General features: G+C 44.0%; 1 protein-coding gene across 1 annotated transcript; it reads right to left on the minus strand.

Moving 5' to 3' along the window:
- Positions 1–7,450: 7,450 nt before the first annotated feature.
- LOC142992752 (voltage-dependent T-type calcium channel subunit alpha-1I-like) lies at positions 7,451–102,221 on the minus strand. The gene is made up of 36 exons (XM_076143289.1): positions 101,974–102,221; positions 72,206–72,317; positions 69,474–69,607; positions 64,229–64,326; positions 60,508–60,667; positions 53,623–53,971; positions 53,100–53,192; positions 48,935–49,259; positions 48,028–48,416; positions 42,986–43,137; positions 42,130–42,315; positions 41,028–41,145; positions 40,548–40,703; positions 40,234–40,324; positions 39,172–39,326; positions 38,318–39,031; positions 37,687–37,787; positions 36,439–36,562; positions 36,028–36,096; positions 34,039–34,217; positions 33,433–33,559; positions 33,098–33,223; positions 32,899–32,988; positions 32,064–32,256; positions 31,256–31,407; positions 29,872–29,981; positions 27,724–27,857; positions 27,276–27,346; positions 23,951–24,029; positions 23,088–23,209; positions 20,920–21,393; positions 17,009–17,158; positions 13,190–13,327; positions 11,960–12,164; positions 11,098–11,330; positions 7,451–10,893 (listed from the first exon to the last, which is right to left on the minus strand). The coding sequence occupies exons 1-36, from the start codon at positions 102,219–102,221 to the stop codon at positions 10,168–10,170; spliced, it is 7,083 nt and encodes a 2,360-aa protein (XP_075999404.1). The 3' UTR covers positions 7,451–10,167.
- Positions 102,222–123,442: the final 21,221 nt, after the last annotated feature.

The following is a 123,442-nucleotide window of genomic DNA, read 5'->3' on the forward strand; positions in this document are numbered from 1 at the left end:
CAATTTACATTTACTCTCCTCTTTTGAGCGGACTGCACACCATATGTGCAGGGAGCGAACATCTGCCACCAAACAGGAAGGAAACATACATAAGAACAACAGATCTGCCACAAGATGCACCCCCTCCCCCCGACCCCACCTCTACCTCTCACACACACACCCCAGAGAGCGCCAAACAGGGTCACAACACACATTTTCAGCTCGTGTAAAGCTAATAAACCAAGCAAATTAGCTCACAGTGTCACCAGAGACCCTGGGACTAATAAAGCAAGTGTCCAAAAACATCTTTCACCCACTGTGCAGAGCCTTAAAGAGAAGAGGTCCATTCTGCAGGCTCAGATTGGGATTTATTCCTAGTGTAATAAATTTAATTGGGAGTAAAAAGGCTTCAGGCTCTGTTTACGGCGATAACTAATCTGTGACTGTTTCCTGTCATCAGTTTTACTACTTTTACCACATCAAAATGTATTTTATATCTTCAATCCGACCGTAATTGAAACATTGTAACATTTTCACAGCTTGAATCATAACATTACATGTTACTGAGCCTTTTTAATGGAGTTAAGATCCACTTGATTACATTTGACGACTGATACGGAATAAATCAGGCTTAGTTTTACGTCGACCATAATGATCTTTGTCCTGTTTGTGTAGCAGGTTTAGATTTAATGGGCACGCATTTAAGAGAAAGAGGATCTAGGAATGATAAAACACAAATCAAAACACAACACAGGACAAACTTTGGTTTTGAAAAGAACTTTGAGGATAATCATATGGCCTTTTGTTTTTATCCTGCAGCAGCAAACCTTCCATTTCTCCTGAAGGTCCTGAGAATTAGAGGAATGGCCCTTTCTTCTGTGTATGTGTGTGTGGAAGCAGTAAGATTCTAGATCAATATGCTATTACAAAAATAATCTCTCACCAGCAGCTCTGAATCTGGGCCTAAATACTCTGTAGGCTCGGGTCAATAAGCAGAGAGACAAATGTTTCTTATCTTAGCAGGTTTGTTTACATTTTCAGGAATCTATCTATCTGTCCGTCCTGATGAAGATTACCATGGTGGCATTCAGCACATCGGTCATTTTACTTTTCCCGCTCATTTTTTGCAAATTTCGCTGTATTGAGGGTAGAAATACTGATTGATTGTATACTGAATGATTCATTCAAAATAATAATAGTTGGAATTGAGAATTTAGTTTAAATCTTCTTCTTCATATACATATAACCTCTACTCGATTAATAATCAAAATGGTTTGCAGATTAATCGATTCTTTGAATAATCGGTCGTGACAACCCTGACTAATTTTCCCTGTAAAATGACACAGGGCGTCGACATCATAAGAGGAAGCATTGTGAGGGCTCATCCAGCCCAGTAGGTGGCAGCATGTAGAATTTCTGACAGTCTGCAGTCCATATATGATGTTAGAGAAGAAGACGAGATTGTAGTTAGATGGTAAACAAACATCAAGGTTGGAACACAGCGAAAACTGTGGCTTGAAGTCTTCTCTCCACAGCTGAAAGAGGAATCTCATCATTTGTTAATGAACAATAACAAGAACAAACCTGCGCTCCGCTGTCAGACGATGGAAACAGAAGAAAGACACGGTGAGGATACGGAGAGCTACTTTACTGAATACAGATTTTAAAAGGAAAAGTGAATACACGTTGAAATCTCCGACGCGGATCTTCTCGCCTCTCTGCCGATCGTTTCATCCTGCCGCGGCCTTGAAGCGCTGGTTCCCGCCTGCGTTGCCTCTTCCTCCATCTCTCCTCTCTTATCTCCACGTGAGCATCAAAGCCACCAACATCAAAAGTGTCACAGTGCCACTCATCTCAATCCACTTATCTGATCCTTCATGCTCCTGACACCAGATAACACGAGTGATACCGGCTACATCTGACTTGCCAGTATCATTCTTATCAAACCGCATCATCGTCATCGTCATCTAAGTCTCTGATCTGCACATATGGAGCCAACAATCCAGGCATTGCTGCTACATGCCTGTGGCACATACACACACACACACACACACACTGCTTTCCTTTCTCCCGCAGGTAAACATCCTGGTATGCCACATTGATCAGCGCAGACAGGATTGTGTATAATTGTAAATAGGCCTTCTGTTTGTGAAGTTTGGCTTCAGTTGCACCTCTGGAGCGCCTGCGGATATCCAGCATATGTTCACAAGCTAAATATGGACATTCTTTATCCGTGAAGAGAGTTTGCATTGCAGCAATGCGACACAGTCCGTCTCTCTCTCTCTCTCTCTCTTTTTGTTAACACATTAAACACATCCTCACTGCTCCTCTCTCTCTCTCTCTCTCTCTCTCAGGCTGCTTTACTTCATTGTCTTCCTCATGCTTCCTTAAATGCTCCTGGCACTTTTCTCCTCTGCTTTTCCCATTTGATTTCAGCCTCATTCATCTCTCCACATTTTATTTCACTCTCTTTGCATCCCTTTGGCTTTCTGTCTTCTTCTCACTCTTCCTTCCCTCTCTCTCCCTCTCTAACCCCACTCTGTCTGTCAGTGATATTGTCATTGTAAATGCGTACAGACACACACATGCACACACAGCAAGAACGAAGGGACTTCAGGAAACTAGTTGCTTCTTCATCCAAGCGGGAACGCACGACAATCCAATCTCTGCTGCTCTGGGACACAGAGTTTACAGACCCCCCCCCCCCCCCCCGTCTCTCTCTTTCACACAGGTGTACACACAGCAGGCTCTTAGGTAAATAGTGTAAATAGAGCAGACAGCGGAGGAGAAATGTTTCCCCATACGCTCTGCAGAGCTCCTAATTACACCGCTAAATGTGAGATGGCAGAGACAAGAGACAACGGCTCTGAGTTATTCACCCAACATGAACCTGAGGAGGGAGGGAGATGACTTACTTGGCACAGATTGTGTCTGGAACTCTACTGGAGGGACAAAACAAAAAGAGAATCCCTCATTTGCCGCTCATACACTGTGTTCATACCCGGCAAACAATGAACCTGAAGTCGTGTCCTCCGTATGAGGGTTGAGAGTTGTAATCCCAGAGTCCATTTTCCTGCCATCATGCACCGTTCCCTTTGTTCTCCCACTTACCCACATGAACACGGTGAAGGGATGAATCATCAGAAAATATCAGTTTTCCCTCACATGTCAGTAGATCAGATGGGTTTGTCACCTCAGAACTCTAATGTGTGTTTTCATTTTGTATTGGGGGTTTATGCATTCTCTCTGAACAATGTTTGACAGAATGAGACTGCTGCTACTACTAATACCATAATGTTGTGGATGTTGGGGAGGTTGTTCTGATTGGTTGTATTACTTTACAACCTATAACAACACTGTCTTGTGCACTCTCTACTTTATTCTCATAGACCATCAGATGAGGGTGCCGACTCGGCCGGCTGTGCAACGGCGTACTTGCCGGTGTCGGCTCACTTTTAACGATATGCGTAAAAAAAAAAAAAAAAAAGTTTTTTTTTTTTGTTTTTTTTTTGGAATGCGATGCGATTGACCCACATTGCCTTCGCGATGGACCGGTCGATCGCGATCGACGTATTGGGCACCCCTGCCCTAGGGGTTGCGGACCCCCTGTTGAAGATCTCCGCTCTGCAATAATAATGAGCGTCAATTTACACGAATCATGGATGTTTTGTAAGTTTATATTCGTAATTTTAGACTGATTTACACCGACACCTTTAATTCCAGTGTTTGCCAGCGAAAAGCCTCAAATCCATGTGAATTCCCAATTGATATCAAAGCCGATATGAGAGTTCACCCCATGAAACTTGCTCAGTTATGTAAAATGCAAACAAAGCTATAAGCAAAGACCTTTTTTACATTTTAAACAGTTCAAATGTGAACCGACTTTCATGCACAACTGCTTTGAAGTTCACTACAGGGAGTTATGTAAGGTTGCCGTAACAAAGGTCTAAATAAATACCAAACTAATTCATTGCTTAATAGAATGCAGAGAAAGAAAATCTGTATTTGCTCTGTGATCTGGAGGGCAGAAGACGAGCTCCGATTTCACAGATGAGCAAACTTTATTAGGGATTCAGCAGAGTTGCAGAGGCTCTAGGTATTCGCTAACCTTATGTTACGTTCATTTGGCAGCCGTGATTTATTTCTTCGCTGGTAATTCTCACATTTTCTGCTTTATAGGACGAGCGCGGTGAATCTTGTTTCCGAGGCTTTGGCTGTGCAGTTCCTCGCGTGCGGCTGCAGCTCTGTGCTCGGGCTCGGTCATTAGCCGGCTACAGGTCTGTTAGTGGGCTGGAAACCCAAGCTGAACAGAAGCGGTGCAGCACTTGATGAAAAATTCTACCTGCTGTTAACATGCAAATGGCCGCCCCCGGGGTGAAACTTCATCCTGCGTTTGAGATAATCTACTGCAAGTTTCCTCTCTTAAGCTTTTGTTTTTTCTCCCAAGGTCAACACATTTGTTCACCCGCCATTATTCAACGTCTGCTACAGCGGGAAACGTAATTCCTTCAGGTTTTCACAGATCTAACAAAATATAATAGCCGGCACACGTAGCGCATTACTTTCACCGCTATCTGAACAAACAGTGGGCAAGGTGTTTAGAAAACCAGTCAGTCATGATTATGATGATGATGAAACCAGCTGTGTCAGCGCTGCTCCCAATCTCCCATTTTCAGCTGTTACAGCCCCCCTCTCTCTTTCTCTGCTAATGGCTGCACTTTGCAGAGGTAAAAGTGAGTGAGAGAGTGTGAGGGAGAGAGTGTGAGAGAGTGTGAGAGAGAGGGGAGCCAAGCAGGAGTTTGTGAAGGGATAAGCTTCAGCCATTAGCACTGATCCTTTAAGCACACTCCCTTGCTCACTCGCAGGGGATGTTACTGGGAACGGCTGTCGCTAATTAGTGTGAGTGTGTGTATGTGTGTGTGTGTGTGTGTGTGTGTGTGTGTGTGTGTGTGTGTGTGTGTGTGTGTGTGTGTGTCGTACAGGTGTATATGTGTATTTATGTTCGTTAGTGCAGGGAGGAGAGTTCAAAGACAGTTTGGCAGAGGTGTGGATAGCGCCTCATTTCATCATCACAATTCACATAAAATGGAAGGTAAAGCACAGGTGTGTGTGTGTGTGTGTGTGTGAGAGAGAGAGAGAGAGAGAACAAACCAGGCTGCCATTGTGTGCGTTGGAAGGGTTAGAGGTGAATATGGCTGATAATGGGATAGAGAAGAGAGAGAGAGAGGCTGGCAGAATCACAATGAGAAGAAAAACCTTTATAGAGCCACTTTAGACATCAGACGGCTGAGAAATCCTCTGAAGATTGACGGCCACTGAGACATTTCTGATCTCTTGCGGTCGGCTCGTTTTCCCACCACTCCGTTCGCTCTTCTGTTGTGCCACCGTCACAACCTGCTTTCATCCAGCAGAGCTTTTGATACGCACGTACGATCGATGGGCCCGCGAGCTCACGCGGTGCTGTGAGGACCGATGCTAACCATTTTCTATACGTGTGTCTGCGTGTTGAGGGAGAGGGTTGAATTCATACACGCCTGTAAATCAGCTTCATCAGCTACAACAAAGCTACAAGAACCACCAGCCGGGGTCCACTGGGCTTTTCTATTTGACGTGTGGTCGTCCCCAATCACACTTGACAGGATCATATTTATAGTATGAATCAGTCAATACAAATGTCACAATGCATTAATTCTTATTTCTTTTCAAATAAAAAAGCTCCATTCTTTACTCGGGGGGAGGGAAAGTGAGAGCGGCTTTGTCTACGTCTCCATTTGTAATTGCTAAGTACTGTGAGGACGGTGTTCATAGCTGAGAGACTGAAAACAATGTTCCTATATCAAATGAGCCACTTCACTTCAAGGTGAAACAGTAGACTGTGTAAGGAAGCAAACCGCCGCGTCCCAGAGCTACTTTGTGTGTTGCCACGTGATGAAATCAATCACATCAGCTCAAAGGCCGCAGAGTTCAACTCCGTCCCTAGGGGATCTCTGCGACCTTTGGAGTTTATGTTGCATGCGGTCAAAGGCCTCGACCAACGCTTGCCTGCAAACATCAGATGACAAAGCATTTCCTTTAAAGACCTGGCAGAAAACCAGAGCGGCGTCGCGTCACACACGCATACACACTCTGAGACGCTGCGTGCACACACATCCCTGCCTCCCTCCCTCCATCCCTCCCTCCCTCCCGCAGTGACATTTGAAGGACAGAGGCCCGGAGGGAGAGCAGCTTTTGAGAGGCGTAGGGCTGTTGCGAGGTAAACAACACCTCAGAGTTCAGCGTGCATGCCTAATGCGCCCTCGTACGCACAGAGCGCCTCCGCTGGGCAAAGCTGCCGATGACAAGCTGTCTGAAGAGCTCTCGCTCCCGCTCGCCTCTCTCACTGCGCGTTAGCTTTACTCTGTCCAGCTGTCTCCGCCAACACCGAGCCGAGCCCACTTGTGTCCCCCGGTCATGTCACTGCATCCTCCCCTCCTGCTTTACCGCTGTCTTCAATCAATCTCTTTCTCTACTTGAGTAAAAGCACCAGGAGTGAAAAGTTTGCCTGGGTCTCTGTTGTACTTTATATAGTTTAAGAGGAACACGGAAGGCTGCCAGAGAGGAGAAAGGTAGAGAATAGCTAAGTAACGAGGATCAAGAAGGAGAAAAGGGAGCAAAGAGCAGCTGACAGACAGTCGCTGTGTGTGGCTGTGTTACTGTTGCCAGTGGCAGCGGTTCTATTGAGCGATGTCATTGGAGAAAGGCTTGTTTTTCTCATCCAGTGATATTAAAATCATAAGACGGAGCAGACTCTCCATGATCTACTAGCTCATGGAATTAGAAATCATTATATTTTCTAATCTGTCCAGGGGCAGACTGCAGGCACAAACCAGATCTCGGGCTGTAATGAGAGAAATGGCCGTGGGCGAGGTGACCTCATGTTCCACTCTCAGCATTCAGGTGCTTTTCCATTTGGAATGTTAAGACGTTACTGCTTTGTCCCGCAGATCTTCTCACAGCTCTTGCTTTCCCGCTGTTGCTTTGCAATCCTTCAATGGCTGCAGACGTCCTCTTCTGTGAGGAGATGCCAGGACGTCTGTGTCTCTTCTTCCGTCACGTTAACTCAACCTGGAAATCAAACACAACCGTCGCAAAGTCTGCTTCTATTACAGTTTTTTTTACGAGAGACTGCATCAACTCACCATAAACGTCACCTCAGGTACTTTCTGCAATAGTAGCTTTGTTTTCATGACACATTTCTCAGTGTAAACCAGACTACAGACAGACGGAATGTAGGGAAGGAAGAACAATAATATTAAAGTCCTATTGAGTAAGTACAGCGTTTGAGTACTTTTGACTTCTGCTTTGTTTCCTTCGCTCAGTCAAAAAACACGTGGGCACTCCTGTTCACAGTACAGTTTTATGAAATGCATACTAAAGATATATTATCACGGACAGTCGAAGCAATGCACACATGCAGATCAAAATACACAGATATGTGCAAATGTGACTTGTACACTCTTACAGTTATCTTTAGAAATCCATGGTTAGGTCACATTTTGCTAGTGGTTTGTACCCCCCAACCTGAGTTCGGTAACTTCATGGCGTCCAGCTGAAGCCAGTCTTTTTTAACTGATTGGTCTCCGAGAGGCCAGAGGTTCTATCTGATCGGTTGTAAGTTCAGACACGTAGAGGCAAAAAACGTATGACGAATCGTGTTGTGTTCTGAGGAGATAAAAATCACATTGACATCATTTACGCAGGGCATACACGTAGAACATTTATTGCTATGTAGTCAGGATTGAACCTTTGATGCCATATTCTTTGACACAAGGATTTGTCTCAGAAAGATCTTTGAAGCTAAAACAGCCCTTGGTTGCTCTGTATTTTCTCTCCTCCGCCATTAATCTCAGGTATCCTTACCGACATATAGGACACTTCAGGAAAAGGCAATTACTTCACCTGAATTCATAAACAGACACACACACGCACACACACACACACACACACGCCCGCCATCTTCACCATCACTCATCCATATCACCGTTGCCATCACGTGTTCGAACATAGTCATCATCCTCAAGTGATTTTGCATGATAAAAAAGATCAAACCTCTCGTTTTTTTTTGTCACTTTACCCAATTTTCTTGTTGCGAAACGAAAGAAAAGAAGGAAGGCGATGATCAGAACACTGAGGATACAACAGTCTACCTCTAGGAATCGCTAAGGGGGAGCATCTCAAAGTCAAAATAAGTTAAAAGATGCAAACATTAAGTTCATGTTAACGCCATGTGTCAAACTGTGGTGTGTGTGTGGAAAGGTTGCTACAACATACATGTGTGTGTGTGTGAAGAGAGGGGAGGGCGAAGATGAGTGCATCAGGGTGTCGTTTCAAGAACAAGCAATCTGTGGTTCGGTCCCAGATCCATGCTAAGGAACACAAGCGTGTTCCGTAATCGATATGTTGTGGCATGACTCTCAAATTAAAGCTTTCAAAGAGATGCGTTGCTCTATTTATGGTTTTTTAGCATAGGAGGATCAAACGCAAACAAAGTTCCCCTGTGTGCAGCCAGGAATGTCTGTGAGCTAGAAGTTCCTCGTGTGCTGAGTGTGTATGGCCGTCCCCCCCGTCTCTGGTCGTCCTCGGGAGAGTCCAACGTCTGAAAATTCCAAGAAGAGGAAATCGGTATTCCCAACGTAAAATGTGCCAAAGGGAACAATCACTTCAGTGCACGAGTTTGTGGAAATTTTTTTGCTTTGTTGTTTTGTACATTGTCCACACCATAAAAAATGTTAGAAAACTGGAAGCCACTGGCAGACAAAAAAAAGTTCTAGACAGGAAGTAAATTAGAGATCTTTTGGGTTAAATGATATCGGGCCAAAGTGACGGCGACATTTCCACGTGCCCATTCTCTTTACTACAAAAATAGTGGAGTAGAAATCACATAGTAATCACCCGACACTGACATCTTGATACACCTCTGTATATTTAGATAAAATCTCAAGTTAAATGCAATTCCATCATGCAGTCAAAAGTCCGTCCTCCGTCTCTACTGTGGATTTGTCTTTTCACCCTTAAGCTCGGTGAGAGGAAGTGATGTCGCAGCGAATGTGCTTTTTAAAATCTCCCTTTAGCCGCTTGTGTAGCACGTGATGAACGACGCCCCGTCCAACCCCCCGACCCTCCTTCACACTTGTTTTCTTCGCATTTGAGTGAGGGGATGCTGCGGACGGATAGAAAAATGAACAATTTCACGAATCACTCCATGCAAGTCCGGACCCTCTGCAATCTGTCAGTTTCCGCCCAACGCCCACGTCGACGAGATGAAGGCGTGAAACCGACGATGGGGTCAGCGTACACCTATTTTAAAGTCACACAGGTATGGCGTGTTGTAATTGGTGTGCTCTTACGCACAGGAAACACAAATACCAGCGCACGTTCTTGAACTCTCCTCCACCTCACATTTACTCTTATCTCAGCAGAGGGTCGTGTGCCAAAAGTGAGTCGGACCTGTTGTTCCCGTCTGGCAGAACAGATGGACATTAGATCCGCTCTCTGCTTACCCAGCCAAACAAATGACCTGTCTTCTTCCCTTCCCATCCGTTGTTCTCCTCCGCCTCCTCCTCCTCTTACCGCGCTGCACTGCCTCTGAGACGTAAACAAATCAAAACAGTCTCTATTGGCTCGGGTAGCTATTTCAGTTTGGGTATTTCTATTTTTGCATTTTTCAAACTCAGCGAACTTGAGCTGACATGGAGGAAAAAGAAGGGAAAACTGTAGAGTAACAAAAAGACTTTGTGTGTTGTTTTGTGTTTAATCTCTTTGTCTCGACTCCAGTGGACTCCCTGATGTGATTAGGGCCCGCTGGTCTTCCAGTGTGAGCAGAACTCTCCTGGCCTCCTCTACAGGTACAGCCCTCAAGTGGATGCCAAGCGCCCATTTTCAGCCCTTGGGTCCAAATATATCCTCACCAGCAGACTACCACCCCCCGCCCACAAACCATTCGTCTAGGTAGCATAAAACAGGACACGGGAATTGTTGCAAATGTTTAGAAATGGGTTTGAGGGACGACGTGAAGGTTTCGTTTTGGACAACAGGCCATCATGTGTCATTGAGCCTCTCTCTCACTGAGCTGGGCAGAGAGAGTGAGAGGGACAGCAATGGGATTAGATCCAAGGAATGGAAAGACAGTGAAAGAGAACACAGTAGGTTTCATCTGTTTTTCCGACAAGGTCCCACTGCGGTTTGGCTCGAGCTCTTCCCTTTCAATCCTTGCTCACCCTCGGCCACTTCCCCTCTTTGTTCTCCTCTTCTTCTCTCCACTAATGCTCCTGTCCAGGGGTTGGCCAAGAGGCTCTGGGGGTCCATCAGGTCCAAGTCTAGAATCTCCCTGCGGCCCTCCCTGCCCCGGGACGACAGCAGCACCCCCCCTTGCTCAAGGCTGCCCGTGCTGTTGCACTTCTTCACGGCTCCTCCAGGGTACGCCAGGGAGCTGGGTAACAACAGCGATGTCAGTGACAGGCTGCTCAGTGTCTCCGACAAGTGTTCACTGTTGCCCGCTTGGCTGGACCCACAACCACCGATAGACGATCCAATACCTATTCCAAGATCCTCATCTGAAGGGTCGATGGAGTCGTCACGGGTATAACCTGGGCTGGTGCTGCCTCTGCCGCTGCTCTGGCTCCGCTGGTGCCCTCTGGTGGCCTGGAGGGTCAGAGCTGATGAGGTGCTGGGTCTCGGGGGCCGGGCTAGGGAGCAAATGGTAGCGCCGTCCTCAGGCAGTGGGTGGGGGCACAGCATCGGTAAGGGGGCCATGGGCATCGGCAGCTCTAGGTTCTGTGGAGGTGAAATGCTGAAGCTCAGTCCTTCTTCTAGCGTGGTCTGCAGGCTGCCCTCAGAGCTGCCTGTCGCAAGGGACGAGTCACTATGGGAGGGATACTTAAGACAAAGAGAAGGGAGAAACAAGGCGTTTAATCAAGCATGCTGTTTTTCAACGGTATACCAAATTAATTAATTCAACATCCTTTGTCGTGGCCTGAAGAGTCAGAACCTTTCTATCTTCACAGTCTAGAGCCACATATTAATTGCATCCACTTTATTGAGAATCCTTTTAGACAATGTCTTTACCCTCCCACCCCTTACTTGTGTACATAGCATGGCGCTATGGGCTCCCGGGGAGCGGAGGGAGGCCCAGGAGGCGGGAGAGGTCAGCCTAATGCTCCTCGACAACCGTAGGCTTCTGCTGCGGGGAGGTGCGGGGATCTTTGTGCCTGCAGGGTGGAAGAACTCTGCAGGCAGATGGAAGAGAGGAGCATCGCCAGTGGCTCCACCTTCTGCCTCTTTGTTTCTCTCATTGTTGCTGCTCGACACGCCACCTTGTGAAGAGAACATACCTGCTCAGTTTGTGTATTGAAAGGTAATGTAGTCTCACCGGATTGTGTTTAAAGTGAATGCGATGTTTCAACACACCAGTGTGTGTAAACTACGGTGCAAGGATGGATTTTCAAGAAGAATGGAAATTAATGGAATGTTATTTTTAGTCCTTCCATCTTGGACGTGATTGTTGTTTGGCAAGCCAAGCAAGAATTCATTTTCCAATAAGCAGGTGTTATTGGTCTTACCAGCTTAAAATAAATGACAAAAGCTGCCTCTAGAAATTGTGAATACCGCGTCCAAAGTCACACTGAGCCACATTTACATTTTTAAAGTTGTGAATGACACATTTCCTGTTCTCCTCCGAGGTGTTTCCTTCTGTCAGGAGTCGTTGCTGATGTGCAGGATGCTGGGTAGACGCGCCATCTGTTTATGCTTTACCTCACACACTTGTATGTTACTATTGCGTGGGCCCTGGTAGACACTAAGTGTAATACTGTCTCTTACTGTCAAAATCCAGGTAAAATTCATTCAACAGGGGGGGAAAAAAAGCTTGGTGACAGACTTTTTTTCCCTGTTTTGAGGATCTACGAAAAGCTATAAACATAATTTCACAATCCTGCATTCCTACCCGGGCTGCACAGAGGTGAGTGTCTGTGTGGCTGTTTGGTTTGCATCTCCATCTCCAGCAGTGCTGTCTCCATGTCAACACTAGCACTGACAGGCCTGCAGGGCTGGTTCAACCCCTGCACCAGGATCTGAGCCCGGTGGCCTCTTGCGTGACTTCCTCCACCACCGGCCTCGTCAGAGCTGCGGGAGTCACTGCTGCTCCGTCCCTGGAAGAGTGTGAGAGGAAAGATTTCCCAATTGATTTACAGAATAGCTTTAGATTCTTATTTCCTTTATCAGCATTACACAGTGTAGAATGACATCTGCTATATATTTTAACTAACTCATTCTTATGTCTCAGAGGATGTTGGTAGATGAAGGCGGAGTTCCATTTTGTAATCTATAGCCTCTCTCATTCCACAATGTGTAATTAGCATCATAAAGGGATTGCAGAGTCACTTGTGTGTGCGTTTATGTCTTAATTAGTGTATTGTACCGCCGAGCCCCTAAACATACACTCACAATCACCATCCCCTTCAGTAGCAATACCAAATGCAGTTTGAGGACCCTCCACTGAAAAAGCTAACCACAGTTCCTCTCTGACCTTCTGTCTTTCCACCTCCCCCTCTCTCCGTTTTCCTCCCCTCCTCTAATGAGTCGTGGTTCACAGCCATGCCTGGTGATTGGAAGCTTATCTGGCTCTCCAGAACCAAGGAGCACTACAGAAGAAGGTTATCACGAAGGGACGGCTGATAGGAAAGTGAGATAAAGGAGCTGGAGCCAGATGGGGAAGGTGTGTAATTGCCGGAGGAGTAATATTGAGAGAGAAGAACCGTAGCAGATAAAGTCAAAATGCGGGCAACAGTGCACGTGTGGATGTGTGTGTGTGTGTGTGTGCGTGTGTGAGAGAGAGCCACCCAGGATGGGGATGGGGATGTGGAGAGCCTGAAGGAAAGATATATTCATGAAGGACTCTGTGGTGGATAGAGATTGGTGGATTCTAAAAGACAAGACATCAGCACTTATTAACACAGAGAAGGAGATAAAGGGGCCTTTGCTATCTGTTACAAGAGAGCAGACATCATACCCTTGAAACATACTTCACAATGGTCATTTGTTTTACTGCCTGGTGGAGTAAAAACTTAAAAAAATAGTTTGCGTTCACATCATGGTCTTTTATAGCTGAAATCAAACTAAAAACAGTTGAATAAGTCTTTTTTAGAGATGAGGCATGAATGTAGCACATAGTCACCTTGCCCTCTCGTGCCTGCAGCTGGTAGGCAGCGTGTTCGTCCAGACTCAGGTCATCTGGGAGGGCGGGCGATGACGACTTGTCTGACAGCTGCTCTGACTTCAGCGATGCCTGCTCAATCTCTGCCATCCTGATCTGCTGCAAGACATGTAGCTGAGTTAATCATGTTTCTGACAACAGCGAAGGCTTCAGAACACCTCGGAACGCACATGAATACCAATTATACTGTGAAACCTGTGATGAGTTTTAAGGCTCAACCACTTGATTATCTATACACAAAATTACAAAAACCTCTCAACTATAAGTACATATTGGATTTAGAAAGCAGAGAATACTTTAGGTGTTGCTTTAGATGTGCTTCTTCCGTCTGAGAAGAGAGCTACAAGAAATGTCATCATGTTATATAACCCAGAGTGTGTCAGTGTCATCTAAGCACACGCCTGAATTGTGTAATAACACCACAAGAACCCCAAGATTTCACTCCATCATCCCTCAGGCTGCTTACACTCAAAAAGAGGCAGAGTGTCATATTGTGTCACATTTCAAAAAAGGGCTTAGACCACGTAGCCCTGACTGTTCGCCATGCAAGGTTGCGGTATAACTTTACATTTGTGTTGTGGCACTTATAAGCTTCTCCTCCGTTAATCTGTGGCGTCTGCTTTTGTCACATCGTGTTGCAAAGGTCATCGGCAAATTGATCAGAGTTGAAATTTGGTTGACATATGATCGCAACGGCAACGCGAAGAACGTGAGCTTCATTGCTCAACTTTTAAGAGCAGGTCAGTCAGTGCAGCTCACATATATTGTTGATGGTTTGTAAGCAGCCTTGATATCCTCTCACACCCATACAGTTTCAAATCACAACAGGGAACTGACCGCAATTAATCCAAAACAATCACTATTCAACATGGATCCCAGGTTAGACAGGTTTATTCCATCGAAAAATAAGGGACCGGGAAACCATTTCGATGGCACAAACGCAAGAATGCCATATTTTTCTGACATAAAACATCAAATTTGAACATAATGAAGCTCCAGCTATTTTATGCTGATTCATTATGCAGCAGAATGGTCGCCTGCTCAGCTTGATCAACTTTTATACTTATATATATATATATACTTTTCCTAAACTTTTCACTTCAGTATCTTCTGCAGTAGCATCTATGTCATAATATTCTCTGTTCCTCTGGTTTACTCGCTCCTTCTCCAGGGACCGTGGGTGTAAAATGATCTGTTGTCTCAACATAGTGCGGTACATCTTTTTTACTTTGACAGGCAAGAATTCTGTTCAACTCCGCTGTCCCTACTCAAATAAACCAATAAATAAATAAAGAATATCCCGATCCTTTGATAACCCATCTGGGAGTTTTGCGTCGGTTGTAGATTATCACTACGACGCTCCTGTAAACTCAAACCGGGGTCGTCGCCTCTCCCTGTACGCCACTTGCGGGTGAAATTTCAGGATTCTCAAGGTGATATGATGCGCTGAAGAGGTGTACCTTTGAAGAGACGGGTAATAAATATCCAGAGAAAAAGGGGGGAATTAAAAACAGTGCTTAAGTAGAGGACCAATTGATATCCAACGGATACATCAACCTGTTAGTAATATATTAACACATGCCTGTGGGTGAGAGAGACAAAGTAATTCATACAGGGAGATTCATGGCCGGTATGCAGCCGTAAATTATCACAGCTCAGGTTCGCAAGAGAGCGGAGAGAGAGGGGGGGAGGGGGTGGGGGGAGGGATATAGAGAGACACAGGTGCAATGAAGCTGAGAGAATAAGCGAAGGAGAAGCACACCAGCGTAACTCATGAGTTTAAGAGGACATTTCTTTACGCTTCATGCTTTTCTGGTGCACAGGTGGGAATTAAATAGCTGCAGTCTTGTTTTCCAAAAGGTCCCCTGCTGAAGATAGCGCTGGTTGCAGTGACATGAAAGAGAAGTGAAGAGCTAAATGAAGCCAGTCGTCCACCTCAGCGTGAGAACAGCTGCTCAGGACAGATCACTTAGTTTTAAGACACACACCAAAACCATAAACATGATGCATAACTCACATTGTATGAACTCATGCTGACCAGGACGGTGTGTGCAATATCATTTAGGCTGCTAAGTATGGAGGAGGAGAGGAAACAGCCTGTGGTAATAAGAATAACATGTGGCTATGAGCTAAATAGGTCACTTCACTTATTTAATGGGGCAGATGTTCAGATTCTCTTCCTGATGTGGACCTGGTACGACGACTCCCCACCGTCAGCCCTGCCATATAGTGAGCCTGTGGTGTTGCGGTACCTCAGAGGCCACAGCCAATAATATAAACATGTTATCCACATTAATATATATTTTTGTGTCTTTCCTATTTCAAAATACCTCAAGATTGATTTATTAATGTCCAGGATGTTCTGTCATACGAGGCTCTGTGTTACAAATCAGGTTATTATCACCTGATCGCCAGATAATTATCCCACGGTCATTATAGGTCGTCGCCAGGCATTATTTGTATTGGAGCAGGATATCTCCTCTCCTCTCCTTTCCTTTCCTCTCCTCTCATCTCACAACATGCATAACAAGACACAAACTCGAGACAATGCAAAAAATGATTCAAATGAAGAGGAGACAAAGCCCGAAGACAACGAGCTGTGCATGTAAAAAAAAAGGAGTCCTGTGGGGACGTGAACTTAGCAAGCACTCCAGTAGGTGCAGACAGAAGTGGCTGCAAGGACTCCAGCTTCCTCATCACATCTTATGCCTGTCTTGTGCCTGTGAGATACAGTATAGTAGTTCTTCCTTAGAGCTTTTTTTTTTACTATGAACTAGAAGCCTGTGGAGTCAGTATTCACGTTTGTCTCACACGTATACACAATAATCAAGTAATTCCTTTCAAAAACCCGGGAAGTGAAGAGAAACACCACTAGATTGGTTATAGTGAATCAGTGTTGATTGACAGATGGCTGGAGGAGCACAGGGACAGATGGAAAGAGTAATCATGTAAAAGAAGCCGGAAGATTGATGGTTTGACACTGTCTGCAGACAGGCAGAAAGCCGGACTGACAGGTGAGGAGGTGTAGAGCCCCCTTATTGTTCTGTCTTTGCTGACCTGCTGCACTTTATTATTGTGACGGGTAACAGACACAGGACACAGGAGGAGGACACAGCAGAAGGTGGTGAGCGTTTTATGCAGGGTCTCCTGTATACAAAATATATGAAGATACATGCCCTGGTAAAGGAGAGCACTGGAGCGTACAGGCACGCATATCAGGAGCCATCGCATCCGTGTCTGCATGCATCCGCAATTCTGCACTTTTGAGCGACACACTAATAAAACATTGTCAGTGTACAATGGGTTCAAAGTCCGTCTTCTAGTGCAGGGTATTGTATTTGACACGAGAGAGACAGCAGACCAATTACTACTTGTATTAAACATCCTCCTCCCCTCTCCCTCCTCTCCCTCTTCCTTCTCTTTCTCGTTTCTAAGTTTCTTGCGGTTTCATTGCAAATCAGGGCAGGAGCAGCTTGGACTGGCAGCTCTGCTATTTGTATTTGTGTTTTAATGACAAAATGTAGTTTGGAGACCAGACAGATGCTTTTGTGCTTTCAGTGTACTGAAAGATTGTCTCCAGTCATTTAGTATGCAAACAACAACAGCTTCCAGATATCCGTGTATTAAATGAGATGATGTGAAATCTGATGAATGAAAGTCGTACGCATTCAAGGATGCATTCAAAATCTGGTGGTGTTGAGGTATTTATCACGTCTAAGCTCCTTCTTAGGATCATTGTGCGTCTGTGTGGGTTTCATGCACAGTCATGGTGGGGGCTACCTCTTGTGGGTGACCCTTGCAGTCTTTGCATATGGGTGTCGGGGTGGAATAGTGGTGGAAGACAGAACCGGAGAGGTTGTCGATCATCAGCATCTCTCCCTCCAACGAATCCTTGATCAGCAGAGACACACTGTCTAGCCACTGGTTCTCCTGGAACACACACACATACATACACACACGAACACATACACACGAGACGCAGGCCAGCGGACCAGTATGGCACGCAGGTGCAAACGTGCACATGCGGACATGCGAGGACACAGAACACGCAGGGAAATGCACACGCCATCATAAGGGTGAGAGAAGTACATGTGTGCGTACAGTGATATTGTTTCATAAACTCACATACAGGCACACTCTCATACTCATTCTCACACATGTACATATTGTTACTTCCAGGGATACACAGATGTATAACCTTACTTTAAATACATACAGCCATGACATAAGTGTTGTTACAGGAGCCCGTGTGTCTCTGTGGGCTTGGGGTTATGTCTTTACATCTACGTACTGGCAACAAGCCCAGAAAAGAGGTCAGACCAGATGCTGGCTGGGGATTATGAGACACTTTAAAAATGGACAGGAAACATGGTTTTCCTTTTTCTCCTGCATGGACGGACATCCTAGTATTGATCAGTCTGGGAGAACGTCAAGTGAGGCATCTGGTTTGTGGGGCTTGTAAGGTAAAGCTCTGTCTACGATCATTGTCAAGAAGGAGACAATAGGCTGGGAGTCATTAACGTCAGCCATTATGGCTTTAGGAAAAAGTTATATTCTGCAGACACAACAGCAGGAAATTTGAAAGCGATCCCACCACAGGAAGCACAGGGACTTCATATCTGTTTAAAGACAACAAACTAAATCTAAGAGGTATAGGTGTCCCCTCTCACGTGCCAGACCTGCTGTGTGTCTTAGCTCTACATCCAAAACTCACTCCATGTTACAGCCAATTACCGATTGTTATTCAATAGACATAGTGGGTAGTTTGGCTAAAAAAGCCTTTCCACAGAGAGACCCAGGCTCTGACACTTCCACTGTCACAAACAAAGCAGAACAAATCTCCTCTAACACTTTGGCCTGGAGGGCTAAACACTGCTCACTACACAAAGAAACTCTCATTATCCAGCATAACAGAGAATTTTACTATCAAAGCCTTGAGCACTGAGGGCTGTGCAATTACATTTGATATATCACCTCAATTAAGCTGTTCAATACCTTGTTGAAACAATTTAAGATTGGGGCAGAGCATTTGATATGTGTTCCGAACATTATTACATTTAAACCAATTTGGACTAAATCAGTGGTGGAGTTGTTTCTGTGATTTACACAGTATGATCCAGTCTTTGCTCCAAACCAATCTGACACAATGGGCAATTTTCCCTGACGTGCCACACTGACAGCCGCAAGCAAACTCTGTATTTTAGAATGGATGTAGTGCAGTGTGCCTGTAGCAAATAGCTCACAGCAAAAAATAACTGCATTATATCAAAAGCGGCATCCCGAAAGCTCTCCTAAAACAAGGTCACTCCTCTTCAGTATCCACACTATTCCACATTTTCACACACACTTTTAGGACAGGGCTCTGAGCTGTTATGCAAACACACATCAGTGACTCATATTTAGCTCATGTTTTTAAAATGAGTGTACTACACCACATGATTGTGCCGGCTTATGAAACCACAGAAGTTAGTTGCAGTACTGCAAGTTGGTCACTAGGACAAAGCTGAGTCACGACATAAACAGGGCTTTTTCATACATCCACATGTGAAACTCACTCGCACACACACACGCACGCGCACGCACACACACAGGCGCACACATGCACACGCACACACACACACACCATCCATGCTGTGTAGGCAGATAGTCAATATAAAAATAATGCCTGATTGACGGTGCTGGCCTCCATTAGTAGCTGTATTAGTGGACAACAATAGGGCCCATCTACAGGGAAAGGAAATTTTAGCGGAAGAGAGAGAGCTAAAATTAATTACTGCCTCTATCTGAATGTCACTTGCTCAGCTATTATCTCTTCTCTCACGCTGCCTTATTCTCTCTATTCTCGGTGTGTCTACTCTCTGCACATTCTGCTCTAATCCCTCTGTAATATGTTGCTAGTGTTTCAGTGTTTTGTGATTGGGACTTTTCAGGAAGTAAAGTATATCAGAACATTCTCTTCTTTGTAGTTAAGAGATTTGAAGTTGCCACCGTAACTATTTACATACAGAGTGACACATCAAAACATGTTGACTACTGTTCATTCAAATGTACGGATCCATGGATCCTTTGGCATCAACTGAATATTTCTATTTTTCCAATGTGAACATACCGAGTTTAACAAAATAAAGCCTTTATCTGACGGAGCGGTGGTTCCCAAACTGTTTGCACGAAGTCACACCACTGACCCAATCACAAAATAGACCTTACAGTAGCAGAGTGCCTCAGAGTTCAATTGTTTTGATTCTCCAGAGTTATCCGGTGAACCACAAGGGGGCGCTTCAAGTACCACCAGTGATTTTAAGGGCCAATATGTTAGAGAAGCCACTAACCATGTGGAGGGAATTTAAAGCATCATAACACATGATGTCTTCATGTTTGGGTTTACAATAGCAATATGCTTACATGAGCCTGATTCAGTTGCCCCACGCACACACTCACACACACAAAGTGACTGCTCTGCTCTAAACTAAACTGTGCCGGCTCACTGGGTGTCTTATTGCATTGCTCAAGGGACAGAGTATGAGAGAGAGAGAGGGGGAGAGAGCGAGAGAGCGAGAGAGCGAGAGCGAGAGAGAGAGAGAGAGAGAGAGAGGGAGAGGGAGAGAGAGAGAGAGAGAGAGATGGATAGATGAAGAGATATGAGGGCTGTGGGTTAGATGGTGCCTTCATGTGCTCCCTGGTTCTGCATTAAGCTCCATTGTCAGCCAACACAGAGCTAAAAATGGCTCCATGCAGCCAAGTTTAGCTCAACAAAGGTGAAACTCCTCACAGCAGCCGATGAGTCATCTATCTCTGTGCGTGTGTGTGCTAGTGTGTGTGTGTGTGTGTGTGTGTGTGTGGATCTCTCAGGCTATCATTAGCGATTTCATAATGAAAGTGTGTCTCTGTGAGTCTATGATTATGTGCAACAAAAAAGGCTCTGTGTGTGTGTGTGTGTGAGTGCATTAACCCGAAGCTCTCACACACACATATATTCATCTCAAACTGTAACCTGTGTATCTTATTTTCCTTAGAAATGTATCTTAAAAATTAACAAAATATGAGAAAGTGTTGAAAATGGCTCTTTTGCCTGACAATGCGGGTTGCTATGGCTACAGCGAGCAGAGATAAGAATTTAAAAGGTAGAATGAAAACACATGTCCTGTTGTCTACATAACACAACTTTGTAAGTTTAGTACAATTCTAGCATGTCTGTAATTTCTATACTAAATATTAATCAGTTCCACTTTTGCAATGATAACTGTTTGTAATTCGGGCTCAATGCCTTTTCATGTTCTTTAATCTTATTTTTCCTTTCATATGCATTTCTTTGAAAGTTTAATCCTATGCGGGCTTATCCTTGTTTTAAACTCTGTAAAAGTGCAAGAACAGGGAAAAGAATACAAAGGCAGCTAAGTAAAATGTCTGAGTGTAGTCATGCAGAGGCTGTCAGTCAGTCTCTCTCTCTCTCTCACCCGTGTCAGCGCCACTCAAACATGATTTCACTTCCTTTGTACTCTCCTGGCTTTATGCATCAAATATGTAATTTTCCCAGCATGAACTAATCTGGTGATACTGTGTGAGAGATGCAAACCGACAGGCAGCCAGAGACACAAGAATAGGAAAAAAAACAGACACACGCACACACGCGCACAAATTGGGCCCTTCCACTCCATCTGCTCCTACAAACACACACACGCACGCACGCTCACCTGTGCTGGGGAGTACAGTGTGTGGCTGGAGTCACTGGAGTTGTACGGCGCTTGGTGTGTGATGGCTGCGGCGTGTCGAACCTTCTTCACTCCTCCCTTCTCTCCTCTTCCTCTCTCCTTCTCCTTGACTCCTCCTCCTGTGCCCCCGTGCCCCGGCGTGGTGGCGGTGACGGCGGCGGCGACGACGAGTCCTTTCTCCAACCCCCCACCCCCGCAACTGGGGGCGCCCATACAACAGAGGGTGCCCTGGGCTAGCTCCAGCTCAATTTCAGCATCCATCTCCGCCTCCTCTTGGGCCTCCTTGTTGGAGTCGTCCAGGTGCTTCATCAGCACGGCCACCACCACATTGATGAGCACGAACTGGGCGGTGAGCACGAAGGAGACAAAGTACATGGGTGAGATAAACTGAAGGCTGGGGTTGCAGGCGTAGTCCACGTGTGTAGCGTGGTCCGGTGGGCACTCCCGCAATGTGTCCTGGCGGGAAAGAGACACAAAAGAGACGTGGTGAGGACACAGAGAGGAACAGGACAGTGCAGTAGGACAACACACTGCATGGAATAAGCACCAGTTATAGGAAGATACATTATTTTGAGTATTTTCTAGCCCCTGACTCGTGCCTTTTCATCTTTCTTGCTGTTTTATCTCTTTTAATTTTGCCATAATTCTGCCCCTAGAGGAAAGTGTGCATAATGGGTCAACCCCTCCCCCCCCTCCTCTTCTTCCTCACTAGATCATCAGTACAAAGGCAACCTCATTACACCCGCACGCTCGTCTGGCACAGCCGCAAACTGATTCGGAGCGACTCCTGCAGATTGATAGAGGTTGGGGTCGGGTTCAGCCTGATGGTGGCCCTGTAATTACCTCTGTGATGTTTAATGCTTATAACATTAGAACCTTTGAAATTGCAATAAAGCTAAATCAATATTTTACTTTATTCATGTAGTTAATCCGCAAGAATGTGTGTGTGTGTGTGTGTGTGTGTGTGTGTGTGTGTGTGTGTGTATGTGGTTTTCAGTATAAGTAGCAGTTGTGTGTTATTATATCACAATAAACTTTGAAGTCGTGTAGCGCAGGTGTAACATCTCTCTCTCTCTCTCAGCACCTTTCTAGTTTCTTATGTATGTTCCTCATTATTTCCTTGCTTCCTTATTGTCTCTGCTTGATTAATCACCACTGCGCCTCGTGTTCTCGCTACTAAACCGTTGCGTCTCTATCCGATCGCTAAATGACGGAGCTTTGCGCTGAGCTGTAGCATCTGTGGCCCGCTGGCTTGCTTCATGGCCCGCCGCCATCCATACACTCCCTGCATCCAGTGTGCGTTTAATGATCCTCAACTGATACACTACAGCATTATCTCTATTCCCCACGCGGCCTAGATGGAGGTGGAGGAGCAGTCATAGCTGTGGGTGGCGGTAGGTGTGTGTTCAGCGGAAATTGGTCTTTTGTGTGTGCCTGTGTGCGTCAGTGTGTGTGTGTGTGTGTGTGTGTGTGTGTGCCTGTGTGTGCCTGTGTGTGTGTGTGCGCGCAATGGAGCCCAACCACTTTGTACTCCCTGTGCTGAGCAAGCACTTTCCTTTTATCCTTAAGCATCACTATAGTGGAAGATTGGATGGAGGAGAGGAGAAAGTTGAAGGGGAGGAGCTCAGAGGACTTCTACTTCTCTCTAAGCCGTCCGTCTCTCCCCATGTTCGTTATTTCCAATTTCACACACAAGACGATTAAATTACTTGAACTTTGCGCATTCCCCCGTGTGTGTGTGTGTGTGTGTGTGTGTGTGTGTGTGTGTGTGTGCGTTTGTGTGTGAGCGAACCAAAAGGGCATGGGTGTGTATATTTCTGCGTTTAGACGTTAGATGTTTGATGAAATCTGCCAAATGAATCTAATCTATACTAAACAAATCTATCTGTTATGCACTAATGTGAATGAATTGATCCTTAATTGATTTAGTTTCACTTGGGTGATCTAACGTTAACCACGGGCACCCAGCTATGGATCAATCAGTAGGTCAATAGATCATCTTGTGGATGATCCAGAAGGAGTTCAGATCATATTTACCCCACATCCCAAACCCTCTAGATATTCGGCCCAAGCTGCTGCCCCAAGAAGAAACAGGGCCTGGTCTAAACCGTGTAGGTGTGACGACTCAGTAGGTGAATAACATCTGGTACCTTCATTATGCCATTCCAGTTGTCACCAGTGGAGACCTGAAACAAGGTCAGGAAGGCCATTCCAAAGTTCTCAAAGGTGGCGTGACGACTCATACCCTCACACGGGTAGTCTTCATTGCAAACTGAGAGTGAGAGGAACAGAGCGGGATGGGTTCACGGGTGAGACAGAGGTGAAGAGAGAGAGAGAGAGAGAGAGAGGGATGAAGGGATCAGAGAGGAAGAAGACATAGGAATTCAGACCAAAACCACAAGATGTACTTCTGATGTGACAGAGAGACTTCATTCTTCCCTGAAATACTGCAAGCATGCAAAATTTCTGCTGCTAAGTTGCCAGGACGACAGGCCAGCTCAGAGTAGACAGCAGTTTAATATATCTTCCAACGTGGTCCATGGATATTTTAGGATTGTATTAAGACTTATATTGGAACACGTTTGAATGGGTTTGAATCCCTAATGGTCGTCTGACTGCAGGGGGAGGGAGCTGATGAAGGAATAAAGGGAGGAAGGAACGTGAGATGATAAAGTAAGGAGGTCTTTTCATCATAATCTAATCCGTCTCCTACACTTTTATGCAACTAAGCGGACTTTAGTTTGCAGCCTTCACACCAGCTTTTATGTGCCATCTTATTAGGGCAGTGTCATGCTGAGTCTGAATTGCTTTACACATTGTGATGCATGAATAATTACACTTCTACACCGATTGAGTTCAGTCTAGTCTTGAATTATATGCAGGAGAGGGTGCAAAGCTTTCATTGCATTGCAGAAAGAGCAACATGAAGTTTAGATCAAGAGTTAAGTAATAACACGTCATATGAAAGTGTTTTGACATCATATTCTACCTTATCCTGATTGGCTGCACTCACCTAGTTCTCCAAACAGCTCCACACCTAAGGCGGCGTAGATGAAAAACAGCAGCATGAAGAGCAGGCCCAGGTTACCCACCTGTACCACACACACACACACATAGAGAGAGACACACATGCCACATATCAGCATGCTTAGCTCTGCAAAAAAAGGCTAAAAGTCCTATGAAACTTTGCAAACTATGCAACCAAACCCTTTTTGGTGTGGATTTCTGGAGTTTTGGCTTTGGGAATTTGGCTCAGTTCCTCCACAAAACCTCTGTGAGCCCCTCGGTACCACGACGTAATGGTGATTGATGAGAGTAAAATGTAATCCCATTACCAGAATTCATAACCCAGGATGCTATTCAGTGTCTGTAACCCTCTGCTAATAAAACAGATCCACTGGGAAAGAGAAGACAAGCAGACAATTCCTGCTCCACTGGAAAATACTGACTATAATTATTCAGAGTTCTCCAAAGAAAAGGTTTAATAACTCTACCTTTTTTGCAAAGAAAACATACTTAATATTCATGCATTGTTCTCGGAATCTTGGAATAATGCATATATATTATGACAAGCTAAGAGAAGCAAATGAGCGTCCACATCAATGAAAGCAATGATAATTAACGATATTAACATACTTGTGTGTGATCGGGCCTGTTGGCTCTATTTGAAGCCGGGCTTGGCAGGGCTATTAGGATGATTAGTTGGAAGAATTCAGAGCAATATCTGGGTTTAACTTCTCTTTTCCCTTTCCCTCCCAGGTCACCCTGATGATGAATGAATATTAATCGGTTGGAATTAGTAATGATTCCTTTTAAAAAAGACCCAGTGCAGCGAGACGTGATGTTTCTGTGTTGTTACCTCGTGTTTATGTTCTAATGCTTCTCTATCGGTCTGAATCAAACACAGTGGGGTGGATTTAGTCTTGAATCACTAAGTTGCTGATTTGCCTTCACCAAACCAAAGATTCCAAATTATACCAATCATTTGTAAAGTAACACATGCACATTTGCAAGCGCAACCACAATTCCAAGATCCCATTATGCCTTGTTTAGCTTGTGACTCGACTTGTGATTTGTAAAACAATGACTTGTTGCCGATTTCCTGCAGGAAATTATGAACATGAAGTGAAAAACAAAACACCAGACAGGTCCCCGCCAGCATGTAACACCGTGTAACCGCCAACATAAAATGTCAGAGTGCTTGCTGTGAAAATCAAGCCCTTTTTAACGCGGTGCTGCCTGATGAGTCCCGTCGGACTAAACGTAATGGAGGTAAAAGCCTCACAAGCTTTTATCTGAGGAGCTGTAATACATGTAGATCTGGCTGTTTGGGGGCATTGCCTCATATATATCCCCTGGATCAGGCACATCCCATCCGGAGTGCTTAACAATCTGTGTTTCTCAACGTCCACATGTGGGTCAAGCATCCACCAAGCACTGAGCAGCAACATGTTTTAGTTAGACATACTCACATCCAAACAAACAGTAGCCAGAGTTAAAAGTATATCACACGGATTCCAAATCACCGTATTAGATGCATACAAATTGCTCTGTGACTTCCCTAAAGCAGAAATGTCATTCCATGTGGTGTCCACATCTGCAGCAGGCTATTCTAGAGGTTTCTAATCTATTCGCCAACAACTTAAGTGTCCGTGTTACGCTCCAGATATAAGCTATTAGTGTTAGTGAATGGCATGTTGCAGCCATTTTGCATCAGTGCGGGGGGGAGAGGGTAATGGAGGATGCTGGTGGGTAAATGGCTTCGTCTTAGTGTGTCTTTATGGAGAGAAGCCATGAAAATGCTGTAAAAGAGCCACTGAGGTTACTTTCCAAGATCCTTGTCTTTTCTGATTAAATTTCAGAAAATGTGCTCGTTGTACATAGTCAATGTTTTATCTCTGAATACGGTGAAAATCAGAATCACCCTGCCCGACTCAAATTCATCGGTATTGCTTACACTTGCATCAACAGTGTGTGTTCAAGGTTCCAGCTGAATCCTGAAGTCATCTCAGGTTTAATAACTAAGCTGCTCACTTTACCTTTTTACCTTATTATGCGCGCACACACACACACATAAACAGGTAGAGAGGGAACAAAAGAGAGAGGGAGAGAGAGCGAGAGAGAGAGAGAGACCTGCTGGAACTGTTTAATTAGCCTTAGTTTTAATTACCTCCTAGTGCCCTTGGGTTAGAGCAAAGGGCTCAGTGTTAATGAGAGAGGGATCAATACGATAGAAAGACAAGGAATGTGTTCCTCCTCACCTCGGCCTGCCCTCACTTCACAGCACCACCTGTTTCCCTCTGCCTCGCCTCACTTTGTGATGGTCAACGGGTCAGACTGTGCCAGGTTGTGTTTGCCCATAAATGAGTTTGTGCCCGGGTCTATGTACAGAACCTGGCTCTCTGCACTCCTGCTTTTATGAAAGTTTTCAAGGCTCTTGATCGTATAAATATGACATACAAACTGATGGTTGATATCGTAAACATCCTGAGACCAAACAGGGAATTTCGGGGCACATATATTAAGTTCTCCAAAATAAAACACTGCAGCTCTGAAGCACAACACCATTCCAAGGTTGTGTGAAGACGTCAGCTGCTAATAATGGTTGTTCTAACAAAAGCCTGACATGAGTTATGGGGTAAAAATAAAGAATTAACTGTACTAATTATTTATGCAATGTTAGCAATCCCACTGAACGACTTGCAACATGTTTGTGTGTTTGAGAAGAAGCTATTTACAGTAAATGAGACGGTAATGGTGAGAAAAAGCTTCATAATATGAATCCTGCAATAAAAAGTGAAGAGGAATAAACACCTGATTGTGCTCCACCTTATTTTACATTATTGTCTAACAGTATTTGTTCATTATTGATTCATTTCTTCAATTTCCACCCATAGCTATCTCTTAAAATAAACACAGCATGGAACACTAACAATTCTTTGCCCTACATACCGTAGGAGGCGGGCTATTTCTGACTGAGAACAGCGAGCGAAGAAGCATTCTGGGAATGTTCTAGAGCTTTCATCCAGTGGACGAGACCTACTGGGAGGATTTACACATGTCTGAACCACAGGCTGGTTTAAGAGACCCCCCACTGTCTGTAGAACTCTGGACCCAGCGGGAATCAGGGTGCTCTCCATGGTGCTGACAATGAAAGCAAAATCAAGTGTGTGTGTGCGCCAGTTGAGATGTCTACAGGCCAACACAGGAAGACATGGGGGGCTTTCACTACCCTGGCTACTGACTGTGCCAGACCAACTGTCTGAGAGAGTCCGTGTGTGTGTGAGAAAGAGAGACATGTACAGAGAGAGGGAGGGAGGGAGGGAGAGAGAGAGTACCTGCGGCAGGGCTTGTACCACAGTATCCAACAGAGCTCGCATTCCCGTTGCCATCTTCAGCAGCTTCAGAACTAGAGAGAGAGAGAGTAAGAGAGAGTGTGTGTGAGAGAGAGAGAGAGAGAGAGAGAGAGCAAGAGAGACAGAGAGATTTAAGTGGGGGCATTTAGGAAATCCCTTAGGTTCAATTACAGACTTAAATGGGCAACATTTCGAAAGGTCAGAGCTTAATTTAAACACAGCGTAACACACACACACGGAGACACACACAGGCAGACGCATGAAAACACACAAATTCCCACTCTGACCCACTGGTACATGAACTGAAAAATGTACTGAACAGACAATATTCTAACACGGCGGTTCACACCAAATCACCAAATCTGCTTAAAGGGAAGAATGTGTAGTGTGTGAGGTGGTGGGTAAGTGTGTGTGTTCCTGTGTTATGAACCTCGTGCTATCCTCAGTACTCTCATGATCCGGATGATCGTGGGGTTGATGGGCAGAGCAGCACTGATTTCAATCTCCTCCAGGGTGATTCCCATCACAGACAGGAGAACTATGGCCAGGTCCAGCTGGTTCCACCTAACAGAAACACACACACACACATATAAGCACACACACACACACTGCAGAGAATGTGACTGTTCACCATCACTGGCTCTTAGGCTAAACACTAGCAGGTAAGAGGGGTGTTTGAAGAAGATCCCAGTCTTCATTATTTATCAGCTGATCAAACAGAATTCCCTTCAAACCTCAGTAAACACAAGTCGCCGTGTTTCCAGCTGCCTGAACAGCTTCTGCCTTCTTCAGCAGTGATGTGAGCTGCATTGTTGAAACTGAAATACTTGACGAAAACTGCACAGCTTCTATTGGCAGGTTCGTCCCATCCGTTCGTTTCCATTCAGCATATTTCATCACTTTTTACAAATCCTGACTTTTACATGAATTCCACAGAACAGCTCTTACATTAAAGATAGTTACCAACCAGCACATTGCCTTTGTAACACTACAGAGACTCTACTGCACAGCCTCTATGATGTCATATTGGGACACTGGGACCAAAGAATGTTTGATTCAGTTCAGTCTAGAGTTGGGCTCACATGCCGGGAGGTAAAAGTTTTGTGCTCAGCACGGAGGGCATGTGAGGGGTCAGACGGTCTCCTCTGAGCACACACTGTTCATTAATATCCTGGTGTTCACTCCTTTCTTTGACCCTCAGAGCGCTTTGAAACGAGACTGGCCAACTTGGAGACACGCGTGCATTCACCGATGACACACTAAAGACAGAATCCCTCCTCTGTGTTTGTGTGTTATCTGCTACTCTATTGACCCAGATCCAAAAGCTGGCCCGACTCACCCCAGCCTATAAATCACACACGGCACAATGACTGCTCACGGATGCTGCTGACACTATAAAAAGAGACAAAGCGCCGGCCAGTGACTGTGATAAATTCTCTCTACATCCGCCCATCTCTTTCTCATTTCATTGCTCATTTCTCCCATTCATTTTTTTCCCCAGATTTCCTTCTTAAATATTGTCCGTCTGTGACCGCATCTCTCTCACTCTCTCGTCTTTCTCTCGCCCCTCTCCAAACTAAAATAGGTCAATGACATTAAACTATCATCAGTGCAGTGTACGCGCCCAAATCTCCATCTTCACTTTGTCACTTAATATCCCTGAAAAGAATAAGACATCACTCTTATCACATTTAGAGGAATAAATGGAACAATGAGTGCTTAAGCGCGTCTCGCACGGAGTTGGATGGATGGAAAGGGCAGCGATATCAAATTCAGCTAATCAGACCTTGATCATTTCACACTGATCACACGGACAAACTCTCACACGGATGGATTATTGTGGTCGATAAAGACGAGAGCTCTGCCAATTTCTAATTAATAGCATAGCAGAGTGAGTTGATGGATGATGACTGAAATGATGAATAAGTTGATGCTGTATAAAGCCAGTGGCACAATACAGGAAATGACTGAGAAAAGTGTGAGCTGAGAATGTATCAATTCTTTTCTGGTTTCTCTGGCATAAGGCTTTCTTTGACAGAGCCCATGATTTGCGATAATTCTCACGAGCTAAACTCAAATCCAGTACAATACGGTTTAGTGAACACAGCACCCAGACGCACGCCTGTGAGCCCGCTCACATATGTCAACATGCCATATTTCATAATCCTCTATGGTGTCGCAGCTGTTATTCCTAATCCATCTGCAACGATCAAAGGCAGCGCTGGTCTCCACTTTGAACTCAATCACTGTTTACCATAGCACTATTTTTATTATATGTAAATCAAGAGATTATAGGAAACGCTTACAACCGCAGCGCTGCTTGAATGTTTAATATTCTTACCTCAAATATGTGATAAGGGATTGAGCTCAACAGACAAAAGCGTAACCTCATAAATGAGCAATGTGAAATGTTAAGTCTCCAAACATTGTACTTGAAAGTTGAACAGCAGATGAAGAAATCCCTCGGTGTATAGAAGACTTACACAATGATATCAAAACCCTTGTCAAGCTGTGTATATAGTTTACTGCGCCCTCAAAGACTGTGGATGTGTGCCAAGAGCGCATACGCAGACTTTACCTGTCTTTGAAGAATCGGCGGACACCGAAGGCGATGAGTTTGAGTACAGATTCCAGCACAAAAGTGGAGGTGAAGACATAGTTGCAGTACTTCAGGGCGAGATCCAGAGACTAGAGAGAGAGTGGAAAAAAGTGTGTGTGTGGGTGCGTGTGTGTGTGTTTGTGTGTGTGTGTGTGTGTGGAGGGGACGGGGGTCGGACAGAGCATCAGCAGCGAGTATTTAATTTGTTCCCAAGTCAAGCAAAAACAACACAGCATCCATTAAAAATGTCACACACTCATACACAGACACACACTTGCATTAAGTCCACTAATGGATTGAGGCTTGATTATATCTAAGACGTTAAGTGAAGGTAAGTGGAAGAAGTTTCACCAATATTCTCACTCGTGTGTGGAAAGGTTAGAGCGTTTATTCCTATATTCCAAAAGGAATGGTTTGTACTCAACCTCATAAAGAGCAATCAAGTAGAGCCCTGACCCTCCTCCGCTGTGCACAGAAAAGTTCTCCGGTTCCACACAAATATCCTCTTTTACACTGCAATCAAATCACCTGGCCTCTCCGTCTCAATATGAATCGGAATACTTTAATCTAATGATTTCACTTAACCTGCAACACATCTCTGCACAAAGATGAACCTTCACAGATAGAAGCTGCTTAACGTCTTGCAGTGTAAATGGATCGCCTTGGATATCCGGATTCCCATTCGTAAACAGAGCCGTCACCTGAAAGCTTCTTAAAGCCGGCAAATGTCAGCACTGTCGGCTGACAAACACAGCCCAGACCTTTGGCATTTATCTACTACTTGGTCATTCTGAGAAAGCGTGCTCCTTTCTAAAAGGTCAATTGGCCAGCTTATCACCAGGCATCATCGCCGCTATCTCACTGCCAAAAACGCCATCCGGCTTTTGAATCTGCAGGAAAAGTGGAGGTACAGAGAATACACACACTCTGCCAAATCACACACAGTTCATTTGAAGATGTCTTAACAGCTTCATGACCACTTCAGCTGCTTTACCAAACATCGGATATCTGTGTAATTTTGAGCTGTTTCAGACAAAAGTGAAGATCTTGAGGGATTCGAGATAAAATCTGTCAATCCCAAAACGAATCTCCTAGATGACTGCTGGTGAACAAATAACTCCTCGTACTGTGTAACATGCAATGGAATAAGATTGCACACACGCGCGCACACACACACACACACACACACACACACACACACACACACACACACACACACACACACACACACACACACACACACACACACACACACACACACACACACACACACACACACACACACACACACACACACACACACACACACACACACACACACACACGCACCCTTGCATACACACAGATAATGACTCTTCCTTACGTGCGGCTGATCGTAGTGCTCCAGGGACATTGTGATGACATTGATGCAGATGATGAAGGTGATGATCAGGTCCAGGTAGTGGTTTGTGCACAGTGTGTGGATCATCAGGCGCATGTGGCCGTAGCTGGCGTAATACGGCAGCTTCTGGGCCTCTGATCGAAAAATACATTTATGGGTTCACCGATAGTTCAATGAAATGCTTTAGGTGATGAAATCATTGCTTACACCATCAAATCTGCTAATCAAAATATCTGTTTGATTGTTATAACTTCTCCGCCCTTCAGCTACTTGTTTTGTCTTTTCTGTTCTTCGTCTCTCTCTCTTTTCTCTCCTCCTTCCTGACCTCTTTAACCTCCATTCTTACTGAGTACACTGGCAGGTCTTGGGGGAAAGACGTCCCCTTTTTAACATGCCAAGCAGAGACCCGCAAGTAAAGGAGGGCATGCTAAGGCACTAAGCACACGCCCACATGAATGAGCCACTGAATGCTGATCTTTGTGATTGTGGAAACTTTCTTTGTATCTCCTTTTCGGGGCTTTCACACCACATTAACTCTGTCTGTCTCCGTTTCCATCAGTTTTGCTTCCTACGGCACAGATTTGCAACAGCCTAATAAAAACTACTTCTTGGAATGTATCACTATATAGTGAACGATTAAACTCCATCATTTGGGACATGAAAATGTGTGTGTTCTATCAGGCACTTCCTATATATTCTTTCTTATCAAACCACGAACAAGGAGAAATCTCTCGCAAAAAAGATTTGGCCACAGCAACACGCAACAGATTCCATTCACAATCGGGCTTACTCCTCCTCTTCTTCTCCATGCGTCGCTGGCGCTTCTCCTCGCGCCTCTTGGCCTCCTCCACCTCCTGATGCTGGCGACACTTGTGGAAGTTTTCCACCACCACGCCAACAAACATGTTGAGGACAAAGAAGCTGACGATGAGGAGAAAGGAGATGAAGTACAGCAGCATCCAGGGGTTGTTGTTGGTCACCGGCTTGAGGCGGTGTGGAGGATGGAGGGGTGGGAGGGCGGAGACAGAGGGGAAAGCAGCAGAGGGGTTAAAGTTAAGATTATTCAGGTAGACAATAGTGATTTTTATGTAGAAAATCCAAAGTGGATTTTTCAGTCTCTCAGACAGCACTTGACTTGGATACGGCTCTGCTGAGAATATAAATAGTAAGTAGTCAGTCGAAAAAGAAGAGAATGTCAGACAAATTGTAATGTGTGTTGTAGCTGCACTGCATTATGAACTATTGATGCTCCTGTCAAACGTGGAAAATATCACCCTCTTCTACAGAATGACTGCCAGGGAAAAAGTTAAATAAAAATCTCGGGCTCTAATATTCCTCTCAAAGTTGATGCTTTAGATTTCTCTGGCCCGCATTCTACGATGTGATGTCATCCAAGTTAAGCCTATTCTCCACGGAAATACGAACAGTTTGGATACCACAATAAAAGGGGCATCACTTGATGTTGTCTTAAAGTCTTAAAGGGTTTAAATGTGACTTAATGTAATAACAACGACACAATGAGAGAAGGTTGTAGGAACATTGGCATAAATAAAACAGTATGCATGTATGTCTTACATTTATGTCTCATAATATTGAATCAGTTGTTGTGTATTGAATGTGAGTACCTGCTGATCCACCCCCACTGCATCCAGCCCGTGGTACATGATGTTGACCCAGCCGTCCTTGGAGGCCAGTACAAACAGCGACATCAGAGCCTGAGCAACAGTTGGCACAGTCAGGGTGATGAAAGTGAATTTGCGCTATTCTAGAGCCCATTCATGCACACTCGGATAGAAAACACAACAAAAGCATTGTGACACCAACCTGTCCCAGATTGTCAAAGTTGTATTTATGGTGGACCCACTTGTAGTTGGCTTGCAGACAGTCAGACTTGTTTGTGATGTTTTTCACATCAGGGCCGAAGCAGTAGAAGAACTTTCCTTTGAATAGCTGTCAGTGCAGAAACAATAGGACAGCACTGAGCAAAATAATGAGCTAGTCAAGGATCCCAACTAGAAGTGTTGTCTTTGTAACGCGGCAGGAAGACAATGAGCGGAAAGGCAATAATGGAATTTAATTAGAATGAGTCAATGTGACGACAGGGAAAGAATAGTCTGAACGTATCACATGCTATACGGGTACATAAGCTCACGCCATACCTGTACCCCAAGAATGCCAAAGATGATGAAGAAGGCACAGCAGATGAGGACAATATTACCAATAGGTTTGAGAGAAGTGATGAGGGTTTCCACCACCAGCTTCAGACCCGGAGCTCTACTGATCACCCTGAGTGAGTCAGAACAGAGAGAGAGAGAATGACCGCAAGAAGTTTAGAAGAAGAAGTTTAGCTCAAAGACAAACTGCATGGCCTCATTCGGATCTATATCTAAAATTGTTGTTCAGATAAAGAAACGCTTTGCAATCAGAAATGCAATCTTTAAAGCTCGGACAAATTTGGGAGTTAAGATGTACACAAGTTAAAAATGTTGCCCAATCTCCTCTCACGGCGCTTCTCACTGTTGTTAATTAATAAAGTTATTTTGAATTGGTAGTTGCGGATTACAGCAAATGAGTAGAAAAGTGAGAGCCCAAGCAAAAACATTATTATCATCATGTTTAAATTGATTAACTTTGTCCTTGGAGCAGAGAGGAAACACAGCACCTGAACATTTTAATGATCTGATCTGAAGAATCCTGCTTCCCTTTGATCCTGATCGTGAGCTGATGCAAGGCTAATAAAGAACCCTCTGCAATGCCCCTGATACCTGAGAGGGCGTAACGTCCTGAGCAGCCTGAGCACCCTGAGCACACCCAGGATCTTAGCCCCGCCCGCCATGGACACCACAATGTCAATCAAAGACACAAACACCAGGAAGCCGTCCAGGATGTTCCAGCTGCTCCTCAGGTAAGCTTGTTCACCCACATACAGACCCATGGAGACCACCTGACAGAGAGAAGATAGAAGATATTGATGTGTGCATGCTGCTAGACAGTGCAGGGTTTGTTACGCTGTGTGCTGCAATAATGTTGTGGTTACTCAAAGACAACAGTTGTGATCCAGACAAATCCAAGACAAATGTGCCACAGACATGAAAACAAAGTCAGACTCAAAGACAAAGCCGATGACTCAGGACAAGACAAACAGGGACTCGCAAAGGAGTCATCAGCTGCTGTGTGTTTGAAGGCCGTTGACGCTAACAAGACACACAGCCTCATAGGCACGCACACACTCCCGCTCTCGCACACATTTCCTCACCTGCCTGCCTGTTACAATGTACAACAGTGTGTCTGACGCATAGACACGTGCTTCAAGTGACACCTGCTGCGCCTGTCGACAACACAGCAGGCGACCACTTCTGTCTCTCGCACACACACACACACACACACACACACACACACACACACACAGTGGGTGAATAACACAAAAATCCAGAAACAGTGATGCGGTACATATGACTGGTAAAGACACACACACACATCACTGCAAGTGTGTGATTGATGTTTCCTTCTCTGTAGTCATTGTGGCGTAATGTAAAATCATTTCACATATGATGGTACTGCAAATTTCCATCCTGTGAGACATTCGAGACGATTTTGGACACACACACACACACACACACACACACACACACACACAGCTGGATTCAAAGCCTTGCTAAGCTGCGGTGGGAGCTCAAGGCCTGCAGGTGACATTTGAAGCTGTTTACCAGGTGTGTTTCAGAGGGACTATGTGGGTTAGTGTGCAAACACATCACCTGGCAAATGTCTCTGGCCTGAATACCAAAATGTAGCATAAATTAACCTGAATACCAAAGAGAAAGATGAATCTACAAATCTTTCAATTTACATAACCAATTTCTCACAACCCTGGTAGATTAATGTGTTTCCTCTCCTTCACATTAATCACTTCTTTGTTACCATTGGGGACTGGAATGTTACAAAACCAGGAGTGTGCAAAGATGAGGTTTGAAGTAGCAACAAAATCTTTAAAAAATGAATTCACCATGCTTCCACTAGTTCAACCAAACCTTCCACAATGACTCAAATCACAGTGTGGATCTCCATTTCAATATATTTTAATAATAAACGCAGAACAATGTAAACAACAAAAGAAATGTGTTTAAGAGCCGGAGACATTACATCGTTTGGCTGTACGTTATACACTTGTGATGGAGTCCAACAGGGAGATTAATGCCACACAAACACACACACACATGCACTGACACACACTCGACTAGACAGACAGAGACACAGAGGGGGGGGGTGTAGCGCTCGGCCAGGGGGCTGACAAGTCTGCGGTTCCATGACTGCCTGTGATTGGTTAATAATTGATTATGGGAGTGCATAATTGATGGACCACTTGTGCCCAGGCCTTCCGCAGAGGAAACGGAGAGAGTGACAGAAGGAAAGATGGTGAGAAAATAAGGAGGAAGAGGAGGAGGGGTTGAGGGTCAGAGGAGGGTGCTGGTGGAGGATGACTAAGGAAGTGGAAAAAACAGGTCTCCAAAATAAGAGAGAGTCGTGACGGGACGCAAATTAAAGAGGCTGCGTAATTGCTCAACAGGAATTGCCCAAAAAAGCGAGGGGGAAAGGTGAGGTCCAGGCTCTGAATCAGCACTGAATCAAGGAAAGAATGCCACAGAGAGGGCAAATTATAGGAAGACAGAAGGAATGATGGGTGAATTCTTGCAATTTACACAGAATTTACAGAGAGCTTGTTGACAGTAATATACAGACGGGTTATAAATTGCTACCTTGAGTGTCATCTCTCCCACAAAGATGGCAGTAAAGATGTAGTTGGAGATGGTGAGAAAGACTCTTTCCTGCACATAAAGGAGAGGGGGGGAGAGAGAGAGAGGGAGGGAGGGAGAGGGGAGGGGAACAAGAGAGGGTTTACAGTCAAAAGATAAGACGGGGCAATTATGGACAGTAAAACCTTACAAACAGCACCTCTGAGGGTATAAAAATTTTATTCACTATCAGAGAATACAAAAAGCCAACACAAAAGGCCACAGACACGCACACACACACACACACACACACACACACACACACACACACACACACACACACACACACACACACACACACACACACACACACACACACACACACACACACACACACGCACACACACACACACACACACACACAGATGGATTTACCAAGCTGCCCTGGAGTATCTTGGGTCTCTCCAGAGCCACGGTGATGCAGTTGGAGAAAATGAAAGCCAGCACCACGTAGTCAAACAGCTTATGAGCAATGATGGACTGGCACATCTGTCTGAACCTGGAGTGAGAGAAGAAGAGGAGAGGAGAGGAGAGGAGAGGAGAGGAGAGGAGAGGAGAGGGGCCTCAATCAGTCTCTGATAACATCAATACTAAATACAAAACACATTTACGGCGCCAGACCCCTGAGTACAATGCAAACACAACAGAGCGAAAACAGAGACAAACCGAAACAAAACAAGTGAGAGAATGACAGAAACAACAACAACAATTTAACATTTTCTGTGTATATCTTCAAATCATCGTTTATTGGAGAAGATGAAAAGGAGCAGGAGTGAAATGCATAGAAGAAGCAGAACGCCTTTGAAAGCAGTTTTCAGAAAGGAATATGGCAGACCTTTAAATGCCTTTTCAAAAGCTTCCTGTGTTATATAACAACGCAATATCAACAATAATTACATTTACTCCACTGCTATGGGATTAAATGAACCCCCTGAGGAGCGTTTCTTGTTGTCAAACCAGCAGGGGAGGAGGCAGAAAATTGTTATCTGCGAGGTAGCGATCAATACACTAATGTAGCCCTTCTTTGTGGATACATGGCAACATGTTCCCTCCTACTGATTAGGCGGGGAACAGAATCAGGCAACTCATCCTTTATATTGTTTTGTTAGTGGCCGAGATGCTTCCTGTGGAGACATAATTATGTTTGGTGGAACCTGTAGTTTTCAGGAAACTGCTGAAAAATACTGGGCACTGCCGATTGGTCAATGGGCATTTTATGTACTTATCTTCATACTTTATCTTGTTTTTGAACACAGCAGAAGAAATACATTGTTGATCAGAGCCGGTATTAATCTTGACAGGAAACAGCGGAGCACATTTAAATAATGAAATACGACTACAAAATACAAATCAATGATGTAGGACACCATGGATGCTTCTCTGGGACACCAAGCAGCACAACTCAGGTGTTGTTGGAGACGTTAGATAATAACACAGATCCTTTAAACAATGAATTGCCCGTGTGGAAATCAAGCAAGTGTTGTCTCATTTCCATAATCCTCATTGTACTTGCGAGCAGTTGGTAATTAGTTCCGAACTTTATCTGAAAGCATCTTAAGGGAGATTGAGGTGAGATCTGAGACGTAACAGTGGTTTGGTGATGTGGATATGATGTGACCTCACCTGTTCCGTGGTGAGAACAAGAACACAGACCAGTCCTCTCTGCTCTCGCACCAGTCCGGTCTGTAAGCCTCCAACATCTTCTGGATGCGGAAACACAAGCTCTGGAGCCGGGGAAGAACAGAAACGGAATGACACTGAATGACTGAAACTCAAGTTCAGATCCTGAATAATCCACTTAAGCATTTAATGACAAATGCACACAAAGAAGAGTGCCACATACATCCTGACCTGAACTAAACACTCACACTGTGCAGAGAAGCCCCCTGTGTCGACTTCCTATTTGAATTATTTACCAAAGTGAAACACTTCCGCAGCGACACCTCAGAGCATCTTCCAACATGCCATCTGTAAAGCTCTCTCCCCTGCTGTCTAAATAGTCCTTTCTAATTAACCTTGTTTCTCTCGTACACAGGCTTGTTTACAATGGAAACAATGGGACTCCCATGGGGCTCGGGTGAAAGAGAGTGCAGGCTTTATACAAACTACCTCCTATAAAAGAAAGCAGGGGATCATAGTATGTGTGAAAGCATGCATCGCTACACTAAAGCTAATGGTTTGGTGATAGAGGTCTTGCTCCTTTGATCTGTGACATTTGAATTGTCTCCCATCCACACACGCCTCAACCACTCACATAATCGGTCTCATCATCCAGGTCCTCTCGGTCCTTGCTGCGTGTGTTGACCTGAGGAAAGACCTCAGCCAGCAGCTGGCTCTGAGGGTTTGGCCCCCCAGCCTGCTCGGCCTGGTGTCTCTGTGGGGGCTGCAGGAGCTGGGACTGCGGGGTCTTCCCATTACAGTCTTGGTGCACCCCTGCTAACCCACTCAAACTGCCAAGTTCACATCGGCCACCTCCACTCATTGCCATCTTCTTCTTAGGGTGTTCACGGAACATCACAGGGTGGTGTGGGTGGTGCAGCGGCCGTGGAGGGTGTGTGGGTGCGTGAATCATATGTGGCAGCTCCAGTGACAAAGCTCTTCTGTCCCTCCTTGGTCCAAAATGGCATGGCAGTGAAGGATGTGGAAGGTGGAGAGGATGGTGAGCTACGGGGGGAGGAGAGAGGAGCGACTCCTCCTCATCTTTGAGGGCCTGGCGGTGGTGTGGGGACGAAGAAGCACGAGGACCGCGGATGCGAAGGCTGCCACCAACCACCCCGCCAACCCCTGCCAGGCCGTAGCCATAGATGGCCCTCGGAGAGGACAGGGTGAAAGCTGGGCTGGAGGAAGGGGATGAGGAAGAGCAGGGGTGGCCTCCTCCTAAACTGTTCCAGCTAGATCGACGGCCCCACAAGGCCTGAGGATGGGGGTCCAGTGGGCGGCCCCAGTTGTGATAACTCCGGCCTGGATACTGAAACAGACAAAGAAATAAGGAGGTCAGAGCTCCGTATGCTCAAATCACAAGTATCAATCAAGTCAGTCAAGCAAGGACTGAGGAAGGACACGACGTCTCCTCCTGCTTCTTCTGTCTTTGTGGTCCCTTCAACTCACCATAGCTCTGTGCTCCAGGTTGGCCCTGCCCAGGGAAATGACACTGTTCTTCCTGGACCCCAGTGCAAAGGTCAACCTCTCGCCACAAAACAGACCGGCAGGTAGCGGGGACAAGTCCAGGTGACCATTGGGGGTCAGAGAACAGATCTTTGGGTCTATAGGGAAGGTGGAACGGAGGGTAGAATTAGGATGAATATCAGGATAAAGAGAAAGAAAGCACTTATTTTCTTCCCTGCTTTTATCTACTTTGTACTAAATTAACCTATGGCCAAATCAGAGAGATGGAGAAAGGTTTCATTTACACTAAATCAACACACAACAGCAACTAAAGAGTAGGTTTGTCTGTTCTCAAACATATATTTTGGTTATGTAGCTCTCCAGGCAGATGTATTTCTCAACACTGACATATAAAACGGCCTATTAGTGCTTTGGAGAGCTGTGGTCAGACTTCACCAGAGGCTGTAATGTGCTGCAAAATGCTGTGCTTTGCTTTGAACTTGGTATGGTCTGTTCAGTCAGGGGAGGAGGGAGGGGAGAGGGGCAGAGGGAGAAGTGGCACACACACACATGCATTATTTAAAACAGTTGCCTCTTAAATTTCAGAGTGGAAAAACAATGCATAACAATGTTTTGCAGTAGAAATCACGTCACTCAACATTGCTTGGGGCACAACCCACCAGTTTCTGACCCCATTTTCATGACTTTTGCCGCATAAAGTGCGTCAGAACTTTGGTAAGATTACCTCCTGAGATGTGTGAATGAATATTAAAGTATCTAACAGCATCAACCAGATTCACACTCAGATATCCACAACGGCAAGTCAGCGTAGATATGAGTTGCTTTTGCAGTTTTTCAAGAAGCAATTTCACCAGTTTGTAATTCTTGGACAACAAAGTCATGTTTAGAGATTAAAAGTTAATGCAATCATCTGAGGTTGTGATATAAAAACAATAAAGGCAGCAAAATAAATATTTAAATACCCACTCATGATCATCCTAAAGGATTGTAATTAGTTTAAAATTCATCTGAAGGAGAGAAAGTTGATTAGCAGTTCTGAAAAACCTGAGAGCTGCAGCGAGTCTTTCTGCCGATCAGCTTCCTCAAAATTATAGGACGACCTCTCATCATCCGAGTAAGAACGGTTAGCATCACCCTGACAGAGAGAGAGAGAAGGAGAGAGAGAGACAGAGGTAGAGAGAGAAGCAGTGAGGATGTGTTTAACGTGTTAAGATGAGCACAGGAAAAATACAATACAAATTATATGTTCTATATATTGTATATAAAAAATACAAAATAAACCCAAAGAAAACATGGAAATCTTGAACTCTTCCCTCCTGAGAGAACACTGACACGATCTCCAAAATAAAATGTCCTACCTCCGCTTGGAAACCCTCAACTAAGATGGCAACCAGCAGGTTGAAGAGCACATAGTTGCCAAATGTCATGAGAGCGACAAAGTAGAGAGCAGCACAGGGTGAAGTGGAGGCCATGCCATTGTACAGAACCATGTTCCAGTCCTCCTGCGTCAGAATCTGGAGCAAATATATAGAAAGAAATTGGCTTACAATACCTCTTTTGTAAAATAAGTTTGATCGACAATAATATGCAAAATATGAAAGATTGTGGTTGATTCCAAGGAGTCTCAATGCCAAAATGTACCCTGTGTTTACTTTGATTTAAAAGAATGCTGACAAATTATTGACAGAAAAAATGTTTGACTGAACCATGAACTGTAATAACAAAACATAAACTTAATTTAATTCTCCTGAACACAATTACTTTCTCATTGCCAGTCAAAACCAGATTCTCACACTGTTCCCCTACTTTGCTTGAGCATGTGATGAAACTCTCCATACCTGAAAGACGGTAACAATGGCCCATAGCAGAGAATCAAAGTTTTTCCTGTCAGGCACTGTGTCTCCCGCCTCTGTCTTCAGACTGAACTTACAGCCAAAAATATGCATCCCCAGGATACTGAAACACCAGAAGGAAACATTCAGAAGAATTATGCAGTGGAATGACGATGTCCAGACCATACAAAGAACCTTGTCAAAATGCAGAAAATATGTAAATGAATGTTATTATTACACGAGATGAGCAAACGCAGCTGAACACACAGTGGGTGGCATCCAGAAATGATCACGATATAAACTCAATGACATCTTTCTTCTGCTCTCTTTTGCCTGCATCCAAACCATGACTGTGGTCACAGGAGTTTGAAAGCAGTAGAGAGTCCTGTACTTTTTCTTTTATACGGTTTGTCAGTTTCCTTGGGTTAGTTTTTCAAATGCGGCAATGTGCGCTCGCAGCAGATCCTGTGCCATCTGCCCAGGCAAAGCTACTCTTAAATGCTGTGCTGCAGAGAATCTGAAGTAGTTGGCAGGAACACACACACACACACACACACACACACACACACACACACACACACACACACACACACACACACACACACACACACACACACACACACACACACACACACTAATAGACCTCGGGTATTAGCTTTGAAACTCATCATATAACCCATCAGGTAAAATGATTGAATTTGCAAATATTATGACTCACAATGAATCTGTTAACACGTTTTCACCCATAGTATTGAAAGGAAAAGAGAGCCGTGTGAATGTGTGTGTGTGCTTGTTGTACACACTATATTATATTGACATTTACCATAATATTTAGCTAATATCTATGTTATGTCTATAGGATTCAAATTCTATTATACTAATTGTATTAACCCTTGTGCCTCCTTGGTCTTACCTCTAACATGGGTATGAAATCATTTCATAGTTACACTTTTAGATATCATTTTAGAATGAGAAGTTGAATTACATCTTAAATAATCAAAAAACTAATTTAAAATGAAACCAACTTTTTTTAACAAATCTTATCTCTGAACCTCTCAGTCCCCATGTTTTCTCCTCACACCCTCCATCTACGCTGTCCTCCACTTACCTGAAGATGAAGATGAAGAGCATGAGCAGCATACAGAAAGTAGCCACGTTGTCCATCGTCTTCATCAGCACCACCAGCTGCCGCCTCAGAGCAGGCATGAACCTCACCAGCTTAATGACCCTCAGCAGCCTGAAGGTCCTCAGCACTGACAGACCGCCGTCTGCCTGGCCGATGATCTCACACACACTGGTGTATGTGTGTGTGTGTTAAAAAGGAGAAGTTTCAGGGGAGAAGGGGGAGAATAATGTAACTGAGTCACAAAAAACATTTTCCTGGTATAGAAACTAACAAGAACAAAAGCAACTGCAAAGCTTAATAGAGAGAAGATCAAAAAAGGAAAATGGTTGATTGTAACATTGTCCAGGATTATTGTCTGTAACTAAGGTCATATCTGTAGCTACGGAGTCTAATGAATCTCATCCGAATAGAAAAGCTCAGACGATCGCTGCGTGTTTGGACAAAAGCTTTTATTTATTGCGAGTGGAGTAATTTGAAGCAGCGTCTCAGGTTATGACCTCTCTTGATTGTTGCATTTTGTCTTGTGGAGTTAATATTTCTTCTTATCTATGAAACGGTGAGATATGCAAGTTGCTGTTCTTCCTCAGAGGAAGCAGGTAATGATGGTGTGACTTCATTATTGGTGTTCAGTTTGGACAAAACTTGGGTGATGAAAAAGGGTGAGGCTTATTCTTCTAAGATGAATCAGTCGACTTTGATCAAATTTGGTGGACATGTTCACGCACTAGTTAAGCACAACATGAAACATCAATCTACCTGATGGTGGCGCTAGAAGAACAGTTATACTTTGTCAATATTTTGTCAACCGATCAGCAAAGCCCCATTACATGACACGCACCTGATGATGACGATGATGCCGTCAAAGATGTTGTAGGGGTTCCTCAGGTACTCGAAGAAGCCGAAGGCCGTCAGTTTCAGGATCATCTCCAGGGTGAACATGCTGGTGAAGACGATGTTACAGATCTCCAGCACGTTGGTCAGCTCCTCGGGCTGGCGGCGGGAGGGGGAGGACGACAAAAAGTGGTAGTTAGATTGCAAGTAGCTGACAGGTGGTAAACAGAAAGACAGGCAGGTATAGACAGAGATGTAAACATAAACCGCTGCCGTGTTATTATGGCTGAGGGAGCCTCTGCAGAGCAAATACTTCTCATTTCTCCACCTGTGCTGAAAAGGCTGTCACCAACAAGTGTCGGTCATTAGAAAACAGAGACCTCCCCTGCCTGGAAACAGGAAACTGAACAAGAAGAAAGTGATTTTGAGTGGAATCTTTGGCAACAATGAAGAATGACAAAATTAGAGAAGGGGAATGTCTCACAAAGAGGGAGGGTGTGATCTGCTACTGGCAAAAGAACATACATTTATCTGTGTGTATGTAATGTGTACTGCTGTAATAAAGAAAGAACATGTGTGTGTGTGTGTGTGCGTGTGCGTGTGCGTGTGTGTGTGTGTGTGTGTGTGTGTTGCACAATATGGATTAGATGCTTTCGCTGATTCCACGCCAAGATTCCAGTTTTAAAGCCAGCAGAGAGAGATAACCAGCTAGCCCTGCCAAAGTTAGCAAACCGTGTCGGAGATAACACACTCTTCACCCCTCCCCTCTTGTAATCCGCTTTTTCTACCAATCTGCTCTCATTCCTCTGCTCCTCCGGCCCGTTTTCTTTCTCCGACTGTTCTCTTCTCGTTATCAGGCAGGGCCATCTATCCCTGATCAATACCCTCCTGTCAATCAAGGGGGGGAGGGGGGAGAGGCGAGAGGAGAGGAGAGACGAGGGAAGGAGAGGAGAGGAGGGATAAAAGGAAAGAATTTCAGGAAAAAGGGCTCAGAAACCAATTCAAAATCTTTTTTTTGCCACAGTGTTTCAGGCAGGAAACCATCCATTGAGAATCAGAAGCTGTGGCAATCACTACAGAGAGGGAGCTGGTTGATGGACATGACTCACCACGGTTTGAAAATCACCAGTCGTGAATAATTCTTCAAGCTATGAACCGCAGATGAAAGTACAGGATAAAGCACAACTCCTACCTCACTTTTTAAAAATCAATCTAGAAAATCAAAAGCCAACAAGCTGATCATCGATCATTATTGGATTATTAAATTCTGCCCCCTGTGGCCCAAACACATCTGTACAGCGCCCATGCAGGCGTGGCACTGCGGTCAGAGCTCCATCACACCTGCAATCCATGCAGCCGACACACACTCATAAGATAAAAGTCATCCAGAGACATTGAAGGCATCACTCCAACCAGTGCCCTGCATGCTGTCAGTTCTTCTGGACAGCAACACGCAAAGAAAATATATAAAACACAGGCAGATAACAGGGATGCATGAGGTGCCTATAGACAGACAGACCCTTTATTGATCCAAAGGGAAAGTCATCATTCAGGTAATGTGTCTTGATAGACAGCACTGCATTTTCATACAAGCTGGAGGTTTCGGTTGGACTGAAAACCTGCAGCCTCTCAGGCTTCCATGGGAATGAAACAAAATGTAAAAAGAATACATAGAAACAATAAAGGACTGTAGTTATAAATGTACCTGCGGCTCTCTGGGTCCATTAAATGACCTCGTTTCAGAATGAAGATTAAATCCAGCACTCCAGGCTCATTTGGTTCAAACCTACAGTATGAATCATCATTGACTGAACCATTGGGGCCTTTCATTTCTCCTCTTTAAAGTTTTCCTCTCTTTCTCTTTCTCTTTGTGTTTCCCTCCCTCCCTCCCTCCCTCCACATCTTTGCATTTTACTTCAACTCTTCCCCATTTTCCTGTCTGCTGAATGACATTTTATCTCCCATCTTTCATTTGCTCACATACAAATCTGCTCTGGCTGGTCCTCTCTTGATGTGCAGCTGACTGATGCTTGAATATGAATGAATGAGCCTGACACACACACACACACACACACACACACACACACACACACACACTCTAAATACATGATGATCACATACACGCATGTAAGTGGGTTGCTTCAATCTCATAGACACATGCAACATTGATGAATGACTTTGTGATAATTCACCTAAGATATGAATAAAATATCTGAGACACGGCCAAAATCCACAAGGTCATGCATTCAATATGCACATTTGATATGAAACCACATGTCTGATGGGCGGTAAGTAAGCAAGCAAGCAAGGAAGCAAGGCAGCCTGTGGATATTATTTGTAAGCTCCTGTTTTTAGAACAAAATCACATGTTAGGAGTTTTCGACTGCAGAGCACCAACACACACTTGGTCTCTGAGTCAGCCTCCGGAAACAACATCACTTTGTGTCCATGCAAATGTGTGTGATTTGCAGCATACAGAACATGCGTACATACACACACAGAAACACACAACCAAGGATTTGAGCCATAAAGTGCAGTGTAACCGCTGTCTGCCTCACTCTTCCCGTCTTACTGATTCTTTTACTTGTCTCCTCCTCTTCCACACCATCCTTATTTATTTTTAGACTCTTCAGAGATGAGAGAACGCAACTACTCTGTACGCTGTCAAAGAGCGAGTGGGAGGATATGGAGAGAAAGAGTAAGGGCGAAACACGGGGAGGGAGGAAAGGGACGTCAGAGATTTGGTGAGACGCATGGGTTAAAAAGGTGGAAAGAACGGGGGGGAGGAGCGGCGGCCAACACGCAAATGGAAGATGAGAAATGGGTGAGGAAATAAAGAGAGAGTGATGGAAGTGCAATGAGCGGGAGTGAAGCCTTTGGAGGACAGAGGAAGAGGAAGGAAACTGATAGAGAAGGAGCAGAATAGCATGAGCTGAGAAAGAGAACGTGTGGAGGAGAAAAGGGTTGGTTTATGCAACAGCTCCTGAGTGTGTGTGTGTGTGTTATTGTGTGTGTGTCTTACACGTTCGTCTGCTCAAACACATGGACAACCCTGAATGTGTTTCTCTGAGCGTGAAGTATACATACAGCATGAATACATCTGATTAGACACATACACACGCAGTTTCTGCTGTTTGAGGCTACACAGGGTTGCATGTGTGCGTGTGTGTGTGTGTGTACTTGGCAGGCTTCTCCCGCTCTTCCCTCTCAGACACTTGCCCCCCCCCCTCTCCGTCTCTGAGGAGTCTGGCCAATGTTGAAAAGCCGGCTGGGTTTTGTCTGCTGTTAGGTTAAATGTTTACACCTCTGTCAGAAAGCAGCGTGTCAGTGATGCTCCACGCCCACACACTCGTCCCTCTGAATCCATAAACTCTGCTATTACAACACATGCAGCAGCCATTCCCCATCAGCAGTAACGCGCTTAATTTGATTTGCAGTGCGCTGATGAGCTCGTCGGAAAGAAAGGGAGGAGGCAAGACCGCATTACGGGAGACTTCAAAAATGTCAGTGATTTGTAAACATATACTGGTATTTGCTTCATCTTGTGGCGGTGTGATGAGTCTGACCCGTCCACTTCTTCTCTATTCTAACACAACACAAGTGGACAAACGCCCCAGTGTCACCTGAGGGGCGAATGTATGTGAATAAATTTCAGCCCATCAATGTAGTTCTGCCATTTAGAGAAGCAGAGGCCTGTAGAAGCTCACTGGTAAACATGATCTCATAAAAGTCTTTTCTTGCCTATCCTTCAAAACTCTATTTTAGTTTTTTCGGTCTCTGCTCAACTCGTGCTGTTTGGAGGAGCATATCTTAAACTCTACTTGACCCCACTCGTCTCTCTTTTTATTCATTTGAGTTGCATTTGTTATCCCACAGCTTTATTTCAATTCTAACAGAGATCCCAGAGCTACCAAATGTATAATTGAATTCTGGAGAAATGATATAGACAAAGTGGGCCATAAAGCTTTACTACAAAATTCCTCCTACTGAAGATATACTTATATGGTATTGGTATTCTTAGAGATCTTATTGATTTTATGACAAAATACCAAAAGGACACATTTGGAAACATGTTGAATTATCCAGCAGGACGGGATTGGAAAATTGGATCTCATCAGACGGGCCAAGTGATTCTCGTGATCCATTTCACTCTAGAAATAAGAACTTTGAGTGTGTGTGAGAGACATTATCTGTGTTCCAGACGCATTCATTCATTTACAACAAGTGGAAACTCCAGTCAAAAGTAAAGGTAGACAATGTACCTCACCATATTTCACACTCTTAGGGCCTGCATGCAACTCTATGCAGAGCTGCGACGAGAATAATATATTCTTGAAAATGACAACAAAGATTTCCCGGCCTGCCAAGCACACCTCGCTCAGGTTGTGTTGTCGTCCCTAGACGTGTATGAATTGTATGGAATATTCCTTTGGGCAGAATTTCTTTGTTGAATTGCTTGAGCAGGGATGTCAGGAGAGTTTTCAAAATGACTCTGGCGCTGCTCTCTCTCTACCCTTTTGCCTCTCCCCTGACCCCTGTTAAGGGAATATGGCTCCACTTTGACATAGACGCACTCTTTCACTGCTCTTTGAGGCTCTAAGCTTTTTATTTCTTAAACGTGTACGCTGCTGCTCTCAGAGGGCTGCTTGTTGTTCTTTAGATGTGATATGTTGTTGAATATTGACCTGAAGCATGCTGGACTATGCCTTTTCTTCAGCAGCTGCTCTTTGCTGTCTACACATTTCATTGCTTTGCATATATAGATTAAGTTCATTACATCAATTATCTGCAACTTGTTACATCTCCCACACATCCCGCAGCAAGGGATTTGACAACAATTGACAGCTTCACATGACGATGTGACGCATGGGTGCCATCTGACCTCAATGACTCACATGTGACATCAAGCATGCATGAGATTCCCCACTAACCAAATGGTGAAATGTTGCAAGCTCTATTTGACGATCCTGTAAGCTCTGACCTGTTGGTCCATCAACAGCCCTTGATTCAGTAACAATGCATTTTGTGTTTGTGAATGACATCGCTCACCTGATTGTGGTGCTCGATGCCCATACTGATGGTGTTGATAAGAATAGCGATCATAATCCCTCTGCTGAAGTACTTGCTCTCCACAATGCCCCAAAGTTTTGTCCTGATATCCTTCCAAACATCCCGACAATGACCGAAGCACGTCTTCTTCTTCTGCTTCTCTGCATCTCCTCTTTCCTCCAAGTGGTTCTCCTCCTTATCCGTCTCCTTCACTGCATCTTTGTCAAGTTCCTCCCCGTTGGAAATGTCTCCCAAAGTCTTTGCTCCCTCTTTCAGTGACGCTGCACATAGAGGACAGTCCTCTGAGTTCTGAGGGACAGTCAGAGTTATGGAGTTGGCCAATGGTGGAGATCCATGATCTTGCTTGCTTTGGTGTGGACAGTGGGACGCTAAAGATAGAGAGACATAAACCAAGGCAATGATTTCAAATGTTCAAAATCAACGACTGGCAAATTATGACAACTAATACTAACAACCGTGAAGTTACAATGAAATGCAAATCGGTTTTAATTTGACAACTATATGAACCTAATTTGAGTTAAACTGAACACAGAGACACAGTAGAAGAGAAAACAAGACAGTGTGGATGTAAAAGTAGAGTTTCTGCGATGACATTTACAAGACGGTGCAAAAATGACCTTTAAAAAGTAACCCTCAAACCCATCACCCTCAAACTGCACCGAGCTAAAGCCAAGTGTATCAGTCTTGGAGAAAATCCAATCTGTGAGTAGATCATATTTTATGTCATCCGAGGTTCACTCACCGTCTTTTAAAGCAAGCAGATTGTGTGAGAATAAAGTGATACAATACTTTTTTAGTACTTCTAATTACTGTTTACAGTTATACATATGCTTGTTGTCTTATATACATCAATTTCAGATGTCACTTGCTGAGCACATCTACGCACATCTCGGTTGCCTTAAATGATGCCGCTCTCCGTTCACATTGCCTCCGCCTCGCCTGTTGCCCCTGCCGCCTCCAGCTGGCGGGGGTTTGCCCCTCAGCGTGTAGTAGAGAGCTGCCGATCTTCTCTTAGCCTTGCGCAGAAAGTGGCAGACCAGCTGGAAGATCTCTTCATAACAACCCCTGGGCTCAGCCATGCTGGCCAGGGTGGAGGAGGACAAGCACTGCGCTCTTTGCTCCTGCATCAGCTGGTGCTCCCTCTGCTTGGTCTCCGAGAACTGGGTGGCGATGACCACCAGGCACAGGTTGATCATGAAGAATGAGCCAATCTGTTAGGGATGAAAAATAACACAGAGGGGTGGAGAAAGTTAGATCTGGAGTGTGGAGTATTGGTAAATATGTGGAGTGAGAATATTTCAGTACAATGGAGATTAAGTCGTCAAGCGCTGTGGGAAACAAGAGGCAGAGGGCGGTGATGACAGTCTGACAGATATCGAGCCTAAGGAATGAACTGTTCTGTTTGGAAGTGTGTGCAGAGAGCAGGATTAGATAAACTCAACCAAGAGGCAACTGGGAAATTTGATAGAGCCGAGGAGATAACAGAGTTCAGTATTTTAATTAAATCAAGAGCATGTTGCTCATCTATTAACCATGAAATACTGTATGTGGGGGGAAAAAACACTCTTATGGCAAAAGCATACTTGTTTTTCCAGCAGATATAAAGCCTTTCATACACACTTGGTTCTAATATCCTGTGCCAATCGCCCTGTAGAAATGTAGGCACACATGCTAAAGGTCTCTGAAGGCTGGTGTTCCACCAAACTGAGGCTGATTGGAGCAGACAGACAAAGCAAACATATGCCCAGGGCACAGTTCAGGGTTTTTCCATCTTTCTAGCTCCCTTTATTGTACAATTCTAACTTGTTTTCACTTTGGGTCCTCGCAAAACGCTCCAGCCCCCCTTCAGTATCTCTCTCAATACCTAGATGCCTTAAGAGCTTTCATTTTCTTCTTTCGGATCAAAGTAAGGACAGGGTTGCAGAGAGGAGAGTCAGACTGGTGAGGCGTTCAGGGGCAGTACTGGGAAACGCAATAAGACCAGTGAATTGGCTTTTATTGGACTGCACAAAGCTGAGTGCAGAGCAATGATTCAATCAATATTGCCTAATGCAGAGCAATTCATATACAGATACAGAGACAGGGTCCGTGCTTTGTTCATTACAACCACACACCCATACGTAGGTTTAGAACACACACATGCAAACACAAGACACCGCACTGTACATTACACATGCATATATGCATAGATGTAAATAGATTCCAAATCTAATGACCTCCTTCCAATGTGTATCCACACTGATCAAAGATGAAGGGAAACAGCGGGCGGTGTGTGGATGTGTGTGTGTGTGCACGTGTGTGTGTGTGTGTGTGTGTGAAAGCATAAAGGCAGGGTGGCGGCTGTATGGAGAGAGGGAGGAGAGGAGCCCATCTGTGGCCCGTGGGTCATGGCAGGTCTGCAGGTGTGTGGGGCTTTGATTTCCCTCCAGCCTTACATCTCGAGTGTGCGTGTGTGTGTGTGTGTGTGTGTGTGTGTGTGTGTCTGTGTGTGTGGTCAGTGAACAGCTTCTGCGCATAATCAGAGATGACAGTCCAATATCACGCATGCAGATCATCACTGCATTATGCATGCATACACAAATACACACACATTGAAAAAAGCATGTGTACAAACATTTACACACACACATTACCATGGCAGGCTTAGCAACTGTGGTGTGTGTGTGACCTCTCATGCACCGCTGTCACACATATTTACCCATGCATTCGCATTCACATTCACATTCTCTCTCTCTCTCTCTCTCTCTCTCTCTCTCTCTCTCTCTCTCTCTCTCTCTCTCTCTCTCTCTCTCTCTCTCTCTCTCTCTCTCTCTCTCTCTCTCTCTCTCTCTCTCTCTCTCTCTCTCTCTCTCTCTCTCTCTCTCTCTCTCTCTCTCTCTCTCTCTCTCTCTCTCTCTCTCTCTCTCTCTCTCTCTCTCTCTCTCTCTCTCACACGCAGGTAGACACAACATCTCAATGAACGCTCTCTTGGCAGCACTCACTCAACCCTTACTTACTCTAACCCAATTACAGACACACACACTTTGGCTGCACACACACTCAACACTAGACGGAGGTGCAGGCAGATAGAGATGAGACGATGTTTGACAGTTTCTCCCCCAGTTTCCTTTCAAAAACCACACTTCTGGGCTCAACTGACAAGCTTTGGTGCACAATACACTCTCACTCACTAGCTGGAGATGTGAGAGCGTGAGAAGAAAGAAAGAATTACACAATTAAAAGATAGGGAGAGCGTCAAGGTGACCCTGACAGGTCAAGGCGCAATCCTTAGGACGGGAGCGGAACTGCTTCCCAGGAATGCTGCTCTGTTCATGTTGAGTGGAATGTGTTTTGCAGCCTACAGTAAGCTATATATTCACTGTAAGGAGATGTTACTATTACATCAACTCTTCCTTAATAGAGCACACACAACCAATTCTTTTGCCATATTCAGCTTGCAGCAGCCGAGCAGAATGCACACAAAATAGTTTACTAAGTGTTTTTTCCCAGTTTGTCACTTTTGGGAAGTGTCGGCCTTGCTGTTGTAATGTGATGCAAGACGAATCTGCCCGCTGATGTATGTGTGGAGCCCTCGTGGTGCTGCTATTGTTACGGGCAGCTGATAACAACGTGGTGAGCCAGTGAGCATAAAAACATTCAAGAAAACCAAGATCAAATTGAACTCACAAGCGTAACTGCATAAAAGTAACATTTTCCCCAGCAGGTGAAGCGAACAGCCACTGTGTTCATTCATGTGTGTCTACCTTTAAATGTACTGACTGAAGTCCAAAGTCAAGCCACAAGTTCTTAACATTGAATTTGGAGTCATGAATGTCCCAGTGAAGTTGCAAGTCACTGGTCTTAAAACAGTGTCAAGTTCGGTGTCAAATCAACAAATTTCCAACTCAAGTCCAAGTGGAGTGTAACTTCAGTCCACACCAAATCAGTTGACAGAAAACCAGAGAGTTTGAGGAAATAATAAAGGTAGACAACAGTGGAGTCAACACACTGATATTCACTTCTATCATCTCACATGTGGAGTATAAGAACACCTAGCAGAATGATTCCGCACTTCACCGCATGTTGACGTCTTGTTGTGCTTCCACTCGCTGCTAAATACAAAATGTGTTTCAGATGATTGACCCAGCTCATGAATGCAGACTCGGACACCCTGCCTCGTGGCATCATCTGACACTGACTGCTAAGACTTGATCCACTTGATCTTGCGCTCTGTGTGTATCTCTTATTTATCTATCAGGTGTGTGTGAAGACATAGCATTTGTCGGATATGATGTTTGTGGGCCGGCAGACATTTTTATTTCTTTCCCTATATGTTGTTTCTCTCCTGTTTTCTACTTTATTCATCTCCATCCCTCATCTTCTGCAGCATTAAATATATTTCTTTGTGAAAGGAATCCGATGATTGGAAAGCCTGCCAATATTTCTCAGTCACTGGCTGCATGCAGTTTTTGTTTATTCTATTCATAAAACATGCGCTCTCATAAAACCAGACTGCTGCGGCATAACATAGCCTGTGAACTCTCTCTCTCCCCTCTATCTCTTTATCCCTCGCCCTCTTTATCCCGCCCTGTCCTTCTCTATCTCTCTCTTTCTCCCTCCCTCTCCGCCTGCATCACTCAAACTTTTCTTCTTTCATCTCTCGTGCTTTTTCTTACTTTTAGTCCCTCCACCATCCATGGACCCACTTTCATCTTTGGCATTCTATTTAGACTTACATTAACTTGTCATTTTCAGCCGTCCTCTCCACCCTTTTTTCGTCTCCCTCGCTCCACATCTCCGGCTCCTCCTACCCAGCCTCCCTCTCTCCTCTATTGATTGTAGATGTTCTGGTTTTCTTTTTGCCGCCATTGATTTTCACAAGTCTATTAACACTGCAATGTGCCACTCAGGGCGTATACTCGATTGCGATTTTTATCTCCAGCATTTCATTTTCACATTAAAAACAGGCAAAACAGCAAAAAGAAAGGAGAATAGCTGAAATTATGACATGTTTATACATTTGCATACTGGCAGGGACGGCACTAATAAGCGTAGCAATAAATGTGACTTACAATGATGAGTAAGATGAAGTAAATGAAGTTGTAGAAGGAATGAGCATCCATCACATAATACATGATCTCCACCCAGCCCTCCAGTGTGATCACCTAGGGAGGAAAGCAACATTTATTAATGATTCATAGTTTGGCATGGTGTTTTCATCATTTGTTATTGTGCCTGTTCTGTTATGGCCTCTATACCAGAACAGACAGAGTCACTTGTGAAATCCAGTAAATTCTCCTGACTGAATGATCCAAGAGTCAATAAAACAAATCAGCAACTCAGACAAAGGTATGACACAATATTGAATGAGTGCTGGTAAAAGTTAGTTTTGTCTCAGTGAGAATTGTATGAGCCTTGTTAATGTGACAAAACAATAAAGGTGCAGACATTGTTAATGTTGTCGTGTCACTAAACATTACTATCTCCAGAATTGTGTCTGTATTTCTTCAGACATGTTATATGAGAATGAGTACTGAGTATTCACATACATCTTATGCAACTCCAGCTAACCTTCACCCTTTCCTTCAACAGTACCTGAAAGATCACGATCCAGGCGTAGACAATGTTGTCAAAGTTGATGGCGTCCTTGTGTGGGTTTGTGCTCCCTGTGTGACAGCGAGTGTAATACTGGTTCCAGTTGATACAAAGACCGATTGCATCACCGGGTCCACTCCCATTGGCCAGAGGCTCAGGAGCCAGGCCCAGAGCCTGCCTATGGAGGGCGTCTTCCTTGTCCAGGCAGCAGGTGCGGCCTCCTTCGCGACGTGCCGGCACATCGGAACATGACATGATGCCATTATCGGATGCCAGGGAGCAGATGAAGGGGCGTTCATCATCCTCCTCTGGCTGGTAGTAGGGAGTCGGTAGGGCCATACCCGAGGAGCTGGGGATGGAGCAGGTGGGGAGATGAGATTATGTTAGCTGGTTTACACAGGGGATCAATAGAATTTTATCTGGGCTATAGAACATGATAGCATTTCATTATGTATCATTACGTATCATTACTTTGTTGAGAAGTTTTATGAGAATATCAGTGATATATAAGGGAGGAGCAAAAGCAGATGTGTACAACATTTAGAGAGGTGATCCAGCAGCCACTGTGTAGGACTAAAACTAAAGTCAAATCAGGACACTAAGTGGATGCACGTACAATAACACAAGGCTGGGGGGCTTAAAACGTAGTTTGATGCTGCTTTATATTCAATTCAATTAAAGATATTGTACATCATTTTGTATACATCGCACAGTACAAACACAATCACAACTGGGTAACAAAAGAGATCGCAGGATTCAAAGCAGCACTCCCAAACTCATCCAAACAGGTCATCTAACCCAATAGACATTATCCTATGGTTTTTAATATCTTCTGATGCTATTCAGGGTTTGTTAACAGTTAAAAAGCCCTTTATTGAGAACTCTGTGTCTATGAATAATGACTCATTTAATCAACAATGCAGGCTCGTTCTGTGTTTAATTGTGAGTGTAGCATACATTTGCATAGTTAAAAAATGATGGCTTGTGTTTGTTATTGACTCTGAAAAGACCAACCTAAAGTATTGTAGTGACTTGGCAAACTAGAGAGTGCGAATGAATTGTTCTTAGAAGCATTCTGAAAAAAAACCTGGCTCACCTTGCGGAGCATTAAGTATCTTATTCATCGTTCTCATTCAATGCTCTGCAGGGAGAAGACAAAGGACGGCCTGGGATTGCAGCTATAGAAGCAACACTTACCAAACTTTGTCAAAGGACGCTCAGTGCAACTCAGTTTTGGCAACAGTGAATGTGACCTAAGTGTTTAATGGGGGAATTAGTACAGAACTGTGCCAGTTAGAGTTGGTAGCTCAAAACCGGTTGCTGCAAGGCCTTGCATCTCTGATTAGCCTGATAAACAACATGGCCTTATTTGAACGGAACTGCTGCAAGTCATTGGCAAGTAAAATAACATTCTAATGCTCTCAGGAACACTCACACACTGTTTTGATTGAATTCTTCTCTGAAAGAAATTAGGCTGTTTAATTAGTTGGAAATGATACAGGCACAAACCATAGACCGTATAGTGGAATAAAGCTTACATTACTAACTAGCCACATGAAATCACCATGTCAGAAATAAGTACGTTCCAGCATCAGACTGTTAAATCATGGAAGTTGGAAATGTGAGTGGCAAGGTGACTGTGTATGTGCTTGTGTGTGTGAATTTGGCATAAAGACAGATTGCAGACACGCGCATGTAGCACATGTGCACACATACACACACACAGTCAAAGAACTCATTTAGTCCCTATAAGTGCCCCTGCTGGATTGTGAACAGTATCTGTGTCTGATCCCTGACAAACTTAATATCACCATCTGAATCTTACTGATTGCTGCCAACTGAAGCACCTCATCACTTCTTCAGATGTCTCCTGTGTCAGCTTTAATGGAAGCAAGCAAAAGAGTGACTTTCACTTCATGTCCACCCTGGGAAATTACACTCATCCAGATTTATGGATCCGTGGATTTATTTAAAGGGAACATTGTCATCTGTCAGTTGTCAGAATTAATTCCATTAGAAATACTTACAATTCACTCAGCAAAGTGCACAGTAGTTTGCTTTTGTCTATTGCTCTCGATCCAATTGCACTGATTTCAGTTAAACAATATGCACGATTGTTTTTTCATTGAGAATGGTGTAACATTTTTGAAGAAATTGATTAAGATTTGCAATTTGCCTTATTTTCCTATCAATGTTAAAAAATACAAAAAAAAAAATCCCAATCCAAAATTTTAATAAGTGGAAAAATAGCCTCTTTTGAGTCAACATTAAATAAATGAATAAATAAATAAATGATGCTCTTGTTGATCGCACACAAAAATGGGCAAAGGCAAAGCAAAATGAGAGATATTTACGGATTCCACCGGGTCATGTGGCTAATAAATAATCTAATCTAATTCATATTTTGAGAAGGTCACTTGGCCTTACTATGTGTCATTTCATCATTTTTTTTTTCTTCTCTCTTTTTCCTCAGCTTCATTCATTTATCTGATTTAGTTTTGGTGTCTTCTTCTTCATTTCCTGTTTTATTTTGTAGTATTTTCTCATTGTTGCCATTCCTTTTCTTCCTGCCCTTGTGTTACCTGGTTTACCTGTGTAAATGTCTGAGCCTGTTCCCCATTGTCGCCTGTATTTAGGGTTTAGTCCACGTCGGTTCGTCCTGGTTTTGTTTCCTGTTCCCTGTCAGTATTCTATGCTAGCCTGGTTTTGTCAGCGAGTTCTTTGTTGCACTTCTGTTCTGTTCCTGATTTTCTCTCTGGTTATGTTACTGTTTTTTCCTCCGTGCATCTCCGGTTCTATTCCAGGTTTCACTGTGTTCCTCTGTGCTCCTTGTTATCTTGTTCGGCTTATGATTCTAGTTATTTCTGGTTCTTCTGGTTTTCTAGTTTTATTAGTAGTTGTATCACATGTTGTTTTACATGTTCTCTAGTTTTTCTCTGTCTCTTAGCGGTTCATGTTGGCTTTAGTTTTCCCCTGTTTCCCTGAGCCACTTTCACAGTATTTCTTTCCTTTGCCAGAAGCTTTGTGCTCATAATTTAGTTCTCGCCCCTTTTTTGACACATTGCATGTATGCCTGTATTTGAGTTTCTCCCTTCTGTGTCCCGCGACTTGTATTCTGTTGAGCTTCCTTGTTTTCTGTTACCCTGTGTGTGGTCATTAAATTCTTTCTTTGTTATCCCCGTGTCGCCCTGCATTTCGGGTCCTTCAGTTCTCTCTCTCTAGCTAGATTGTAACACCCTGCTTGTAATGAACATACAGTCACATCAACACACAGCTTGGCCCCCTTCCCAACACACAGACGCAGGGCTGGATTTACTAAGCATGATGCAAATTACCGTCCAGCCTTCAAATATCTGCGTTTAAGACTGGTATTATGTAAATGAGGACGGTCGCAGCGAGTTCATTTGAGTGTGCTGCTGCTGTTTATGATGGCTCTTAGTCCTTTATCCTGGTAAAGCAAAAATTAGGTGCAAATTCAACTTCATTAGACTCTCTCTCTTTGACTATCTATCCATACTCAGTCGCACTCAACCACACTGATATCTCCTCCTCAGAATGACAACAGCTACTATGCCTACAATCTAGAGCCGCAAAGAAGTTAACACCTTCTTTTCAAAGACTGTAAATCAGGCGCAATTACCTTGCCGCAATGGTGACCAGGGTGATGATTCAGCCGTAACAAGCCATATGCATTGCCATTCCCGCCTTCCAATTTTTTGTGGCTTAACATCAGAATGCACTAACATGCATTGACCCAAACAGGCACATTTCACAGATGCAGGCTCGCTCAAACCCCTGGTGTCACGTTAGTAAAAATGGACAAATGGTATTTGTCTCCTGTCTGTAAACGCTTATTAAATCTGGCACTGACTTTTAGCATTTGCCGCCTGCCTGCTCTCCTTCTCCCTTTTTCATGTATTGATCTTTCTTTTTGGGTTTCTTTTTAAATTGTTGTCTCACCTTCCCCGTCTTCTTCACCCCACATGTCCTCCTACCTATGGTCTCCTCTCTGCAATTTTCTTTTCCCATCCCCTCGCCCCTGCTTGCTCGCTCCTCGCCTCTCTCCTCCAGTCAATAGAGGGGGGTAGAATCTGCTGACACATACTGAGCCTTTTTTTCCCCTTTGTCCTTGACCGCAGACCACACACATGCACACAAATGCCTGGATCGATCACATCAGGGACCATATCGGTCCATACCACTTCCCATTGAGCACAGTAGCTTAGAAGGCACACATTGATTTTGTGGTTTAAAAACATGCACACTGACTGAATCAACACTGACTTACAGTACAGTGGGGTTTGGTGGAGCCCAGCTGAGTACACCGGGGCACCAACAAGGAGGAGGTGCACATAATAGCATTGTCATCAAAATTGGTGGGTTACTAATACTGCTAATACAGGGGGAAGGAAACAGGGAGTCAGGTGGGGGGCTCTTAGAGAAGCAGAGCATGAATGAAGGCCGTTGCCCCCTCACTGGTGACTTGGCATGGCACAGCATGCCACAGCAAGACCTGGCATCCCACTGAGCACACACCTGCCAGTGGAGAGTGAGACACACACAGGACAGTGAGTGGAGTGATACAGAGCATCAGGGAGGGCAGTGTAGTGATGGGAAAAGATCGGCCTGATAATCAGCAATCTGTTGTAAATCAATATGGATTACATGAATTATAAAGAGGCTGGACCTATTGGAAGACATTGAGTAAATAAATAAATTGGCTAATTGGAGACTGGGTAAAAGAATGTAAGATTAGTTGCATGATATGAGAGAAATAGAGATCAAAGGAGCAGAGTAGAGGCGTGCAAAATGGCAAAGTGAATTCTGCACTTGACCGCCCACTCCATCCTAACCGCACACAATGTTAACCCTTCATTCAGCATAATAGACCTCAAGTGCCAACTGACTGGTATCCGTCTAATTAAGTGCTCAAGCGTTGTGTTTAACCAGCAGAATATGTTAATAGAATGTCTCCGCTGAAAAAGTACTAATAAGGCATTGAAGGAATTTGATATCAAAGCTATGAAATGAAGATAAATAAAAAATCCACCCAGCTCTGAGAGACTGCCAGAAATCTACTGAAGCACTTTTAATCCCCTAATCCTACTCAGGGTTGAGTTAAGGCGGGCGCCCATCCCAAAGGCCGTTGGGCAAGAGGCAGCGTATTGGAAAGCCTAATGTTTGGAAAAGCTAATTTGTGATACTCTGAAAACTGAAATGTTTGCTTTTTCCTGTGCAGGAAGATAGAAACTAAAGGCCTCAGCATGCGTCACACTTACTACAGTGACAAGTGTGAGTCCCATAGGCATGCCCACACACGAAAAGACGGGTGTGTGAGTGTGTATTTGTGATCTCTTCTGTTTAAGCATTCAGGGTGGAACATTGAGATTTAATAACCCACTCCTTTAAAAACAAACACCTGAGTAATTGCAGCCTGTCAGACAAGATTTTGGCACTTTTGTTCCGCCTTTTTGACTGTTGGAAATTTTTCCATTTTTGCCTAGAGATGTTTAATATGGCAAACTTTGTTAAGTCATTACTATCATAGGAGCTGGAACATTAATTGCATGGTTTCAGCTATAAGACATGGGTACTTCTTTGTGTGTGTATGTGTGTCAATCACTTTGTATACGGACAGACGTATGAAGGACATGTGTCTTCCCCATGAGCTGATGTCAGCATAACAAACAGATAAAGCGATGAACTCAAACACTCCAAAATGCTGTTAAATGCCACATATACGCACACACACACGCACACACATCCATGAACATGTGCGGCCGCAGCAGGGTGATGTTGCCACGTCATGGGGGGTCATGAATATGGAAGCATGCAGCTGGAATCTAATCATGTTCTTTGTTGCAAACGGGGGAAAACTAGCTACAGTCAGCTCACAGCTTAGGGAGATGGAGGAGAGAGATGGAATTCTCTCTTTCACTCGGGAATCCATATCTCCTAATCTATTACAATCAGATTTTAAACCTCCACTAATCCATACGCTTCATATGATCAGTGAAACGCATGATTATGTAATGCATAACAATGACAAACCAAGAGGAAAATGAGGGGAAATTCTCTTTGACTCCATGGTTTTGGTATTACACACATTGATGGTATAGCTCAGCCTTATCCGCTCTAATCGCCCTTGTTCTCATCAGTAGCAGCAGCTGTTTCAATTAAAAGACTGACAATGTTAATAGCTAAGTAGTGGAAAAAAATCTACCATCTAGAAGATATAGATGCAGATACAGCAGATACTCAAGGGAGAAGTTGGGAAACAAAACAGAGCACAATCAACCGAATGTTGGACTTTTGTCAAATCATATTTTGGTTGAATATTTGAGTATAGGCAACTGGTGCCAGTACAGGGGTGGGGCGTGGTGAGTGCTACTACTGTACCACAAACACACACACACACACATACACACACACACACACACACACACACACACACACACAAGAAACACGACACACGACACACACACATGTCCAATAGACTGATAATCATTGTTAAGAAATAGCACTCTGTGTAGGATGAGCCACTCCCACTCGATTGTGGAAGCAAATTGTGGCAAAACTAAAAAAAAACTTTTATTTGTCGTGGGCCCATACAGTTAAAATGCTGATTTTATGGGAATTGAACAAAGAAATTGTAGGCGGACACGCCAACTGTTTTGGGAAAATCTAGTGAGGCACAAAAGGTTGTGACATTTTGTGATTCTTAGACATACAGTTCAAGTTCAAACATTCTTAAACTTAAATGTGGATATCACTCCACCACCATCAGGCTGAACAATAAAAAGCAATACCAAGGATCCTGACCCTGAGCACTCTGCCGGACAAACACTCCTCCACACTGATGCACACACTGGTCTTAGTACTCACAGGGTGAAGTTCTCCTCGGGGTAGCAGCGGTTCCTCAGCAGCCCCGCCCACAACTGCACCCCAATGATTCCAAAGATGAAGAAGACGAAGAAGCAGAGCAGCAGCACATTACCCAGCATGGGTAGAGTGTCTAGCAGCAGGTTCACCAGTATGCGCATACCTGGAGGCACACATCAATCGATAAATTCATCAATCAAACACTGAACATCTGTGATATGGTAACCAGTGACCTGTAAAAACACACACCAGGAACACAGAGAACATTGTGATATACATTAAATACCAATAATGCAACATTCAGAGGCTTTGTTGAGCTGCTCCTCTGATTATAACAGCAAACTACAACCACAATAAAAGTTTAAACACAAAGAAAAGAAAGGGACATGTAAGAACACACTGAACAGAAAGTGAACAGCCGGATCAGGGAAGACTGGAAGATGAAAACAGCTAAGAAGAAGACACAAAGACACACACACTCACACACACACTAACTACAGTCTACCCCATGACTGAAAAGGCGTAAACAGGCCACAGGGGTCTGACTCCTGATTAGATGAAACCTGATTGCAGTCATACAAGCGTGTCCCACGTCGAGTAATGATGACCTCATCCCCTGTGGATGGGCCTGTCCCGCAGTGATGACATATTGAGATGTGATTAGGGGAACATAATGACAGCTGATTGGACTAAAGAGAGAGAGAGAGGTGAGACCTGCTGATGATATCACAGCAACCCCATACTGACGCCTGAGAGATGTGTGTTGGTAGGTGTGACTGTGTGTGTGCGGTGTGTGGGTGGGTGTGTGTGTGTGTGTGTGTGTGTGTGTGTGTGTGTGTGTGTGTGTGTGTGTGTGTGTGTGTGTGTGTGTGTGAGTGTGTTTTTACTTACGCTTTATACTAATAATTAAAAAAAAACATGTGCGTGTGCTATTATGTTTGTTTGTGTTTTTCAGTGTCATACTGGGAAATGTGAATAATAACACAACAGTAGGTTAATGTGTCATAAATACAACAGTGCATCTAAACTGCCAACAGACTGAATGACAGGAGAGAAGCTGCGAGAACACAGAGCGAGAGAGAGGGATGATGATGATGTGACAGTTACACAAATGCATTTCATATGATACAAACACAAGTCCACACACTCACACTGATACTGGTGAGTTCTCCATGTAATCGCAAGTGCCATCACAGCTCTTTTTCTTGTTTATGTTTAAGGATAATAAAGGTATGGTGGTCCTATACACTAAGCTGTATTCTGAGATTCAAAGATACGTTGACATTATAGTGACATTAGGTTGAAAAGTAAGGCGGCATTCTAAAGTTATGGGGTTGTTGTTATTTTTAAATGTATAAGTGATTTGCAGAAGTGATTTATGTTTCAGTGTGAACGCACCTGCTGTCTTTCTCTGGATAATTTTACTCATCAACTGACATTAAATGGAGAGCAGCATCGTGGTTGATGTGTGCGTGTGTGTGTGTGTTGTGTGTGTGTGTGTGTGTGTGTGTCTCTGATGGCAGCTAGAGGCTAGTCTAAATGTGTTTGTTCCCCAGGGTCCTTGTCATTAGGCCACCGTTCCATTAGGCCTAATTGGGTGAGGAGACGCAGAGATGGATGGAGGGAGAGAGGGAGAAAGAGAATGAGACAAGGCCTGGGGGCTTGCAACAAAACAAGAAGGAGGGAAGAAAGGTGCGTACAGGCAACAAGAGATGGAGAATGACTAATAAGTCCTCCTGTGCTTTTTGTTTCTGTCTTTCACATATCTCTCTCTCTCTCTTTCTCCCCTCTCTCTGTCAATTCTCCATTTTTCTCTATTCCTGGTGGCTGGAACAGTTTGTAAGCTCCTGCTGTTCCCAGATAAAGATGGATGCCTGCCTTTGCGCAACAGAACACAGTTACTCCTTCCTGTGAAGACCTTCTCTTCTCTGTTTATTTCTTTCTATTCCTCACTTTCTTCCTCCCAATCTTGATCTGTCTGACACCAAATATGTCACACTAACTTCATTGATACAAGCCACACAAAGGTACACTCACACAGAGACACACATGTGCAAGCAAGCACGCACGCACACACACAAAACAGGGACTGTGTAGCTGGAAGGTTACAAATTGAGGTGTGTGAGGGGTCAGGCTGTACTCATGCTCCCCGCCTATCAGCAAAGTAGTGATCCAACTAAACAAGTAACAAATAGCTTTATCCCCATGATTCCTCACCTGTAATGGGGTCACAGATAGGCAAGCACACAGTCATTATCAGAAGCAGACAGATAACAATGTATACACATCCCACACACACACCAACGAAACCAAACAAGACAGGGTGAATTGCAAACACAGGTACACTCCACATATAGACATATGGAAGCACCTGCTGCACTGAATATGGATCTACAGTACATATTCATTCAGCACATATACTGTATAAGCAATGAGGCTATTGTGCATCATCTGAACAAAAGCAGATTTGACCACTAAGCACTTTGAATTTACTGTCATTCAGTAAACATTCCCAATTCACATTCATTCATATCTCATTAATAGGTCTTCCTTTTGTTACCCAACATCGATTTGTGGTCTTTGTAAATGGACAGAGTGTTCGGCATCGCTCCCAAAACAGCATAGGGGCCGGGAGTCATCTCCCCAGGGTGGCCTCAGCTCACCACAGAGGTGTTACTGGCTCTCAGATGCTTGTCTCCCCATATTTTACAACATATGTGTAGCTCCTCCTCAAAGATACTTCCACTATGTTTTTTTGGCTGACATGTGGAGAGAGAGACACAGTGCTCACATTGAGTTAATGCGACACACATCCTAAAGGGGAGCTTGGCGTCATAAATAAATTCAGAGTTCAGGGAGTTGTCAAAAAGTGGAGCAGGCTGTGCTGCGTTCACAGACTCACAGTTAAAGGGTCACGGCCTGACTTTGCAGTGGGGCCAGAAATTGGATTGCTTGTCTCCATATGACGTGGCTCGACTGCAGCGTCATGATAAAAAAAGAGTGTCGCACAGGAGCCAAATTCAATTAAAAATAAAACTGCAAAATTGACTTTAGACCAGAGAGGATTATTGACATAACTTTTGAAATCTACTCATTATGCTTGTACTTCCTTTATACTTTCAAGACATTCTTTTCTTCCTGATAAGCGTTCAATTGAAGATCCATCATTTGTATCATAATTGTACACATTTATTTTTAACCAATATAAATATTATTATGCCAGAATGAGTTACTAATGCTTTCAGGCCAAGCGCTGGAAGTGATGATTCGGTAATTGTGAACTAAGCTTGTACAAAATAATTGGTGCTTACAATGATCAAGGGTTGCCAACCTGGGCTGCTGGACAAAAAATATCAATATCGGTTGGCCAGGAGCTAAATTTTAGATTATAAGTATGAGGATATGGTTGCAAAATGATCTCTAAAGCAGCATCGATGGTTTGTAAATCTGATAAAGCAGTTACTTAGGGCTCATACAGAGTGGGTTATTAAGCAGAAGATAAGATGAAGCTTTGATGAGCCCCATGGTAAAAGGTTGCCAGATGGAGGCTTAAAAAAACAGAATTGCCATTCGGAAACATTTGCACATTATGAGAACGCAAAGGCACTAGAAGACAAACACCAAGATGATCCCTGGCACCACAAATAAGAACAAATGCTCACATAAAAGCAGTATCTAATTACGCACGCGCACACACACACACAAGATCACAAGATGCTCTCACTTGGGACTCTGTTGATGGCTTTGAGGGGCCGAAGGACTCGCACCGTCCGAATGGCCGACAGGTTGATGTTCTGCAGGTCTAGTGAGTACTCCACCATCCTGGAGAGAGACAGAGAGAGAAACAGAGAGAGAGGGTTTATGATCAACCTCTTATTTGGATCACCTACAGGTTCAAAATATGACAAAAAAAGACGAATGGATCCAGCCGGACCAGAGATCTGTGCCATTTATCCACTACTTATTTTTGATCTATTTTTGATGAAGATGTTATGGCTCAGTCACAGTCTGGCATCTGTGGAAAAAGTCATTCTTCACAGCTTACTTAAATAGTTTGTGCCCCCAGACCCAAACCACACACACAGGGGAATGTCGAAGAACGGGGGGGGCGAACACGCAACCGTCTCTATGTGTGTCATAGCAACACAGAGACAGTTGAAATGAGTGAATGTTTTAAATTTGTAATAAATGATGACAGAGGAAGTGTCGGCGTGTTCATGGGATTGTGTGAGTGTGTGCCTCGTGCACAAACAGTGCAGTGCCTGAGGCTGGAACAGTGTAAAGACAGCATGACACAAGCAGCACAATGAAGCACATCTACAGCAACCAAAGCCGGCTGTCACTCACACAGACACACTTGTCAACTGTATCATTTACAACAAGATTATATTTTGTTGATTCCATGGGGAGCATTTTCATTCATTTGCTTTACACGGATGCAGATGATCATTTACAGAGCTACAGCCCAAATCATTCATACTTCAACTGGGCTGCTTACGGTCATTTCACATTTCACAAACCAAGGCCAAATGTGTTTTGTTCTAATGTATGTATTTACTGCCCTTAGATGGCTACTACAATAAACAGGATGTTTATTCTAATATTATGTGCATTCTAATGGATGTCTGCAGCTAAGTGGCTGTTGTCTGCTGTATTTGCTGCTGTACATCAACTGCATTAATGTTCCCATTGTCTGAACATATATAATGGTGCATTACTTTTTGAAATAAATAAAAATTTATAGAAGAATGCAACATCACGAAAATTGTGGATCTGAACCAGCTCCATAAGACAAAACACTCACACACAAATATACTAACAAACCGACCGAAAGAAAGAGTTAAAATGTACTGCATGACTAAGATATTGGCGCATCAATTGTTAGCGGTCACAGAGGCTTGTGACATCTTCAATAAAATTCAGCTTTCTGAAGAGGCACAGGACTGAATCAGCACTCTTAAGAGTTCCCAACATCATCCTGATAAAGGTTACGGTAGTGCAAAGCTGCAGTGGTTCTCCTTGTGTTTTTCTGTTGAAATCATTTACCTTTTATCATCAGCCCCTCTCTCTTGTGGTGTCCCTCAGGGCTCAATTCTAGCTCCACTTCATTTAGGATCAAAACATATCTCCTACTTCTTCCGTGAACTTTTTTTTTTTTGAAACTTCAACGTTTTAACCATATTCCATCACTTGAGCTCTCAGGTCCTCTCATTGAAGTATTTCTCATTTTAATTTGGTTGTTTTCTCCGATTGCTGTTTCGTATTTGTTACCTCTGAAACACTTTGTGAAACTTGCTCTTGAAAGATGCTTTTTAAATGAACCTCACCTTATCTTATGTTACCTAAGTGAAAACCTCCTTGGTGGAGGAGGAGGTTTTATCTATACAGCCAGACCCTGACATTACCTAATGCCTCTGTGCCACAGAACTAGACTGTATTCCTTAAACTATTAAAAAATGCATAAATGAGCCATAACGTTACATTGAGTGATAAATTACCTTCATTACGATGATAACCATTTTGGTGGTTTAATGATGATGTAACAAAATTATATTCACACCAGCTTTATCCTTTATTCCTCACTACCTTCTATAAAACGATCCAATTCTTACACTCCCATAATGTGAAATTCAATGCTAGTTGACACATACAGGTAAACATGAAATGGTCACTCCTGTTGTCCATGTTCTTGTCGTTTAATAAGCTTCATATTTTACTGTTCTTTAAAGTTACTAGTCTTACATTTGATCAATTTTGTGTGCGTCTGTTCAAGCACATCACATACCAATTTTCTGTTCCTGGTGGATTTGAAGCTGCAGGAAATACGAGCCGGTCGCTTGATGAAAATGTCACAGTAAAGAGAGGAGCAGTTGCTTTGTGGCCAGGGCTTTTCACTTGGGCATGGGGACGTTATTACAACCTGCCTCAAACATAACAGCATCAGCGGCTGCTCTAATGATTTAAGGAGGGCCGCTGAAAGGCTGCACGGAGTTAAAACCACAAAACACCCGCAAGTTAGTGTGTGGGGAGAAACACGCTGGGGGGAGTTCTTAATACTGTGTGAGTAGGTCACATGGTGAAACATAAATAATCAGACACATCACACAGATGCAAGAATTACAGAAATACCAATTCTTGGTAATTCCAACAAATATAGATTAGTAACTTGTACCAATTTTAAGGTTTTCGCATTTGATGCACAGAATCTGAGGACTGTTGGGGCAGAAAACGACTAAAAATAGCACAACATCACAGATGTGCCTTCCTGTGTGTGAGTCTTTGTTCACATAGTGTGTGTGTGTGTGTGTGTGTGTGTGTGTGTGTGTGTGTGTGTGTGTGTGTGTGTGTGTGTGTGTGTGTGTGCATGTATTCTACATAAGCGTGTCTTCCTGTACACATCAATCAGACCGCTGTGTTTGGGAGGGTAATTAGTGGACTGCCGCAAGCCTTTTTTCACAATTGTTCTCTTTTTCCACATTTCTTTTTTGGCTCATTCCCTTCATCTCATTCATGCTTTTATGTGTCAGGCATTAAGCGAGTGTGTGGGTGTGTGTCTGAGCTTCAGGGTGACACCAATAAAGAGCTGGTGAGAGGGGTTCAGAGGCCCTCCAGCAAGGGAAACACAGCGGAAGAGGAGTGTATCAATTGAATTTGATGAATAAGAGAAATAAAGTTTTGCGTCTTGAAAATGTACCTTAAAAGTTAAATTCCCAATATTCCATTCTCATTAAAATCACAATCACACTCTGCAGGTGGTCTATGAATAAAGGCGGTGACATGAGCACCAGCTGACCAGTTGTTAGAGTGTCTGGTGTTCCTGAATCGACTCACAACTGCAAATGAGTTAGTTTTACTTTGGGCTGTTTCCAGTTTTATTGTGAAATGAAACACATTCAATACATTTATGTTGCTTTCTTTCATGGCCCCCAACCTGTGATAAAACTATCTAACATCGATGAAAATGTCTTCATTTTTATGCGCCACCGCGTGTGCACAGAGCATTTTTTACGCATAATGATTTCTTTGCCCAAGAATGTACATTTTCCAAGCCAAGACCGATGTATTCGGTCCATGAAATAACAAAGGCAAAGCCAAGGTCCTAACAGCACATTTTGTTGAGCAAAACACATTTCAAAATTAGTAGTGTGGATCTGAGCCTCTGAATTCTGGTCCTCAAGTAAGACAAATCTGCAAATGTTGTCATATCAGCAGGATACTAAATGTACATTTGATTAGATAAATGCGGTACAACATTGGTGCCTCCCAGATATGATTTGCTGAACTCACCTGATTTAGCTGCAGCGGTGTGTGTAGAGAGCATTCTAATATATAAGTGTAGTGGACAATGATTGAGAAGCACTTGCTTAAACAATGAAGCAAAGAGACCGAGTAGACGATCAGAGACGCACAGGAATGTAATAAAGATTGTGATATTTTTTGCAAACTCACTGACTTCAGTGACTCACCAACGATCTACAGCTGTAAGGCCTTTCTGATTCATCCTGTTTAATTATGTATCACAGCAGAACTGCAGTGGCGGTACACTCAGAAAGGCCCACATTATGTAATCATCGCATATCCATCTGAAAGGCTGCTGTCCATAAAGATGAGTTAAGTTATAGATAAATCAATATGTAAACAAAGTGTCTGTGCCGCCTCTTTCACTCTTTTACTGAAGATCCCAGCCACTCTCGGCCTTTATTAGAATAAACACTGAAGAAAAGAGTGACCTTCCCAAAGCGTCGTGCCTCATCTCCACAGCTCAGAGGAGACACGCTGCTGTTTCTAAGTTAGATTACTGCAGATACCAGGGAGACTAAGAAAATGAGCTACAGTGCAGTGGATTAGTGTAGAATAAAATATAAAGTATGGAAAATAGAACTCACTCCAGCAGGCACTTTGTGTGAGGCAGGGGTGCAGGGAAAGAGCTTGAATCGTCTTTAGAGCGTGTCTGAATGAAAGCCTGTCTGTATGGGGTCTGTGTGTGTGTGTGTGTGTGTGTGTGAGGGGGGTGACAGAGATAGATGTTCATCCAGGCATGAGAGAGAGGAAGGATGATGGTGAGGAGAGGTGGTAGCGCCTGTGGGGAACCAGCACAGAGCTTATAGCAGACTGTCGGCGGTGATTTGGCCCCGGCTATGCTGGCACTGCGCTCACTGCAATTAGGATAGATGCTGCTTAGACTGAGGTGTGCATGCATGCACATACAGACATGTGTGTACACACACACACAGACTGGGAGCATTCCAGAGGCAGTTAGAGATAGACTCTGATCCGAGTGTGTGTAAATCTGAGCCACACATACAAACACACACACACACACACTGTGAGTGCCTACTGGGGAGAAACTGATTCAGCTTAAATGAAGATGAATGCCACTGCACCTCGACTGGTGAGTGTGTTGGTCTACCTTTCATTGTCTACCAACCACTCTCTATCCATCATTCTCACACAGCTGATACCAGTGCAGCCTCTACCAATGCATAAAGGCAATCAGAGACTAGATGAAGCTGTTTGATCCACAATCAGTGAGATACTCTGAAGTGAAACAAGATTGCAAACATCTTCTCTAAAAATAAAAGTGATCAGCAGGTTTCTGTTTGACCTTAAACTTCAAGGGCTGCATTCCTACATATGTTACCTTTATTTATGAATTTCCTCGGTTATGCTGTTTGATTCATAGCTAACATATCATGCAATATTGTATGATCTCACAGTAACACACGGTCCAGGGTTTGAATCCAATTGGAGTCTTTGGGAGACTTATAAGAGATTGGATGTTCTCTCCTTAGATGAAATGGTCTGTGTGCAAGGCCCTGCGCAACTTAAGCAGGTATAGAGAATGGACGGATAAGCTTATTAAGACTTCCAACTTAGCTTTGTCTTTTAACAGCTCTAATGAACCAGGATAACTGCAAACAGCTGTGTGTGTCTGCAGGGTCCTCATATGATACAGCGTTGGTGCTCACCCAGTCATGACAATGAAGAAGTCCAGCCTGTTCCAAGTGTCTCCCAGGTAACAGCGACGGCCAAAGATCCCCAGGGCCACCATCTTCACCACCATCTCCAATGCAAAGAAGATGTAGATGAAAGCATCAAAGGCCTAGAAAAGAAACACACAGACAGAGCAGGAGGATTGGAAAGTCACCAAAGGATCAAAGGGTTTATATTTTGCTTCAAACGTGTGACTGAGGCAGTTTTTATCCCCTTTTTCCTCTTTGAATGCATAGATTGTGTGTTTGTGAAATGAAATGGCCCAGTTTTCAGTTTTCAGACAGTATGCAGCACAATTTTGGAAGCGAATGCACATAGGGTTCTGACTTTTTTTTTTTTTTTTTTTTTTTTTTTTTTAAATCCTAGCTTCTCTCTCCCAGCAAGTTTAATCAAAATCACTCTGTAGCTTTTTGGATAATCCTGCATACAAACAAACCTACAAACAGACGTGGGTGAACAGATGTATATTTACCTCTTTGGAGGAGGGAACTAGAAGAAGAAGTTGTGAAACATTGCGCTATACTTAAATCTTTATAGATATCATAATGCATACTGCATACTCCGTGTTCCAACGCTGAAGTGGTGCTTGTATAACTACAGGCAGGAGTCTTGCAATCAGCAGCAGTGATGAAAAATGAAAGATGGTGTTTTTGTAACTGTTTCACCACACTGCATGATCTAAAGAATCTGCACACATTGGCATATTCAAGCCGCAAAATCCTTTTTTTAGCATAGCAACTGAGAGACAAGACACAGGACAGACAGTAAAGCAGGTCCCCAAGCATTCCCTCACTACTCATTCACACACACACACAGAGACACACACACACACACACACATGCATGCCCACACACATAGACATACACACACTTCACAGTTCAAACACAGTCAGTGTACACAGCTGGCAGTGTGCAATGGGAAAGATGAGACGGTGAGTCCCCGTGTTGTTTAAATGGTGTTTTGATAAATAATGCATCCTGCATGCTTTACGTGTAATCTGAAATTGGCTGCAACAGTCAAATCCCTGTTGCACTCTGCTCTGAGCGCAAGGAGAATAAATTCATCATAGTTATTTGTCGCTCCTGCCAGCTTCCTCTTCAATCAGCCTATCAGGTTGCATCATCAAACTGATTTGCCAAGAGGCTGAGGCCGTCTGGAGATGGGCCGTTTCATGATTTGAAACAGGAGCTGGCGCTAGAGCTACTTCATATGCTGTCATTGTCTGTGTCTTGGCAGGAGGAGAGGACAATAAGTAGGTCATCAAGATTGAAGATCAAAAATGATGCTATGTGGTTGTGTAAATGTGTTAAGTGTGTGGCACAAGTGGACAGAGACGGGACATCAGTGTAAATGTGTGGTAGCATATCTGAGGAAATCAGTTGCCTCTCTGCGAGTGTGAGCTTTGACCTCATTACATCCAAATCACTTTCAGATACAGTAACAACCCCCCTTTTAGTGTGACGGCTCGACATATCAGTCTGAAGCCCATGGCCACATACACTGTAAGTTATTTGTGGTAGTTACTGTGTGTGAAGTGATGTGCTGCTGAGGGCCACTCTAACTATCCGAGCCCTGTCAGCAAAATCCCTCCTGTTACCATTAGCAACCATCAGAACAGGACCCTCACACCACCCGGGGACACAATATGCTTGTTAGAGAGACAAATGGAGGAGGAGAATGAGTGAGGGTGCAGGATGGGGAAGGTACAACGCAGGGAGGAGTGAGGAAGGCAGAGAGGAAGGGGCGACAACACAAGAGGAAGGGGAAGGAGACAGAGGACAGGGGAGGAGAAGAGATACTCTCGAGCCACCATTTTGAAGTAATGGACTCCGGATCGAAATACAATTTAACCTGAACCCCAACTGAAAAGAAATATCCATTATTGATCCAATAGAATGTAATACAGACATTCTACGCTGCTGTCCTGTCCCTGCAAAATGTTAAATAGTTTTGTTTGGCAGTTTTAAAGAGCAAATCTCTCTTTCTCACGAGAGTTTGTTTGATACTGTAATCCATTGTAATGTGCTGCCGGCCAGTTGACTCAGTTCAGCAAAGGGACACCATCACAGGACAAATGGCAGACATTCTCACATGCAGGGCGCTGCGGACAGATTTCCAATACAACAACAAAAACAAAAGGCTTTTCAGGCAGAATTAGGCCGTTGTTGTCACACCTGAAATTGAGCCTGCCAAACTGACTTCATTGAAAAGCAATTATAATCCCAGAGACACACACTGAGCTGTCAGCCAGTTGGCAAATCAAACCAGTGAGCAGCACATAACCCACCTCAGCCCAGCATGGCTTACGCAGACAATCACAAATTATAGCTGGTTAACAATTTTGTCATGATGGGGGTGAAAAAAGGATGACTGATAGGTTTTAGCAACTGTTTCCAATTCATTGTTGAAGAGTTAATCCAGAATCTATTACAGGTCTCTTAAGTGTTAGTAAATGTGAATCTTCTGTTCTTTTCCTGCTAATACAAGTAAATGTGGCAGCGTGAGAAACAACAAATTGCAACAAAACTGCAATCAAACACTTCGGGTCCTAGATGAAATAGAATATGAAAAGAGCTCGTTTTGTTCTGAACTGCAACAAAATATTAATCTGAAAACCTGACGCAAAAATGAAACTGATTTGACTTCTTCATATCTAATTAATGAACATCACACAAACACACGTTGACAAAGCTGTGGTCCACGTTACCTGCAGTATCTGGCAGCGGTCCGAGGTGCAGTCGATGTTCTCGCAGGGCTGGTACATGCCCAGGGTCACACAGTTGAGCAGGATCACCATGATGCTGATCCTCTCGAACCACGTACACACGGGGGTTTGAGTTAAGAAAGGTTGCAATAGAAGAGTAGAGACAAAGCCATGCAAAGGGGGAGATAAAGGGTTAATTTCTAACATTCATTTCTATCTGTTGTATCCATTACATTCACATCTCATCACCATGGAAAAACAATATTAAAACTATTGGGTTTACGTAAATTGATGTTATCCCTTTATGGATAGACGTAAATCTTTGTCTCTTTTAGACTCAAAAATTAAATTACATCATACATTTGTGAGCTAAATATAATGAAATAAATTGCACTAGGGAAACTGTAGTGTTCCGCAATTCTGTCTGTATTAATTCCCACACATTCCTATCGAGAAAATCTATAATTCCTTGTTCATCGGAGGATTTAAAGGTCTATTTCTGAGGAATTATACATGATGTGTCTGTACCACTGGGGATTTAACTTAAAGATGGAATTACAGTACACGTTTCTTTTTTCAGAAGCCTTCTGTCTAGTTTCCTGACACTTGAATCCCCTTTGATATCATATAAGAAGTACATACGGAACATTCTCGCCAATTATCTCTACATCTCTCTTTCCTTCATGCGTCTTCTTCCCTTTGTCTGACATTCCTCTAGCACTCTTCTCTGGAGCGCAGCCAAATGGTAAAATCATGAGAAAAAAACATGAAGGCGTAAGATAAGTGTAAAGACACAAGTCCATGTCCTTATTATTGATCCTTTTCTCTTTCAACTCCCGCCCATGGCTTTCAGCGCAGGTTAAATCCTTTACAAAATAGTGTTTTTGGTTCATTCCCCCACAACTCTTCTTCTCTATCTTTTCAATTTTCTACTTGCTGCTTGTGTTTTGCAGAGGGAGAACTAGAGGGGAAAAAAAACTTTCATTTCTCCTTCTACAGAGAATTTCATTTGGGTGTGACAGAGCAAATGATGGCCAATTTGGCCCTCCAAGCAAAAACACAGACACTTTGGGACACATTATACTTCAGCAGGCAAAGCAGAATCAATCAGACCTGTGTGCATGTGTGCCTGTGTGTGTGTGTGTGTGTGTGTGTCAGGCTGTGTCTGCTCCTCTGTGTGTGTGTGTGTGTGTGTGTGTGTGTGTGTGTGTGTGTGTGTGTGTGTGTGTGTGTGTGTGTGTGTGTGTGTGTGTGTGTGTGTGTGTGTGTGTGTGTGTGAGAGACAGAGAGATAGATCAGAATCAGTATGTATGTTTCACCTCTTCCAGGCTCCACTCACTCTCATTCTTACAGTTACTTAAATGGGAGTTGCAGTCTTGCCATAAATGGAGACCTGCTGTCAGAATGTGGACAGTGAAAGCCTACACAAAAACAGTGAACATGTGTTTGTGGCTGATGACAGTTCGCAACGGTCGCCACACCACATTTGGATGTCAGCGGCTTGCGTTTCAATGTTGGCTCCACTTCTGGGCTCCTCTTCCTTCTTTATTTAAAATCCCTTCATCTCCGTTTTCTCCTCTCATCTCTCCACTCTCCTTCTCTGCATCTCGACCAATTTCAATTCATGTCCATCTGTGTCAATACAGATCTTCTCAGACACTTGCCCCCCCCTATTTTATCCTTTTCCTCTTTGGGGCTAACCTATTTAATTCAGCTTTCTGTCTTCCTTTTAGACAAAACACTTCTTAATCTGCATTTTCTGCCCGAGTCTAACTGTGTCATAATTGTGTGTCTACTCCAAAACAGAACACTGTTTTCCTCACTCTTGGTTATGTGGATGTCTACAGAAATTATTCTAATAACTGGAAAAACCCCTGATGCACGAATAAAACCAATTTATTAGCCAAGTGCATTCTGATTCCATTTTGTCTCTACAAAATGCTAAATCCTTGCCAGCTGCAACACCTAGACATTTCACAGTTTGCAAAGCTGAGCCGTCATGTGCTGAATACATGAATACCGGGCTATGTCTTGCCTTTGTCACTTGCCTGTGAGGTAATGTGAGGTAATTTACTACCACCTGTTTCATGCACCCGACTTGATTCTGCACAGTTTGAAGTCAGAGTGTCTTGGTTTTGTCATGGCCACCCTGTCAGTCATTGCATAATACATACATTACATGAAAGTACCTGTAATATCATTACACCGGTGGATGCAGTGTGTGTCCGGGTGTCACGGTTATGAGAGCCAATTTACGCTTTCGTACTATGAAAGAATTTATGGAGAGGGCAAAATAGAAAAAATGGGCCAATTTCACAGTGGCTCTTATTCTGTTTGTAAATTTTCTGTGACGGCCAGTGAGGCACAATGTTTTCAGGGGCATTTCACACCTCCAAATACGGTGATTTGACAAAGAAAGAACAGAAGAAAACAAACATGGGATGTGAAATTGATTGCAAATCGGGGAGAAACATGATGAAAAAATGGAATGACATACAACGACCACGGTGGTTGAAATGTCCTTCCATTCGTCCCTCCGTCCATCCATCCATCCATCCATCCATCCATCCATTCCCTACACCTGCTTCTCCTTTGCAGGGCTGCCTCCTCCAGCAGTTATTGCCACACACACAAACACACTGTGCAGAGAAACAAACTCATTCACACTAATGTCTGCGGTTGGATTGTAGCTGATTCTGGCTCCTCTCTATTATGATTACTCTCAGATCAAGGCAAATACAATACTCTATGTCTGTGTGTGGGATTGGGGGATCTGTATAATCCACGAAAAAGAAAATGAGATGCGTTCAAATGGCCTCAACAGCTGTGTATACGCTTGTTAAGAACACGCTGAGTCATAACGGTAGGGAGAAGCAGCTTGACGGAGCTCCCTTTCTTATGCATGGGTACAGGTATGTGTGTGTGTTTGTGTGTCTGTGTGTGTAAGCCCTCAGGATCAGTTTTTCTCAAAGTGCAACAAAATGACACCCTGCTCTGTGCGGCTCAACCCTGTGTCTAACCTTTCTCCAAACCAGAGCACAGCTGGAGCCGTCCAACACAAAACTGAGGCACTTCCAGTTTTTGTGTCACTCGTTGTCCCATCTAGTTGTTTTCGTTTTTTGTGATTCGCAGTCTAAAAAACGAAAAAAATCCATCGTTTTGGCAGTGTGTCACCCTGTCAGCTGCTGTGTGTGACATGGGGAAGAAGGTCCCAGCTGCTGGAGGAAGAACCCTGCAATAAGAGTGAGCGACGGCCAAGTCACCCACTGCTTAAGCTGATGCAGAGCGTGTCTGCCCACTGTCCTTGGCATCAGACAGTCACACTGTTGTTTCTGAGTGTGTAACGGCTGTATTATATGCCCTTGCTTCTCTGCCCGTCACTCCTGCCGTTCCTAATGAAGCGGCAAGGCAGGCTGCCAGGAGTCTCTCCTCCTAATTCACTCGGCTCCCATCCCTCTTCTGTTCTCTGTATGCTCTTAAGCATCTCATGGGAGAATTGACCAATGTGTCTGTCTATGTGTACGTCAGAGTGGCTGCCAAGCTGGGTCCCTATCCGTCTCACCCTCTGGCTGCGTGGTCCCATTTTTACTTGTCTGTCTTCTTTGCCTAATTTGACCGTCAGCCAACTTCTTTCTCTAGACTGATCCTGGTGATTCCTCATTGTGCCTTATCTGTCTTAAAACAGAGACAATTTTACCTTTTCATCAACTTTGAGCGGTTCCACACTTGCTATCATATAAGCAACAAGCAACGCATACTTCATACTTATGCAAACCCGAGCCCGATACCTTTGTACATTGCAGCATAACTGATCACACAAGGCAGTGCCAGGGAGCTCATAATATTATCAATGAAGCTCTTTCCACTGCATTCCAGATGGCCAAGTGTTCTCCACCCACAGGAGGATACACACACACATTGGCTACAATAAGAAGTAAAACCACAATATGAAAAGCCTTCAAGCGAACCCCAGTATGCATTCTGTAAGTGCTGCTATGCTTGTCTCAGCAAATGTGATGTTCAGTTTGCCAGCTCCAGGAAAAGTTTGCTTATGAAGAGCCCCACTGTCGCCTCCATTCACAACACGATAGGAAGATTATCATTTTGTATGTTTCACCCACACTAAAATCTCTCTCTGCTCAATGACAACGCTTGCAGTTTTTTATACGACACAGCTTTCCACAAACTACTGCATAAGAGCTGAACACAGCACTATAACAGATCCACAGATTTCACTTCCAATACAATGAAAAAGCAGCAGCAGTAATGAGAGCATGTTGTAGTGCATTTACCCTGGGACCAGAGCAGAGGATGTCAATTTAGACTGTCCTCATTCAGAAAAATAGGTAAGGCTATTTTATTTATGCGGCACATTTCATGCCCAGGGCAACTCAAGTGCTTTTCAATGAATTAAAGGGTTTTAAAAGGAAAACACAAAAAAACTCAACAGGAGCATGTAAGAAAAAAGGCAACGGCTTATAAATAAAGGCAATCAAACATGAATAAGTATATTTAAAATGACCTTGGTCTTCATTGTCAGTCATCAGTCGAAGGATTTGCTGAAAATGAACAAACTACTGAACTTCTTGAATTTCATGCTTCTTGAGTACACTTGAAAGTTCAAATGAAGCACATACGCTTCTTTTGGAAATGTGTGTGTTTAGCCAGCTTGACACTTCTGCCTTGCATTCTTTTCCAAGCCTTTAAGAACTTAAAGACAACATCTTTTTCTAGAGATCAGGAGAAAAAGAAGACATTTTGCCGTGCATGCAGTGAGTGCAATATCTGCCTATCTTTGGGGAAATGGTGTGTTTTCTCAAGATTGCATGAAAATGATCTTTGACATAAAAAAATATCTCTATATTGCCGTCGTCTATCAGCTGTGAATCATCTCGTCTGGATCGTTAAATGTACTTCCATTTGAAATGTAGTGAGGTCTTAAGGTGTACATTGCATTTCCTCCTTCTGTATATGCAAATGTTACATTGGCTTAACTTCTTGGGAGACTATCCATAAATATATGTCAGATCCACTACTCATATAAGTATAGTATTTAGTATAAACGATCAGTAGCTGCTGTTTAGTATTCAGTCGAGGCAAAAGAAATGCGTGTCAGTGCATGCTTTGCAATAATTTAATATACTCAAGTCGAGTCCACGGTCAGGTTTAATTTTGCATTAAATCCCGACAGTAAGCAGAAATAACTGAAGAGAATCTTTATCTTACTATGCAAAATACACCAGGGGCCAAACATACGGGAGGGCTTTAATGGTGATACGTACAAACTGTCAAATCACACACAGAAACAGAGATGATGTGATTGCATGGCTCTGTTCCCACCTCTTCTTCTTCCATTTTTGATAACCATTTACCCTCAAGCTATGAGACAATTTCATAGTGCTTTTATAAAGTTTTAATGGGAAAATAGGTGATTAAATAAGAGCGGACTCATTACGGAATCTGGGAAATGGCAGCTAAATGTTGTTATTGCCGTTATGATTAGTTTACTACCCACATAATGTGTTGTACCCTTTCCAGAATTGCTGTAGGATGCTTACAAGTGCACAAAACCTTTTCACCCTTCTACACAATTGCACAGCCACACAGTGAGACACACAGTGAGAATTAAAAAGAGACACAAACTAAGAAAAAATTATTGTCAGTGCCAACTACACACACGAGGCAGCAGAGACCTGGAGTACTTTTCAAGACAAGCCTATGGCCTGTAACCAAGGCAACAGGAGCAGACGGGTTGCCTCCATCCACTGAGATGGCACAAATTGTATGGGTATCTGTATATGGGTGTGTGTGTGTGTGTGTGTGTGTGTGTGTGTGTGTGTGTGTGTGTGTGTGTGTGTGTGTGTGTGTGTGTGTGTGTGTGGGTGCGGGTGTGTATGTGGTCTGCTGTTGGTATGCCCCTGTCAATTCTGTTTGCAAAAAATTAATGTAAAAGAAGTTTGTAATTGTGTCCAGGTTTGTAGCTCTACACATTCACAGACATATATTAACCATATATGCATTTGCAAGCTTGTGGTGTGTGTGCGTCTTTGTGTGTGTGAGAGTGTGTGTGTTTGTCTTTCTCCTCATATCAGCTCAGCACAGCAGGTGCCTTGCTCCAGTACATTGCTGCAGCTAGTGAAGCTGAGTGTATCGCAGACACCATGGGAAATTTAAGCCAATACTGTGTGTGTCTGGTGTGTGTGTGTGCGTGTGCGTGTGTGCGTGCGTGCGTGCGTGCGTGCGTGCGTGCGTGCGTGCGTGCGTGCGTGCGTGCGTGCGTGCGTGCCTGTGTGTGTGTGAGGCAGAGTGAGTGAGAGTGAGTGAGATAGAGAAAGAACAACATGACTCAGTGCAATGGAAAGGAGAAAACTGGGGGGAAAAAGGATGCAGAGATCGAAATATAAATTTAGCGTAGAGGCGGGCTGGGGTGACACAGGATACATACAGAAAAATAGAAATGTAGGAATAGACTTTAGAGTTTGGTGCGTCTAGAAAGAGGCACATAGAGTCTACTAAGAAGTCATTAGTTTGAATTGGACACAGGGTCATTGTACTGGACGCAGGAGGGAGACAGGGAGGTGGGCAAGAGGGACATGATGACAGGACTATGCCTCTGACATCCACTGGGACGAGGCAGGCTCTGATGTGATGGGAGACTGTCCTCAGCAGCCCTCACAACCTCCTCCAACCATCTGTCTTTGTCTCTGTAATGTATTCTATTCCTTGTCACCAGTGGAAAGCTTACATTGCCAGAAATCTGCTTTTTCAACCATTAAGAAAAGACCTGCCCCTCATATTGCAGGTATCTCATTGAACAGAGGAGATTTAGCATAGGGGAAATTGTGTGTTCACATTCCCTCATTCACAAACTAGAAAGGCACTTAGAGAATTTGACATTAAAAATATTCGGATATTGCGCGTCCTCTATCAACTCTGAAACAAGAAACATCTGTTTTTGTATATAATATGAGTGCAAACGTGCACAAAAGTTGGTTACAATAGACTTCTTCATTCCTGGTGCATGGCTCTTTTTTATAGAATGAGTCACGCCAACTCCACTTCAGCAAATTGTGGCAAAACAGTGAGGAATGTCAAAAAACAGAGATTCATTCAACATATAATAATTTGTGACAATGGAAGAGTTGGTGAAAAATTCAAAATTGCCGGAAATATTGTTAAGCCCAACGAATCCAGATTTTTAGTCTTATGGTCCAAAGTTTTAACGTTACAAAAGCAAATCGTGTGTGCGCGAAAAGTGGTTATTACAGCGCCACCATCGGGCTGAACAAAAAACTGCATTATATTAACTTTGCTACTTAGTTCATTTTGCATTACCACCAGAGGAAAGAGTACAGAGTTCGTCATTGACACAACACTTTACATGAGTGTTCAGCTTGGCCCTGATTTATTGCAGCTATGTGTAATTAGTGTGTTCTTAACTGAATTATCTCCATTGAGTGCTACTTATTAAAAGCTGCTAAAGCTCATGGGCGACTACTACTTTTAGAATCTGCTTGACACATGTGGTGATACCATCTGCATGCTCTGCTCGCTAACGTCGCACTTCCTTACAGCTTCCTACGCTAGCAACTGAATATCAAAGGACCTGCAGTGGACTCGGCCTGCTCCCCTCTGGTGCTTACCGATCAGAAGCACTTATTTGCTCTAACACGGTGAGCTCTGGGAGAACAGGAATAGCCCTTTCACTGGATAAATTAGCATCACAAATTGATGCTATTCACTCTACTAACAACTCTATTAGAGCCTGTTGTGGGTCTCTCTCCTGATCCCTCAACTCGATCATCCATTGGTGTGTTCTCGACACGTGTGGTGTCATTGCGGTGAACATCTGTGGCCGACACAGCAAGAGCTTAACTCAAAATTATTACAATCACAGGTAGACCTATTATAGAGGCTACATAGTTTTTAAAAAGGTGAGTGAGTCAGACTAAAAGAAGAAGAGAAGGACAAGAACAGGAAGTTCAGTTCAGGTTTTGGTTTTGGATTGTAACATTTCACCTTTAGCTTTTTTTAAATTGATTTGAACAACATCATCATCTTCTAGGACGAGTTAAATAGCAACATTTTTGCCTCCCTCTTAGCCACCATCACAGGTTACCTGCTATACAGATTATACAGAGACCAAGACAGGCCGACAGATGCCAACAGAGTAACATTAGAAGACATGACACCCGTGGAGATTTTTCTCTGTCACAGTCATGGACAGGCAGACCATCTGGAGTAGCATTAGTTTTCCCAGCAGAGAGCCTCGGTGTGGGCCAACCATTCCCCCATGATCCCTCATGTGTGCTGTATGTTGATAACTCCTTGAGTGAGTGAACTTTATCTAGGGAATTATACAAACTTTCATGTTGTCCATCGCACCATCACCGCTCTGTTTGAACGGACAGACAGACATCAGATATGAGAAGAAGGAAACAGGGATGAAGAACATCTGGTTGAGAAAGGAGAAGTATGTTTAAATCTCATCTCTTCATCCATATTTCAGCATAGATAGATATCTAGACTCAGGCTACAAGTACAAGTTTCCTCTTCTGCAGTGCTTGGCGCAGTGGGGCGCTTATAACAGACTTGAAAAAGCCAATACCCTCTGAAAAAGAAAATGATTTTCTGCCCTGTGGTTTCTCCACAACTTCAGTCCATGTTGCACCCTGGATAATGGAGTTTAATTCGGATTACAACAGATCTCAGGTTAAACTGCAAATGGACAAAGTTAGGCCTGCGTTCAAAGCTTTACAGCGTTTATCTTGGTGGTCACAGTCGACTCCTTGGTGCTATGCGAGTTTGGCTCCAAAAAGCCAAGTGAAAGCTGTCTGAGTAACAGGAAACTAAGTCCCATCTGATCCAAACACAACAACAGACCTGAGAAGATGAGCTCTGCCAACTCCCTCAAGCTAATGCTAGCATTAGCTTTAATGACAAACGTTGGTGCTGACTTAATGCTACGTTTAGGCTCCTTCTTTGTTTACTTCTTCGGCCTTGGCGGTAATTAAGTTGTTACCCTTGTTTGGATGTTTAATTATTTCACAATAAATGACAACAGATGTTAAATTAATGTATTAATTTACCATTTACAATGACAACTTCCTTCGTGCATTCATCACCACTTTCATGGCTCACTGCCCTCTCATTTTCTGCCTCTGCCGCTGTCTGTCTTTGTCTCTGCCTGGGAAATGGAAGAACACCTTTTGATGGACCTGTTTTTCATTTCATTGTTCATCTTCATTACTAGTAGTATTCCTCGGGCAAACATCTGTTTTTCAACATAACTGTGTCCTCCCAAAACTTAGCAGGGGCTGTATCTATGCTACCAAGTGTTTCTTAAAGATCCAACAGATGGACTTTATGCTCAAAAAACAACAAGACATGAATCGTTATATTATAGAATTAAAACCAAATAAATCTCTCTTGTAAAATTCAAAATTTCATACGTCATGGTTTGCTGATACACATGCCAAAATATGAATAAGAGGAGCAGTGGCACTTATTTTTTTCCACTTCAAGCTCTGCTTCCAACAAGTCTGCAGCAGATGACAACATCTCTGGCATTTGCATGCAAGCTTCAGCGCCTTCTCTTCAAACCACCTGGGTACGGCCTGAACTTTTCAAAATTCTCTTCACTTTTTCATTGTCTTTTCTTCCTGGCATTTTCATCCCTTGCGAATGCTCTGGCTCCCTGAGTATACAGTATGTGTCTAATTGCAGGCATGGCATCCCTTGTGTGTCACAGGTGTTTCATAAAAGGAGGAACACACAAGACAGACAACTGTAGATGGGTGGGAGAGGAGGGAGAGAGAGGGAAAGAGAGCGAGAGAGAAAGAGCGAGAGCGAGAGCGAGAGAGAGAGAGAGAGATTCTCTCATTCAAACATTTGTGTTGCTAATAATGCAGGAAACCACCCCAGGAGACGCTACACCTTCATAGGAGCTGCGTAATGACATCAAGTGACACCCAGAAAAATGTCTGACAGCTTCAAAGTTTAGATCAGAAACTATTCCCATCAGAACTTTGGAATTAGTGTCTGAGGTGTTCCAGTGCCGACTTGGGATGATTGATGTTTGCACCACACATTACCCTATGGTCGATATAGAATGTAATCCTTCGGTTTAATAGCGAATCAACTTTGTGCCAAAGTGTTTGTTTAGTTAAAATCACCTGGGCGAACATCCCCAAACCAAAACCAACCAAGAAACACAGAAACACACTCAGACAGATGCTGCACACAAGCTCCAAGTTTTGCGAGTTTATTGTGGTATAATAAATTAATGAATGTTTCTGCTTGAGTGCTTTGACGAGTACACTTAAAACAAAGGCAGAGGAACTGCGGTGGGGAGTATGATGCACCTAAATGATGTTGCCAGTAAACAATTCCAGCTATAGAAACAATCCAAATGAGCTTTTCTTTTTTCTGACATGGACCAGACATTCTACATGTAAATCTTGGAGAATGTGGAATAGACTGATTCATCCATCAGATGTAGCGATTTTGATAGGGTGAGCTAACTCAAATCTGGCTGCAAATTGTGGCAAAATGCTAGAAAATATCAAAAACAAAGGCTCAACTTTTATCCAGTTTAGCCCAGATGTAAAATATAGCGACAAATTTTCAAGTTGTAGGAATTAATGCAAAACACTGGATTGTGTGATGTCGTTTGATTGCCTTCTTCCTCTGTTACAGAATACCGACTAGTGGAATAATAGTCATAGAGGAAACATTTCCCCACAGAAAGCCAAAATAGAGTTCAGCTATTACATTCTTCATTCAATTCTTCATTTTGCAATGGGATTTTGAATTTGGAAGATGACGGCAGCATTTTTACATATTGTAGCATCTCAGACAGGGAAACTATTTCACATTTACTCAATTCCACATCCGATTTCCTCTGAACAAACACAGGCCACTGTGGGCCGTGTCTGACACCCAAATAATAAAAAAAAAGTGTCATTCCAGAAACAATTCGTGGTTTCTTACCCCAGGCTCAGTGAGGCAGTCTGACAGTTTCCACTCAGCTCTGCTCTCCTCTCTTTACACTCTACCAGCACCAAAACACTGAAGCACTAAATCCCACTTCATGAACTATCAACCACAAGGCAGATTGGCTAACAGATACAGGAAGTAGCTGTGACTGACAGCCGACAGGATCTACAGATTTATCCTGTTCCTTGCTGGAGGCATTTGCATTTTCTGACACAAGGGTGAAATACATTTTTGCAAAGTTATTATTTCTATTATCACTCTGCTTTTGGCAAATTTAAATACAGACCTGTGAAGTGCTGCCATTCATCATCCAAATTAGGGTGAATAAAATCATAGACAGGCACAAGCCCTGTCTATTCTCCCTGTCCTCTTCTCTTATTACAGAGCTTTTCTGCTGCCTCCCCCCCTCCCTCCTCTCACTTGTGTTATGGAACAGGCGACTTTATGACCCTGCCTGCTGTACTGGATTATGCCCATACACCCTTCTGATGTAAGTCTGGTATGAAACGTCATCTGTTTGAACATTTAGATAGAGTAAGAATGAAGGAAAGGAAGGAAGGTACAAGTACAAGTACTGTAGTATAAACCTATTCAACACTAGTTCTTATTTTCATTATTTGGTCTATGCAACACTTTCATTTGCAAACAACACACTGATCCATTTCTGCACTCACTTGCTGCAGCACTGCTGTGCGCCCAGCATGAAAACAGTCTCTTTAAGTCCCACCCCTCTCCCCAACAGCCCTGATATGGCAACACCCACAGACTGTTAAACCTTGAGCATGTTACATATAACCATCATCACTAATCAAACACAAAGCTTGCAGGGCAGCTCAGGACATGTGTTTGGCTTACTGGATGAAATTGTAAAGGTCAGGCTTAACAGCTTTGTCAGTGTTCTCTACACATCCCTACTACTGGAGGGCAGAGGTGTTATCCTGTGGGTCTCCATGACGACTCAGAAAAGGTACGACGATCACAGTCTTACGTGAGAAGGTGGCGCAGGGTTATAATAAAACAAAGTAACTCCTGCAGGCAGCACTGAGCATCAAGCCAACCCTGACAGTATGAAAGTATGAGAGTCAGAGTGCTGCTGCTGCTTCAGGAGCCACAGTCAATAACAAATGCCTCTATGTCATTTCCTCTTTGAGAGACAACGAAACTCATAATTATTAATTTTGTCTTGGCACTTTAGTCGTGACCAGAATTTATAATTTAACTCAGGATGTCACCTCTCCTCTTCCATACTTTACTTTTTACATGATTTAGAAAATACGCTGAAGGGAAATAATTACATTTTTATCAATATCTAAAACCTCCTTCCTTCTAGTCTATATTTTCCGCTGCCATTTTCCAATTTCAAACCTAAACCTTGTGATTGATTGTGCTGAACAAACACTGCAGGTCCAGTGGTTAGTTCACTGCCAAGTAAGTGCTTTTAGCCCAACCTGACTTTTTTATTTGTTTGCAAGTTAACTTTACACCAAAGTTTGTTTTGAGAAGTACTTAGGTGAACAAAGTACTTCAATAAGGCTGCAACCTCCTAATCTTTTAGCCTCACTATTCCTCTCTCTCTCTCTCGCTATGTCTCTCTACTCCACTCCTTCCTTCTTTTTCCTTATCAGACTACTACAATATTAATCCATGTGTGCGGCAGGAGTGAGAGAATGTAGAAGAGGGGGATTCAATAATGCATGGCGCCGCTTTCTGTATCGTTGCCTTCAGGTGATGCTTGTACACACTTAGGAATGAAATTAGCAGTAGGCCTGTTTGGCTAAATTAAAGTGTAAGTTTACTTTTAATAGACTAGAAAAAGTTTCAGCTCAAGTGCAATTAGTTGGGATAAGTCTTGTCTTTATTTCCAGTAGTTGAGTGTGTGTGTGTGTGTGTGTGTGTGTGTGTGTGTGTGTGTGTGTGTGTGTGTGTGTGTGTGTGTGTGTGTGTGTGAATGTGTGTGTGTGTGTGTGTGTATGTGTGTGTGTGTGTGTCCTTTATGTCAGCGCAGCAGGAGAGCCAATGTTCCTGTCTTTATTAATTACTACCTGACACACACACACACACGTACAGTATATATATATACACACACTTACTTACATATACATGCACAAACCTTCGTCACAGAAACAAACACACTTACACTCTGATTGAAACACACACCTGTCTGCGTGATCTGATCAAATTGCAGCTGCAGGAAGCCAGTAATTTGTCTCCGTATCCCCTTTACACTCGCACTTATTCATGCTTGGTTAGGCCAGTGAGGCAGAATGAAGAGCCAAGCTGCTGTAGACGCCACCAAAGTCTGCTGGAATGACGCAGCAAAACAGCACAGGACGCGACAGCACTGTTGCACTCGTGACATATTATATTTATAGAGAACTGGGATGTGCTTTTGTGTCTGTATGCGGTTGGATTGCATTATAGTGTTTGACATCTTTGGTCATCAGGGTACTTGTGCTCAAAGTACAATCTAGGATCTCCATTTTGGGCCTTTAGCTAAAGTCGTCATTACCATCCGCTTAAGACTCTGGAGGAGTCATTAAATGTCTCCCTTAGAGTAAATATGCGCTTTCAGGTTATGGTTGGCCAAACTAATAATTGAATTTGCAAGGTTTTAACAACGCAACATCAATCACATGAGCCTGACTGTGCATCTGGCAAGTTCAACAAAGGCAAAGTCGACAGTTTGTGATGATCAGGCCCTCATTACTGTCGTTTGTCTTGCTTTAAGATCCTCCACTCTGATACCATGGATTCTCATTTTCATTACCATCATTATAACAGCTAAACCATCATTCACTCATTTGAATGTGCCTGATAATAATCCGACTTATGGCGGGGGTTATGTTGGCACACAAAAGGAACGCAAACTAAAACTAAATGAAATCCAGCCAGGGAATATTGTGCAATTTTGATAATCATGTTGCAGTTATGTCAAAATATCTGGGAAAGGTAGAAGAAGAGCTAAGGCAAGGATACGGATGAATAATGCTGCCCCAGCTTTCAAGGTGCCCTTGTACATGAACTGTAAACGCCTTTGGCTCCAGTGGTGTTGTTAGATTGTTATCTGTGCAAGAGTGTGTGTGTAGTGGGCAGATCCCAAGTGTGAGCACGGAGCTGTCAGTACATAACACAGTGCAACACAGAACAGAACATGTACACTGAGAAAAAAAATCTCTCGGTAAAGACATTATCATGAATATTAAAAGCAATGCCCGATAAAATAAAGGACAAATAACACTTATACATTCGTGTAACCACTGATCTCATTATTAGGCTGCTTGTCAATAATGATGGTTTGGGGACGGCTCTTTGAAAGCAATGTAAAGGCATTTTCCAAAGATGTGACAGAAACCACTAAAGATATGTTGAGCCGTCGCCCGGCGCCTCAGTGATAATAACAGGGTTCCTCTTTAATCTCATATTCCACCTTCAGAAGTGGCAGCAGTCGCACAAAGCCCATTGAAGTTCACACCACTGTGACACAAAAATGAAGATGAAGGAACAAAGGCACTTTTCCTCTTTCTCTCATCTTTAGATTGGTTTAAATAGGAGTGATTTCAATCGCGGTATTCCTTTATCCGTCTCCTCTCTGCAATATATGTGCGGTTTCATCCCTCTCTCTCTGGTTGTTCTGGGCCGAGGTTGTCCTTTGAGTCAATGACAGACTTGATTGCAGGACATAGTTTATGAATGTGTGTGCAATTAGCGAGATGTTTTAGGCATTCAATCACTAAAGAAGCAATAAAAATATCTGTGGAATGCAGGTTACAGAAGCTCATTGGTCACCCGAAGCTTGGGCCAAGGTCAGTCACTCCATCCATATTAACAGGCGGCCAGAAACGGCACACTGTGATCATTCATCTGCAGAAAAGCGCAGTATACACACACGGATATGCCACACACACACACACACACATATTAATGCACGGATGTTCACACAGTACACCTGGGACACAAGTGCACAAAATGTTCACCTTTTATATACACACACACACACACACACACACACACACACACACACAGACAGACAGACAGACAGACAGACAGACAGACAGACAGACAGACAGGGAGTGAAGTAGATGCTCCTCTTTGTTTCTCTTGCTCTCTCACTCTAACTGGTAAGGAAAGGAAAACACTTTCAATCTTCCAATGCTTTTGCTGTCATCATCCCACAATATCTCTGCCAATTTATCCTTAACGTTATTTCCACTTTCCCTAGGCCTCCGACTCCTCTGCTGATCCCTGATGTACGGCACGACTAAACACACCACACACGCACACAAACACACACTGCAGATGCTGTCAACTCAACTCACCCCCCTCTCAGTTAATGTGTTCTCCCTGTTGCACTCATACTTTCGGCTCTCTTTAATTAATAGCTTAAAAACATCAAGCTAAAAATCGGACTAATAGCTAACTGAAGGTTTAAGATGCTAAACATTGAAATCAAATTAATTTCATCCAATCGAAAATCACAAAAAAAGCATAGAAATTCAATTAAACGCTTACGGCAACAGATGTTTCTAAACTATATTCACTGAGCTCCCCTCCCTGATGACTTTGAAGCAAGAAAAACAAAGTGTATAAAGAAACTCAACTTGATTTCAAAGGCACCAGTGCAACACACATTTTAGACTTATAGAACTTGTTCCAACCATTCCAAGAGCTAAATATGAGATGTGCCATGAGATCCAAAAGAAATAAAGCCATAAAGAACACACACACACACACACACACACACACACACTCCCAAAGGACTTCAACTTTCAGCAACGCAGAATAATAATACAAATATTAATAAATTGGGTTCCAAGAAACAACACAATAAACAAAAACAAAGCAAATTTAAGACCAAGAATTTTTTTAAACCAAATCTGAACGCCTCATGCAACATCCTGCTGCATTCACTGTCCTTGTCGTCTCTTCTAACGGCCTGTGAAACGTGCAGATATCCACGTGCCGCCTTTCACCACACGTGCCTCTACCAACTGCTTGTGTTCACCTGCCAGAGTGTAGTGTCACCAGGAGGCCGGCATGTGCTCACGCTTCCCTTCTGAGATCCGGCCTCCATCCATGCAGGTGCACCTACACGCCTGCAGGACCGTAAAATCCCCCATTTATTTTGTAAACAAACCGTCAGTGAGCAGTTACTACTCGTTCCTGAAGAGAGAACTCCACGTGTTTACGAATCATCAATCGGATTCTTGCGGCTTCCTCACACGCCGCGAGATAGATAGAGGTGTTGCTTTAACATAACATCTGCTCATGGAGTTTACCGACATCTACACGCTCGCTGTCTCTCATGTTGACACTCTCACTTTCTTTGCCTCTTTTTTCCGTGACACCCTCTTCCATCTGCCTGACAGTGCCCTGCAGATGGCTGCAGCAAATTGCACTACAAAGAATCAGAGAACGGGTAGATGACAGAGAGGGAGGAGTGCTGACAAAACTGGGTAAATAGTGACAGAGAGAGAGCGAGAGAGAAAGAGAGAGGCCTCAACTATCTGTATCAATTGTATGCAGCCAAAGCAAATTCAGCACATTTAAAATAGTGACACACGTATTATCTACACTGTAAAAAAAAGAATTCCTGTCAAATTTACGGTAAAATCCTGTCAGCTTTGTTGCCAGAGTTAAAACATTCAAAATACAAAGCAAAACATATGATTAAAGGGTTGAAAATTTGAATTATTAACAGTTTAAAGCTGTTATTTGCTTACAGTAAAGGTAGTATAACTGTATTTCACTTCCAAATGAACATAAACACTGTTAAGTTTTTATAAAATGAATAAATCTATAGCAATAATAGATTATCCGTCCCTAAATTTGACTGTAATACATTTTGTTCTACTATGAACTGTGAAGAATCCAGTAATCTATCAGTGTTACTAATCAATACTGTTATTTTCAAATATCTTTAATTTAAATGTATTTACTATTTTGCAGTTTATGGTTTCCAACTGTAACATTTATATTTGACTCATTGTACAGTGTACAGCCTGTACTGCTACATAATGCTCCAGATATAAGTCATCCTATAGCAGCATTGTTGCTTCATCGGCGTGTTTAGTTTATTGATTTTTACATGGAACATTTCCTCTGTGTTCCATTCCACACAAAGCCTCCAAACCACACAAAGTTTGAATATTAGAACACCTCAAACTTTAAGAGTCACACCTGCAAACACGCACATAAACGTAGGTCAATACCTGCACTAACTCATAAACACACACACACACACACACACACACACAGCGTTGGGACCATGCCAGGTGCTACAGTACAGTAAGCATGATCTAATCGATAACTCACTGGCACGCCATATGACGAAGGCCAAAAGGGTTTGAGCGTCACATTATCACCTCCCGTCTCTGCTGCATCAATACATACACACCACACACACACACTCTCCCTACACGCACACATATGATCGCACACCTGCATAGCATTCAGCGTTCTCTGGGGAGGAGAGGATAGTGAGAGTGAGAGAGTGTGAGAGCAGAGTGAGAGAATGCATAAGTGAAACAGATGGAGTGGAAACAAATGTATTGTGATAACATCATTTAAACAGTGCTGGGCTCCCCGGGGGGTCCTGGCTGCCTTTGCACTCCCTCTCTAGCACTCAGTTGGCAAGGAAAATGGCCAAAAGGATGGGCCAAGGGGACACACACTCTCTCTCACACACACAGTCTCTTTCTATCTCTCTCTCTCTCCCCCCCTCCCCGGCCAAGAGACTAAATTGTACAGAATTGTGCTGTCAAGACTTGTTTGTGAGCGAAATAGCGCAGCGGGTATTACTTGAAGACAGCAGCTTGTTTGGCTTGTTTGAGTTCTTACTGATGAATCATCTTATTTCTGCGGGTGTGAATACAGCAGTAGGTCCAGATCGTATCGTGTGAACTTGGGTTGAATTGCAGAAAAACTCTGGATATGCACTTGACTAAGAAGTTTATGAGGGGCATTTACTGCTGCTAATACACAAGAGTACACACACTTGTACTGACTGGACACTCAAACGCCTCATTAGTAGTTTTCAATGGGTTCCACATAACAGTACAGAGAGAGAAAGTGGTCGTATTTTCACCATGAGAGAGCAACACAACATCACGCAAGCCATTAGTGTGAAGACAGAGACGCCGTTCCTTTGTCGGCGTCTCCCCCGGGAGCGCTGCCAACGGTTCCCTCGAGCAAACAAACCGAGCCTGAAGCCGCCGCTGCCAGGACTTGCACCTGCGACCCGGGTGGTGCAGGCAGACGCTTCCTCTCCACAGCACATCACTCTGCCTTGGCCTTTAAAACGGAACGTCGTGTTCGATAATGAATGCGGATATAGATTTTTATTTTGACGCGGCCGTCTGTGAAATGCAGCGGATGACATCCAGCACAGAGCCAGACAAACTTCTTTCCTGGCCTTCCTGTGTATCTGTTTCAAACTGCGTGAAGATGATACGTCCACTCACTTTCTTTATTCCTCTGTCCTTCATCCTGTCTTACCTTTCTCCTCTCCTCCTCTCTCCTCCTCTCCTCCTTGAGCTTGATGCAGTCAGTGACTCAGGCACTAATTCAGAAACACGGAAGCCTAACAGTTTTAGAAGAAACTTACCAACTCAGCTACTTGGGAAACACATCAAAAGCTGTGTGTGTGTGTGTGTGTGTGTGTGTGTGTGTGTGTGTGTGTGTGTGTGTGTGTGTGTGTGTGTGTGTGTGTGTGTGTGTGTGTGTGTGTGTGTGTGTGTGCAGGAGCTTACAGCCAGTCTGTAATGGCCGAAGCCCAAAGGTTCATTTGAACTGCAGATACTAACAGTCAGCTCATGTTCAAACATCTGGGTCTCTCTCTCTCCCTCTCTCACACACACATTGGCTGGCTTTTATCATTGGCCAGAGTAAGCATTTAGAATCCACCCAGACAGATGCCACCCACACACACACACACACACTGCAGCCAGCATAAAAAAAACATTGGAGGGGGATTAGGGTGAGTATGATCCATATATGTGTAACGTCTATCTGACAGCTGGGATTATGTGTATATATGAGAGTGAGCCTCAGAGTGTGTGTGTGTGTGTGTGTGTGTGTGTGTGTGTGTGTGTGTGTGTGTGTGTGTGTGTGTGTGTGTGTGTGTGTGTGTGTGTGTGTGTGTGTGTGTGTGTGTGACAGTGACAAAGAGGGGACCATTTCAGTAGGTCCCTAGCGGTCACTAACTCTTTCCTCCCTCTCTATTTCTCTTTCACCCACATCTCCATTCTCTTTACTCTCTCTCTCTCTCTCTTGATAGAGCAATAAGTGAGTGCGCTCAGAGGAGTGTAAGGGTCACTGGACAGGGCTCAGACTCACACTGGGGGTGTCGGCAGTGGAAGGGTGTGTCACTAAATCACAGTGGTGACACCCACGCTTTTAAACCATTAACATCTCCTCCCATGAAGCGGCACACTGCAGAGAGAGATGATGGGGAGCATTCGTCTTTTTTGTCCCCTTCTGTCCTCTCTCTCTCTCTCTCTCTCTGTCCCTCCCTCTCCCCCTCCCTCTCTCCGCGCGAGAGTCTGAAGCTATGCTCACTCGAGCAATTTCAGACTTCATGTTCCTCCTCAACTGCCAAAGACACACAAACACACACACGACACACACACACACACACACCCCCGTCCTCTGTTGTCCTCTGTACCGCACTGGGCGAAAGTTCACTCCGCCACCGCCCGCTGCTGCGTCTCTCTCTAACTATCTCCCTCTCTGGTCTCTTTAGCTCCTTCACAGCGTTTACAGTGCTCGCTCTCACACGCTGCCTTTTCAAGAAAAGTGCTAACTAGCAATCTCTGTCTCCCTCTTCCTCGATCTTCCTCCCTCTTCCTCCCCCTCTAACCGCCTCTCCAAAGCCAATCATCCTCCTCTCTTCATCTTTGCCTTTTTTCCACTCCGTCAGTGTCTTGGAGGGAGAAGTGCGAGCTCGTCCTTTTGCGCAAAACCTCCGAGTTTCTCCATCCTCTCCTTTGTGTTTACGCAATAATTACCCCGTTTCATCCATCTATTCTTTTATCTTCCCCCAGATTATGACTTATCGCTCATTTGCCTGATTTCCGGCGCGTCGCCATATGTTGCCAGTCGTTTATATGTACTTGTAAAGCTCATTGGAGCGTGTGATTTACTGCTTATCCCGTGTAGATGTGCAGGCGGTGGCGTCAGATCGGCAGAATGAGTTTGGCAGAAGAAGGCACTTGGATAGAATTCTGTTTACCGTTTCCACTGCGTCTGTTTTCGCTGTTGTTTCTTGGTTCTCAGTCAAACAGGCGTGATCGTGTATCTGAAGCGAAGACAGTGAAGGTGGAGGCGATGCAGCATGTTCACAAAAAGCTTATTTAGAACGTCACATAAGTTGACATATGGGCTTCCACCAAAAAAAAAGTCTCCGTCACTCCTCCTGGACTTTTCTAATAACTTTTGACAGCGTTGAAATGATGCTACATTTTAATATCAGAGTGCCTTGAAGAAATGAAATTCCTCCATCTGTGAGCCCTTTGAAAGTCTCTCTGCTTTGATCTCTCCCAGGTGAACGCCGGCTTGGCCATGAGCCGCCCGCTCTCTTTTCACGAGGGGAAATGAGAGACCTCCAACACCAAACTCATATCATGGGAGCGCCATTGTGGCACTGTGGGCAGGTGTATGTCATTCATCCTGCGTGGAGAGCAGCAAGGGCGTCGTGATGCGTGACAGCTGAGCCAAGGTGAATCACGCGTTTTACTCAAACCCCACGGAGGAGTTTAGTGTGTATCGACGCTATGAATGTCAATCACGCGCTGCGGCTCTCTTGCGGTAAAAACTCACTTCCATATTCATCCATTTAAAAACATCCGACTTTCCATGATTTGACCTACAACAAGTAAAGATCGAATCTGATCCGGGCGCCACTGCGGCCCCGTGAGTTTGTAACACGAAGCCGGAGCCTCGTGCAGCCGGCACACAAAGACAAGCGTCCACACTCAAAGGCACTGAAAGGACATGCGATCTGTTGCCCCCCTTGATATTGTAATGAGTCCTCTTGGTCTGCTAATGTGCTCATAAGTATTCATTACAGGAGGGGAGACCTCAAAGCCCGCACAGCAAGTGCGCAAATGGTTCATGCTCAAACATACTGATGATCAATCAAACGCAGAATATTCATAAACATCCCTCAGTGACTCACTCTATCCTCACACTCTCAACAAACCCACACGCTCCACTTGAAACATTCCCAAGCTTTACACACGAGCTCTTCCTCCTTCTTTTCCTCCTCCCTTTCAGTCTTGTTTCATACTGGAACCAATTAATAACCTGAAATGAATCATTCTACCATTACGGGCTGTAAAATTGTAGAAATATATAAACACTAACCAGTGTCCAACTATTTTTAATGGAATTTGTTCTGGCAGGTCAAAGTTAAGGACAGACTGTAAGCTGTCATATTTCATTTATTCGTTTTTCTTTCTGCCGCCAGTCTCCTAACGTCACAAAAATATTTGGAGTAGAATAATTATTGCTTTGCTTATCTGTAACTGTCTCCACAGCCGCTCCTGCTAATAAGCACAGACATCATGTTCAAACTAATAAAATGTGAGCCGCCGTCGCTTTTGTTCTCCCGTCCTTCCGTTCGGAGGAGGATTCCACAGAGAGGTCTGAGTGCTGGGGCGGGAGCTAATGCAGCAAAATGGAAGTCGTGACTGCTTATGACATATTTCGTTGTCAGATAAGAGCGCTCTTTAACTGGCTGGCCTGTTAGTAATGCACTTAAGTTGTGTGTAGAATCTAACAATGGATCGCTAATGAAAAATGTCTGAGTTTGACCGTAAAGTTGAGCCTCAGGACCCATTTCATCCAAGCTTGAAAATGAGCTGTTATAAAAAAATTTACTAACAACATGATGAATACACACTCATCACACTCTCTCTCTCTGTCTCTCTCACCCCCGCCCGCTCAGGTTAGTGAGTAATTCGCGATGATATGTGATTGTGGTACCGAGTCGTGTCAGGTTGTGTCACTTTCGCACTCTGGGAATGACGCACAACCTGACAAGAGACTTGACAAATGTATGTCATTGAAGAAAACAGATAAGAAGAAGTCATAATTCCAGCTCGTGATGTTTTAAGCGACTTCGTGATGAGGTTCTCTAAACAGCAGGGGGGCGTTTTGGAACAGGGACGACGCTTGAAGGTCGTCGTTTAAAAAACTGCGCCCGTTTCTCTGCTCAGCTGTCCAGATTCTTCTCAATCTGGACGTGACATCGATCAGTGAGAAGTGTGTGAGACATATAGAGAGACATTACAGCCGTCCATCACTGAGATACGTGGACATGCTGCTGTCCTCACTGTAGCCAAAACTTGACAGAATACACACAACCGCAGAATACACACGCCCTCCTCCTTGCTATCCCGTCACCGCTAACGCTTTTTGTCTGCTTCCACTCTCCAACATTCACAGCCATAAGGAGAAGAACAGGCACGCTCTGAACTTGACCAGGCAGGTATTTTGTCACTTCGGGTTTAGGCTGATTATTGTGCTGGGCTCTAACTGAATTTAACTATTTGAACATTCCAAGTATGTTCCAGGGCTAAGAACAGACCTGTCGCTGTACTGCAGACTGACTCATACAATTTATATAGCACTCTGTGGATAATAGATGAGAAATAGCAAACTACAAAGCACTCACTTGAATAAAATGTACCCTGCAGTTAGTGGCGACAGAGCCATTAAATGACTTATTAAATCCTCTCAAGAGTCCCAGTTTGTGTAAAGCAATACGTCCAAACTTGAGCCTACATCAATAGGAAGAGCTTATTTTTTATAATATGTCCAGAAATAAAGGAGACGGATTCGAACGGTAAGAATGTGATGATGATGATGATGATGATGATGGGAGGGATATACAGAAAGCAAACGAGTAAAGAATGTGTACAGTGTGTGTATGTGTGTGTGTGTGTGTGTGTGTGTGTGTGTGTGTGTGTGTGTGTGTGTGTGTGTGTGTGTGTGTGTGTGTGTGTGAGAAGGCATAGGGGTGTGTGTTTCCGTTTGTGTACCTCTGACATTTATCCTTGCACTTTATCTAAAGGCAATCTGCCCCGCTGTTACGGCTATCAGACAAATAGGCGGTGCTGTGTGAAGTATTACTGCAATACACAGCGTAAAGCACGATGAAGCAGAAGGAACGACACCCGACCATCTGTACTTATTTATGCTACAGGAACATGGTGTCACCGCACCAACTCATAACCCAATTATGGCTGCAGTTAAGGAGCAATGTCTATGTAATCTTTAATGCTGCATAGCATTGGATTGCAATAAAAATACACACACACACTTGCATTAAGGTAAATTGCTCATGCATAATGCACTGTATATGTAAATGAGCTAAGCAACAAACAGTAAAAATGGAGCAAATGTGTTCCATGTTGACGTAAACATGCTGAGGACGTAAAGGAGTTCTGAACCTCTGGGTTTGTCTTGGATTCAATTTTTTCGCAGCTTTGACAATGATCAGCCCACACTCGCTTCTATATTAAACTATGAAAAATGAAAGAAAATAAAAGCGCCTGTCCCATTTAAAGCAGCGATCTGTAAGGAACGGGTGGATTCACAGAGAAAATGTCAACCATTTCCTCCTACCACCTTCTTCTTCTTCTTCTTCTCCCAGTCCTGCCTGCACAACTCCCCCCACCCCCGAGAACACAAGACGTGATTTACAACTCAGGTAGAGATTCCCCTGGTGGTAAACAGGGGGATGTGTGGTTTTTTTTCATAAAACAGATTCCATCACTGAGAGATGTTACTCTTCCATCGATGGATTCCTATCAAAGTCGTTTCTTACCTCTTATTTGAGCATTTACCACTTTTAGCGATACAATACTAAAGAATAACACTTGTGCATGAGGTCACACAGAGTGTGTGTGGTGATGCTCATTAGACTAAATTCCAGCCCTTCATCTCATCTCTGCTGCTCTCTCTCATTTCATCTTCTTTTCTCAGACAGTGCAGGCGCTAATGGAGTTTGGACTGGGCCTGAGGGAAAAGAGCAAAGGCAAGCATGGATGGAGGGAGGAGGGGAGGAAGAGAAAAAGAGAAAATATGGCTTCCACAAACAGTGGGGGCTGATGTTTTGGTACCAGGGTTGCCAAATGCATGGAGATTTATTTTTGAACGTGAGCGAGGTAGCATTAAAAGTTTAATGTGTCCTTTGCAAAGGTTTGTCTCATTAATGTTTATGCCTCTTGTGAAAAAAAAGGCATTGCCTGGAGTAAGAGGACAACAGTTCAAACTCCACAAGAAGCAGAGGCTCATTAAAATAAGTGGATCACACCCATTATCACATGAGATGCAGGCATAAATGGAGATACTGTTAGAGGGGGATGAAAGTGGAAACAAGTGGAGAGCAGTGATGGAGCGGATGAGAGGGACGTGTGATGAGAAGACTACAGCGGGCGAAAAAAGGGAGGAAATGACAGAAAAGCGACAGGAGAAGCAGTGCGAGAACAAACAGAAACACAGAGGATAAGAGGCTGACTTTTGATGGTCTTTAATGAAACATCTGTTAAAAGAAACTCCGGGACATGCACGTCAGCTGCCACGGTCCACAGCAAGTGTCACAGCAACGGAAAAGACAGCTACACTACAACCACTGCAGCAACTTAGATCCCTCTAAACCCACCTGGACCATGGGGAGGAGATGGAGAGAAGGAGGCATATTTAAGAAAAAGGAAAAGAATTAAGGCAGAGAAGAATATAGAGAGTCGTTGATGTGTCCCAGGTGTGTGCTAGATCCTCAGCAGTAGTTAAGATCAAGGCACGGGGCCACGTTAGCCATCCGTCACTATGGAGATAACAAGCTGTCAGGGCCAGGCAGGACCATGGGCCACAGAGGCTGGTCACTCGGCTCGAACGCCACGGGAGCCAATCAGGCGAAGAAGCAGGGCAGTGTGAGATAATGCACGGGGAAAAGACTGATCGTTACTGGCAACTGAGTCTAAAAAGGGGGAGGGGGGGTCCATCTGAAGAGGAGCACAGGGAAGAGGAGGAAGATATGCGGTGGTGGAGTGCATGCAGTGGTAATCTATTTAGACGAGGACAGGGAGCTGTGCGTCCGTCACTTTTGCGTCACGTACACACACACGCAGATTCACTTCCTGTGTGAAATGTTTAGTGCAGCAAAAGACACTTTGCATACTTTGAAAATACAGCTTAAAATATCCATAAAATGTTCCTCATTTGCATTTAGGAATACATTAGTTAGGGACAAAGTTGAGGGGACACACAAAAACAACTGAACACTGAGAAACAAAACAATCTCAGTTTCTACTTGTTTTAAACTACTCATTTAACTTGAAAACTATTTCTTAATGATACTATTTCCATTTGTGAATCCTTTGCCACATCGGCAGCATTTGCATACGCTTTAAATGTTTTAATTCTCGGGTCATTTGAGAGCCACTGATGTGCGTTGTGAGCCTCCCCGTTTCTTCTCTGTTCCTGTCTCACCTCCATTGTTTTGTGTTTTTATTCTACTTATTTATTTGTCATTGACACTGCCCATTAACAAAGAGTAAAGCTGTGAATGTGCCAGCTTGTTTTCATCTGTTGTCCCTGGATCGGATAACAAACAGGATGAAATCATGAACACAATAAAAAACATTAATATCTTTGAATACCGTTACTATAAAAAAACAACAATAAATCTACAACAAAGCAGCAAAACCAAATGGGCGTCACATCAAACTCTGCAGGGAACACTTTGTTCCGACATGACAGAGGGCTCTACACACAATGCTTGGACCTTGTCAGACACTCGTATCTATGAAAAATTGGCTGCGCAGCTGACAGACACGCACACAAACAGGCGCCGCCAGCCCGTGTTTCAGTCGCCGGGGACCGTTTGCTCTCTTTCAATTGGAGTTAAATGAATGCTTTGAAAGGTGGAATGGAGGATGAATGAGGTAATGCCTGCTCTTTAAGGTAACCCACTGGGTACACAAAATAGTTTTCTCTTCTTTGCAATTAAGAGTGATCGAGCAAAGGCCATGATGCCTTTCTGATTATTAAGTAGTAGTAATGAGAAGAAAATGCTCAAAATTTCATATTGTGACAGTTGGGAGAAGATATAGTACATTTAACATTTATGTATGCACGAGCGTCTGGTATGTACGCCTGAGTGTCTGTGATTTTGTGGGACTACCTTGGTGACATGCAAGTGGGAATTAGGGAAATGTGCGGATTTCCTAGTTTGCCACGGAGCTTTTTAAAGTGAGAGAAAACATATTGGGACAAGATGACAGCTGCTATCACTGAAGCAGAGCTGAGAGAGAGAGAGAGAGAGAGGGAGAGAGAGAGAGCTAAAACACACTGCACATAACAGGTAGAAAACAGTACAAAGTTTTAGGGGGGTGTTGTTCAGAGAGGAGAAAGGGAGGAGGAGGAGGAGGAGAGGGAGGCCGGGAAGGAAATGAAGAATAAATAAGGAGAGGAGACAGACTGGTTTCTAATAACAAAACAGTCGCGCAATGAAATGGACGTGCCTTCAAGCCCAACGCGTTGCCGAAATTGGCAAATAATTGAAGGCAAATGTGGCAATATGATGAAGAGAGAGAGATTGATGAGGAGGATGAGGGTGGACCTGTGCTGCAGGGAGAGAGAGAGAGAGAGAAACAGAGAGAGAGAGAGAGAGAGAAAAAGAGACACAAAATAAGTGTGTGGGGTATGATATAGAGAGGTGCTCCAGGTGCTATGCTGCAGGCAAGCACGAAAGCGTGGAGGGTTGTGTGTGTGTGTGTGTGTGTGTGTGTGTGTGTGTGTGTGTGTGTGTGTGTGTGTGTGTGTGTCACAGAGGAGCTCTCACTGCAACTTAGTTCTGGACAGAACTATTGATCTGCCAAGAGAGAGAGAGAGAGAGTGAAAGAAACATCCACTAATACCCCATAGATATGGTTTGTCATCTCCACACACACACACACACATACACACACACACACACACACCACTCGCCACTCGCCACTGAGCAAAAGCAATCGACAACGATTTGATGACAGTAAAATGAAGCCTATCGAGCCGCTGCAACGCTTCTACACAGTGCAGCAAACTGATTCATGAGTTTCATATTTTCCAGGTACATTAGATATCTGGCCCACATAATCATTATTTGTAATACCAAAGCAAAACTTACTGTATAGATACCTGCCTCTCTCGCACTGAACGCCCAAAAACTCCACGGCCGCCGTACAATGGCTGCACTGTATTCCCTTTGTAATGCGTGTGTGTGTGTGTAAGAGGTGCATTCAAGACAAATTTCAGATTGACGTGTTTGCATGTGATTAGACCCAATAAAGTTTCTTCTTCTTCTTCTTCTCAATAACGTAAAGTGGAAAAACAAATACTATCTTCTTTTTTTTGCATTTTTTTTATATAAATGTAAAATACAAAAACAAAATAAAGAAAATTCTATATTTAATTCTAAAAGATGAGAGAATATTCCTGTTATAATTGGCACTTGAGCATTGGGGGGATTAGTGTTAAAGCTGCAGCATGTTATTCACACAGAGGTGGAGAGGGGATTGGCATTTGCAGGGCTCTATAAGTACCAACAGCTCCTGTAACATACAGATCTATGACCAGGATGTTTGCTCTCTGCCCTAGAATCAAATATCATTTTCATACTTCAAGTCTATAGTGGTTACGTTTTGATTATTCATGGCTAATATGTTTTGTCGGATCCATCATAAAGTTGGCCTTTTCTGGAAGCTTCTCTCACTGCCACATTCCACTATGTGTTGCATACATTAATAAAAACTCTCTCCACATATTTGCCAGTAACAAAATATATAATATTTATGCTCATATACACCAACATAAGTGCTTATTGCAGAGCTCGAGTCAACATCGGACCAATGTGACCACAAAATCAGAGGAAAACTAAAAACACCACACACCCATATATCGCCATATATGGTCATGTTTCTCACAGACACACACAAACGCGTGGTGTCTCTCTGTGTTAAAGATGTTTTCACTTTTAGTCACCATGGGTGTCCAGCAGCCAATGAAGAGGCAGAATCTAAGGGGATGTGAAATGAGATTTGGATTGTGTGTGTGTGTGTGTGTGTGTGTGTGTGTGTGTGTGTGTGTGTGTGTGTGTGTGTGTGTGTGTGTGTGTGTGTGTGTGTGTGTGTGTGTGTGTGTGTGTGTGTGTGTGTGTGTGTGTGTGTGTGTGTGTGTGTGTGTGTGTGTGTGTGTGTGTGTGTGTGTGTGTGTGTGTGTGAGGGAGGGGGTGCCGGCATGTTTGTCCCCTGTGGCGAGGGGCCAACTGAGAGTAGCAGAGCTCAGCCATTAGGAAGCAGTGTAAAATCCTTTCAAAGCCTCCTTTTCTCCAAACATCAAAGCCAGAGACTCGAGGCAAAGTGAAAGCGTCTCAGTGACAGTAACATTTTGTCTGTCTGATTTTCCGGCTACACAATTATTTGTCTTTAACGCAAACATATTGCCTGGGTATTAGTTTCTCCTCACTGGCCTCTTACAAAACACATCAATCGATAATGTAGTCAAACTTGTATAGAGAGCTTTTCTAGACATTTAGCTTCAATTTGATTGAAGTTTACTTCAGGGAAAGCAAGACGTTGTCACAGTATTGATGGTTTTGCTCTAAACCCCCATTACAACTTGCTGTAATTTATCCTTTTTGATTCTCTTATCTCTGCTGTCTGTCTGTCTTGTGCCATTATCGTGCAGAGTTTTCAAAGTTCAGGTTCAATCCGAGTTAAATCTCCAGTTCATTAATTCATAAAAACCATTTGCTCGAAGAAGAAAGTCTGAAAAAACTGAAATGGGAGAAAGGAACCAAAATACAGCAAATGAATCATTCAGTCCCAGGGTCATTATTACTCAGCATATTTCTTAATGAGTTGGAGAGTAGGCAGGTAGAGCGTAAATCATCACAGACAATCCCACTCCCAAGCTTAACAAGCCGAAGAGACGGTCACTGTGCACACACGATCAATCACATAACGCATTATTGTGATTCATCAGCACACACAATAACACAAGCTGGCTATCGTGCATCGCCAGGACTAAATGGATTGATCTTGTGTGCGGAAAAGGGAATCATTTACAGAGATAAACATGCTCTCCTTCACATTATATCATCTTATATTTTCTCTGCCCATTCTTGGTAAGCACAACAACATGTCCTAAAGTACAGGCCACTGACCAGCTGACACACACACACACATCCGTACCATATCGCTTCTTAAGACTCATTCTAGACCAAATTCTGTTGCCATCTTAGTCCCCACAATGTATGGATACAATGCAGGTCAGCATTGCGCTTGCCATAATATATCAAATTGTGCACTTACTTTGGGAAGAGTCGGGTCTGTCTGTGTGTCCTGGGATAACGCATCCACAAGATAAAGGGGGTGGTGGGGTTTGGGGGAGGGTGTGTGGCAGCAAAAATGGATAATAAAAGGGCAAGACAGCAAAGAAAAGAGAAAAAATGCAAGTTTGCGGTGGCAGGTGGCGGTTTAAGATGAAAAAGGCTGGGGGGGGGCTTCGTGAAAAGAAATAAGAAAACTTAAATCTGAAGGAAGCAGAAATCATGGGCTTAAAGCAAAACAGAAATGTGGAATTTCAGCTGTCACAAGAGAAGAGAGAAGAGGTAGAACTGAGTGAAATAAAGACCATGTGCTTGGAGGTGGTGTGTATGAGTTTGGAGGTTGGGGTAAAGGAGTGAAGGATCTCTGTAAGGTGCAAAGCGTCAGTATATGAAAGGATATGGGCTGGAGACCATTCGGATGCACCAGTTGCGAGGGCAGGTGGTCTGTTTGAGGCAGAAGAAGACCACGGGCGCCAACTCCGGAAAGGGCAGCACCAGCGTGCTAAGATCGCTGCCGATACTGACGTCGTCGCTTCCGCCCACTTCCTCAATGAAGTCATCAGCCTGCGCCGAGCCATAGTCCTCGCCCTGCCCTGGCCCGGCTGAAGAGATGCTCCCCAGCGGCACAGGACACTCCTCGCTCGTCATGGCAACCCAGCTGAGCTCTGAAAGACATAATGGGAGAAGAGATGGACGGTTAAGTTACATATTTGCAGTTTTTCCCCAAAGTGAAGAACAGATGTGCGAAGGATTTACAAAAAACACAAGAAATACTAACTCAAATGCAATCTTGTGTTTTTTGTGTTTTCTTATAGTGCAGTTTTAGATTTCATGATATCAAACAGGCGGAAATTTGACTGATTATATACTTGCGATTAAGATGATCAGTTTGATTTTGATGCTGTTTTGGAAAACTGAAGCTTTTTGTTTTTATTGAAGCAAACATTTTACATGACAAGGTTGTATCATTAGTGTTAAAATGGTAAAATCGGCAATATGAGGTAGATTGAAATTGAAACAACAGGAAGCCACGGCCGCTGGAGGTTTGTGAGAACATGGCACAGTAGTGTGGACGCAGAGTTGAGGATGGCATCAGGGGATGGTCTCATTGGGTAAATACAGTTTTTAAAGGAGGATGTCAAACAGCAATGTAAGCTACTTCAGATCGCATCATAGGCTGTGGTAAAGAGAAGAAGAGAAGAGAGAAACAAAAACAAAGAGGAAATCCCACCCAACCCAACCCGGCAGTCACACAACCCCACATTCATACAACCCCCTCCTGGCCCGCCTGGGAGGAAACTGTAGCTTTAACTGTGAATGTTTTTTATGATCATATAGTTTGAGGTGTGTCATGGAGGGAGCTTGTGTCTCTGTCTGTCTCATTACACTCTAGAGTGTGACATCATCGTGTTCATAACCACCAAAGACCAACCAAATCAAACACTATTGTAAGCACACTTGTCTGCATAAAATAATGCACTGCTCACTGATAACAATCAAACACACACACACACACAGCAGACGGAAAGCAGAGAGTAAATCAATGTCAACAGCCAATGCACATTCATCGGCGATTCACTTAACCCAATCACTGTGCTCTGGGAGAGGAAATGGCTCTCCATCTCCCACCACTTAACTTATGAATAGATTCACTTTGGTTTATGAAAATACCACACACACACACTGGCATACACACCTACAGTATGTGCATAATCCAACGTGTAAACACATTTTATCACCTGAGTCTATGTAAATGAGGTGGAAGCTGTGTGGAGCTTCTCAGGCAGGCTCATGATTTATTGCAGGGCAGGTATAGTCTCCATTTTGTTTTGTTTTTAAGTTGTAAAGACAAAAAAACAAAGCAGAGCACAGCAGACAAGAGAGAAAGAGCAAAGAAAGAAACTGCCATGATGACAGAACCCCCATCCTTTCAGGACAACCAGCTTTCTTTGCCCCAGAGTGTCCAGCTGGCCAGAGAGCAGCAGCAGCAGCAGCCAGGGTCTGAGTGAACCAACGCTAACATATTGGACTCGGGTACTTGAGTAGAGCTCCTGCTTTTAGCTGGCAGCCAGCAAGAGGCAGGCAGCCAAGCAAAGGCTGGGCATGTGCGGGGATGAGCATATGCGCGCACACACACACAAACACTGAGCAAACAGCTACAAGAAGTACCGTTTAAGAATGTCCACATACGCATTCAGATGAATATTGTTACAAAGGGTCTTGAACACGTTAGGACAGGTGACAACAAACAGAAATACCCTAACAGTAACAGCGTAACCGTGTTTAACTGCGACTCGTGAGACGCTTGACTCATCGGGCTCAGCATAATCATTTATTTTTAGCAAAGCAATGAATAAGTTTACATAATTCTGACAACATATCAGAAACATGAGTTTGCTCTCTGCTTTAATGTCATCGTCTCTGCAGGCATTCTTCCAAATTCAATACTAATTAAATAAAAAACAGTAGAAATGTCAACAAATTCTATCAATGGTCAATGTTACTGCAGAAATATGGGCTGGGAATGACTATGAATAGAATAATGCACCAAACTCAGCATCAGAATCTCCATAAACACTTTCACTCATCACTCATATCCATCACAACATGCAGTACGAGTGTGCGAGCGCAAACGCGTAGGTGTGGTCTCCTTTATCAGTGTGTGTGTGTGTGTGTGTGTGTGTGTGTGTGTGTGTGTGTGTGTGTGTGTGTGTGCGCGCCTGTGCATGGGTGAATGTATTTATATTTGCACTAAACCCCACAGTAGGATTAAGTGTTAGTGTGAGAGCGGTGTTTGTTTTCACAGCATAATGATATTAAAGGCTTTTCATCATTACAAGACAGGGAAATAGGACACTGGCCATTCAGGCGGCTGTATATCTCTAATCCTCTGAAGATACAGTGTCACCCACCGCACACAGTGTATATGTGTTCTATACATGTATACGAGGTGCTGGAGGCGCTGGTTTAAGAACAGGCAGAAGCCGTTAACAACCAAATATTCTACACAGCCTGGACGCCACATCAGATCCTGTGTTGTGATGGAGAAATCTCAAAACCTGTGTCCATATGTGTTCTGTGTTTGATGGTTTAAGATGAATCTGCTGCGTGTTCAGGGCTCGGAGCTGCAGGCTTACAATCGGTAGTCGCTGTAGTTGTTCAGCCGTGAATTCATAATCACATACCGCACCGTATCGTATCTGGTGCCTGTGACACGTTGTTTACTATTTCCATCATCTTCAGCACCATGGAAACCAATGCAGGCCATGACGTTCCTGCTGGTACCTTTGTTTTGCAACTCTGCCAAAAATTGCCCTGCAGCTGATATCAACTTGTGTTTACTTCCGTATATGAAAGTTTGAATGCGTGTGCGTTCGTGCGTCTGTGTGCACGGCTGAGAGAGAGAGAGAAACACAAAGTAGAGGAAAACGGCATTACTGTCAAACTTGGTGGGCTGGCTGACATTTTAGAATTATTTTCTCATAATCTCTCAGCAACAGAGTGTTTATTTCCTGCTTTACTCCGTCTGTCTCTTCACAGTATTTGCACATGTTTGGCAACGTTTTTTTGTGCAGAATAATCATGATTGATGAAAGCGTGTGCGAGACAGAATGGCAGATAGATAGACACACACACACACAAAAGCCCCTCGCTGCTGTGTTAGCATTCGTGCACAAGTGGTTTCGCTCTTCCTCAACATGCACACGTTCACACATTAACACCTTTAATTGGGGTAGCGGATATACAATCATCCTTTTAGCTGCGCTATGAGCTAAAGGCTGCGATGAGCAATAGAAAAAACATGCTTTCCCCCTCCCACACACACACACACTGCGACAGTCTGAGGCAGACGCTTGAAGAGGCGGGATAGGCAACACAAGCAAAACAAAGCAGCGGATGCACAAGAGGTTTTCCACAACACGCTCTTCCTCTCAAACCGTTTGGGAGACGTGGCTACTTAGTGCGACAATGAAGTGTTAATAATTTGAATATAAGAAGGAGCGGTGTGAAGAGTTTCAGTCATCGCTGTTTACACTGCGATCTGAGGACTCGGCGTTTGGCACCCAAGGGTACCAGTGATGAATGAAATGAAGTGAGTCATCCCATGAGCTTGGAAATGCACAGTAAGCGTGTATACAGAGGCCAGAAAGGAAATAAAAAGGAATGTTTCAGCTTTCACAAGTTCATCTAACGGTTGTAAACAAGGTATGTTCACAATTGAAGCGTTATTTAGTTTTATACTTGCGTTTCATGGTGTGTTTAGAGGCAGAACTCGAGCTTGAAAGGCTTGAAAGTGTCGATCTGACAGAATGCCGACACAGGTGTTTTCACTTATCGCACTTGATTAGACCTCTTAGGACTGTGGTGTGTGTGGTTGTGTGTGTGTGTGTGTGTGTGTGTGTGTGTGTGTGTGTGTGTGTGTGTGTGTGTGTGGCCTCATTGACATCTGGCTGACTCTCCTGACGCCTTTAGGACAGCTTACACTTTCACATCTCTTCCACTCGAAAGAAGTTCCTGCCCAGAATCACTGAACAGTGTGTGTGTGTGTGTGTGTGTGTGTTTCAGTGCCACGGTCTGACACGGCTTACGGGCATGACCGACACACAACGGCTCCATCTATGATTTTGTTAATTATACTAATTCATATGATTTATTTCTTCCTAATCCTTGTGTTGATCACAGTCAGACGGATGAATAAAGAGCTCTGATCTGCTCAAGCCTTCAGAAGTGAACCCATATATTACAAACTTTCCTAACTCAAACTTGAACATGAACGCCTGCCGTATCACAAAGAAGGTAAACATGACAGATTAAGTGCTTTAATTACAACCATTATGGATTTTACATTCTCTCTGCTCGGCCTTTAAGTTTAGCGACGTGAAATCACTGAAAATATCGCCTCACTGATGATGCTCATGAAAATGAAAACAGACACCTGAGTCGGTCCTCTTCTAAAATATCATTACCTGTTCTTGTTCTATTCCTTTACAAGCATTACGTAATTAGTTTGAGGTTTTGAATGTGAGGAGGTCTTCCCTAAAAGCAGATAACATGTTTAAAGGAACAACTAACATAGAGTTTGATTGATATAAGCAAGAATGCAGAATAAAAATATGACCTAATCATTTCATAAATCTATTGTTTAGCCAAATTAACCCTTCATATATTTCCACGTGGTCCCTCTGCACATACAAATGTGTCAAATGTAGCAAATTCTTGTCAAATGTCACCAATAATAATCAGAATTCCCCGCGGAGAACCAATAAGCAGACAAGGAGCTGCAGCCTGCCTGTGCTCCACCTTTACACTGGTGATTACAGCCTGTTTGGCACTTTGAGACCGCAGTTCATATCCTCTGTGATAAAGAAAAAAGAAGAAGAAAAGAGATCAGGAAAAGAACAGATATGGTTTGTGACGCGCTGTGGAACACACTCCTCAATATCTAGAGGGGGAAAGTTATTAAAAAAGTGTCCCCCTGTAATGTTGCATCATGAGTTTCAAAAGTTATAATGATTGGTGTAGAAAGTTGTGGGGGAAGATGAGTTCTTTTTTTCTATTTCTTCAGCAGAAACCCAGCTGGGTTGGAAGTGTGTGTGTGAGTGAGAGTGTGAGTGTGTGTGTGAGTGTGTGTGTGTGTCAGTGTGTCAGGCGATTTGGGACAATGCTGAGCCCAGCACAGCGGTCACACACACACAGACAGCCGGGGATCTGACTGTCACACCAACTTAACACTACACCGTCTCTTCACTTCTCCTAAAGTCTTTGTCTTGCAGCCAAAAGAAAGGCAAACATTAGCAGTTGACAACACACAAGGGCAGATACACACACACACACGCACACACACCCCACTCATATCTACAGTCTTTGTGTGACCGCGCTGGGAAATGAGCAAGAACACCGAGCATATTCTGAGAAAACCGGGGGCAGATCCCAGATGATTTGTCCTGTCCCAGTTGTGTGCGTGTCTGTGTATGCGTGTGTGCGTATGCGTATGTGTGTGAATGCGTATGTGTGTGTGCCAAAAGAGGCATAGTGCACCAGTGGAGCAATGCACCAATGGATCATTCAGACAGAGACCACGGCTAATGCTATTAGAATCACTGCAGGGCAAGGTTCCCCTGAGAACACACATCGCCCACAAACACACCACACACGCACTCCACAAGTTCACGCATACACACACACACACACACATGCATACATACACACGCTCCCTGTCTTGTCAGCTTTGTCAAGCAGTGCATCCAGCGGCCTGAGACAAACCGGTCCTGACACCTATTTTGCTGAGTGATCAACACAACACATTACTTTGTTACTCAGCTCATTACAGTCATATACTCAGTGAGAGAGTATAACACATCCATAAAGCAGCCTCTGACAGGACCGAATGAGACGTCAGGCTAGTTGACAGCAATATAAAATACTCAAATATAATAAACGTTGACCATAATGCAGGTGCAGAGGAACATCAGTCCCTCTCGGTGAGTTTACTGTGCAGATGAAACCTTTATATTTCTCGTTTACGGCTGCCGTCGTGTTTAAATTCACACTTGTATCTGCATGAATAAACTAATAGGAGAGTTGAATCATCATTGGTGGGATTTCTCTATGACTGACGACCTTTATAGGACAGCTCAAAATAATCAATTTCCTCACAAATGAGGCAAAGAGTCTGTTTCCCTGAGTTTAGAGCGGCTCGGCTCAGCGTCCTCACAACACCGCAAATCAAAGATCCAGCGAGAGGACAGGGAGACGGAAACACAAATCAGTTTAACTGTCGGGGCGTCAGACGTTGATACTGAGGCTCGGCGCCTAGAATATGTCTTCTTTAAAAAGTCAAAAGGAGGCGGAGAACGTGGCGCGTCGACGCTATCTGCGACAGGCTGTCACAGGCGGCAGGAAGTTAAACGCTCGCCCCGTTTACCACATTCAAGTAATGATCAGTGTGTGTGACAGGCAGCGTCAACAGCAGAGTCCTCATAGCTCACTGTGACAAATGGAGAAGCTGTGATTAACCTTAACAAACACACATTTACTCGGGAAAAACCTTTTGTCTTTTGGCTCCCTTGCAGAAGACAAACTTTACACTTGAATTCGGTAAACTGGTGAGCTTTCAAGTTCATGAATCAGCCCTCATATGCTATTAAGCTACCTTTTAGGACCTTAACTTGACGGACCAATGCTTTATAATGGCAAAGGGGCAGTGTAACGTACAAATAACCCAAAAGAAGGATTGATTAAATGCAATGCTGTGTCATCTGAGAGGGGCGGTTTGATATTCGGTGTTGAAATGAGTAAAAAAAAACATAAAGCCAGAGCGCTGCAGTGTTGTTGTGCTTGTTTACCTGCAGCCGTAAAGGAATTTAAGTTGGTGGGTGACATATGGGTGTCAGACCCGTCTCCAGACCGGTCTCCTGCCTCCAGCGTTATTACCCTGAGTCTGCACAACCGCCAGATTGGCCGAGGCATTAGCGATGGATCACAGACCGGCCGAGTGGGCAGATTCACCTCACACAGCCATATGTTTTGAGAAAGTCCATACTGGAGTCACGTGTAGCTGAAATGTGTCTCAGAGAGGAGTTTCAATTTCCAATTCACCATTTTCAAAGCACTCATTAAACGTGTCAGGAAGCACAGCTGTTAGATTCACCTAACCGCACCCTGGCAGAGTCTCACGCTCTGTCAATCTCTTTTCCAACAGCCTGATGGGTGAGCGTCAGGAAAAAAGCCATCGAAAGAGTGAAACGCTTCTCTACGTGACGACATAACATTTTGATCTAGATTCATCTCAACTGGCGTGTAAACACCAGCAACCTCTCAAGACACAGAGCAACACTGAGACTCCATGTTAGGATTCTTCAGTGAACGCGCCAGGCTTCTGTTTTCAAGTCTGAATTATAGCATCAACCAGGGACGCAAATGGAGAATATGTCACATTTTTCTCCTAATTGGAATCATAAAGGTCAGATGTAAAAGTCAGCGACTGAAATTCATAACTTGCTAGTAATTAAGTATGAAGAATTCCATTTCTTTACTTTTGTGATTTTGCCAAAACCTTCAAACCTAACAAGTTAATGAGGTCACATGTTTTCTACACATGCAGCTTATTTGAGTTTGATAGATTGAACTATTAAGCTATCACAGGTTTGTCTTTCTACTTCTTCTCCCTTCTTTTCCAGTATATTTTAGTTTTTTATTTCCCTTTTCCATTGATTTTTCTTCTATGTGACCTGCTGCTCATCTTGACCTCGCTTCTCTTCCCAGAGCGCACCGCCGCTCTTATTTGTCTCTCCCTCAGTCAAGTCGAGTGTATTTGTATAGCCCCATATCACACTCAATGTCTCCAAGGGCTTTCACAGGCCACACAACAACAAACAGTTCACAACCCAGCCAATAGCTCTGGGGCAAGGCAAGTAAACACTCCCCCAAAAACATTAACGTATAAGGACAGGGAAGAAAACCTTGGGAGCGCCAACTCAGGGAGAGATACCCTCTACTCAAACAGCCAGGTGCTCTCTCTCTCTCTCTCTCTCTCTCTCTCTCTCTGTCTCTCTCTCTCTCAGCACTGTTTCAGCCTAATCCATTTACTCTGGCAAATGAATAGCCCAAGCTCGTGCGTGCAGCTTGTGTGTGTCCGAGCGTGAATCAAGTCAATCTTTGTGTTATTCAGTCAGCAGGAGTGACCTGTGGTGGGTTGAAGGGGGGGGGGGTCCGAGGGTGGAGGGGGCGGGGGGGGATATCCCTCTGGACCTTTGAGTCATGTGTGTGTTGAATACGTGAACGGTGCGCTCTAAAAGGCTTTAAAATGTTTGCATTCGAATCGGGGTCAAGGAAGAGTTCAACGTTACTAATATGAATTCATTGGGTGGCGGCGGGACGGACAGGCTGGGAAATGAGCTGTGGAGGAGAGAGAGACGAGGGCGGACAAATCACATCACGGCTCAGTGCGCGTGGAGTGCGGAGGCTAGACACAGAGTAAAGACACACATTTAGCTCTATTAGGGGGACGGGACAAGCTACATCGCCATGACGTCGCCTGCTTTGATCTCTCCCATATCCGCGCGTTTCTACTTTTCCTGATTTATTTGATGTTTCCCTTAGAAGCTCTCAGTAATCTGGGTCATTGGACTGTTGACTGTGATTGGCTGTTTTGCCTTGAAGACATCCTTGGTTCTCAGACTCTGAATTATCCAGATGACCTCAGTGTCACCTGAGTTCCTCCTTATGGAAATTGGAAAACCAACATAAAACCAAAGATTTATGGTAATCAGAGTGTTCTAATCAATAAAGTAGAGTGACACACACCTCACATGTGATTGACCTGCGGTGAGGCATAATTCATACATACTGACGCTCTGGGTGCCACCCACACACACACACACACAAGGTGAAACTCATCTCCTGTCACCAGCTGGTTGTCAGCATATTTGTCATCCCTTCTGATGTGTATGTGTGTGTTTGTGAGTATAAGTAATGTGAGGGAGGGGCTGGAGTTTATGTGTGCATACACTGCTGTGTGTTATTGACTGATTTATTACAGGGGCTCACCAACTCCACAGCACAAATCCATAGGTGAGGGAGGGGCGGGACAATAACGCTGCCCATGATTTACAAGTAGAGCTCCTGCTGTCATTCTCTCACCCTGATAAAAGTGTGCGTGTGTGTGAGGGGGAGGGAGAGAGAGAGAGAAAGAGAGAGCACGCTGAATAAAACAAATGTTCAATATTAGAGGTTGACATGGGAGTGAGCATGCACTTACTGCAACATGTCAGTTTGTCTGACTGTGTGTGTGTGTGTGTGTGTGTGTGTGTGTGTGTGTGTGTGTGTGTGTGTGTGTGTGTGTGTGTGTGTGTGTGTGTGTGTGTGTGTGTGTGTGTGTGTGTGTATTTCCAGATTGCTGGCTACACTGACAGTGGCACTGGGACTCGATGATCTACACACACACACACACACACACACACACACACACACACACACACACACACACACACACACACACACACACACACACACACACACACAATAAGTACTCAGTGCGCGTGTATATGAACTCCAGGAGCCTGTGAGCAGCACTAATGAGGACAGTGGAGTTATTGTTGTTCTTTAATTGGTTGGAGGCACAATTATCTATTGGCAGGTTAGAATGTGTATGTGTGTGTGTGTGGTTGTCTGAGAGAGAGAGCGAGGGAGAGAGCGAGAGAGAGGGAGAGAGAGAGAGGCATAGCGACTTAAGGTAAAGCAGAATTTAAGTTACAACCTGGCTCAATTCTTTATGGTTCTGGCTTCCATTCTTCTACATCGTAACAATAACATTTTATTCAGCCACTTGATTGCTGAAGGAAATCATAACAAAGGGCTCTCTACGTAAGTGTGTGTGTGTGTGTGTGTGTGTGTGTGTGTGTGTGTGTGTGTGTGTGTGTGTGTGTGTGTGTGTGTGTGTGTGTGTGTGTGGCATCAAGGCTGAAAGAGGCCGATGGCTTCATGTCTCCGCATTATGAACTCCACAATTAAATTGAAGAGTAAAATATTAGAACCAACCTTACACTGAAAACTAAAATGCAGAACGAAACTTTCATTTATGAAGCCTTTGAAGATAATTAACTGTTTGACTCGGACGTATTGGCTATTCTATTCGTTAAAGCGTTACAGTTTATTTACAGCTTTATTGATCAAAAGGAACGACGTGAATCCTGCAGGAGGCGGATTAGAGAGGAAGATGAAGTAACGGAGGGGGAGGAGAAACGACAGATCCACTTCTGTGTTTCTCCTCTGTGGGGCAAAGAGTGTTGAGTGGAACATCTGTCAGCACTCCTCACCTCTCCTCCTCCTCTCCTCCCCTCCGCCTCTCCCTCTCTTTAACACAAGTCTCCCCCTCGCTGTCTCGCCCATCGCTTTCGTGCTCTGAGATGATAACTTGACTTTGTGCACGCGGGGGGATAAAGAGAGGAGGATGGAGAGATGTGCCGAGGGGGACAAGATGAACGGGGGAGGAACAGAGTAAGACACACCAAGGGGCGAGAGAGAGAAACAGAGCCAGGCGTCGTTTCGGAAATATTGGGGGGCGGGAAGGAGGCAGGAGGCACGAGGAAAGGGAGGATGAGGAAGAGGAAGAGGAAGGGAAGGGCCAGGAAAAGGAGAGAGAGATGGACAGATGTGGCAACCGCCTCGACATCCTGAAACACACACAGTAAGGGGAATTTGTTTGACTGGATAGTTAAAGTAATATGGGACTTGCATTCTCTCTCTCTCTCTCTCTCTCAAACACACACACACACACACACACAGTCCTTATAGGTCCTCTTGTCTTTTCTCCTCTCCTTCTCTTCACACCTTCTCAAACCTTAGAGCTCCAAGAGAGCCAGGCAGCCTCCTAATTATCTCATTTGCATAAACATGCACACTGTGCAGCAAGGAAGGCAGAGAGAGAGACAGAGCTACACCTGGAGAGGAGAGGGGAGGAGAAGGGGAGGAGAGAACAGAAGAGAAGAGAAGAGAAGAGAAGAGAAGAGAAGAGAGGATTCCTTCCTTCTCTCCTTTTTACTTTCCTTTCCTCCCACCCACCCTCTCCTCCTTTTCTTGTACATACTGTTATTCACTTAATGCCGTTATTCTCTTCTCTCACCCTGTGGTCCCTGCTCTCCTCCTCCACCTTCACTATCTCTGCCCCCTTCATTTCCTCCTCTCATACGCTCTCTCTCCTCCCCTCACATAGTGCTGTGTCAGGCCTTTTCTCCGTCAGCACTGTGAAATGAGATTTGAATACAAGTCTTGACGCATTCGCGACTCAGCCGTAACCCCTTCCATCCTTTCACACACACAGAGAGAGAGAGAGAGAGAGAGAGAGAGAGAGAGAGAGAGAGAGAGAGAGAGAGAGAGAGGATAAAGGATGGAGACGCTCCTTGAGTGCATAGTCGCACGTCAAAGGAGAAGGGAGGAGAAGCGGAGGGATAAAAGCGAGAGAAAGGAGGAGGGGAGGATGGGAGAGGCGGCGGACACTGAGCAGTAATGAATGTTTAAAAAAAAGGAGCAGGAAGAGAGAAAAACTGTGAAATCGATAAAATGAAGCGCAGATGGGGGATCAAGTAAAGAAAAAGAACGGATAGACCGGAGAGAGGGAGCGAATTTCATTAGAACGGGCTTGGATTTCTGTTTTGAGAAGGAGAGAGAGAGAGACGAGTGTAGAGTGGCCATTAAAGGTCAAGAGCTGGCCTCCTCTCCTGAGAATAGATAAGAGGGTGCCAACATGTGTTGTGTTTTGAGTGTAGGTGTGTGTGTGTTTGTGTGTCTGGATAGGTATGTGTTGAGGTGTGTATTTTCACACTGACGGCTTTGCTTCGCTGGACCAATTAAACCACAATAATGCAAAACAAAAAGCAGTTGAAGGACAAAAACTGTGTCTAAACCTTTGCATTACACACACACACACACACACACACACACACACACACACAGGCAGTGAGTGTGTGAGCAAGGAACTGAATAATGAGGAGAGAAGGTGGTGATGGCCTTTGACACGAGTCCCCAGCAGAGGGAGAAGAGGAGGGACGGGGGGACGGAGAGACAGAGAGATGTTTCGAGGAGCTTTTTGTGTTTTGATTTCCAGCTCATTCCTTCCCTCCCGCTCTCTTCCCTTTTCCCTCTTGCAGTTATTGCCTGAAAGAGCGTCTGGAGTCCTCTGGGTGCTGTCAGCTGCCTTAGCAGGGGAGCGAGCAGAGGGAAACGGTTGTGACAAACACCCACAGACACACACGCACGCCAGCACGCACCAGTGGAATACGCAGACACGCACACGCCACGCTGTGAACACACTCGCACATTTTGGAGCTTTAGGAGCATACGAGCGAGTGTGAAACCAAAGCTTATGTGCAAGACTAAATCACATTCATTTATTCATTCGTTTTGAATGAAGTGAATGTGGTTTCTCTCAGTGGCTCAGCAGGCACTGATGTGTGTCTTTCAGGGCGTCCTCACAAGCACACGCATACACTTTTCCCCTACAAGCAAATGGGTAATTAGGAATATTTAGCAACCTAGTTTACATTTTTAGCCAAACCTTGAATGTTGTTTTGCTAGTTTGGGCATTCTTTGAAATAGTTTTGGCCAATTTCTTACACTAATCTCAATTTCTCTTAATCAATGCGTGAAATTGTTCTAACTTATCTGGGTAAATATGTTTACAGATAGTTATTGGTGTGTTGGTGTGTGTAGGCGAGTGTGTGTGCAGAGATCTCTGTGGGTGATGGCAGCTACTGTGGGAAAGTCAACTTAAATTTTTTTTTTGAAATGATCATTAAATATTCATCACATCCCTCACTCTGCTGCCTCACTCTGCCGCCTCTCTCTCTCTCTCTCTCTCTCTCTCTCTCTCTCTCTCTCTCTCTCTCTCTCTCTCTCTCTCTCTCTCTCTCTCTCTCTCTCTCTCTCTCTCTCTCTCTCTCTCTCTCTCTCTCTCTCTCTCTCTCTCTCTCTCTCTCTCTCTCTCTCTCTCTCTCTCTCTCTCTCTCTCTCTCTCTCTCGGCTCAAGGTGATCCTACAGCACTCAGGAGGTGTGATTCATTACCAACAGTGTTCTCACTTCAAAGGTATCATCATGTCTACGAACACAGCAGAGAAGCAAAAAGATTTGTGATATACCAACAAGAGAACTGCCACTAAAAAACAAGTGTGTATGGATCAATCTGGGGTCAAATTTTGTGAAAGTCTCTGGTGTTGTTCCAGCTGAGAAAACATGCAGGTTTCGGTTCATTGATGTTTAATTTGAGTTGGCCTGACGTGGTCGTCTCCCTTTTGGAGGCGGGGACGTACACACCTTCAGTTCTTCTTCAGTCTCTCTCTCTCTCTCTCTCTCTCTCTCTCTCTCTCTCTCTCTCTCCCCATCTGCCAAATGTTCCTGTTCCATTAGTATTCTGGTTGACGCTGGACTGAGCTTTTAGTGGACGTCTGCCTCAGGCTCTGTCATTCCTACAACGATGCCTGGTTCATGATGATTAATACCTTTAATAATATATGTACGTATAAAGTCACAGCCTTTGTCCCAGTGATGTCGCTCGTCCTGTGATTTCTTCTCTGACTTGAAAACCAAACGAGGTGTGGAGCTATAAAACATTTTAATTTAAGGCACAAATTTAAGGAATTATTTGCAGATTACTTCAGCAGACTGATTTGGAGTCTTTACACAAATATGTTTGAAGATGTTTATATTTTAAAGGCCTTTCCATCATCCATTCTCTTTACCTGCCTTGGGCCCATTATGCTTCATTGTAAAATATCACTTTCAAGAACGTACGAACTCACTGTCAATATAATTATCAATAGGCACAATGCTACAAGGAGAGGAAGAGCAGAAGAGAATGCAGTGTAAAGCTCGTGTGACAGAAGTCAGAGCAGCTTCTAAATGTGACGTGATTCTTTTGGGTGTTCTGAGACCAAATTGCTTTTTCCCCTCTGAGCGAGTTCAGCTTGTAGAGACTTCAGTAGACCAGGATGCTTTTGGTCGTTTAAGGGCTGCGGGCCATAGATGAAGGCATGTCACTGCACTCCAAACACCTCACCGGCACCTGAATATAATTAGCCCACTGTTTGGACTGGATCTGGGTCTGTGATGCAGAAACAAAAGCAGCTCCACGTCCTCCCGCAGACAAAAACCACTCTAATTAGCTAAAACATGATAAATGAGCCGACGCGGTCATCCAAATAAATCCGAGGCGCCGTTTCCCGTCGCTCTCTAGGAGGGGAGGGAGCGGTCGGGCTTCTCCTGCCGGGCAGAGACTGAAGGTCAAACCCAGGAAGGGGGGAGACGGAGGGAGACGGAGAGAGTGACAGAGTGGACGCCGGGGAAGCTGAGGGAGAGCAGGGACACAACAGTGACATATCGAGGGGTGAGTGATGACGTTAGAGATGGCGATTAGTGAAGACGGACAGCTGGCTAATGGCAGGAGAGGCGACAGAGAGACGTCCATCCATCCGTCCATCCCTTCATCCATCTTCTTCAAGATGAGACGCAGGAATGAATGTACTACTAACTATGAAGTCATTGAGTTTGAAGTACATCTTAGTAGTATTACTCCTAACCCTCAGTCAATGTATAATGCATTCCCCCTGTACACCAACCAGCAAGAGTATTTAAGCTCATATTTACATCTGTATGTTAAAATAATAGGATTTAAAGTGAGATCTAGGGAGCGTTGTTGATGAGCTATTACCCCAGATCACCCCAGCCCCCTGATTGACCAACCAATATCATCGCTGTGGAGATAAAGGAGATCATTCTTTACATAAAACTCTGGCGGTAATGAGCTAAGACATTGCCTGAGAAAACAGAAGGAAAGACACGGAGAAGGAGACTAATGAAGGTAGAGGAGAAAGGAGCCGGTGTGAGAGGAGACGGCGTTTCCTTTTTCCTTCGCATGCTTTGTTTAATTACTTCTGCGGGAGAGGGTGTGTGGAGGGTTAGGGGGCCGACGTGATGTCTCCAGATAGAAAAGGCTAAAGATTACCGGAACAAAGTGTGAAATGAGGGTATGTGAGCAAGTGTGTGTCAAGGTGAAACTGCTGGGAAGTAGTAGGACTTTTTTCTCTTAATCTCTCAAATTCTTCGCTTATAATTCTCTACTCCATTTGTTGGTTGGAGCGTTTGTTGATTAGCAGGATTACTCATCAATGTCTGATCTCTAAACTTGGTGCAGATGGGAGGGAGGAAGACGGTGGGGGTGGAAGCATGAGAAGTCTAGAGAGAACAAACAAAGTGACATGTGGGAGAGAGAAGGATTCACAACTCTCTACACCCAAACTAGGGAGTAAAGGAATTTCTTAAGTGTTTCTTCAACGTGCTGAGATTGAAAGTTTTTGATATTTTGGTCAACTTCTTCAAAACCAATACACCAATATCAATGTTAAAATCAGGAATATTCACTCCGAGATTCACTATCAATAGGAGTTGTGTGGATCTGGATAAGGAAGCAGAATTTGGATGCTTTCATTCCTTCGCTGAGGTAATTGCTCTAATGAGAACTCGTCTGGTTTCTAATGGATTTACTTCACTCATTTGTCATTCTTGTTATTTCCATAGATTATTCTGCAATTAATTTCTGAAATGATTCCGGTTCCCTCTGGGATGATTTAGATCGCATCTGTAAGAGCGTCTGATGAAGCTGCGAGGCAAACATGGAGGCAACAATGAGGCGCCGAGGCAGTCTAGTATGGAAACAAAAAAAAAAAGAGTTTTAAAAGGAGGAGAAAGTGTGAAGCGGAGAGGCTGTTGCGCGCCATCATAATGGCATGGCGTGATGTCCCTCGGGAGCGTTTAAGCGCATTAGGGCTCTCCGCTGAGAAGCAGTGAAGTGATCAGCTGTGCTTCAGCTTTAACCGGGCCCCGATTCAGGGCACGAACAGAGACACATCTGCTCGTTTTGATTTGATTAGCCATTAAATTGACGAGACATCACTTGACAGTTATGGCATTTAGGGGTTAAACAAGCACGCACACACACGGAGGGAGAGAAAGAGAGAGCGGGAGGGAGAGAGGGAGAGGTTCATGGTGGAAACTATGGGAACAGGGCGCCGCTTTCAAGCAAACAAGCTGTGATGGACCCACCAGCTTCAGAGACAATACTAGACTCATCGGGGAGGAGAGACAAGATGGATGTCTTCCAAGCTGTCCGTCCACAAGTCCTCCCTTGTTCCCTCACTAACCGCGAACACAGAGAGAGACGCTCGCAGGTCGACTCTATCTCTCTGGATCGTCTTCCCATGATATTATGTCTTTGTTTGTCTTTGTAATGTGTCCCCTTCCACACATGCGGCTCACGTTGTCCATCTGCTTGTCTTGGCAGAGGAGGTATGTTTCACTGAGATGCCTCTCCAGGGTTTTCGTTCATTATTCTACTCTTTAGATGCCGCCTTCAAATCCTTACAATGGCGACATTTGCGTTACCTTTTACTTTAACAAGTCATCTACTCACGTCTGTCGTCAGATTTCCGCAGATCTTCCTCCTTCCTAACAGCCAGAAATGAATAACTGCGGCTTTAAATAAGCACGACTCCTGGAAAACCGGATAATGTTTGAGAGAACAATATGTTTGGCCTGAATGTGAGACTAAATGAGCTGTTCAGACGCTCCGAGTTGGGGAATGCAGCAGTTTCTTGGGTGTTTTGGCCTGCAGCCTAGAATTGTCACCTCAAGCTGTCGACTCCCGTCAACCGCTGCAGACACACGCTGTCGGCGATAGTGGCGACGTCTACGCAGCTGATTGATTACTGTAGGTGTTGGGCTGTTCAAAGGGCCCCGTGCTTCAATGCAGGTTTCACCACACACACACAGACACACACAGAAAAGCACATGAACACAAAGGAACACAAGGACAGGTTCAGTGCGTTTACAGTCCGTCCAAGAAATCTAAAATGCAAACGCATCCGGCCAAAAAACACTCTTTGACGAATGAAACATCACACAGGTACGATGGCCCAAACACTGCGCACACAGTAGAAATGTCAACAACACACATGCACAGGTACACTCGATGCCCCTTTGGACTATACAGGATCATCGATGACAAAACTGCTGTCGTCCACACTCCATATTCCGTCTGAACACGTGGTCACAATTCACACCAGAGCCTGAAAAAGAAAGTGTGCAGCAGCAGCAGCAGCAGCTGTGAGCGAGCACCATTGCTGAGCACCACAATTGTTGCTCGTCAAAATGAACCCGACGCAATTATCAAAGGAACGCTGCGCTTCAAAGGTCTGTCCTCCTTTCAATACGTCTCTCATTTCTCTCCTCCCTTCATCTCAGCCTCTCATTTCATCTGTCCCCCCCTCCCACCCCCTCTCTCTCTCTCCTCTCCAACCTTTCCCCGCCTTCTTTGTCTTCCGCTTCCACCGTCTCTTAGCGTGATTGCTATCACCACCTTCAGCAGCAGACTGGATAAATTAATAACATGGCTGCAGACTTATTCAGATGATTATGTGGTATAATGATGATTAATAATTAGTCTTAGTAGTAACCACTCTCCCTCTCTCTCAGTCACTCTCTCTTTTTTCCATCCTGTCACCTTTAAAGTCACACCTTGTACTCTGCACTGCAACTTGTCCGTCTCAAATCTAAGGGATCATACTGACTGATACATATACGATGTGGCCAAGCGGCAGTAATGTTGCTCAGACTAGAGTTGTACTGTTATATAATTGGATAGAACTCATAATACACAAACATAGTGGCCAATAATGATGAAACAGGAAGGAGCATTTGCATGAATAAATCAAAAGCATGGCATCTAAATTCTGCTGCAGAGAGACGGGGAGCGATACGGTGCCAGCAATTAAATTAATGATATGAAAAACAATGCAATGGAGATTTTGCTTCATCGTCATTGTTTTTGTAGACGAGCATCAAATAAAGCAGCGGTTTTATATTTCCCTCATATGTCTCCTGTGATCAGTTCCAGGGTTGTGACGAACGTTCCAGACGAAGCGCCTTGAAGCAGCTTCTAATCTGCACAAATATTCATCTGAAACGATCAGATCTTTCTCCAAACAAAGTTGGGTTTCATTCACGTCATGCCAAGGACACGTTCTAGGGAATGAGAGCATGAGGCGCGACTGATACCCTGAGGTTGTAGGTTCTGACAAATCTGCCGCTTCACTGAATTGCAATTTCTCCAATGTATCTGTATCTGTGTGGATCCTACATCTTTTTGAGGCTACAGTAGATGGAGATGCCACCATTTTCTGCTGCTCATTAACCGTTGGCTAATCAAGCTGCTGCCTGTGCTGATGAAGCATCTCAGATTGTGCCTAATTATTTTCAGTTCTATCAATTGGTCACTTTTTGGGATTGGATCTCTTTTTTTGTCAATTCATTTTTGCTTAGCTGTTAAGGCAGCGCTGCCAACAAGTGGGACATCAGTGTCTCAAACCAGACAATCGGATCAATAATGCAATTGACCCAAAATGAGTAAAACAATGCTACAAACAAATGGCAGAAGTTTCAAGCTGCCATGGTTCTGTTGTAGAGAACCACCTCTTTTCACACACCCAATGACAACACACACACCAGCTTCCAAACTAACAGCCATGAAAGTGTTTGAACATGATATTTCACAACAGCAACTGAGTTAGCAACCTAGCAAAGCAGGCTAAGTAGCGTTTAGCATTAGCAACCTAGCAAAGCAGGCTAAGTAGCGTTTGGCATCACACAGCCGACCAGCACACGTCACACAAAAACAGCCAACAGGAGCAGGGCATGGAGTTGTAACGTTCTCTCAGCTATAACAGCAAAATGTGTAATAAATGTGCACTTCACCTCATTCTGCAGCTTGAAATGTCCAAAATCTGTGTCCAGACTGCACAGTGAAGATCCCAGGCCACAGCTGATTGATTACAAATCGGCCATCTTAGGTGACCCGCCCACATTTGTCAGGGTCTTTATGAAGTCAGTCGATGGAACAAATAATGGTTCCATCTTGAAAAAGAAGGTACAAATGCAGGTTTTGCACATTGAACCGGTAAAAATATAAATTTTTATAAAATAAATGCCTTTCTGAAGATTTATTACCGCAAACTCAAGAAAACAAGCAAACAATACAGGCGAGCTCTAACATGACTCCTATAAGGCGTTAATGAGTTTGCTTTGTTTCTCACAGGTCTGTTATGGATCAGGTCCAAACTCAGGACCTCCTACTTCTGTATGCCAGTCAGTAGCTGCTCTCACACATGGAATCTAAAGTAATTCTGCTTTGGCTTTCAAACATAAGGTATAGAAACACTCCATAATGACTTGTTCAAATATGACAGATAGCTGCAATGCTTTGGCAGTTGCTCTGTGGCCCGCAAGCTGTGGCGAATTTGTTCCTGCTCATCACACTAGCAGCTGTCATGGGTAACAGTGGTGAGTTGGAAAACAATGACGTGAAGAAATGAGGGCGTTGAATCTCTCTCAGGCTTCCTTAACCTCTTAAGAGCCTTTTAACAGTATATATTTACAGATAAGACCATAGGTGAGGCCTACAGTGCATCAAACCCTTTCTGTTTGTGTGTGTATATGTGTGTGTGTGGGCATAAACCCTCTCTCTGAACCTTTTCACTCCTTCTGAAGTCGAATCCCCCTCCTCCTCCTCTCCCCCTCAGCTCTTTTCATAAACAAACAAGTGCAGATGAAAATGCAGCATAAGTGAGCGTTATCATTCACAAAACATCCTATTTTGGGTGGAACTAACAGAGCTAAAACTACAAACGCTTTGCAGCTCCATCTCATTACTCCAGTAGGTCTCCAGACGCATGAACACACACACTCACACACACTCACATACCACAGATGTAGTTCATAGGTTGAGCGTCAGGCCAAAGATGTCAGTGGAAAACATAATGGGACTAAATTTTCAGAAATAATATTGCCTACTACCCACTATTACCCCCTTCCAACACACACACACACATTATCTCTGCATGTCCATTCCACTTGATCTGCCTTGCCGTTGGGTCCCTGAACGAGGAAGACATTCCTCACAACACGACATCACTTACATGTTCTTGACATGATGAAGGAGTCACATCACATTAGGCATGGCCACTTGACTGCAGGACCGTGTGTGTCTGTGTGTGTGTGTGTGTGTGTGTGTGTGTGTGTGTGTATGTGTGTGTGTGTGTGTGCCTGGAGAATTAGATACAATCTACACAGAAAATGTGCCTGCACTTTCCGAGAAAATAGCGGGCTGCTGGGAATTTTAGAGACTAAAAATACTCTGCACTTTCATATATGGACATATCCACCCACCCATGGGTGCATAAATCTGTGTGTACCCATCTATCTATCTATCTATCTATCTCTCTCTCTCTCTCTCTCTCTCTCTCTCTCTCTCTATCTCTCTCTCTCTCTCTCTCTCTCTCTATCTCTCTATCTATCCACCTATCTGTGTGTCTGGGTTGCCAGATTGTGCAAACTAATCCCATCCTTTTCTTTTATAAAGCACACCTTGTTAGAAAGTGCAGCAGTGTAATTCATACCTGGTGGGCATCAAAAGTAATAATGATAAATTTTGAAACAGACTGAACCAAGATTATATAAGAGGGAACCAAGTGTATGAAAATCAAAATGAAACCGAACGCTGAGAACGCTCTCAGTGCCACTGATTCCACGATAGCTCCTTGCTTTTATTCTATATGGCGTTGCCGTGATAACACACTCCTTGTATTGAACACACACATCTGATCGACTGTAGTAATGTCACCAAAATACCTCTTTGGATTTAGGTGCAGTGGAGCTTTTAACCCTGCAGAAAGCTCGGGGCAGACATGTCACTGTCAATCAGAGTCATTCTACTCAGAGGAGGATGTGGATTCTTATACGCTCATCTTTTCTCATGCATCCGCCTTCGTACCTCAGGGTGTGTGTGTGTGTGTGTGTGTGTGTGTGTGTGTGTGTGTGTGTGTGTGTGTGTGTGCGTGTATGGGTGCCCACACACAGGAACGTCCACAGGCTCAACCTCGCCGTGCCCCCCTGTCCACCGCACACTTACAGTAATCTACACCTCTGCTGCATGCCAATGATGCATCCTTGAGCCTAATGTTGTTCATCCTCATCATCCTCATCATCCTCATCATCCCATCCCCAGCAGAACAGAACAGAAGCCCACATAATAGAATTCATAATACACAGAAGGGATTGATGAGTAAATGAGGCATGTGAGGGAGGCCGGCGCAGAAATTAATTATTAGACCGGCACCGTCTCGCCCTCTGATCAACAAACCCGGACCTGTGGAGCCTTTCATGTGTGTGGATGTCCGTATGAGTGTGTGTGTGTGTATGTTCCCTATTAGATGTGGTGAAATTGAGAGACTTGGCCTGTAGGAATCTAATTACCAGAATCCCTGAG

The sequence above is a fragment of the Genypterus blacodes genome, unplaced genomic scaffold (genome assembly GCF_046128005.1).
Source record: "Genypterus blacodes isolate CSIRO-AG114 ecotype Tasmania unplaced genomic scaffold, CSIRO-AGI_Gbla_v1 ptg000022l_1, whole genome shotgun sequence".
Classification (NCBI taxonomy): Eukaryota; Metazoa; Chordata; class Actinopteri; order Ophidiiformes; family Ophidiidae; genus Genypterus; species Genypterus blacodes.

Bases quoted from the DNA above. Each gene is read 5' to 3' on its own strand.
- LOC142992752 (XM_076143289.1), bottom strand. From the start codon at position 102,221: ATGACGAGCGAGGAGTGTCCTGTGCCGCTGGGGAGCATCTCTTCAGCC. The intron at 27,347-27,723 runs GTTCATAACACA...CTCTCTCTCTAG, and splicing joins AGTACTGAGGATAGCACGAG to TTCTGAAGCTGCTGAAGATG. The intron at 21,394-23,087 runs GTACCAGATGTT...CTTTCCCGCCAG, and splicing joins ACTGGAATGGCATAATGAAG to GACACATTGCGGGAGTGCCC.